Consider the following 122,073-nt stretch of genomic DNA (forward strand, 5'->3'; position numbering starts at 1 on the left):
CTATTCCAATGTATCTCAGAGAACTAATAGGATGTCCAGCTTGTACAAAATGAGCAGCAACTGTATTTTTTTGACTCACCTGTCCGTAAATTGCTGCGGTGCTCACTGATCCATGTCTTAAGGCTTCTACGGTTTTTCCCTATGTAAGACAGACCACAAGGACATTTCAACATGTAAATAATATTGGTGGACATGCAGGTAATCAGGCCCTTGATCTTAAATCTTTGTCCTGTGTGTTCCAAACCACTCTTCCACCGCAGGAGCAACGGTCTGGCTTGGCGTCCACGGAGCCAGGGTCGGCTGGTACCCCAGGAAGCGCTGGAAGGGAGACAGCCCGGTGGAGGAGTGATGAAGTGAATTCTGGGTATACGGCGCCCAGCGAAGGAGTCGGGCCCACTCTCCCTGCCGGTTCTGTCAGTGACTCCTAAGGAACCTCCCCAGCTCCTGGTTCATCCTCTCCACCTACCCGTTGGACTGAGGCCAGTACCCAGAAGTGAGGCTGACCGTGACCCCCAGCTTCTCCATGAAGGCTCTCCATACTCATGACGTAAAATAGTGGGCCATGGTCGGAGACAATGTCCTTCGGGAGGCCATAGTGCCGGAAGACCTCCTGGAACAGTGCCTCAGCAACCTGGAGAGCGGTAGGGAGACCAAAAAGCGGGATAAAAACAGCAGGATTTAGAGAATCTGTCCAAAACAACCATAATAGTAGTGTAACCATCAGAAGAGGGGAGATCAGTGATGAAATCAATGGACAGATGAGACCACGGCCGCTGAGGTACGGGAAGGAGTTTCCCTGCTGGAGCGTGCCGGGGAGATTTGGTTTGGGCACAATGGAGCAGGAGTTGACATAGCAAGCGACGTCCTGCGCCAAGGTGGGCCACCAGTACTTAGCAGAGATTGATTGAATGGTGCGGGTGATACCTAGGTGTTCAACTTACAGGGGCCGCCCTTAAGGAGCGATGAGGCAATGGATCTGAAGTTCTTAATGAAGCAGTGGTAGAAGTTGGCTAACCCCAAAAACCGTTGTAGTCCCTTTATGGTGGTTGGGACTGGCCATGACCTAATTGCCTCGACCTTCCTTTCATCCATAACCACTCCCTGCGGGCTGATCCGGTATCCCAGGAAGGAGACAGCGGCCTTGGAACTGGAACGTCACGCGCCTTGATGTACAGGTGGCTCTCCAGGAGATGTTCCAGGACTACCCGGAAGTGGGCGATGTGATCCTCAAAGGTGAACGTGTAGATCAGGATGTCGTCGATATACACGACCACCTGACGCCCAAGCATGTATCGGAACACCTCGTTCATGAATGTCTGGAACACTGACGTAGTGCCCAGACATCGAGCTGAAGGCCGTCTTCCATTCACCCCCCTCCCGGATGCGAATAAGATTGTAGGCACTCTGCACGTTCAGGTAAAAATAAATAAAAAAAACATACACCTGTTAAATAATTATGAATAGATCCACCATTGAGCACAAAAACAACACTTGTTACAGAATATTTTACATAGAAATGGAAAGCTGTTACATGGCGGCCGGCACCAACGGATAGTGGTACTTGGTGGTGATGGAATTGAGACCTCTGTAGTCGGACGTAGACCACCCTCCTTCTTGGCCACGAAGAAGAATCCTGCCGACGCAGGGGAGGTGGATGGGCAGATTAAACCCTGTTGGAGAGACTCCTGGATAAGGCAGTATTCTGTAACGAAGATGCAGAGAGACAGGAAGCAGGTGCAGTCGGTGAGTTTAATATGACTGGACATGACATGAACATGACTGAGCAAATACAAGAACAAGCATAGAGTCTGATCATGAACACAGAAACAATACTGCCTGATGGGTGATACAACGAAGTGCTAGTTAAAGGGGAAGTAATCAGGGAAGTGATGAAGTCCAGGTGTGCCTGATGAGGAGGCGCAGGTGTGCGTAATGAAGGTTGCCAGGTGTGCTTAATGATGAGTTGCCAGGACCGGCGGTTAGTAGACCGCCGACGTCGAGTGCCGAAGCGGGGGAGCGGGAGTAGACATGACAAAAATGGATATATACGACATGTATGTGAATAGTCATGGATGTGACCTAGGATAACATTGTTTATCATTTTAATCAGCTCACATCCATGACTATTTACATGTACATATCAATTTTACATGTTTGAAGATGAAATGTTGCCAATATTGATCATAGCATCTTCAGAAATGTTGGGAACATTCTTACCCCAATTCTGTGAAAAATTTTACATCTTTATATATCTGCCACACCTGGCTTATTTAGTTGTGTATTATACATCAATATGAACATTTTAAGATATTTTAGGTTACACTACAATTATATTTATTTGGAAAAAGTTTTCTGTGGGGTTAAAGGGGAATGGAAACACTAGGATTTAGAGTGCTAGCTAACTGTAAATCGCCATTTTAGCATTGTTGCATCCCTGACAGGAGAGAAAAGTTTGGAACTCACCAAAAATAGTAAAAAATTATTAAAAATTATTCATTCTTTTTTATTTGTATTTTACTTCCAAAAATGACTGAATTAATCGAGAGTAGCTCTGAGTCTGAGAGTTTATAACAGAGAATAAAATAATGTTAGTTAGGGAGCCAATAAACCTACTGAAGCCGTTCATGTTTGAGCCGATCGTTGCCTCAGATCAAAGTGTTCGTACTCGTTGCAGTAACAACACAGATGTGCCGCCTGAAACACCTCAGCTAGAGGGTTGGCATTGGCGGTGACAAAAACTGGTTTGAGTGCGGATGCTGACAGATAATGGGTAGAGTATTAGTGTGTGTGTTGTAGAGAGATGGTGGTGATACAGCACAAAATCCCAGCGGATGGTGGCTGTATTACATCCAGTCAGGGGTTCCTGTCAGTCTGTCTGGATGGCGATGTTTTGGACGTGTCGCTAATCCTTGTGAAGGACTTCCTGGCAGAAGAGATTACTCGACCAGTCAGCAGCCGGTATGCCAGTTAAATAATTGCTGAAATGTTGGTTGATTATAAATTGTTTAAAGTTAACATCAGTAGTGGGTAGGTGCTCAATATATACACTGCTCAAAAAAATAAAGGGAACACTTAAACACATTCAACTATGCTCAGTGTGAACCTGCTTTCATCTGTGAAGAGCACAGGGCGCCAGTGGCGAATTTGCCAATCTTGGTGTTCTCTGGCAAATGCCAAACGTCCTGCATGGTGTTGGGCTGTAAGCGCAACCCCCACCTGTGGACGTCGGGCCCTCATACCACCCTCATGGAGTCTGTTTCTGACCGTTTGAGCAGACACATTCACATTTGTGGCCTGCTGGAGGTCATTTTGCAGGGCTCTTGGCAGTGCTTCTCCTGCTCCTCCTTGCACAAAGGCGGAGGTAGCGGTCCTGCTGCTGGGTTGTTGCCCTCCTACGGCCTCCTCCACGTCTCCTGATGTACTGGCCTGTCTCCTGGTAGCGCCTCCATGCTCTGGACACTACGCTGACAGGCACAGCAAACCTTCTTGCCACAGCTCGCATTGATGTGCCATCCTGGATGAGCTGCACTACCTGAGCCACTTGTGTGGGTTGTAGACTCCGTCTCATGCTACCACTAGAGTGAAAGCACCGCCAGCATTCAAAAGTGACCAAAACATCAGCCAGGAAGCATAGGAACTGAGAAGTGGTCTGTGGTCCCCACCTGCAGAACCACTCCTTTATTGGGGGTGTCTTGCTAATTGCCTATAATTTCCACCTGTTGTCTATTCCATTTGCACAACAGCATGTGAAATTTATTGTCAATCAGTGTTGCTTCCTAAGTGGACAGTTTGATTTCACAGAAGTGTGATTGACTTGGAGTTACATTGTGTTGTTTAAGTGTTCCCTTTATTTTTTTGAGCAGTGTATATGCAGACGCCTTTATTCAAAGCGAACTGGGTACATCGCAGTGGAAACAGATCATAGAAACAGGATTACAAAATACATATTAAATTACAGGGTTATTAAGGTGTATTTTACAAGATCCAATGAAACAAGAAGAGGATTCACATGAAAGGCTTGTCATTGCAAGTCTTTGCCTCATGCTCAAGATCAATAGACAAACTTGTAGTATACCTTAAATGGGCAATCAGCAGTTGCTACATCCATTTTGTCCACTTATAAATTAATGATATGTAACCATTGATTCTTGAAGAATCTAACTTATAAATGCCTCACGAGCTTAGTTCAACGGTCGTACTGTCACGTCCTGACCAGTAAAGGGGTTATTTGTAATTAGAGTTTGGTCAGGACGTGGCAGGGGGTATTTGTTTTATATGGTTTTGAGTGTGTGTTTATGTAGAGGGGCGTTTGATTTATGGTTCCGGGGTTTTTGGTTTAGTTCTATGTCTGTTTCTAGGGTGTTTATTTCTATGTTTAGTAATTGGGATTGGGGCCTTCAATTGGAGGCAGCTGGTTATCGTTGCCTCTGATTGAAGGTCCTATAATTAGGAGTATGTTTGTTTTGGGAATTGTGGGAGGTTGTTTTGCACTGCTAGGGTTAGCCCGCAAACTGTTATGTTGTTGGCCGGTTTCTTGTTAAAAGTGTTCGTGGTTATTTAAAATAAACGTCAACATGAGCACTCAACCCGCTGCGCCTTGGTCCAATTCATACGACGGCCGTTACACGTACCCCATCAGAACCCCAAATATAAGCTTCTTTCACTCCAATGTTTGTAAACAAAGAACATGTAAACAAACACAATATAGCCTCAAAACATGGTCAAAACTATAATTTTGATATCATAAGTCTTCGTATCTATAGCTCTGTCTATGAATTTGAGTGTGGTTACATTTAGGGCTGGGTAATATGGCCTAGAAGTAATATCTCTATTTTTCAGCAGCTTGGACGATTCACAATATATATATCTCGATTTTTCTTGTTTTTCTCTAAACAAATTAAAAAGACCAAGACATAATTCTTAACCGAATTTTCTTTATTAAAGTAAAAAATATACCTGGCCCCAAGGCCTATTTGTGCAAAACTTGCCAGGCTGTCATCATTGTATGGAAATCAAATAAAAAATTAAGAATGAAAAAGAAGAAGAAGAAGAATTTGCACAATAATAAACCAAATTATAAACATTCTGTCAAACAAAATATCTTCCTTTACTTTGTTCTTCACAAGTTGCTGGCGAGGACACAAGCCTGTCTACTGACTCTGGCTTGAGGCATGCCCTGTGACATGTCACAATGTTCCCACCTGTGCTAAAGACCCTATTCGAAGCGGCACTTGTAGCAGGAATGCACAGGTACTTTTTTAGCAATATTACTAAGTCTTGGGAAGTTGGCCTCGTGGAGCCTCCACCACTCAAGTGGGTCTTTGTCTGGGTCTGTGGGCCAGACAGCACTGTCTTCTTGAAGAAGCTTGCAAGTGTTTTCTTGTCTTTCTTAGACACAGGTTTAGGTTTACTTCTTCTTGGCGCACAGTTGTGACCAGGGCGACATGTGCTTTCCTCAGCTAGCAGAGCTTCAGCTCCAATAACAGCTCTTTGTTTGATGCTCTCAATCTTGTCATCTGCTATATATATTGTCCTGAACCGGGGATCCACCAGCGAGGCCATTTCAAGTTCAACTGTGGCAGGATCTTCGTACTTGTTGTTGAGATACTGTAGTGTGGCACTTTTTATTTTTTTTGTGAGCGTGCCCTCACCTTCCTCTGGCTGCAGGAGGCTGCTGTTGAACAGGTTTATCACAGGCTTGAGGTAGGAGATGCTAACGTAGTTCTCCCCAGACAGAGCGTCAGTGAATTCCTGTAGTGGGCCTTTGGCATTGCTCACTGACTCCAACACTTCGATATCCTGAGTTGGGCACCAGGTGCCTGCTTTTCTTCTCTGAGCCCAGGACCCGGGCTATTGCCTTTTCTTGTTCCAGGATTCGTTCTATCATCTTTTGTCTTGACCCCCACCTGGTTGGGGACTTTGTGATGAGCTGGTGAGTGGGTAGACTGAGCTCAGCCTGTGCTACAGACAAGTCTCTCCTCTTCTTCCAGCTGAAAGAAAAGGTGCTGTCCACCTTCTTGCACAACCCAATGGCACGGTCAACTCGTGGGTCTTTCACACCATTCTCTGAAAAGAATGAAGAAAGAAAGGATTCTAAGAATGGCAGCATTTTCAATAATGTGTTCACCACATCACACCACATCGCAGTTGAGTGTGTTCATTTGTGATGTGGTGAACTGCGATGATCCACTTTCCTTTTAGCACCTGGACACTCCCACCAACAGTGGCGGCACAGTAATGCCCTCACCCATGGCAGTACCTGAGACACAGGGAATAAATGAGACCCCTGAGTCACTGACTTCATAATCATATAGTTCTGATTTTATATATGACAGTATCTCTGTACCTCTGGCTTCCTGATGAACACCAGCTGTTTCCTCACACCTTTGGCAATGTTCCACAGGTCATACTCATGCCAGGTATCAGCATGTGAGTCCCTCAAATGCACCCTCACACTTGGATGCCTGTCAGTGGCCAGGGTTTCAATACTGCATCCATGGGACTGTTAGTAATAATGATCGTATTATCCTAAAAAGGTACCTACATCCTCTTCATACATCCACCAAATACACACTTACAACCTTTAAACTAGCTACAACATATAGGTTAGGCTATAGCTTACCTCAATGTGTTGCAGGCATCTCTCTAATCCCTCCGTCTCCAACCAGTAGCTGCTCTTCACTTCGGTCACATGCACAGTCTCCTGTGCGAGGATCAGGTGGGAAGCAGAGTCCAGGATGGTGTAAGTGCCAAAGGAGGCACAATGGCCTGGCGAATCACACCATGTGTCTCCAGATATGATACATGGACTATCAACAATTGTAGCCAGATTGGCCTCCGTGTGCTGTGTCCACATGTAGTTATCCTCTGGCACAATGTAGATGCGCTGTTGGTTTGCGAACTGTCGCAGCAACATGGACACCAGGCTGAGGTGGTGACATGTTTCCGCAAAAGTGGAGTGGGAGCCGCCAGTAAGGAAGACCGCTGATGACAACAACAGATTCCCTGCAAACAACTTTACCACTCTGGTCTGGGATTCCCACTTCCTCCTGTGGCCCACGACACACTCTGTCTCCATGGTGATGGCAAAACTATTTATTTTCGGGGATGAACTGATGACACCAGCTTGACATCCTGGCTCATGGCAGACATTGAACAACTCCTTCAGCTTGCTATAAAAAAGTATGTATTTCAGATCTTGCACACACTCTTCGATAGTATATTTTGGCTCGCACTGTGATTCTGAGCTCTCAGGTTCATACAGCGAGTTCTGGTCTTCATTGATCTCACTCTCCGTCAGCTCCATCTGGGGTGTATAGGGGCAGGCCTCGGTTGTATACTGATGGTCGTGAGCGCAATCTAGCTGGGCCCCGAGCTCCTTAGTGATGGTCCCGGTGGACCTCTCCTCCACTGCAGCACAGGAACACTCTGGCACCCTGGGGTCAGTTTGGCATGCGGTACTAACCGTTCTTTCCTGTTGGTAGAAAACAATTAAGGCATCTATTAGGCTATAGGTATATTCAAGAATCACTGCATATACTGTATATTGCCAATTTTATATCCAGGGATGACCTACTGTGTCTTGAAATAAACAATAGCCTTAGAAATAACATGGATTTGCTCGTGCCTCCTCCTGTACAGTCTCCTCCAGGATGAAAACATTTTCAGGGATGAAGATGTCATCCTGAAACGAAACAAACGTTTTGTTAAGACAACTGAACCCAAATATATCAGTTGGCGTTAACAAGCTACCTGTCTTGTATGCTATGTCAACACACAGCCAGTACAGGGACATTTATTTTTCAGCAAACATTAACAGTCTAGCTAACAAAACATTCAAAAAAACAAAACTGTCAACAAAATGTACTACAGTACTTGACCATATGAGGTGGAAGCTAGCTACAGTAGCTACCTAACAACAGGGCAACACAGATAAACTGTGTTGCAATTTTAGTTGCAGTTGAGTTACTTGCTAACGTTAACGTTAGTTGTTGGGCGGTGTTACACAAAACACTTCAGACGCAATTAGCTAGTTACCTTCAACTAGAGTTGCACCAAGGTTGTCCAGTGTCTAACGCTAGCCTAGACAACAACAGTCATGACTCATGAACGGTTAACGTTACCTCAGGCTCCATTGACACGCGTCGCTTCCTTTTTTTAGTTCGGCTTTTGCTTGACTCCGAAACCGAAGTCAACGATGTTGATGATGGTTGGTTGGTAACCCCTACACCATAACCTTCCAAATTTAAAATGAAGGGGAAGCAGAGAGCTTCAACATAGGCCTATGACTCCTTTCCATTCGGAAACTCCCAGCTGCCGCATCGAAAGTGCACTTCATCGCGAAGTCTTCCACCGCGAAGTGCTGGCAGCCGATCCTGCTAGCTCGAGCTGACACGTCCTTCCTCTTCAGGACATGGAGCCACTTCTTCAAAAGTTGTGGGTCCTTGGGCAGCCGATGGTAGCTTACCGAGGGATTTCTTTGGAGCAAATTCCTACAGCCTGGTGCTATACAGTTCATATTTTAATTACCTCTTGTTGTTGCCACCTTCGTTGTCCGCACCTAACCTCACTCTCTTCGATTCACTCTCTGCGCGAAAACTCAATACCACAGACAATTAGCTGATTCTTGCCAGTGACGCACTGGCATCAGTCATTACTATGGCAATTTAAAATGCTGCTGACCATAGCTCAAATAAACCTTGTCGACGATCAAAATACTAAATCTGGTGTTCAACCTTCCCAAGTTCTCTCACGCCACCCCGCTCCTCCGCTTTCTCCACTGGCTTCCAGTTGAAGCTCGCATCCGCTACAAGACCATGGTGATTGCCTACGGAGCTGTGAAGGGAACGGCACCTCCATACCTTCAGGCTCTGATCAGGCCCTACACCCAAACAAGGGCACTGCGTTCATCCACCTCTGGCCTGCTGGCCCCCCTACCTCTGAGGAAGCACAGTTCCCGCTCAGCACAGTCAAAACTGTTCGCTGCTCTGGCACCCCAATGGTGGAACAAGCTCCCTCACGACGCCAGGACAGCGGAGTCAGTCACCACCTTCCGGAGACACCTGAAACCCCACCTCTTTAAGGAATACCTAGGATAGGATAAAGTAATCCTTCTAACCCCCCCCTAAAAGATTTAGATGCACTATTGTAAAGTGGTTGTTCCACTGGATATCATAAGGTGAATGCACCAATTTGTAAGTCGCTCTGGATAAGAGCGTCTGCTAAATGACTTAAATGTAAATGTAAATGTAAATATAGAGAGATGTTTTTATGTTAAATGCACATGTTTAGTATTAGTGGATTGAATACATGTCTTTGCTTTGATTTACTTCATAAAGTGTTTCCATTCCCCTTTAATGTGTGAATTCTGTGATGGCCCTGAATCTACAAATCTTTTTTAAACCGTGTTCTAGCTGTGAGTGTGCAATTTGGTGCCTCTCTCACCAAAGTTACAATCCAAAAACATAGCTGCCCCTTTACATGGAATTCTATGGCTAAGCTTCCAACATTCTAATTTCAATTGCACATTATGGGCAACTTATAAACAATAGTTTTAGCTGGTGCTTTTAAAGTTAGTTATATTATATATCATTTGATGGTAATTTCATGACCTTTCAGAACCACTTGTAAAGTAAAGTTAGAAATGTATCAGGGTTTCCTATTGTCACGACCTCCGCCGAGGTCGGTTCCTCTCCTTGTTCGGGCGGCGCTCGGTGGTCGACGTCACCGGTCTTCTAGCCATCGCCGATCCACTTTTCATTTTCCATTTTTTTGTCTTTGGGTTTTTCACACTGGTTTCAATTCCCCCATTGCCTGTTTATTATTTAACCCTCTGTTTCCCACATGTAATTGTGTGTGTTTGTTCTATGTTGATGGCTGTATCTGACGGCTGGTATTTTGTTGCCGGGTTTTGTACTATGCACCCGTGTAATTTTTGTGGTACCGGTATATTTCAAGCACCATTGTATTGTTTCTATACTGGTGTTTTTCGTGTATTAAATACCTTGTCCACGCATCTCAGCTTTCCTGCGCCTGATTCCTTTTCACCAGTTACCCAAAGCCTTGACAGAAACACGCACCACCAATGGAGTCAGCAGGAGCAGGTGCCCCTGCAGTAGGGGTCGAGGAGCGAGTCCAGCAGCATGCTACTATGCTCCTGCATCTCAGCAGCGCCATGGATTGCGTGCTGCAAACCATGGAGCGCTGGGAGAGAAGAGGAGTTCCTCCAGCGTCTCCACCAGCACCACCAGTTTCACCTATAATCACCCCTCCTTCACCTGGTCCCAGTGGATTTCGGCTCGCCCTCCCGAGGGAGTATGATGGAACGGCGGCGGGATGTCCGGGGTTCTTGCTCCAGCTAGAGCTCTACCTGGCAACCGTCCACCTGGCTCCCTCGGGCCGTGAGAGCGTGGCCACCCTCGTCTCCTGCCTCTCAGGGAAGGCTCTGGAGTCGGCCAACGCCGTATGGGGGGAAGAAGAAGCGGTGTTGGACAACTTCGGGGATTTCACCCGCCGCTTCCGGGCAGTCTTTGACCACCCGCCTGAGGGTAGAGCGGCGGGTGAACGTCTTGTACACCTGAGCCAGGGGACGAGGAGCGCACAGGAGTTCGCGTTGGACTTCCGGACCCTGACCGCCAGCGCGGGATGGAACAACAGGGCCCTGATCGATCACTACCGGTGCAGTCTGCGCGAGGACGTCCGTTGAGAGTTGGCCTGCAGGGACACCACTCTCACATTCAACCAGCTGGTGGACCTGTCCATCCGGCTGGATAACCTGCTGGCCGCCCGTGGACGTCCAGATCGGGGTCTGTCGATTCCATTCCCCAGCACCACTGCTGCGACGCCCATGGAGCTGGGAGGTGCTGCACTTAGGGCGACCGGAGGAGGGGCCATTCCATGCACCATCTGTGGCCGCAGAGGGCACACTGCCAGTCGGTGCTGGGGAGGTTCCTCTGGGAGTCGAGGCAGCAGGCAGGGCACTCTCGTATCACCCCAGGTGAGTCGGCACCAGACTCACCCAGAGCCCCCTGTTACTCACATGTTTTTGTTTATTATTTTTCCTGAGTTTTCCCCGCATTCCCAGCATAAGGAGCTTGTAGATTCAGGCGCAGTTGGTAATTTTATTGACAGATCATTTGCCCATAGTTTAGGGATCCCCATTGTTCCTGTGGATATGCCCTTCTGTGCACACCCTAGATAGTCGACCATTAGGGTCAGGGCTAATTAGGGAGGCCACCGCTCTACTGGGCATGGTTACGCAGGAGGGTCACAAGGAGAGAATCAGTCTCTTCCTTATTGATTCTCCTGCGTTTCCTGTGGTGCTGGGCCTACCCTGGTTGGCCTGTCATGACCTCACTATTTCATGGCAACAGAGGGCTCTCACAGGGTGGTCACGAAAGTGCTCGGGGAGGTGTGTAGGGGTTTCCATCGGTGCTACTACGGTGGAAAGTCCAGACCAGATCTCCACCGTGCGCATCCCCTCTGAATATGCCGATTTGGCTCTCGCCTTCTGTAAGAAGAAGGCGACTCAATTACCACCCCATCGACGGGGGGATTGTGCAATAAATCTCCTGGTAGACGCAGCACTTCCCAGGAGTCACGTGTATCCCCTGTCGCAAGAGGAGACGGCTGCTATGGAAACATATGTTTCCGAATCTCTGGGGCAGGGGTACATTCAGCCCTCCACTTCACCTGCCTCCTCAAGTTTCTTTTTTGTGAAGAAGGATGGTCTGCGCCCGTGTATTGACTATCGAGGCATTAACCAAATCACTGTGAGGTACAGTTACCCGCTGCCTCTCATAGCCAGTGCGATCGAGTCAATGCACGGGGCGCGCTTCTTCCCAAAATTGGATCTCAAGAGCGCTTACAACCTGGTGCGTATCTGGGAGGGAGACGAGTGGAAGACGGCGTTTAGTACCACATCAGGCCACTATGAGTACCTCGTCATGCCGTACGGGTTGATGAATGTTCCATCAGTCTTCCAATTCTTTGTAGATGAGATTTTCCGGGACCTGCACGGCAGGGTGTAGTGGTGTATATCGATGACATTCTGATATACTCCGCTACACGCGCTGAGCATGTGTCCTTGGTGCGCAGGGTACTTGGACGACTGTTGGAGCATGACCTGTACGTCAAGGCTGAGAAATGCCTGTTCTTCCAGCAGGCCGTCTCCTTCCTAAGGTATTGCATTTCCACCTCAGAGGTGGAGATGGAGAGTAACCGCATTTCAGCCGTGCATAATTGGCCGACTCCCACCACGGTAAAGGAAGTGCAGCGGTTTCTAGGGTTTGCCAACTACTACCGGAGGTTTATCCGGGGCTTTGGTCAGGTAGCGGCTCCCATCACCTCATTGCTGAAGGGGGGACCGGTGCGTTTGCAGTGGTCGGCTGAGGCGGTCAGGGCTTTTGGTCACCTGAGGGCTCTGTTTACCTCGGCTCCTGTGCTGGCTCATCTGGATCCCTCTTTGGCGTTCATAGTGGAGGTGGACACGTCCGAGGCTGGGATAGGAGCCGTGCTCTCTCAGCGCTCGGGTACGCCACCAAAGCTCTGCCCCTGTGCCTTCTTTTCGAAGAAGCTCAGCACGGCGGAGCGAAACTATGACGTAGGGGACTGGGAGCTGTTGGCTGTCGACAAGGCCTTGAAGGTGTGGAGACATTGGCTTGAGGGGGCTAAACACCCTTTTCTCATCTGGACTGACCACTGCAATCTGGAGTACATCCGGGCGGCGAGGAGACTGAACCCTCGCCAGGCAAGGTGGGCCATGTTCTTTACCTGTTTTGTTTTCACCCTGTCCTACAGACCAGGTTCCCAGAACGCTAAGGCAGACGCACTATCCCGGATGTATGACACGGAGGAGCGGTCCATGGATCACACTCCCATACTCCCGGCCTCTTGCTTGGAGGCACCGGTAGTATGGGAGCTGGAAACGGACATTGAGCGGGCGTTACGTGCAGAGCCCACTTCCCCCAGTGTCCAGCTGGGCGTCTGTACATTCCGTCTGCTGTCTGCAACCGTTTGATCTATTGGGCCCACACATCACCCTCCTAATGGTCATCCGGGTATTGGCCGGACAGTGCGTTGTCTTAGTGGGAAGTACTGATGGTCCACCTTGGCTAAGGACGTGAGGGTTTATGTGTCCTCCTGCTCGGTGTGCGCCCAGTGCAAGGCCCCTAGGCACCTGCCCAGAGGGAAGTTACAACCCTTACCCATTCCACAACGGCCGTGGTTGCACCTGTCGGTGGACTTCCTAACGGATCTTCCTCCCTCACAGGGGAACACCACAATCCTGGTCGTTGTGGATCAGTTTTCTAAGTCCTGCCGTCTCCTCCCTTTGCCCAGTCTCCCTACGGCCCTACAGACTGCGGAGGCCCTGTTCACACACGTCTTCCGGCACTTCGGGGTGCCTGAGGACATATCTAATCGAGGTCCCCAGTTCACATCAAGGGTCTGGAGGGCGTTCATGGAATGTCAGGGGGTCTCGGTCAGCCTTACCTCATGTTTTCACCCCGAGAGTGATGGGCAGGTGGAGAGAGTGAACCAGGATGTGGGTAGGTTTCTGCGGTCCTATTGCCAGGACGGGCCGGGGGAGTGGGCGGCGTTCATACCCTGGGCAGAGATGGCCTAAAACTCGCTCCGCTACTCTTCCACTAACCTCTCCCCCTTCCAGTGTGTACTGGGGTACCAGCCGGTTCCGGCGCCTTGGCATCAGAGCCAGATCGAGGCTCCTGCAGTGGACGACTGGTTTAGGCGCTGGGAGGAGACATGGAACGCCGCTCATGTGCACCTTCAGAGGGCCGTGAGGTGTCAGAAGGCTGGCGCAGACCGCCACCACAGTGAGGCCCTGGTGTTCGCACCGGGGGACTGGGTCTGGCTCTCGACCCGAAACCTGCCCCTCCACCTGCCCTGCCGGAAGCTGGGCCCGCGGTTTGTGGGGCCATTCAAAGTCCTGAGGAGACTGAACGAGGTTTGTTACAGGTTACAGCTTCCCCCCGATTACCGTATTAACCCCTCTTTCCATGTGTCTCTCCTCAGGCCGGTGGTGGCTGGTCCACTCCAGGAGTATGAGGTACGGGAGGTTCCTCCGCCCCCTTTGGACATTGAGGGGGCCCCGGCGTATGCAGTTTGAGCCATACTGGACTTGAGGCGTCAGGCGAGGGGCCTTCAGTACCTCGTGGAGTGGGAGGGGTACGGTCCGGAGGAGAGATGCTGGGTGCCGGTGGAGGACGTATTGGACCCGTCGATGCTGCAGGAGTTCCACCGTCTCCAGCCGGATCGCCCTGTGCCTCGTCCTCCGGGTCGTCCCCGAGGCCGGTGTCGTCGCGCTGCTGGAGCCCTGCGTCAAGGGGGGGGTCATGACTTCCGCCGAGGTCGGTCCCTCTCCTTGTTCGGGTGGCGCTCGGCGGTCGACGTCACCGGTCTTCTAGCCATCGCCGATCCACTTTTCATTTTCCATTTGTTTTGTCTGTGGGTTTTTCACACCTGGTTTCAATTCCCCCATTACCTGTTCATTATTTAACCCTCTGTTTCCCACATGTAATTGTGTGTGTTTGTTCTATGTTGATGGTTGTATCTGATGGCTGGTATTTTGTTGCCGGGTTTTGTACTATGCACCCGTGTAATTTTTGTGGTGCAGGTATATTTCACGCACCGTTGTATTGTTTCTATACTGGTGTTTTTCGTGTATTAAATACCTTGTCCACGCATCTCAGCTCTCCTGCGCCTGACTCCTTTTCACCAGTTACCCAAAGCCTTGACTCCTATTTAAAGACATTTATACAGATAATTTTGCTATGTACCCTACAGGTACATTCTAAAAATGTGTCTGATGGTTAGCTCTGAATCTAAGCCTTCCAATGTTTTATGATAAAAGGGTATAAGTGAGAAATACACTATTGTATAATGACATTGTTTGTGAATGGGATGGAGGGATGAAAGGAGTGTTACTGATATCACACACAAAGCTACCATTGCTGTACTGCTATCACACATTTTCCAACTCTAGGGACATAAACCTTAAAAAAGATCACTATAAAACATCACTCCAAGTGAGCCTGACAGCCCAAATTTGGGGGTCTGGCTCATGGACTATATGTAGCGTACTACTTTTGACCAGAGCTCTATAGGGCCCTGGTCAAAAGTACTGCACTTAATAAGGAATAGGGTGCCATTTGGGACAGGCCCTCTGTCTGTCTGATCTACTAAGAGCTCACTCTTCTTACCCCTCAGGGATTTACAGTTTGTCTGTGTCAGGCTCTTTGGATAGTTGGCAGATAGGGTTGGTATTGATTCAGTTTTCAGAGCCCCATACTACCTCCTCGTTTACAGTACGGTGTTAACTCGTTTTGAGGAAGGGCCATCTGCTAAGAGCCCAAGAAGCGGTCAATATAGTCTGCATACCAAATGTAATTCCTTATATAGGGAGTGCACTACTTTTGACCAGGGCTAATTGGGGTCCAATGGTGAATAGGGTGCTGCTTCTGCCTTTCACAAATACTGTATAGGACTTGTGAGATGGTTGTCTTCTATAAACAGTTTATAGATGATTCTATTACACTGGCAATTTTAATCTGAAAGTGAACTGACTTGCGATTTCTCAGCACTTTAATAACATTTACATTTACGTCATTTAGCAGACGCTCTTATCCAGAGCGACTTACAAATTGGTGCATTTACCTTATGATATCCAGTGGAACAACCACTTTACAATAGTACATCTATATCTATAAAGTAGGCCAATGCTTCACTTAGTTCATTTAATGTTCTCTTTTCCAATGCTAAAACGAAAATGGATACATATCATGTCACTTCTTAACCTTTTGAGGTGAAAAACTGTAGTGGACTAACAGGCTATGTAAATTAATGATATAAAGTTGCCCTCTGGTAGCATAGAGGGGTGGTGATGGGCAAATGAAATATCATCACTTAAATGTGATTGTATTGTAATACATTTCTGCTAAAGGTATTGGGATATTTAGATCTACACCAATCCCCATTAAGTACAATGCAACACCATACACATCATGTTTGTTTCATAAAAGTGTAATGAACGAGTTATAACATGATATCAATCTTTTATTAGAGAAAACATCGAACCCAAATCATGGGAAAATAGGGTGAGGTCAAAGATAACGTTTCACCCGTCAAAAACATAAATAGGTACGCTGCTGCATTGCAGAATTGTTCTGATATCATTATTGTTACAAACTATTATTCAAACAATAAATTAATTCATGGTAACTCGTGATGTCTGTTCATAGAATGATTTATAAGACTTTATAATGGTCTTATTGTGAATTATGTAAGTCCAGCATACAAAAAACGATTTTCATTCACAAAAAGCAGTGGAGTAAAGTACTTTAGTAAAAATACTTTAAAGTCGTTTTTTGGAGTATCTGTACTTTACCATTTATGTTTTTTTACTATTTTACTTTACTACATTCCTAAAGAAAATAATGTACTTTTTACTCTATACATTTTCCCTAACACCCAAAAGTACTGGTAACAATTTGAATGTTTAGCAGGACAGAAATGGTCCAATTAACACACTTACAGTTGAAGTCGGAAGTTTACATACATTTTGGTTGGAGTCATTAAAACCAATTTTTCAACCACTCTACAAATTTCTTGTTAACAAACTATAGTTTGACAGACAGATTATTTCACTTATAATTCACTGTATCATCATTCCAGTGGGTCAGAAGATTACACACACTAAATTGACTGTGCTTTTAAACAGCTTAGAAAATTCCAGAAAATGATGTCATGGCTTTAGAAGCTTCTGATAGGCTAATTGACTTCATTTGAGTCAATTGGAGGTGTACCTGTGGATGTATTTCAAGGCCTACCTTCAAACTCAGTGCCCCTTTGCTTGACATCAAGGGAAAATCAAAAGAAGTCAGCCAAGACCTCAGAAAAAAAATGGTAGACCTCCACAAGTCTGGTTCATCCTTGGGAGCAATTTTCAAACGCCTGAAGGAACCACGTTGATCTGTACAAACAACAGTATGCAAGTATAAACACTATGGGACCACGCAGCAGTCATACCGCTCAGGAAGGAGACGCATTCTGTCTCCTAGAGATGAATGTACTTTGGTGCGAAAAGTGCAAATCAATCCCAGAACAACAGCAAAGGACCTTGTGAAGATGCTGGAGGAAACAGGTACAAAAGTATCTATATCCACAGTAAAATGAGTCCTATTGTCGCGTCCTGACCATAGTAAGATGTTATTTTCTATGGTAGAGTAGGTCAGGGCGTGAAAGGGGGTGGTTTGGGTTTTTCTATGTTTAGTTCTACTTTTTCTATTTCTATGTTGTTGTTTTTTGGGATGATCTCCAATTAGAGGCAGCTGGTTCTCGTTGTCTCTAATTGGAGATCATATTTAAGTAGGGGGTTTTCCCAACTGTTTTTGTGGGTAGTTGTATTCTGTTTAGTCTATGTACCTGACAGAACTGTGCGCTTTCGTTTTTTCTCTTCGTTATTTTGCCTTTAGTGTTTTTGAGTTAAAATAAATGTCATCATGAGCATTCAACACGCTGTGCTTTGGTTCCCTCTCTACGACAGCCGTAACACCTATATCAACATAACTTGAAAGGCCGCTCAGCAAGGAAGAAGCCACTGTTCCAAAACCACCATAAAAAAGCCAGACTACGGTTTGCAACTGCACATGGGGACAAAGATTGTACTTCTTGGAGAAATGTCCTCCGGTCTGATTAAACAAAAATAGAACTGTTTGGCCATAATGACCATCGTTATGTTTGGAGGAAAAAGGGGGAGGCTTGCAAGCTGAAGAACACCATGCCAACCGTGAAGCACGGGGGTGGCAGCATCATGTTGTGGGGGTGCTTTGCTGCAGGAGGGACTGGTGCACTTCACAAAATAGATGGCATCATGAGGAAAGAAAATGATGTGGATATATTGAAGCAACATCTCAAGACATCAGTCAGGTAGTTAAAGCTTGGTCGCAAATGGGTCTTCCAAATGGACAATGACCCCAAGAATACTTCCAAAGTTGTGGCAAAATGGCTTAAGGACAACAAAGTCAAGGTATTAGAGTGGCCATCACAAAGCCCTGACCTCAATCCTATAGAACATTTGTGGGCAGAACTGAAAAAGCATGTGCGAGCAAGGAGGCCTACAAACCTGACTCAGTTACACCAGCTCTGTCAGGAGGAATGGGCCAAAATTCACCCAACTTATTGTGGGAAGCTTGTGGAAGGCTACCCGAAACATTTGACCCAAGTTAAACAATTAAAAGGCAATGCTACCAAATACTAATTAGGTGTATGTAAACTTCTGACCCACTGGGAATGTGATGAATGAAATGAAAGCTGAAATAAATCATTCTCACTACTATTATTCTGACATTTCACATTCTTAAAATAAGGTGGTGATCCTAACTGACCTAAGACAGGGAATATTTACTAGGATTAAATGTCAGGAATTGTGAAAAACTGAGTTTAAATGTATTTGGCTAAGGTGTATGTAAACTTCCGACTTCAACTGTATCCCTCGTAATCCTGATTGGCGGACTCACTAAACAAACATGCTTCGTTTATAAATGCTGTCTGAGTGTTGGAGTGTGCCACTGGTTATCCGTAAATAAAAATAACAAAATAAAAATTATGCCATCTGGTTTGTTTTATATAAAAAAATTGTCATTTTTTATACTTTTACTTTTGATACTTGAATTACATTTACTTTTGTATATATACTTAAGTATATTTAAAACCAAATACTTTTATACTTTTACTCAAGTAGTATTTTACAGGGTGACTTTCATTTTTACTTGAGTCATTCTCTGTTAAGATATCTTTACTTTTAGAATTGGGTACTTTTTCCACCACTGATAAAAAGTATGTTGGCCACTGCTTAAACTTAGTTAATTAATGAAAAAAATCTCCCCTTTATCTTTGCTAATCGTATTGTGCTCAATTAACTTCAATACTTGGGAGAGAGTACTAGGCTAAACCTCTTGGAAGAGGAGAGAGAGATAGAGTGAGAGAGTTGGAGGAGGGGGCTGCGTCTCTTGGCATCTCCCCCACCCCTATCTCTTTACACGACTACCGAGTGCCAACCCGTCTAGAGTTATTCCAGGAATGTTTTGAACATGGCTGCCACAATGAAGGCACAGAAAACAGGACTGTTAGAACTTCGAGTTACCGTGGACCGTTGGATCCGTGTATTAGCCACACTTACGGAGGAGACTTTAACCGTGAGCCCCGGAGAGGTCGCCGAAGACATAGTTAAACCCAACCCAACTCCCGCCGGTGCCATTAACGGAGACCCAGCCAACCTCAGCTCCTCTCCGGTCCCAGAAACAATCACCAATGTTAAGCGCACGGTGCGAGTTACCAAGCAAGATGTGGGAGGACTTGGAATTAGTATTAAAGGTAGGTTCAATGTAGTGCGTAATCAAATGACACTCTCTAAAACATTTATTTGGTCAGTTTTTTTCAAGTTTAACAATGTAAGCTACTCGACACTTGCGTTGGACTTTACTAAAAGTAAATGCAGAAAGTAGCAACATCCCTCACCGAAGACTTCAACTCTTCGAAGGTCAGTAATTGGGTTGAAGTTTTTCCATGGGCCTTTTCTCATTTGGATTTATTCAACTCCTGCGTCCTCTTTCCTCAGTCCTCTCGCCTCCGTTTGAAGGTAATCGAGGAGAGGTGGCGAGAATGAACGTGGGCGAAAATGCGCTTGTATGAAATGAGACTTGGTTGTCATCAGGCAAATTTCATTTACAGGGTGAAATCCCAAAATAAATGTGTAAAGTGATACAAAAATTCATAATAATATTTGTTTTACAAGACATTTTATAGATAAAATGATAAGTAGCATATCGTTTTTAAACGTGTACATGTTTTTCTCCTCACACAAAACAAAAGCTGATTCAAATGAGGTGTGGCAGATTTAAAAACTCTTCCAGGAAGGACTTGGGTAGGATACACATGACTATCATAGATGAAAGGTGTCTATCGAGGAGGGGAGGACACTCTTCCATTCGCTTAATAATTGAGAAAAGGCCATTCTGTAGTGCACTAGACTAGGCTGTTTCATGCTGTAGTGCAGTAGACAGCGGAACCTTTTGTAAAAACATCTCAAACTGTTCTCACCAATAAAGCTATTGGAAGCTATTCCAGTAAACCGTGCAACCAACTCTATTTCTCAAAATGTTATTTTGATGACCTGATTCTCTCCCTGAACATGTTATGATAGGGTGAATATAGCCTACCGAGAAAGTTTGTCAGGATGCATGGTAACTTCAAGAGAAAGGTAGCCTATCTGCCATGCTGCTGTGCAATAATGGCATATAGTAAACTCTTCATATACAAATAAGAGCTGATGTTATACAAGCACCACTGTGAAATAGTTACATGATGTCATGGGAGTGAAATGTTGCCTAATGTAGTCCCATGGGAATTAGGAGCCTAATGTCCATACAAAAAGCTGACATTTAAGATCATATGGCACTACTGCTACATCACAAAAGTAAGGTCTGCATATCTAATTGAATTAGGACATCTATTTATTAGGTGACCTGCTTTCTTTTAATTATTGTGTTCACAAGTTATTACCAGCATCAAAATGTCTCCATGTATACTGAATGTACAAAACATTAGGAACACCAGCTCTTTCCACGACATAGACTGACCAGGTGAATCCAGGTGAAAGCTATGATCACTTTTTGTTGTCACCTGTTAAATCCACTTCAATCGGTGTAGATGAAGGGGAGGAGACAGATTAAAGAAGGACTTTTAAGCCTTGAGACAATTGACATGTGGATTGTGTATGTGTGCCATTCAGAGGGTGAATGTGTAAGACAAAAGATTTAAGTGCCTTTAAACAGGGTATGGTAGTAGGTGCCAAGAACTGCAGCAGTACTGGGTTTTTCACGCTCAACAGTTTCCTGTGTGTATCAAGAATGGTCCACCACCCAAAGGACATCCAGCCAACTTGACACAACATGGGCCAGCATCCCTGTGGAACTGTTTTGACACCTTGTAGAGTTCGTGGCCCGGCGAATTGAGGCTGTTCTGAGGGCAAAAGGGGTGCAACTCAATATTAGGAAGGTGTTCCTAATGTTTTGTACACTGTGTATCCCATGGTCTTTTTGGAGTATTCCACAGTCAACGTTATGGCTCAAACTTGTGATTAGGAAACAAATCATCTAACTGCTTCCTGCATGATCGCGATGGAAAAGCAGGTCAACAAAAACCCTTGGAGACACACCCTTTAAATCTAATGTAGCCTCATGACTATTCATTGTACACCATTGTAGTATGCACATGCAATCAGATAAGGTGATGGAACATGCTTGTAGGAAAAGCAAGACTTTTGAGGTCTCATGCTGAAAATACAGTATTTCTAAGAATACATCCCTACTCCTGTTTGAGCTTAAGAAGGTGTGTGCTTGTTTGTTTGTTTGTTTGTGAAGAGCAATAGCGGTGTGTGGGTAAAAATCCCTGGGGAAGCCAAGCCAGAAAAAAAGCCATATTACAAGCTATGTGTTGTGATAACTGTGATGTTTGCTCGATAACCTGTTAGTTCATATGCCTTGTGCTGTGATATATAGGCATAAGGCCGAGACAAAAGAAAAGAGTGGCAGAATAAATTCAACGACACCTTTGTTTCATCACAAAACCGGAGCGCAACCTCTGTCCAGAGAAGTCCACAAAGCATATTGCATGTAACAAACAGTTACATGATCAACAGCAAGGTCAAGCAAGTTAATGTTTCCGACATTTTCGGACTAATAAATAACTATTGATTTAGAACCATGGAGAGTTACCACAAGTCGCAAAGAAAATAGGGGCTGCCTGCACTAGTCCAAAACCATTTCAACTTCAACATTTCAACATAATCAAATCACCTATGCTTAGTCTAACACAGTGACAACTAGAGGTCGACCGATTATTGGAGGACCCATTAGCCGATGCCGATTAATCAGCCGATATGTATTTATTTATTTAAATTGTAATAATGACAATTACAACAATACTGAATGAACACTTTTATTTTAATATAATACATCAATAAAATCAATTTAGCCTCAAATAAATAATGAAACATGTTCAATTTGGTTTAAATAATGCAAAAACAAAGTGTTGGAGAAGAAAGTAAAAGTGCAATATGTGCCATGTAAAAATGCTAACGTTTAAGTTCCTTGCTCAGAACATGAGAACATATGAAAGCTGGTGGTTCCTTTTAACATGAGTCTTCAATATTCCCAGGTAAGAAGTTTTAGGTTGTAGTTATTATAGGAATTATAGGACTATTTCTCTCTATACCATTTGTATTTCATATACCTATTTCATATACCTTTGACTATTGGATGTTCTTATAGGCACTTTAGTATTGCCAGTGTAACAGTATAGCTTCCGTCCCTCTCCTCACCCCTACCTGGGCTCGAACCAGGAACACATCAACAACAGCCACCCTTGAAGCATCATTACCATCGCTCCACAAAAGCAGCGGCCCTTGCAGAGCAAGGGGAACAACTACTTCAAGGTCTCAGAGTGAGTGACGACACTGATTGAAATGCTATTAGCGCGCACCCCGCTAACTAGCTAGCCATTTCACATCGGTTACACCAGCCTAATCTCAGGAGTTGATAGGCTTGAAGTCATAAACAGCTCAATGCTTGAAGCACAGCGAAGAGCTGCTGGAAAACGCACAAAAGTGCTGTTTGAATGAATGCTTACGAGCCTGCTGCTGCCTACCACCGCTCAGTCAGACTGCTCTATCAAATATCAAATCATAGACTTAATTATAACATAACACACAGAAATACGAGCCTTAGGTCATTAATATGATCAAATCCGGAAACTATCATTTCGAAAACAAAACGTTTATTCTTTCAGTGAAATACGGAACCGTTCCGTATTTTATCTAGCAGGTGGCATCCATAAGTCTAAATATTCCTGTTACATTGCGCAACCTTCAATATTATGTCCTAATTACGTAAAATTCCCGCAAATTAGTTCGCAACGAGCCAGGCGGCCCAAACTGTTGCATATACCCTGACTCTGCATGCAATGAACGCAAGCGAAGTGACACAATTTCCCTAGTTTAATATTGCCTGCTAACTTGGATTTCTTTTAACTAAATATGCAGGTTAAAAAAAAATACTTCTGTGTATTGATTTTAAGAAAGGCATTGATGTTTATAGTTAGGCACATTCGTGCAATGATTGTGCTTTTTTCGCAAATGCGCTTTTGTTAAATCATCCCCCGTTTGGCGAAGTTGGCTGTCTTTGTTAGGAAGAAATAGTCCTCACACAGTTCTCAACGAGCCAGGCGGCCCAAACTGCTGCATATACCCTGACTCTGTTGCACAGAACGCAAGAGAAGTGACACAATTTCCCTAGTTAAAAGAAATTCATGAGAACAGGCAATATTAACTAAATATGCAGGTTTAAAAATATATACTTGAGTATTGATTTTAAGAAAGGCGTTGATGTTTATGGTTAGGTACACATTGGAGCAACGACAGTGCTTTTTTCGCGAATGCGCTTGTTAAATCACCCGTTTGGCGAAGTAGGCTATGATTCAATGATAAATTAACAGGCACTGCATCGATTATATGCAAGGCAGGACTAGCTAGATAAACTAGTAATATCATCAACCATGTGTAGTTAACTAGTGATTATGTTAAGATTGATTGTTTTTATAAGATACGTTTAATGCTAGCTAGCACCTTACCTTGGCTCCTTGCTGCACTGGCATAACAGGTAGTCAGCCTGCCACGCAGTCTCCTCGTGGACTGCAATGAAATCGGCCATGATCGGTGTCCAAAAATTGAGGTTACCGATTGTTGTGAAAACTTGAAATCGGCCCTAATTAATCGGCCATTCTGATTAATCGGTCGACCTCTAGTGACAACTACAAGATACCAAAAATAATTTTGTCCAATCAATGTAAGCTAAATATGACGTGGCTGTCCATGTTTATGATTTCTGTGTGTGTGTTTTTGTGCGTGCATTTGTGCAAGTAGAAAAACATGTTGACTCACCCTACTTGTAGAGAAATGCCAATGCCATCCTCCTCTCTTTCATGTTGACGAAATGGTCTATGACTCTGTCATACACTACACGCTTTTATTTTTTGTTGTCCTAGGCTACCTGGCTAAAATGCTTGCTCACTAGCCTAACTTCCTTTCATGGGCAACGTTGGCTAGTTAACATTAGCCTTCTACATCTAGGTACATATTGAACTTCCATGTTCTCAGGCCAGGGGCACAATGTATGAATTTATGATTGTATCAGAATCGCCGTTATAATCATTGCCCAGAATGGAGAATTAAGTAAAACCCTATCTCCATCCATGGCTTATTTAGGAAAGGACCAATTTTAGCAAGCTAGCTAGCCACAGGATGACAACAACACAAAGAGATGCAACAATTCAAGTTATTTCTGTCAATGACATATGGCTATGTGATGTGATTCGATTGAAGCCAAATCCAATCTGGCTTCCCTTGACACTTTTTTTTGGGTGCGCCAGGACCATTCACAGTTAAGCTTGCTCAGTTTAGCTCAATGCTGATTGGCTGTTATTTTATACTTTTTTTATCGAGGTATGCCAAATGCTTGCTGGCTTCTCTTGCATTCAATCTTACGGCGGCAGCAATGTCATACTCTTTTTGGCCAGACAGCATCACATAGATGGCCTACACATACAGAGACAGAGGGGTGCTGTTTTGTTCACTCGGATGCTCTCCAGTGAGAAACATTCAGCCTCTTGCGAATATAAGGACAATTATGAAACACAGAGTGACATACAGTGGCTTGCGAAAGTATTCAGCCCCTTGGCATTTTTCCTATTTTGTTGCCTTACAACCTGGAATTAAAATGTATTTTTTGGGGTTTTGTATCATTTGATTTACCAAACATGCGTCACGTCCTGACCATAGAAAGCTTTTATTTTTCTATGGTAGAGTAGGTCAGGGCGTGACAGAGGGTTTTGTCTAGTTTATTTATGTCTATATTGGTTCTAGTTTATTTTTTCTATGTTGGGGTTTTTGTCTAGTTTATGTATTTCTATGTGGGGTTCTAGTTGTTGTATTTCTATGTTGTTGTTTTTTGGGATGATCTCCAATTAGAGGCAGCTGGTCATCGTTGTCTCTAATTGGGGATCATATTTAAGTGGTTGTTTTTCCCACCTGGGTTTGTGGGAGATTGTTTTGAGTTAGTGTATGTTGCACCTCTTCGTCACGATTTGTTGTTTTGTTTATTTAGTTATTTATATGTCTTGCATAGTTTCACTGTTATAATAATATGTGGAACGATATACACGCTGCGCCTTGGTCCCATTCTTCAGACAGACGTGACAACATGCCTACCACTTTAAAGATGCAAAATATTTTTCATTGTGAAACAATACTTTGTAGAGGCACCTTTTGCAGCAATTACAGCTGCAAGTCTCTTGGAGTATGTCGCTATAAGCTTGGCACATCTAACCATTTTTGCCCATTCTTTGAGGGAAAACTGCTCCAGCTCCTTTAAGTTGGATGGGTTCTGCTGGTGTACAGCAATCTTTAAGTCATACCACAGATGCTCAATTGGATTGAGGTCTGGGCTTTGACTAGGCCATTCCAAGACATTTAAATGTTTCCCCTTAAACCACTTGAGTGTTGCTTTAGCAGTACGCTTAGGGTCATTGTCCTGCTGGAAGATGAACCTCCATCCCAGTCTCAAATCTCTGGAAGACTGAAACAGGTTTCCCTCAAGAATTTCCTTGTATTTAGCGCCATCCATCATTCCTTCAATTCTGACCAGTTTCCCAGTCCCTGCGATGAAAAACACCCCCACAGCATGATGCTGTCACTACCATGCTTCACTGTGGGGATGGTGTTCTCGGAGTGATGAAAGGTGTTGGGTTTGCCCTAGATATGGTATTTTCCTTGATGGCCAAAAAGCAACATTTTAGTCTCGTCTGACCAGAGTACCTTCTTCCATATGTTTGGGGAGTCTCCCACATGCCTTTTGGTGAACACTTTGCTTATTTTTTTCTTTAAGCAATGGCTTTTTTCTGCCCACTCTTCCATAAAGCCCAGTTCTGTGGAGTGTACGGCTTAAAGTGGTCCTATGGACAGATACTCCAATCTCCGATGTGGAGCTTTGCAGCTCCTTCAGGTTTATGTTTGGTCTCTTTGTTGCCTCTCTGATTAATGCCCTTCTTGCCTGGTCCGTGGCAGATTTGTTGTGGTGCCATATTCTTTCCATTCTTTAATAATGGATTTAATGGTGCTCAGTGGGATGTTCAAAGTTTCGGTAATTTTTTTATAACCCAACCCTGATCTGTATTTCTCCACAACTTTGTTCCTGACCTATTTGGAGAGCTCCTTCGTCTTCATGGTGCCCCTTGCTTGGTGGTGTTGCAGACTCTGAGGCCTTTCAGAACAGGTGTATATGTAATGAGATCATGTGACAGATCATGTGACACTTAGATTGCACACAGGTGGACTTTATTTAACTAATTATGTGACTTCTGACGGTAATTGGGTGCACCAGATCTATTTAGAGGCTTCATAGCAAAGGGGGTGAATACATATGCACGCACCACTTTTCCGTTTTACATTTTTTTAAACAAGTTATTTTTTTCATTTCACTTCACCAATTTGGACTATTTTGTGTATGTCCATTACATGAACTCCAATTCAAAATCGATTTCAATTACAGGTTGTAATGCAACAAAGTAGGAAAAACGCCAAGGGGGTGAATATTTTTGCAAGGCACTGTACCTGTGCTCAGTTAAAACAGCAGCAAAGCTGGTTAAGAAAATTACTCAGTATAGCCAATGACAATACAGTGCCAGTCAAAAGTTTGGACACACCTACTCATGTTTTTCTTTATTTAATTTTTTTTCTACATTGTAGACTAATAGTGAAGACATCAAAACTATGAAATAACATATGGAATCATGTTGTAACCAAAGAAGTGTTTATATTTGAGATTCTTCAAAGTATCCACCCTTTGCCTTGATGACAGCTTTGCACACTCTTGGCATTCTCTCAAACAACTGCTTGAGGTAGTCACCTGGAATGCATTTCAATTAACAGGTGTGCCTTGTTAAAAGTTAATTTGTGGAATTTCTTTCCTTCTTAATGTGTTTGAGCCAATCAGTTGTGTTGTGACAAGGTAGGGGTGGTGTACAGAAGATAGCCCTATTTGGTAAAAGACCAATTCCATATAATGGCAAGAACAGCTCAAAGAGAAACGACAGTCAATCATTACTTTAAGACATGAAGGTCAGTAAATCCGGAAAGTGCAGTTGCAAAACCATCAAGAGCTATGATGAAACTGGCTCTCATGAGGAACGCAACAGGAAAGGAAGACACAGAGTTACCTCTGCTGCAGAGGATCAGTTCATTAGAGTTAACTGCACCTCAGAAATTGCAGCCCAAATAAGTGCTTCACAGAGTTCAAGTAATAGACACATCTTAACATCAACTGTTCAGAGGAGACTGTGTGAATCAAGCCTTCATGGTCAAATTGCTGCAAAGAAACCATTACTAAAGAACACCAATAATAATAAGAGAATTGCTTGGTCCAAGAAATACGAGCAATGAACATTAGACCGGTGGAAATCTGTCCTTTGGTCTGATGAGTCCAAATTTGAGATTTTTGCTTCCAACCTCTGTGTCTTTGTGAATGGATGATCTCATCATGTGTGTTTCCCACGTGAGGCATGGAGGAGGAGGTATAATGGTGTAGGGATGCTTTGCTGGTGACACTGTCTGTGATTTATTTAGAATTCAAGGTACACTTAACCAGCATGGCTACAACAGTATTCTGCAGCGATACGCCATCCCATCTGCTTTGCGCTTAGTGGGACTGTCATTTGGTTTTCAACAGGACAATGACACTTTTTTTGGTTACAACATGATTCCATATGTGATATTTCATAGTTTTGATGTCTTCACTATTATTCTACAATGTAGAAAATAGTAAAAATAAAGAAAAACCCTTAAATGAGTAGGTGTGTCCAAACTTTTAACTGGTACTGTGTAAAACGCACCATCATTAAACATCAATGGTTGTGTTTATCATGGCTGTTGTAAATAATGCAATATTATAGAGAATAAAGTGGTGTGTGAGATTTAACTCCTGGAAGATCTACATGTATACATAGACCGTCTCATCGCTCTGGCAACCTGCCCAGGACAGTGGTCCATTTTGATAGATGGCCTGGACCTACTGCAATGCAAAATGCTTCACCGTTTGGCAGGAATGATGTGGCTGGTGTTGTATTAGTTTCAGCCCCCTTTTACAAAATGAGTCCCCCTAATGACAAACATTTAATGACATACATTTATTTTTTTGAGGCTTTGAAAATCAATTGGCACTGTTTAAATAAGTGAAACCGACCACCAACCCGTGACTCCCCACTGTCTCGACAGAGTGGCGCTGCCACGTCAAGCCGAGAGAGCGCGAGCAAAAGGCAGGAGGCGGCCAGCTGACACCACAATGCGAACAGCTGACAAGAAGCTCCCAGAATGCAGTTGTCATTGGCCTGAGATGAAAGCTATTTTATGGCAGTGGAGCGGTCTGTCTGGGATGTTTATTTTCAGAAGCCCACCCTGGTTCGGTGGAGGGAGGCATGGAGTCGACCTTGCGTTTGGTCCAAAGGGCCGAAGTGCATTTAAGGCTGGATAGGCTTGAGGCCTAAAGTTGGTTTTGACACTAAATACTGTACGATGGGTAGAAGTAGACCGATGTGTAGAAATTAGTGCACAACTCAGATGTTCAGCTCATGCAACAACTCTTATGTTAAATAGTTAGTCAGTTTGAATAAGCATTGGTTGTATCCCTCAAGGGTAACAAAGCGAAACACAATTGGGGCCCTCGTTTTCCGGTCTCATAGACTAGAAGTAAATGTAAATCCGAGACACTCAAATTAGTATTATATGTTACATTTGGTATGGTTACATAAGACCGATGTTTTGCCTTAAGAAAAACGAAAGTAGGGTGGTTGGTTGGGGTGGATGGGCAGGTGTATAACGAGAATGTCGAATCTTATAACGGACAACTTTAGCCTTTTAGCTAATTAGCAACTTTTCAACTACTTAATACTTTTTAGCAACACTAAAGAACAAAAATATAAATGCAACATGTAAAGTGTTGGTCCAATGTTTCATGAGCTGAAATAAAAGATCCCAAAAATGTTGCATTCGCACAAAATGCTTATTTCTCTCAAATTTTGTGCACAAATTTGTTTACATTCCTGTTAGTGAGCATTTCTGCCTTGCCAATATAATTCATCCACCTGACAAGTATGACATATCAAGAAGCTGATTAAACCGCATGATCATTACACAGGTGCACCTTGTGCTGGGGGCAGTAAAAGGCCACTCAGAAATGTGCAGTTTTGTCACACAACACAATGCCACAGATGTCTCAAGTTTTGAGGGTGCTTGCAATTGGCATGCTGACTGCAGGAATGTCCACCAGATTTGTTGCCAGCGAATTGAATGTTAATTTCTCTACCATAAGCCTCCTGCAATGTCGTTTTAGAGAATTTGGCACTATGTACAACCGGCCTCACAATCGCAGACCACAACCGGCCCAGGACCTCCACATCCGGCTTCCTCACCTGCGGGATCATTACATTACATTACATTTAAGTCATTTAGCAGACGCTCTTATCCAGAGCGACTTACAAAATGGTGCATTCACCTTATGATATCCAGTGGAACAACCACTTTACAATAGTGCATCTAAATCTTTTAAGGGGGGGGGGGTTAGAAGGATTACTTTATCCTATCCTAGGTATTCCTTAAAGAGGTGGGGTTTCAGGTGTCTCCGGAAGGTGGTGATTGACTCCGCTGTCCTGGCGTCGTGAGGGAGCTTGTTCCACCATTGGGGTGCCAGAGCAGCAAACAGTTTTGACTGGGCTGAGCGGGAACTGTGCTTCCTCAGAGGTAGGGGGGCCAGCAGGCCAGTGGTGGATGAACGCAGTGCCCTTGTTTGGGTGTAGGGCCTGATCAGAGCCTGAAGGTATGGAGGTGCCGTTCCCTTCACAGCTCCGTAGGCAATCACCATGGTCTTGTAGCGGATGCGAGCTTCAACTGGAAGCCAGTGGAGAGAGCGGAGGAGCGGGGTGACGTGAGAGAACTTGGGAAGGTTGAACACCAGACGGGCTGCGGCGTTCTGGATGAGTTGTAGGGGTTTAATGGCACAGGCAGGGGAGCCCAGCCAACAGCGAGTTGCAGTAATCCAGACGGGAGATGACAAGTGCCTGGATTAGGACCTGCGCCGCTTCCTGTGTGAGGCAGGGTCGTACTCTGCGAATGTTGTAGAGCATGAACCTACAGGATCGGGTCACCGCCTTGATGTTAGTGGAGAACGACAGGGTGTTGTCCAGGATCACGCCAAGGTTCTTAGCACTCTGGGAGGAGGACACAAGGGAGTTGTCAACCGTGATGGCGAGATCATGGAAGGGGCAGTCCTTCCCGGGAGGAAGAGCAGCTCCGTCTTGCCGAGGTTCAGCTTGAGCTGGTGATCCGTCATCCACACTGATATGTCTGACAGACATGCAGAGATGCGATTCGCCGCCTGGTTATCAGAAGGGGGAAAGGAGAAGATTAATTGTGTGTCGTCTGTATAGCAATGATAGGAGAGACCATGTGAGGATATGACAGAGCCAAGTGACTTGGTGTATAGCGAGAATAGGAGAGGGCCTAGAACAGAGCCCTGGGGGACACCAGTGGTGAGAGCGCATGGTGCGGAGACAGATTCTCGCCACGCCACCTGGTAGGAGCGACCTGTCAGGTAGGGACGCAATCCAAGCGTGGGCCGCGCCGGAGATGCCCAACTCGGAGAGGGTGGAGAGGAGGATCTGATGGTTCACAGTATCAAAGGCAGCAGATAGGTCTAGAAGGATGAGAGCAGAGGAGAGAGAGTTAGCTTTAGCAGTGCGGAGAGCCTCCGTGACACAGAGAAGAGCAGTCTCAGTTGAATGCCCAGTCTTGAAACCTGACTGATTAGGATCAAGAAGGTCATTCTGAGAGAGATAGCAGGAGAGCTGGCCAAGGACGGCACGTTCAAGAGTTTTGGAGAGAAAAGAAAGAAGGGATACTGGTCTGTAGTTGTTGACATCGGAGGGATCGAGTGTAGGTTTTTTCAGAAGGGGTGCAACTCTCGCTCTCTTGAAGACGGAAGGGACGTAGCCAGCGGTCAAGGATGAGTTGATGAGCGAGGTGAGGAAGGGGAGAAGGTCTCCGGAAATGGTCTGGAGAAGAGAGGAGGGGATAGGGTCAAGTGGGCAGGTTGTTGGGCGGCCGGCCGTCACAAGACACGAGATTTCATCTGGAGAGAGAGGGGAGAAAGAGGACAAAGCACAGGGTAGGGCAGTGTGAGCAGGACCAGCGGTGTCGTTTGACTTAGCAAACGAGGATCGGATATCGTCAACCTTCTTTTCAAAATGGTTGACGAAGTCATCCGCAGAGAGGGAGGAGGGGGGAGGGGGAGGAGGATTCAGGAGGGAGGAGAAGGTAGCAAAGAGCTTCCTAGGGTTAGAGGCAGATGCTTGGAATTTAGAGTGGTAGAAAGTGGCTTTAGCAGCAGAGACAGAAGAGGAGAATGTAGAGAGGAGTGAGTGAAAGGATGCCAGGTCCGCAGGGGAGGCGAGTTTTCCTCCATTTTCGCTCGGCTGCCCGGAGCCTTGTTCTGTGAGCTCGTAGTGAGTCGTCGAGCCACGGAGCAGGAGGGGAGGACCGAGCCGGCCTGGAGGATAGGGGACAGAGAAAATCAAAGGATGCAGAAAGGGAGGAGAGGAGGGTTGAGGAGGCAGAATCAGGAGATAGGTTGGAGAAGGTTTGAGCAGAGGGAAGAGATGATAGGATGGAAGAGGAGAGAGTAGCGGGAGAGAGAGAGCGAAGGTTGGGACGGCGCAATACCATCCGAGTAGGGGCAGAGTGAGAAGTGTTGGATGAGAGCAAGAGGGAAAAGGATACAAGGTAGTGGTCGGAGATTTGGAGGGGAGTTGCAATGAGATTAGTGGAAGAACAGCATCTAGTAAAGATGAGGTCAAGCGTATTGCCTGCCTTGTGAGTAGGGGGGGAAGGTGAGAGGGTGAGGTCAAAAGAGGAGAGGAGTGGAAAGAAGGAGGCAGAGAGGAATGAGTCAAAGGTAGACGTGGGGAGGTTAAAGTCACCCAGAACTGTGAGAGGTGAGCCATCCTCAGGAAAGGAACTTATCAAGGCGTCAAGCTCATTGATGAACTCTCCAAGGGAACCTGGAGGGCGATAAATGATAAGGATGTTAAGCTTGAAAGGGCTGGTAACTGTGACAGCATGGAATTCAAATGAGGAGATAGACAGATGGGTCAGGGGAGAAAGAGAGAATGTCCACTTGGGAGAGATGAGGATTCCAGTGCCACCACCCCGCTGGCTCGATGCTCTAGGGGTATGCGAGAACACGTGGGCAGACGAAGAGAGAGCAGTAGGAGTAGCAGTGTTATCTGTGGTAATCCATGTTTCCGTCAGCGCCAGGAAGTCTAGGGACTGGAGGGTAGCATAGGCTGAGATGAACTCAGCCTTGTTGGCTGCAGACCGGCAGTTCCAGAGGCTGCCGGAGACCTGGAACTCCACGTGGGTCGTGCGCGCTGGGACCACCAGGTTAGAGTGGCAGCGGCCACGCGGTGTGAAGCGTTTGTATGGCCTGTGCAGAGAGGAGAGAACAGGGATAGACAGACACATAGTTGACAAGCTACAGAAGTGTTGTTTCTTGTATTATTGTCTCCTGTGTCTTTAGAGAACTGTTTCACTTTGATATCCTTTTTCTTCTGTCCTGATTTTCTCTTTCTTTTCTTCTGTTAACTAGGTATTCTTTGTTGTTCTTCGTTAGCTAGCTAGCTTCTTCCAAAAGAGTCCCTAGCAACTGCTTAGCAACTGGTAAACAATTCAGCTTGCTAAGATAACTACAATTTTATGAAAAATAGTTATTTTTCAAAAGCCTATCTTCTTTGTTTGTTGCTTGTTTTTTCTCCTATTCAGTCTTGCAGTTTTCTTTTGCTTTTTTCGGATGTACTTCACTCTAAAAACCATGTAAATTTCAATATTTGTAGGAGCTCATTTTTCAGCTGCTGCTGCTCAAATTGGAGTTCCGGAACTTAAGATCTGAGACCAGCCAACCGGACAGCTGATGAAACTGTGGGTTTGCACAACCGAAGAATTTCTGCAAAAACTTTCAGAAGCTGGTCGTCCTCACCAGGGTCTTGACCCGACTGCAGTTCGGCGTTGTAACCGACTTCAGTGGGCAAATGCTGATCTTTGATGGCCACTGGCATGCTGGGGAAGTGTGGTTTTCACGGGTGGGTATTGGTTTCAACTGTACCGGGCAGATGGCAGTCAGCGTGTATGGTGTCGTGTGGGCGAGCGGTTTGCTGATGTCCACGTTATGAACAGAGTGCCCCATGGTGATGGAGGAATTGTGTTATGGGCATGTATAAGCTACAGAGAATGAACAATGGCAATTTGAATGCACAGGGATACCGTGACGAGATCCTGAGTCCCATTGCCATTCATCTGCCGCCATCACCTTATGTTTCAGCATGATAATGCATGGTCCCATGGCACAAAGATCTGTACACAATTCCTGGTAGCTGAAAATGTCCCAGTTCTTCCATGGCCTGCTTACTCACCAGACATGTGACCTATTTAGCATGTTTGGGATGCTCTGGATCGACGTGTACGACAGCGTATTCCAGTTCCTGCTAATGTCCAGCAACTTCGGACAGCTATTGAAAAGGAGTGGGACAACATTCCATAGGCCACAATCAACAGCCTGCTCAACTCTATGCAAATGAGATGTGAGGCAAATAGTGGTCACACCAGATATTGACTGGTTTTCTGATCCACACCCCTACCTTTTTTTAAGGTATCTGTGACCAACAGATGCATATCTGTATTCCCAGTCATGTGAAATTCATAGATTAGGGCATCATTTATTTATTTAAATTGACTGATTCCCTTATATGAACTGTAACTCAGAAAAATCTTAGAATTTTTTGCATGTTGCATTTATATTTTTGTTCATTGCACTTTGCAACTACTTATGATGTTAGCTAACTCTTCCCCTAACCCTAACCTTAACTATTTTACCTAACTCCTAAACTTAACCCTAACTCTAACCTTAACTCTAACCTTAACCCTTACCTCTAGCCTAGCTTATGTTAGCCAGCTAGCTGACATTAAACACTTAGCTAGAATTTGTTACATATCATACATTTTGCAAATTTGTAACATATTATACATTTTGCGAAATTAAAACTTATTGTGTGTTTTGCAAATTCGTAACATATAATACGAAGTGGCACAAAAACCATCAAGCGCTATGATGAAACTGGTTCTCATGAGGACCGCCACAGAAAAGGAAGACACTCTGCTGTAGAGGATAAGTTCATTCGAGTTAACTGCACCTCAGAAATTGCAGCCCAAATAAATGCTTCACAGAGTTCAAGTAACAGATAGATCTCAGCAGCAACTGTTCAGAGGAGACTGCGTGAATCAGGACTTCATGGTTGAATTGCTGCAAGGAAACCACTACTAAAGGACACCAATAAGAAGAAGAGACCTGCTTGGGCCAAGAAACACGAGCAATGGATATTAGACCGGTGGAAATCTGTCCTTTGGTATGAGTCAAAATTTGAGATTTTTGGTTCCAACCGCCGTGTCTTTGTGAGACGCAGGTTAGGTGAACGGATGATCTCCGCATGTGTGGTTCCCACCGTGAAGCATGGAGGAGTTGTGATAATGTGGGGGTGCTTCGCTGGTGACACTGTCTGTGATTTATATAGAATTCAAGGCATAACCAGCACAGCATTCTGCAGCGATACGCCATCCCATCTGGTTTGCGCTTAGTGGGACTTTCATTTGTTTTTCAACAGGACAATGACCCAACACACCTCCAGGCTGTGTAAGGGCAATTTGACCAAGGAGAGTGATGGAGTGCTGCATCAGATGACCTGGCCTCCACAATCACCCAACCTCAACCCAATTGAGATGATTTGGGATGAGTTGGACCGCGGAGTGAAGGAAAAGCAGCCAACAAGTGCTCAGCATATGTGGGAACTCGTTCAAGACTGTTAGAAAAGCATTCCAGGTGAAGTTGGTTGAGAGAATGCCAAGAGTGTACAAAGCTGTCATCAATGCAAAGGGTGACTACTTTGAAGAATCTAAAATATGTTTTGATTTAACATAAAAATAAAGAAAAACTCTGGAATGAGTGGGTGTGTCCAAACTTTTGACTGGTACTGTGTATACTGTGTATATACACTGCTCAAAAAAATAAAGGGAACACTTAAACAACACAATGTAACTCCAAGTCAATCACACTTCTGTGAAATCAAACTGTCCACTTAGGAAGCAACACTGATTGACAATAAATTTCACATGCTGTTGTGCAAATGGAATAGACAACAGGTGGAAATTATAGGCAATTAGCAAGACACCCCCAATAAAGGAGTGGTTCTGCAGGTGTGGACCACAGACCACTTCTCAGTTCCTATGCTTCCTGGCTGATGTGTTGGTCACTTTTGAATGCTGGCGGTGCTTTCACTCTAGTGGTAGCATGAAACGGAGTCTAAAACCCACACAAGTGGCTCAGGAAGTGCAGCTCATCCAGGATGGCACATCAATGTCAACTGTGGCAAGAAGGTTTGCTGTGTCTGTCAGCGTAGTGTCCAGAGCATGGAGGCGCTACCAGGAGACAGGCCAGTACATCAGGAGACGTGGAGGAGGCTGTAGGAGGGCAACAACCCAGCAGCAGGACCGCTACCTCCACCTTTGTGCAAGGAGGAGCAGGAGAAGCACTGCCAGAGCCCTGCAAAATGACCTCCAGCAGGCCACAAATGTGCATGTGTCTGCTCAAACGGTCAGAAACAGACTCCATGAGGGTGGTATGAGGGCCCAACGTCCACAGGTGGGGGTTGTGCTTACAGCCCAACACCGTGCAGGACGTTTGGCATTTGCCAGAGAACTCCAAGATTGGCAAATTCGCCACTGGCGCCCTGTGCTCTTCACTGATGAAAGCAGGTTCACACTGGGCACGTGACAGACGTGACAGAGTCTGGAGACGCCGTGGAGAACGTTATGCTGCCTGCAACATCCTCCAGCATGACCGGTTTGGCGGTGGGTCAGTCATGGTGTGGGGTGGCATTTCTTTAGGGGGCCGATACAGCCCTCCATGTGCTCGCCAGAGGTAGCCTGACTGCCATTAGGTACCGAGATGAGATCCTCAGACCCCTTGTGAGACCATATGCTGGTGCGGTTGGCCCTGGGTTCCTCCAAATGCAAGACAATGCTAGACCTCATGTGGCTGGAGTGTGTCAGCAGTTCCTGCAAGAGGAAGGCATTGATGCTATGGACTGTCCCGCCCGTTCCCCAGACCTGAATCCAATTGAGCACATCTGGGACATCATGTCTCGCTCCATCCACCAACGCCACATTGCACCACAGACTGTCCAGGAGTTGGCGGATGCTTTAGTCCAGGTCTGGGAGGAGATCCCTCAGGAGACCATCTGCCACCTCATCAGGAGCATGCCCAGGCGTTGTAGGGAGGTCATACAGGCACGTGGAGGCCACACACACTACTGAGCCTCATTTTGACTTGTTTTAATGACATTACATCAAAGTTGGATCAGCCTGTAGTGTGGTTTTCCACTTTAATTTTGAGTGTGACTCCAAATCCAGACCTCCATGGGTTGATAAATTAGATTTCCATTGATTATTTTTGTGTGATTTTGTTGTCAGAACATTCAACTATGTAAAGAAAAAAGTATTTAATAAGATTATTTCTTTCATTCAGATCTAGGATGTGTTGTTTAAGTGTTCCCTTTATTTTTTTGAGCAGTATATATTTACAAAAAATATATAGGGGGGATTGGAAATTATTCAGACAAAAAAAGTAATAATAGAAGTGTGGTTTCTTTTTTTTCTTTGAATTTCACATATTCAAGTTGTTTGGCTTAAATGTAGTTTATGACATATAGCCCAATATTGCATATTGTCAATGATTTGTTCATGATCTAATCTAAAAGTCTGTTTGGAGTTTGTTCCTTGGTGATTTCGATTTGGTGATGTTACAGTCTGGGATTACATGATCTGGTAGTTCTATTTTTATCAATTGAATCACTGAGGATATTTTTTCTGCTCTCACCTCCCACACAATTCACCAGGCGTCAGAATCTCAATTTGGTGGCCATAATTTCTCCATCTCAATCACTGAACAAACAACCATCAAATGTCACACTGGCGTGCAATGCTAGCCCCACTCAGAAAAGGCATAGATCATGTTGACAGCGGAGGTAGTCGCAGTCTGTGCCGATGCCACTGTGATTGAGATGCATGGGTGTGTCAGCCCCGGCATCTTTTATTGAGGGCACCTGGCTCTAGTCTCAGAAGACGATGCATTAATTAAATCTGTAGAATCGCCCGTGGGAGCCAACCTTTGAAATATATATTCGGAGTTAATTTGATTTAATCCACTTTCGGGAACATTTCTCAGCCACCCCAAGGCCGAGACCCAACTGGCACTTGACATTATTGACAATATTTCCCACGAAGGGCCCTCTGGAAGTGGCAGATTCATCAGCCTATGAACTGACCTTCATTATCTTGTTAGAGAGAAGAGACTGCAGCCAGGCAAAGTGGATGACTGGTGTCCTCGTATTCTCTACAACTGCAGTCTAAATATGAAACCTGTCCCTTGCTCAGCTTTTCAAATTAAACCGTTGAGCACTGTCGCAAGTGATGCAGTCTTATGTACTTACTATGAACTCTGTTCTGTCACTCAATCTAGTCAGTCTCAAGAGTACCTACACCCATGGAGCAAAACTTTCCTTGTGCATTGCTACTTTCCTTTCTCTTAAACAACTTTCAACAAACTTTCGAAGATTCCCAAGAAACACCTCAAATGTTAGTCACTAGTATCAGATCCACTGGGCAAAAACTGTTCGAATCAACATTGTTTCCACGCCATTTCAACCCAACGAATCAACGTGAAAAACTGATTGGATTTGCAAAAAGTTTTAACCTAAATCCAATGACATGGTGAAATGTTTTGTTGATTTCACGTTGAATTCACGTTAGTTGACAACTCAACCAAATGTTAATGTGCCCAGTGGGAAGGGACTTACTTTAAGCCCTCGGATAAAGCGTATGTATTATAATCCTGTAGACCACAATATTTTATATTCATACCCCATCTCCTTTTAGAGAGGGGCACAATCTAAGCCCGGTAACCATCTGGTTTTGTAGTTTGTACGTGACGCGTACTGTGTCTCATTGATATGAACCGAGCCATTGCCATGTGCTCTACTTTATATATATTTTTTTAGATTTAACCTTTATTTAACTTGGCAAGTCAGTTAAGAACAAATTCTTATCTTACAATGACGGCCTACTTTACAGGTGGAAAAGAGAACAAAATGCCCATTCTCATCTCGAAGATCTTCAAGGGGTTGGCGGCTGACCAGACGGAGGCCCTGTACGTGGGTGACGCCATCCTGTCGGTCAACGGCGCCGACCTCCGGGACGCCACACACGACGAGGCCGTGCAGGCCCTGAAGAAGACGGGCAAAGAAGTCATCCTAGAGGGTAAGCAACACCAGGATATTAAGGCATGGCCGGTGTTCCAGGAATTGTTCTAGCGTGACCAGGTCAATTATTGACACTGGTGTAGAGGTTCAAACCCCAAATTGCTGCCGCAAATCTCATCAGAACCCATCAAAACGTCTTGGATAACTGACAATCCACTCATTAGTTCTGTAACTGTTTCATCCCGAAATGAGATCCTGTCATAAATCGGGAAACTTCTGGAGACTTCTAGGCTGCCGGTCGGCACTGCGGGGGAGAGATGCGGAGAAAGCCCTGGAGGGGATCCTGTAGGTTCACTGCTCTCTGTCTGTTACACAGGCCAGGCAGCGCCCACAGCAGGTGAAGGGAAACAGACTGTATTGAATTGGAGATGAGGTCTTTAGCTGCAGGGAGTGGGATTAATATAAGGCTTTCATGTTGTCCATCAATTGCATCACAGCTGTTCTCTCCCAATCTTTTATGTACATAATGAAAATGCACATCATTGGTCAGAACTGGTATTCTACGCTCTACAAAATTGATCAAGATTGTGCTAATGCTCTAGAAGGGGAGCACAATATCCACAAGAATAGTTTTGAGTGGATTTCTGTCATGTTTAGTTAGGCTGTAAACCTCTCCAGTCCAGTCTAGATCACCCACTGAGACATACAGTATACAGTGGGTGGATAAACCAGTTTATTGATGTGAGGCAGACAGACCATCAGAGGAAATGTTTCAGACCCTACGGCTAAGTCTCAGAACGCTACAGTGCTCTACAGCCCGGAAGTCAAGCAGATGAAATCACTCTAAATCCCTCTGCCCTGTCAACACTAGAACAGAAAAGCATTGATGTCAGACAGCTCATCCACCAGGCCTGTGATCATTAATGTCAGAAATCATTTCATAGGTTACTCACCCTGAGGAACAGATGTGGCAGCAAATGAGTCGAGAGGTTTCGGGACTTTGCAGTGGGGGAGGTTGTTGAGAGGCTTTTGTTGTGTCTGGAATTGCACCTGCAGCGCCTGCATTATCCGCCAGTTTGTAAACAACAGCGCTAAACTGTAGGTAGTTCTGTTGTATTGTAAACTTCACAACAGAGAAGCTGTTTGATGTCATGGCGATGTGGCATTTTATTAGCATGGCACCTTTGATAACGGTCTGACTTCTATGACTTGGAAAAGAAAGAGAAGTATTCATACGCTGCCTCTGTGCTCCTCTTAACAACTAACTTCCATAACTTTCCATAGAGTTCAATCAGGTCATCTTGATCGTGAAAGCCCCTCCATATGGCATCTTTGGGAACGTTTTCAATACGGTGCTGAACTAAATACAAAGACATCACTTCCTCACATTTAGCTCAAACACCTCATTATGAGCCATTATAATTCCACTTGAGCATTTGATCACTGCGTGACTATTTTATTAGAAAGAATTGGTATTAGAATTGGTATTAGATTCAAAAACAGGCATATGTGTTGTTTACCTGTTATGCCTAATGAATGCTTTTAATGGTGCTCATGTCAAACTTAAGCTACAATTGACATTTGATTTGTATCATTTACAACGGATATCCCTATCCCTGTGGTATGTTACTGTTGATTATTGTACCACCGAGTTCATGATAATGTAGCCTAAGACAAATGGCATAATGGACAAACATTACTACATTACATTACTTACAGATATGTGAGGAGTGTAGAGGTTTCAGTGAAGAGTAGAAAGGCTCTTCAGTATATTCCTGTCATTCCTCCATCAACGTGGAAATGGAATAATCAATCCAACTTGGGGACATAAACACCTGAGAAGGTCAGATACATATAACAGCAAAGCATCACAGATAAAATCAGTAAGCCGCAGCTAGCTTTCATTTCCTATCTGAGTTAACAGGGTGTGTGAGAGAGAGGGAGGGGGGCTGCCCCTGATGTGCCCCAGATACATATAACAGCAAAGCATCACAGATAAAATCAGTAAGCCGCAGCTAGCTTTCATTTCCTATCTGAGTTAACAGGGTGTGTGAGAGAGAGGGAGGGGGGCTGCCCCTGATGTGGGCATACTTTCTGAGTTAACAGGGTGTGTGAGAGAGAGGGAGGGGGGCTGCCCCTGATGTGGGCATACTTTGTGTACACCCTATTATCACTATAGGCACACACCTGCAATATATGCAATATAATACAATATATTCTTACTACTATATAATATAGGCTACTTTATTGAGACTGCATTCATCACTGCCAATGGCCAGCCAGGCACCGTTCCCAGACAGTGAGAGTGAACCAGGGGGAGAGAGGGGAACAGTGGAGGCTGGTGAGGGAAGAACATCTCATAATAATGGCTGGGATGGAGCAAATGGAATGGCATCAAACACAAACATGTTTGTTTAGAGTATTCCGGGGTTTTTGGTTATGTTCTATGTTTCGTATTCTAGGATCTGTCTATGTTGTGTATTTCTTTGTGTTGGCCTGGTATGGCTCTCAATCAGGAACAGCTGTACATCGTTGTTGCTGATTGAGAGTCATACTTAGATAGCCTGTTTTCACCTGTCCCTTTGTGGGAAGTTGTTGTTGCACTGCTGTGTTAGCCTGCAATACTGTGCGTTCGATCGTTTTCTTGTTTTGTTCAGTGTTCTAATAAAGTCACTATGAGCACTCAACCCGCTGCGCCTTGGTCCACTATATACGACGACCGTTACAGGCAACCAGGCCTGACTGGGTGTCACAAAGGGTGGCTGGGTGGCAGTGAGGTGACACCGTGACATGGATAGGAGATAGAGACAAAGTGTGTCTGTGTGTGTACATACAGCTTACATACACAGGTTTGTGTAGTTTTCGTGGGAGGTTGGGTGGGCAAGATAGCTGATGGTGCACCATGTGCTGTGGCGCAGAATGCGAGGCTTCTAGGGTCAGGTGATGGACAGGGAAGCGCTCTCCCTAAACCCCACCAGACCAGTAAGCTTCAGCTCCATAGGTGGTACCTACATAGCCCACCGTGTGAAAAGGTTTGGGTTGTGTCCCAAAAGGCCTGCTATTACCTACTTAGTGCACTACATAGGGAATAGGGTGCCATTTGGGACTTGGCCTTGGTTACTGCTAATGAGATAATAAACATAGCTTACCGGTACATGTATTCAGTAGAGACCAACAGATGGGGAAGTAGCGAGAAAGTGTGAGAAAGTGTGGCAATCGCAGCACTGTTCCTCAACTACAACCATGTGTGTGATACCAATGCAGCCATTTTTTTTATCTCAATATCAAATAATTTCTGGGTAGCAATTAAGTACCATACTGGTTTTTCTTTATGGTCAGAAATAAATAAAAATAGCTTCCGAGCAAAGATAGATTCCTAGGACTGTCTGGGAGTGGTCTGAGTGGGGAGGGGAAAACTGAAAACTAGCTGTTATTGGCATTGAGGTTTGGAACTCTCTTTCTTATTGGTCTGTTAACTAATTTACCGCTTGGCGATGTCACCAGGCAAGCCTAAACTCCATCCCACCAAAACAAGCTGAAATTTCAGGCGGTCTTTTCAAACAACTCTAAAGGGGTATTATCATAATTTTCACAATTTCAGGGGGAAAAAGGGTTTTACTGCGCTGGGCCTTTGTCAGGCTAACTTTCAGTTGAATTTTACTGGCAGTGGCAGTAAATCCGTGGGTGAAATGTGCTGGTGCCCACGGCCAAGCCATTTAACGAGGTACACTGGTCACGACTGACAGAGCGGCCCAGCCTGCCTTCACACATAGCTAATGGGGCTCTGAGGACAGTGTAGACCAGGCTGTGAAATGTCGACCATTGAAGCATTACACTGACAAGGCAATGACAAATAACTCTGGAGATATTACAACCACAACCATGCGCTCCTTGAACTAATCGGGCACTTGAAAAGTCCCTCTGTGTTCCTCTTTATTTGTGTGTGTGTGTGTGTGTGTGTGTGTGTGTGTGTGTGTGTGTGTGTGTGTGTGTGTGTGTGTGTGTGTGTGTGTGTGTGTGTGTGTGTGTGTGTGTGTGTGTGAGAGAGAGTGTGTGTGCAAGTACATGCCTCTATGAGTAGTTTACAAAAATGTGTGTGTGCATGTGTGCCTTGTGAGTAGTTTACAAAAATGTGTGTGTGCATGTGTGCCTTATGAGTAGTTTAATGTGTATGTGTGTTCATGCCAAAAATGTGTGTGTGTTTCTCAGTCCACATGACAATGATGCTAATATGGCCTAGCCAAGTGTGTTTTGTCCAACAAATAAGGCTGAGGGGGTCAAGCATCTCTGTGACATACACAGCTTCCCACAGTGCCAAATTCCTCCCTGGTCCTCCATGTTCTTCTCAGAGTTCTTCAACCGCAGCCGCAGCCAAACTCCCTCACTGAAGCAACAGGTGATGGCGAGCAACTATGTCCACCCCTCCCTCCCCTTCCCTGCATATCCCAATCCCTGAAGGCTGGAAAACCGGGAAGCACTATAGGATCTGTGGTAATTCCTCTCATCCGATATTCCTGTACTTTCCCAAGGCCGAAGTGAGAAAAGCCAGAACTCCCCAGGGCTTATGACACATGGACAGTGCTGCAGACTTTACATTGATCTTTTTTTAGACATTTCTCGCCTGTTATATTTCCCTAAAGTAATTGAGCCTCCGCATCTTGGCACACGCAGCTGTCCTACCTCTTTTTCTCCCTTTTGAGGTTGCCAGTAAGGCAGCGCAATTTGATTAATTGGCAGTTGGGTGCCAGTTTTGTGCCCACGCAGCCTTGTGTGAGGTAACAGCCGGAGCTAACCTGACCCTAAAGCTCTCATGCTGCAGGGCTAGCCTCTGCTAACATGTAAGCAACTTAGCAAGGCTTGTAGCTTTACTGTAAGCTTAGTGACTGGCTGGTTCTAACTTCTTACCATCAGCAAGAATACATAAACATGAATTTGGTTGAGAGTTGCTAACCTCCCCTTCAGAATGGTTTTCTAAAGGGTTAAAAATATAAAATGTTTATGGGGAATTGTTAAGCTCCCTGCTAAGCAATGTCACACTGATCACTACAGGCTGACAAACAGGTTATTTTGTCAGAGGTTTTCTGGTTAATTAGCCTGTCAATCAAAATAAATTGGCTGGTGAAACTCGATGACACTATCTCAGTGGTCCACATCAAAGCAACCAAGCATGGTGCCAACAAAATGGCTGATGAGCCAGTTACAGTATTACCCCCCACAAATTGATTGGAGCTAACCGCTAACCTTTGAAGGACCAACATGCTTTGTTCCCTGAACTAGTCCTCTCCTATGGCATGGTAGTGCCCAAGGTGTTGATACATGATATCGCCAGAGGTGAAATGTCCAGCTGTCTTTCAACTCCATACACAGAAAGTGACTAATGACCGCACAGAGGCTTTTATAGAAGGCTCTGTTTGATTCAAACTTTTACTGAACTTAGGTCAGTGGACGAAGTCAGTTGTCCTATCTGGCCTGCTACACTAGACGTGTAACTTTTGCAGTCCGTGAGATAACCCTATTAATTTCTTGCGCTGCTCTGGTTCCATTATCAACATTTCTACACGCAGCTCAGGCCCGAGAACCCTTGAAAAAGTGGCTCGCACTGCTCTTGCTGGCCAAAAGATTTACCCTTCCAGTGTAACAGTTACGCTTCCGGCGTAGCAGGTAAAAAACCTACTGTTTTCCCAACGGCCCAGCCTAGCTCCCAAGTAATAAGAAGAAAGAGAGCTTTTGTGGATGGGGTAAAGTCTTGCATGTGTTTGAGTCTTGATTCGATTAATAATAATCGGAATAATAGCTTGTTATTTAGCTGTGCATAATATGTGTATGGTTGCGAAGAGAACCAAGTCATGCAGACTCTTTTTTAAATAACTATCACGTTTCAGGTAAGACCCAGATGCAGACAGTGTCGAAGTAACCAAAGTTTATTACTAGTACAGGGGTAGGGGAAATGACAGGTCAAGGGCAGGCAGAGGTCAGTAATCCAGATAGGGTGCAAAAGGTCCAGAATGGCAGGCAGTCTTAGGGTCAGAGCAGGCAGGGGTCAATAATCCAGTGTGGTGTGGCAAGGTACAGAACGGCAGGCAGGCTCAGGGTCAGGGCAGAATGGTCAAAACCGGGCAGAACAAGAACAGAGAGACGCAAGGGGAAAACCTTTTAGTCAGATCAGATTTGCCACGTTTTAGATTTGCCACCTTTTAGTCAGAGGAGGGTCAATGACATTTCGACTCAGTGCATTCAGGAAGTCCATTGCAATTATGTTAATTCATTTGGAATTCTGTAAGACTTGGGCAACACAGCCATTCTGCCTTTTGCACCCTATCTGGATTACTGACCTCTGCCTGCCCTTGACCTGCCTTTAGAGTATACATCAGAATTGTATTTTGTGATGTACATTTATTCATATAGGCCTATGCAGCAGACACTTAGCTTGGAGACTGTTTCAGCTTTAGTCACACTTTTGTGTTCTGGCATGACAACCATATGGCCAGGAGTTGGCTAAAGTAGAATGAAACAGGGCCAGATTTACTAAGTGTTTGCACCACATGATTTTTTCTGCAATAAAACACCAAAAACAAAGCTAAAACATGATACTGTGTTCTTTCTCCTAACCTTCACTTAACTTTTTGGTCTGTCCTCAATGATTAATTATTGTTAGAAAAAACAGGTGCAAAGAGGTAAAGTAATTGGTATGAGGATAATTAGTATGAGTACATTGACTACTTCTACTAGTGGTGTGCCACTGACAACAACAATTAGCTCCAAAACCTTATTGGTGTTGGGATCCTCGGGTCTCTACAGTATGTGTTTTACATGGTCGGACCACCGGCCTGGGGAAAGATTTGCACGTCCTGTTCCCAAAGACGTTCTGGCCTGAGTGCACATTTTGGTCAGGCTCATATGTGGATTAGTACCACAAAAGAAAATGGCTCAATTAAAATTACAACTCACCCTGACCGTTTTTCTTCCATAGCGTTAAGGTTGCTTTTGGGGGCCGGGGGCCCCCTGAACCCCCACATCCCCTCCAAGCAGGCAAACCCCTCAGAGCAGTCGGTTAAGCTGTTTGGCTGTTTCAGATAGCTGGATTTAGGACCAGGCGGATGCCACGGAGCATTCAGACAGGCTGTGTGAAGGCAAAGCTTCTGAAAAGCTGCCTTATAGGACCGGCACAGGAGAGTTGAACAGAGGCAGCTGCTGTCTGTGTGTGTTTAGCTTTTTCTCCGAGTTGTAAAAGCAAGCAGAGCATGAACTGGCTACTCTTTATTTGACTTTATTTGGCTGCCAAGGTAACTGCTGTTTGACTTAACAGAAAAAAGCATTTATTCCAAGTGCTGAGCTAGTAGTGTAACTGACATGTAACATTAGCTAATGTTTCATCCCCTCTCGACTGAAGTTCTGTAGCTACCACAGCCAGCTCTATCCTCTAGCTATCTGTCAAGTAGCAGTATCAAACAGCTGTTGTGTGTATGGAAATGTTTTGTAGCCTTTGTTTTGTCCCGTTTCAACAGAAGTAAATAAACTTGGCTAGTTTTCGCCAGTTGATGTACCATTAGAGCTAGCCAAAAGTTGGCTAACATTATTTTTAAGTTATTCTTTTCAAAATAAAACATTGAACATTTATAGTCAAAGCATAGTGTAAAAGCAGGTGAGCTGGTTCTACTCTTTTTCTACCATTTTCTAGTGTTTTGTTGTGGAAAACTGAGCACGTCGAGCATAACATATCAACCTTGTATCCCATAGATAGATAGGCTAAAAATGTTTTAAGATGTTGAAAGCTTCCATTCCCCCTGTCACAAGAGCAGTAAAGGCTGATTTAAGATGAAATCATCAACCCTGATACTGTCAACCTTGTCACTTTTATGGTGATATTATAGTATTTTTTCTTAATTTAACCTCTTGAGATGGGACATTTTTTTGTTATGAAGTTGAACATGCTCTTTATGACAGATAAATTATAAAAAGTTATTTGTCACAAAGTTACACTACCCAAAAGGCACTCTATTAATGGAATGACAAATATTATGATATACACTGAGTGTACAAAACATTAAGAATACCTTGCTAATATTGAGTCCTGGTGGACCATTCTTGATACGCACAGAAACTGTTGAGCGTGAACCTAGCAGCGTTGCAATTCATGTGCCTGTCTCAAGGCTTAAACAGCTTTCTTTAGCCTGTCTACTCCCCTTCATCTACAGTGATTTGAAGTGGATTTAACAAGTGACATCAATAAGGGATCATAGCTTTCACCTGGTCAGTCTATGTCACTGAAAGAGCATAATGTTTTGTAGACTCAGTGCATATACAGGCAGCTGCCAAAATAAAGTGTCTCAACAGGGAGCTGGGCCACCACGAGCCAGAACAGCTTCAATGCTCCTTGGCATAGGTTCTACTAGTGCCTGGAACGCGACACTAAATTACGCCAGTGATTGAAAGTCCATAATTTGGTGTTTTGTTGATAGAGACGGAAAACACTGTTTTAGGCACTGCTCCAGAATCTCCCATAAGTGTTCAGTTGGGCTGAGATCTGGTGGCTGAGACGGCCATTGCATATGGTTTACATTGTTTTCATGCTCATTAAACCATTCAGTGACCACTCATGCCCTGTGGATGGGGGCATTGTCATCCTATGGGGGCATAGCCATGGCAGTGAAAATAATGTCCTGCATTTTTATACATGACCCTAAGGATGATGGGATGTTAATTGCTTAGGAATTGCTCAGGAACCACACCTGTGTGGAAGCACCTGCTTTCAATATACTTTGTATCCCTCATTTGGCAGTTAGAGCATTGGGCCAATAAAGGAAAGGTCGCTGGTTCGAATACCCGAGCCGACAAGGTGAAAAGTGTGTCGATGGGCCCTTGAGCAAGGCACTTAACCCTAATTTGCTCCACGGCCGCCTTATTACTATGGCTGACCCTGTAAAACAACACATTTTATTGCACCTATCTGGTGTGTGACAATAAAACATATATATTTATTTTTTATTTACTTAAGTGTTTTCTTTATTTTGGCAGTTACCTCTGTACGTTGCTTTGTATTGACCTTATTCCTGTTGGAATTTCTTTAGTTTATCCTTGAGACGCTTTTTAGATGGTGTGTAGTCTCCCATAGGAAAAGATCAACTTCCCCTCCCCATTCCTAACCTTAACCATTAGTGGGGGAAATGCAAAACTGAGCCCAGATCAGTGTCTAGGGGCAACTTCACCCTACAACTTTGGCCCATACAATAACTATTTAGCCTACATCTACAGACATACTGTAGCTGTAGCCATGTCGCCACAAGAACCGCTATGGGCACAATAAGAACCACTTCTGGCATTGGGCTTGGTTTACATACACTGTTAGTACTTACATTACCTTTGGCATTACCTTTGAATGCAAAAAGTGTAGTTCTGAATACAAAATAGACTAAAATGGACAATTAAACATTTTTTTTGGACGGCACTTACACCTTCCAATGGCTACTTGGAATAGGCAAATATTTATATTTTTACCTGTGGTAAAAAAAAGCCCGGAAAGTGGAAGGCTGACAGAATCGCAACTGTAGATGCATATTGAAAAGTGGGAAAATGATTGCTGAATTTAGTTAACTTTCCCGACTTTGGCGAAATTGTACATAATTACCTCTCTTTACGTTTTATGCAAAGCAATCACATTTTTAAGTTATGCTGGCTGTGTCCCAAATGGCACTCTATTCCTGACATAGAGCACTAGTTTTGACCAGAGCCCCATTTGGGATACTGACTGTGACCCTCTTATCAGTTTGGCTGTTGTCCATGATGGCAATGATTTGGACTGTGTGGATGATTTGCCTATCCCACTTGGAGTTAAATCATTTCTATTGGAGGGAATACCTAACTTCCTTACCCTCTCTAGCCAAGTGAGTCAGTCCACATAATTGGACACACATTACAGGCCTGGCTCTTATCAATCTTACCCCATTAAGTTCAGGAAGACCACACACATACTGTATGCACGCGCGCACACACACACACCACATCACATGTGGCTTTACTAGACTTCATTGCACATGTTAGTAAGGAGAAGAAAAAACAATTGGAACAAGTGTCTTCACTGCAACCATGACACATTTTTGTTTACACATACACACAATCACGTAGAAAAGGGAACCGAGCACTATGTGTCTGGTGTAGCACTGGGGTGTTCATATTTGCACAGGGACTGTATTAGGGACTGTACTATGTTGTTTTTGTCTGCCAGGGACATTTTGCGTGGGAGGTTAAGGGACATTCCACTGGCTAATAGAGTTTACAGCATGCTTCAAAAGTCACAGTGTAGCGAATGAAACGGAATTCCAGCGGCTCCCACGGCAACAAAGAAGCAGGGAGCTCAGCCACAGAGCATTGTTGTCTTTGACTTGGTAACGGAGAGTTGTGTTTGCCAAGTCAGACCACTAATGGACCCTACTGGTCCCGCTTTAAATAACGTTCAGCTTATAAAGGCACTACATAAATGTGTTACAAAGCATCTATAACCCTATGTTATGCTTTATAAAAGGTTCATTAACATGGAATAACTGTGTGATATAAACATGTGCTTTATAAAGGGTGACATGTTGTGGCACAAAGTGAAGTCATGTTAGTCACATTACAACTTAACTCGTTCCCAGACACTTCCGCCCAAATGCGTGGTAGGTCTGGTGGACCGACGCATCAAACTTGGCCTTCATTAGTTAGGGTCAGGTTTAAAATCTAATTTTAAGAAGAGAAATTGTGGAAATGGGCAGGGTTCAGCCATAATTATGACTTTGTGGCTGTGTTAACTAGTGACGACCAGGGGGAATGATGACTAATACTTTACTCAGTAAGGCACTCCCATATAATTCTATGGTCACTCCCACTAAGGCCAACTTTGAAAGGTTGACATACCAGGCTTATATGTGCTGTGTGCACAATAGCCTGGGGATGATGTTATACCAATAAACAATTACCTTGATGAAAGCCCTCAACATAAGGCAATTGAAAGTGGCTTTATTCTGGAACCAAATTACATGTTCCTCATTACACAAACACACACACAACAATATAACAAGCCATTCTGTGGGGTTCTGGGCCCAGTCAGGTCTTTGACCCAACATTATAATGAGCCATACCATGCAGTGCTGGGCCCAGTCAGGTCTTTGACACATTCATCCACTCCCCCGCTGAAAGATCAGCCACAAAATGTTGGCACCATTGTAACAGGTTGTAATCAAGCCCTGGTCTCCAGCATGGGAACAGACGAGGAATACCTGGTGCGGTAGTCTCAGGTCGGACTGCTCCAAATCACCTTGGCTCTGACACACACACACACACACACACACACACACACACACACACACACACACACACACACACACACACACACACACAAGCTTTGCAGGTCCATCAACTCATTTAAATACCTCTCACACCCTACAGTAACCTGTGGATCATGAGAGAACTTTCATAAATCAGCAGAACATTTATAAACAATGTATTAACACTTTATGTAGTGTCCTGTAATACTTTGTTTGAAGTGAGACACCTTCGGTCATTCATAACACATACATAAAGACTCTATATCGCAGGATGCTGGTCTGGGGAGCTCTAAAAAAAAATCACCTTTATTATAAGCATTGCATGCATATAATCACATTTGCATAGTGGCATAGAGCAGTTGAGGCACTTACAGAACGTTGCACACATGGGCAAACATTTTTGGAGCCTAGGGTCCGGGATTTCTTTTGTCCTTTTATAAAGGCATTTCATGCAATTCTACATAATTTTACATTACATTTACATTTAAGTCATTTAGCAGACGCTCTTATCCAGAGCGACTTACAAAATGGTGCATTCACCTTATGATATCCAGTGGAACAACCACTTTACAATAGTGCATCTAAATCTTTTAAGGGGGGGGGGTTAGAAGGATTACTTTATCCTATCCTAGGTATTCCTTAAAGAGGTGGGGTTTCAGGTGTCTCCGGAAGGTGGTGATTGACTCCGCTGTCCTGGCGTCGTGAGGGAGCTTGTTCCACCATTGGGGTGCCAGAGCAGCGAACAGTTTTGACTGGGCTGAGCGGGAACTGTGCTTCCTCAGAGGTAGGGGGGCCAGCAGGCCAGTGGTGGATGAACGCAGTGCCCTTGTTTGGGTGTAGGGCCTGATCAGAGCCTGAAGGTATGGAGGTGCCGTTCCCTTCACAGCTCCGTAGGCAATCACCATGGTCTTGTAGCGGATGCGAGCTTCTATTTTACTTTGGCATAATCTTTTTTAATGCCGCGTTCAAAACAATTGGGAACTCAGAGCTGGGAAATCTCTGACTTCCGACTTCAGTGCGTTCATGTCAAGACTACTGGGAAATCAGGGCAAAAACATTTTGAATGGTCATCCAACTCGTAATTCCAAGTGGGGAACTCTGGGCTCTATAGAGCTCCGACTTTCCGACCCGAAGATCACTGACGTCATGATTCGACCTAGTTTTTTTTCAGAGTTGCCAGTTGTCTTAAAACCACCATAATACCCCACAAATGATCAACATTACAGGCTACTTTGACACTGACAAACTGAGAATCTGAGATGAATGAAAACAACCTTATCTTGAATCCATCAGTAGCCTAGGTCTAGGTGTGTGGAGACACATACAGTATTGTATGCTACAATATGAGAAGGACATTTTTGTACTAAAATTGCTTTCCAGTTTCACTGACTCAATGATGCGCAGCTCACTAGCTGGTGATGGCCGATGCGCTCATACCAAAAAACAATATTTGGAAGTTGATCAAATATGTTGGTAGCCTACAGTTAACAGGTTAGTCTTCTCTTTTCAGCAGGAGCCATTTGCTTTCCAACCTGGGTTTTCCCGCAATTGTAGGCTATTTTAAATATTGCTTAAGGCCAGTTTTGTCTGCATGCTGTTTGTTCACTAACAAATTTGCTGCGCGTTCCCCGACTGTAGTCTATGCATTGGTATTGGGCTACACTCCACAGCTAGGCTATTTTAAAATAAGCTATTTATCCTCTGTGGCAAAATGTTGGGCTTTCTCGTGGTGTAGTAGCCTATTCAGAATTATTTAATTTATTTCTGAACAGACAGCAGTAAGTCTATAACTTTGGCAAATGTACAAAAATGTATCAGGCGTGCTGCAGCTCCTCGAGAACACGTCACGTGGCTATGATTCTATAAAGAAATAAATGATGAAGTGCAATGCTGGAGAGATGAGTTGCAGGCTCATGTCTATCAGAGCAGAGGGAGAGAGATCATAGAAAGGGAATCTCATTCTAGTTCTGTGAGAGATGGGGAGGGGCAGGAGAATTAACGCAGAGGCAACTCGAATGAACTTTGATCACATTTATTTGAAATTTTGCATTGAAAAAAATGGCTATTGGTTTTCAAGCCACAAGAGGTTTTGGATCCGGCCAAATAGGTTCCGGAACGAAGCTGTTCAAAACAGAGAGGGATCCGGCTCAAATTAAGCACTGGTTTCAAGTTAAAAGTAACATCAAAGAAAGTTAGCAGGTCTGAGGAAATGCCTTTGTCAAACCATCTGGATAAGGGGATTTCTGTGCTTACTTTACCTTCTATAACAGTATTTGAATGTTTGGTTTGTTAAATGTGATACGCAGTGTGTAACGTCCATTTTTCTAGTTTACTCCGCTACTTGAGTCATCCCGCTCCGCTCTCTCTCTCTCCACACCGCTTTCCACACAGACCTAGTCCCACCCCCTGTCACTCAAGGAGCGCATTTGTTGTTGCTTGACCACAAGACACTTTTGTTCAGTCTGCATGGTCAATGCAGCACATGCAACAATGTTGATGACAACAATGTTGTGTCCAATTTCATCTTAATATAAATCCACAAGTGTTCTATAATTACAATATTCGTTTGTGTTTCTTACATCTGCAAACAGCTAGTTTGTATTTTCTTTGCAAAATAAGCTAAATCATGTTAGCCACTAATGCTAATCACTAGTTAGCTGGCTAGTAAAAGTACTGAGTCAGAGCAAACGTAGCTAGCTAATACTGCTTGATACCAGTGCAGGTGGAGGCCTAAATCAGCATGTTGTTTGTGCAACGGTATCTGCTAAATCAAAGAGGAATAGGCGAAGCATGAGTATGTTAGCAAAATGAATAAAGATTTAATGTAGCCAAAGATTATAGGGTCCCCTAGGAAACACGGAACATCACTTTGGTTCCTAATCTGTCACAATAACTCGTCCATGGCATTTTCATTCATTGTCATGTCAGACAACACTGTATTCAAAGTGCCCACTATTATTTATATTATAACTATGGAATTATAATAAACATTCTATTTCCATGATTCCAAAAGTTCACCCAAGTGTTTTGATCTAAATCGCAATTGCAACATTTGGTTAAAAATAAGGTCTAGTATTTTTGCCCATATCATGGCAGTGTGGAAATGATCTCAAACGAGTGCAGGAAATGCAGAACTTGATGGAAATGCTGGAAATTATTTTAGGTTGAAGTTGAATTGAACATTATTAAACAATCAGAATGGAGAAAGACCCATTGAAATAATTGAGAATATATGTGTTGCCACCCTAGGGTCACGCACTACTCATAAAGCAAATTTAGAACTTTTATTAGTCAAAAACATAAAATACCGTCATACCGTCCAAAATTTGATAAAATCCATGATATTTTATTTATTTTATTATATTTTGGCCATACACCCAGTGTAACCGATGTGAAATGGCTAGTTAGTTAGCGGTGGTGCGCGCTAATAGCGTTTCAATCGGGTGACGTCACTCGGTCTGAGACCTGAAGTAGTTGTTCCCCTTGCTCTGCAAGGCACTATGGGTAACAATGCTTCATGGGGTGTCAGTTGTTGATGTGCGCAGAGGGTCCCTGGTTCAAGCCCAGGTTGGGGCGAGGACAGGGACGGAAGGTAAACTGTTACATTGATGCTGTTGACCCAGATCACTGGTTGCTACGGAAAAGGAGGAGGTCAAAAGGGGGGTGAGTGTAACCGATGTGAAATGGCTAGTTAGTTAGCGGTGGTGCGCGCTAATAGCGTTTCAATTGGGTGACGTCACTCGCTCTGAGATCTGAAGTAGTTACTCCCCTTGCTCTGCAAGGGCCGCGGCTTTTGTGGCGCGATGGATAACGATGCTTCGTGGGTGTCAGTTGTTGATGTGTGCAGAGGGTCCCTGGTTCAAGCCCAGGTTGGGGCAAGGAGAGGGACGGAAGCTATACTGTTACACCAGCGTATGGCCAAAATGGCCATACACCCAGTATCATAACACGTTATGAAAGGGTCATAATATGTCATAACAGCTGACATAGCTTGTCATAACCTGTCATAACACTGTCATGACACATGCTGTATATTTATACCTGTTGTGACATATATTGCGTTATTTTATGGGTGTAAAAGAGTGTAAATAAGAGTGTAAAAACCCACAAACACTACCATGGTAGTTATTATATGACTGTTTATGACACCTATATAAAAGTGTCAAAACATACCACACAAGGCAAAACATTCAATTTCACCATAGCCTACTGGTATGTTTGTTATATTACATTTTCTGAAATTGACCATATTAAATTATGATTGTAATTGCACCTACCCTAGTGCTCAGTTTCTGATGACTGGGATGAATGCAAGAGAAAATTTCAGGAGCAGACCAAGACACCCTTTTATTGACTGATGACTGACATAAAGGCATGTACGTGACAGGCCTATCTGTCTTATATGATTATGATTGTCATAATGCTTCCTGACAGTGTCATAAAGCGCATTTTCTTAGTCCAAGTAAAGTGACACAGGATGGTGATAAGACTTTATGACAGTGTCATAAAGTGTATTTTGTACAAGTTATTTAAAATATGACTGTAAGGAATTCATTACAACAACAGAGGACTTAAGAAGAAAAAAAATCTAATGAAAGGAAACTTCTTGGCAGGGAAAAAACATAAATCTGGGTTTTGACACTCTTATGTAGGTGTCATAACCAGCCAAAAAAATAACACAAAATGTCACAACGGGTGTAAATATATGGGTCATGACAGTGTTACAACATATTATGTCATGGTTATGATGCTGGGTGTCAAGTAAAGTGTTACGGGTTTTTTTTTTAGCTGAGCCTGCTAGCTAGCAATTGTTGTGAAATCACTGAAATGATTTGAAATAACGATTGAGGTAGCTATGTAATCTAACTCAACAGTTAACTTCTACAAACTAATTTAAATTACAATAGATAAAGGCTAATTTACACATTTTTCGCTGTCCAGTGGCACCACAAGTGGGCATTTGATTTGCAAACTCATCACGGGCCTATACTGCGCTACAGAAACACTGCTAACCAAACAACAGTGCACTGAATTAAAGGGCAACTACACTCAATAATCAAAGTTTCTTAGATTTTTCCTAGACCTCAAAAGTCGTCCACTGATGTGACTTAAGCATTGTTGTGAACTCAGAAAATCTAATTTTGTTGATTTTCTATAAAGTAGTGTGAAACAAACGGGAAAAATCCAAAACCTGGAGAAACAAAACCGAGAAAACAGAATAATTTTTTACATTTTTTAAATTGGGCCAAAATATAAATGATTTTGAAAGGCCCTACCAACGTTTTTGGCTGTGCATGACTGCATTTTTAATGTGTTTGTCATCCTGCAGTACAGCATTTTGGGGACAGTTGAGGACAGGTTCAATATTGGTTATGCACCCAAGACGGAAAGAGATTGGGCCATCCTAGAAATGTTTTAGAGTAATATAATATATACAATTTAGTAGACGCTTTTGTCCAAAGCGACTTATAGTCATGCGTGCATACATTTTTACATATGGGTGGTCCGGGGAATAGAACCCACTATCATGGCATTGCAATGCTCTACCAAGATGCGTGACAAGGTTATAAATGCTTTGTGAAGCCTCAATTTAATATGATTTATAAGGCCTTTATTAAGCATTGCATATGCCGCCCTTTATAAAATATAGGTTTATGTCATAGTTGACGTAGTGGGTTATGTCACATTTGACATTGGTGGTTATGTCACACAGATATGCTACATTTATGAACCTTTTATAGAGCATGACATATGGTTATAGTGACACATTTATGTAGTGTTTATGAAGGCTTTATGAAGCCTTTATAAGCTGCATGTCATTTAAAGCGGGACCAACCTGGTCCACCATGCTGACTGACTACGGCAGTGTACCCCCCCGGTCACCAGTGGACAAGCATTGTGATGTGGACCCAAAAGTGTGCGTGACATGGTTTACCACCATAGCCCATCTCCCCCCGATAATAACACCAAAGGGGGATTTGTTAAATATGTTTCCATTTACCCCATCTTTTTGAGTTTTTTGACAATTTAAGTGGCGACTGCTGTGATCTCTTTTTTGGCCCGTCTGGCGATTTAGCGAACGCTTTAGGAAAACGCCCCGAGTTAAGTGAATAGAGTCTAACTGAATTGGGTAGGAAATGTATAGTCGGGATTTGTGAGTTCAATGTAAAGACTCCCAAAGAAAAGCTTAGCGGGAGATTCTGCAATTGGAGCAAAGAAACTCCACACACGCACACATAGAACTACTTTCGTGGCCTGCCAGATAAGCTAAAGTAATAACAGTGCTGTTTCAGCTAAATTTAGCCCTACATTGAATGTGGCCGCCACTGGTATTCATGGAAACATTTGGATTCTGTTAAACATCATTTGCCTCTGGTTGAATCGAGCTTAGTCGTATTTTCCACCCCAGCATTCTCTTACTCTCTACAGGGCCAAGCTATTCAGCGGTGGCCTCCTCCCTTCCCTTTCCATTGGCTCCGATTAGTGATGTAGGGAAATAGAAAATACCTAGTACTATTAATCTGGAAAATACCAATGAATCTCGCACGCTCCTAGTCTTTGGATAATGGGAATTTATCCAAACATTTGTAAGCCTACCTACTTTTAATTTATCATCCAAGTCCATTCACTCATTACCTACAATGCACCATCTACCAACACCAATGGTTATACAGTATATAAGCTACCTGAAGAAACTTCTGAAAATACAAAGCCATCTGTCTCATGCAGGGGAGTGAAAGAGTGACCCGGCTCTACATATTTTACTGGTTTGTGACTCACTGACACCGCCCCCGGTTAGAGGGGAATTAAAGCAGCCCAAAGAGTTAACACACACAGGAACTTTAATCACACACAGGAGAAGATGAACATGGGTATGTACATTGGTATGTACACAGGTATGGTTTCTGTGTTCACGCATTCCATGCACATACGTATGTCCTCCCATACTCACAGACAGGAATAACACTGTTCAGGTACGGCAATATTTACTACCGTGGAGAGTGTGGGTTAGGCTGGCTAGCCAATCAGAACCTGGAGAGACTGCATGGCTAGAGCGTGCACAGGGGTGAGACACATGGCTATTGTCCGATTGGCTGAAGCCATGAGCTGGAGGCATATCGATCTCTCACGTGAGGAGGAGAAAGTGTGAGGATGGGTGAGAGTCAGATGGCGCGGCTCCAGCCAGACATAAACAACAATACATGCTGGAAATGAGTTCCACAGCGCCCTCGGAAGGGGGATTCTGTAACAGGGAGAGTGGGGTAAATTTAGCAATTTTTTACATTCAGCATCACTCTGTCAAGGGAAATATAGTATTATATCTAACAAAGATGTACATATATTTCAGGATGTTGTGTATCCCTGGAAATAATCAGAATTCATGTGAACATAACAGTTTTGAAAACATAGCTTGTCCCAAAAGAAAGTGTGCTCTTGGCACAACTTAGAGACTGAAAAAAAAGACAGAAAAAATATATCTCCAGGTCATCAGACAGTTAAATAGTCACCACTAGCCAGCCTCCGCCCAGTACCCTGCCCTGAACTTAGTTACTAGCCGGCTCCCACCCGGTACTCTACCCTGCACCAAACCTTTTCCACATTTTGTTACGTTACAGCAAACATAGGTATCGGCCTGATGTCTAGTTTAACTTCACTAGGGTAGGGGGCAGCATTCTGAATTTTGGATGAAAGCGTGCCCAAAGTAAACTGCCTGATACTCAGGCCCAGAAGCTAGGATATGCATATAATTGGTAGATTTGGATAGAAAACACTCTACAGTTTCCAAAACTGTTAAAATAATGTCTGTGAGTATAACAGAACTGATATGGCAGGCGAAAACCTGCGGGAAATCCATCCAGAAAGTACTATTATTTTGAAAGGCTGTTTTTTTCCATTGAAAGCCTATCCACCATACAAAGACTTAGGACCCAGTTCACGATCTCTATGGCTTCTTCTACATGTGACTAGTCTTTAGGCATTGTTTCAGGCTTTTACTCTGAAAAATGAGGGAGATACAGCGCTTTCAATGAGTGGACAGTGGAAATTTCCAGACATGAGTCCAGCGCACAATCGGGAGCGTGCCTTTCTTGTTTCTCCTTTTCTATTGACGAAGCTTTTGTCCGGTTGAAATATTATTTATTATTTATGACAAAAACAACCTGAGGACTGATTTTAAACATCGTTTGACATGTTTCTACAAACTTTTATTGTACTTTTTTTTATTTTTCGTATGTCTGTTGTGACCGCGCTTTGTTCCAATGGATTGCTGAACAAAACGCACCAACAAAACGGAGGTTTTTGGACATAAAGAGGGACATTATCGAACAAAACAAACATTTATTTTGTAACATGGAGTCTTTGGAGTGCAACCATATGAATATCATCAAAGGTAAGTGATACATTTTATCGCTATTTCTGACATTTGTTACTCCTCTTCTTGGCTGCTAACTGTTTGTAATGATTTGTCTGCTGGGCGCTGTTCTCAGATAATCGCATGGTTTGCTTTCGCCGTAAAGCCTTTTTGAAATCTGACACAGCGGTTGGATTAACAAGAAGTTTATCTTTAAGCTGGTGTATAACATTTGTATCTTTTATGTATGTTTATTATGAGAATTTCTGTTTTGTTGAGTTTCACGCTCTGCAATTTCACCGGATGTTGTTTGAGACAGTGGATTATTAAACAAAACGCGCTAACAAAACAGAGGTTTTTGGATATAAACATGGACTTTATCGAACAAAACAAACATTTATTGAGTAAATGGGAGTCTTGTGAGTGCAAACATATGAAGATCATCAAAGGTAAGTGATTAATTTTATCACTATTTCTGACTTGTGTAACACCTCTACTTGGCTTGTTACTGTTTGTAATGATTTGTCTGCTAGGCGCTGTTCTCAGATAATTGCATGGTATGCTTTCGCCGTAAAGCCTTTTTGAAATCTGACACCATGGTTGGATTAACAAGAAGTTTGTCTTTTAACCCATGTATTACACTTGTATGTTTCATACATTTTTATAATGAGTATTTCTGTTTTTGAATTTGGCGCTTTGCAATTTCACCGGATGTTGGCCAGGTGTCCCATACCCCCTAGTGAGGTTAATGCCGATGTGCAAAACCGATGTCAAAGCCAACGTGCATACCTATATAACGTAGATACATGACGTAATGACGCCACGTAAAATGTTGCACTACACGTGCAACACAGCATTCTAACCTAGCCCACAATGTCTGCTGTGTGGATCGAGCAGTCGAGCAGTCATTTAAAAGAATAAGAAAATTTAAGCGAGACAACTCAAAGGCGAAATTCATTAACGCCAAAATAATGGAATTCATTGCACTTGACAATCAAGCGTTCTCTGTCGTGGGTGATGTTGACTTTCGCCGACTGGTCGAGCACCGGTACACATGTTGCCCTACCGGAGTTACACAGTAATAGTGTCACTGCTATTAGCTTCACGACATACTATGGAACGACGTTTGGGTGTTTTCAAAAAATATACATGTCAAATAACACTATTTGACGAGTCAAATAACACAGTTAGATTATAGAATGTTGTGTGTTCTGAATTTGCATGTGCAAGCCAAGCGCCACCACTACTATCAGTAGCACTGTCAAAGCTGTACAAAAAAAGTCTGCAAACACCGGCCATGAACGATGTGTTTACAATAACGCATTGGTAATAAAGCATTATTCGTTCGACCGCAATTTCTGGGGTAACTAGCTTTAGCTTGGTACATCTCGCCACGCCACCTGGTAGGAGCGACCTGTCAGGTAGGACGCAATCCAAGCGTGGGCCGCGCCGGAGATGCCCAACTCGGAGAGGGTGGAGAGGAGGATCTGATGGTTCACAGTATCAAAGGCAGCAGATAGGTCTAGAAGGATGAGAGCAGAGGAGAGAGAGTTAGCTTTAGCAGTGCGGAGAGCCTCCGTGACACAGAGAAGAGCAGTCTCAGTTGAATGCCCAGTCTTGAAACCTGACTGATTAGGATCAAGAAGGTCATTCTGAGAGAGATAGCAGGAGAGCTGGCCAAGGACAGCACGTTCAAGAGTTTTGGAGAGAAAAGAAAGAAGGGATACTGGTCTGTAGTTGTTGACATCGGAGGGATCGAGTGTAGGTTTTTTCAGAAGGGGTGCAACTCTCGCTCTCTTGAAGACGGAAGGGACGTAGCCAGCGGTCAAGGATGAGTTGATGAGCGAGGTGAGGTAGGGGAGAAGGTCTCCGGAAATGGTCTGGAGAAGAGAGGAGGGGATAGGGTCAAGTGGGCAGGTTGTTGGGCGGCCGGCCGTCACAAGACGCGAGATTTCATCTGGAGAGAGAGGGGAGAAAGAGGTCAAAGCACAGGGTAGGGCAGTGTGAGCAGGACCAGCGGTGTCGTTTGACTTAGCAAACGAGGATCGGATATCGTCAACCTTCTTTTCAAAATGTATTATTGTCTCTTGTGTCTTTAGAGAACTGTTTCACTTTGATATCCTTTTTCTTCTGTCCTGATTTTCTCTTTCTTTTCTTCTGTTAACTAGATATTCTTTGTTGTTATTCGTTAGCTAGCTAGCTTCTTCCAAAAGAGACTAGATAATGTTAAACAAGGTTGAAATGTGAAGCAATAAAATGGGGTCAGTCTACTCGGTGACACCCACAGAACACAACTGTGAAGAGTTTGCGCAAATATTAGCATTGTTGCTCTTATCGCGGGACTGTGACTATGTGAAATCACATAATAGGGGAGGTAATTAATAGGTGATTGAGTCCAAGTGAGTCCAATAATATGCTGATGCGCGTGATGGGGAAAGGCAGGTGTGCGTAATGCTGGGGAGCCTGGCGCCTTCGAGCACCAGGGAGGGGGAGCGGGAGCAGGCGTGACACGCAGTATTGTTTTTCCTCGGGAATAGTGTTCAATACACATATGTTGACAATAAATGGGCCTCAATTCACAGTTCTTTCAGAGTCCCGCAATAAGAGCTACGACGTTAATGTTCTATGGGTGTCACTGAGTAGACTGATACCCCATGTCATTGATCCACAATCCATAGGTAAGGCTGTACAATAAAATAAGTATGCCCCCAATGCAATTCTAAAGTATAGTACATCCAGTTCCCTGTAGCTCAGTTGGTAGAGCATGGTGTTTGCAACAAAAAAAATGTATGAAATTGTATGAAATGTATGCATTCACTACTGTAAGTCACTCTGGATAAGAGCGTCTGCTAAAATGTAAAAAAAAAATAAAAAAAAAAAAAAAAAATGTAATAACAGTGTGATTTCAACTGATTTTTGTCAAACTAACAAATTATTGTCTTTTGTTGATTTTATTTAACATTTCAACCTCGTTTAGCATTCGATTATGGCATAATCCTACTACTTTTATTTTAAAGGCAAAGTCCACTATTGTGGCTAATCCTTATTGTAGCTAGCTTCACATAGATAGGTGTGACCACCATTAATCAAATAAGAACTGTCTTATAAATTAGGGTTATTTTAGATGATGACACCTAGCTATATAGTTAGCTAGCTAACTATAGCTATTGAAACAGATTATGTCGTTATGCTATGTTTTTGGGCAAGAACATTGTTTGCATCCATGAGCTAGCTAGCTTTATGACCAGCATTGTAGGTGCGCGAAACAACTTTACCAGCATCATAGCATACGTATCGATGAACCGTTGTGACATATGAAATACGAGTGATAGTGTAATCAATGTGTAATAACAACGTACATTTATGAACGTGTTATATTATTATGTGACGTGCAGTCATATTCAGGTCCTGATAGTGTTATTTGACACGCAAAGACCCAAACGGCATTCCATAGTATGAGAAATTCTGGTTGAGAGTGAAATGACTGAATAAATGAACAACAAAAGAGCACAGCAAGTAAGTGAAGGAAATAGGTTTTGATTATGTTTTACTGGTAATGGGGACACACGTAAATGTCAACAAAATAACTTTTTGGTCAGTGTGTGTGTGTGTGTGTGTGTGTGTTATTTACAATGACAGACTACCCAGGCCATAGCCGGACGACGCTGGGCCAATTGTGCACCGCCCTATGGGACTCCCAATCACGTCCGGATGTGATACAGTCTTGATTCGAACCAGGGACTGTAGTGACGCCTCTTGCACTGAGATGCAGTGCCTTAGACCACTGCGTCCATGTGTGTGTGTTAACTATTTAACTGTACTAGAATGCTTAAAAGGCTGCAATTTTTTTAAATATTGATTATCTCTATCGGTATTGTTTTTTTAGGAAAGGAAAATATCGAATATAGGTATCGGACAAAAATGTCATATTGGTGCATCACTAGTTACAGCCTTATTCTAAAATGTATTAAATAGTTTTCCCCCTAATCAATCTACACACAATACCCCATAATGACAAAGCGAAAAGAGAATTTCAGACATTTTTGCAAATGTATTAAAAATAATAAACAGAAATATCACATTTACATTGGGTTCAGACCCTTTACTCAGTACTTTGTTGAAGCACCTTTGGCAGCGATTACAGCCTCGAGTCTTCTTGGGTACAACGCCACAAGCTTGGCACACCAGTATTTGGGGAATTTCTCCCATTATTCTCTGTAGAACTCTCAGGCTCTGTCAGGTTGGAAGTGGAGCTTCACTGCACAGCTATTTTCAGGTGCTCTGGCTGGGCTGCTCAAGGACATTCAGAGTTCTCCCAAAGCCACTCCTGTGTTGTGTTGGCTGTGTGCTTAGGGTTGTTGTCCTGTTGGAAGGTGAACCTTCGCTTCAGTCTGAGGTCTTGAGCACTCTGGAGCAGATTTTCATCAAGGATCTCTCTGTACTTTGCTCTGTTCATCTTTGCCTCGATCCTGACTAGTTTCCCAGCCCCTGCCGCTGAAACACATCCCCACAGGATGATGCTGTAGGTCCCGTGTGGCTCAGTTGGTAGAGCATGGTGTTTGCAACGCCAGGGTTGTGGGTACGATTTCCACGGGGGACCAGTACGGGAAAAAAATGTATGAAATGTATGCATTCACTACTGTAAGTCGCTCTGGATAAGAGCGTCTGCTAAATTACTAAAATGAAATGAAAATGAAGAGAGTTCAATCTTGGTTTCATCAGACCAGAGATTCTTGTTTCTCATTGTCAGAGTCCTTTAGGTGCCTTTTGGCAAACTCCAAGCGGGCTGTCATGGGCCTTTTACGGAGGAGAGGCTTCCATCTGGCCACTACCATAAAGGTCTGATTGGTGGAGTGTTGGTGTGTTGGTGGTTCCAAACTTCTTCCATTTAAAAATGTTGAAGGCCACTGTCTTCTTGGGGACCTTCAATGCTGCACACATTTTTGGGTCCAATTCCCCAGATTTGTGCCTCGACACAATCCTGTCCTGGAGCTCTACGGACAATTCCTTCAACCTCATGGCTTGGTTTTTGCTCTGACATGCAGTGTCAACCGTATTTTCTATGGGATCGAAGGCTCACTGTAGGGAATATAGCTTTTCCCTGTCAGAACTCTACACACGGCTAAGCTACTTTACAAATGGGAAGCTAGGCTAAACTCTAGGCAGGCAATTAGAAGCATGATAGAAGCAAAGTATCCAGGAGTCATCGAGGCTTGAAACACTGGTGGGCTGTCCGGTGTGTGTGTGTGTGTGTGTGTGTAGGTCAGAGTTTGTTTTGCAGAACAAGCTCTATTTTGGTGGCCTCTGGTACATTCTAATACCCTGATTCCCTCCGAAATACACAGCGAATTTATTGAAGACTTTAACGACTTTACCTGCCAGATTGGTAAAATGAGTTGTGGTATTGAGTAGAAAGACATGACTGCAATTAAAATGATTGAAAATGTATGAATTCAGTGTGTTGTTAGTTGTTTTGGATATTGTCTAGACCTATATGCAAATGACTATTTTCTAAGAGAAACATTTTTTATGTTAAACCTGCCTTCTCTTGAGATTAAAGTCATATTTACAGTTTTACTGGAAGATATGAATTGCCACAATGATGTTTGATCTTCAAATGATTTATTTTACTGGCTCTGCTGCAGTGGACACTCAGGGTAAGGATACCAGTGTGCCATTTTGTAATTTGGGTGAACTATCCCTTTAACAGTTTGGCCTGTCAATCAATCACTGTGGGAGGGATTGTCAGGGGAGGGAGCAGGATGTTTGTAAGTCAGAGTTGCTATGGTTTCAGACCTGTCAATCAATCACTGTGGGTGGAACTTTGACGGAAGGCGATAGATTAGTAATCTAGTCTGAAAAACTAGTCTAGTCCACTATTTTATTGTGGCAAAAACCTAAGAAAAAAGGTTGTGTTCTGTCAAGTAAACATGGATTCCCTGTTGAGAAACAACGTAGAATTGCAGTTATTATTTTTTTAAATGAAGGAGGACCCCCACCAGATTGTGCACCCTTACTTTTATACAAAGTCAGGCAACAATGAATAAACCTACAGCTATGATTGAATAATGAAGCAGGTGTTAAACATGGCCTTTACTACACAGAAAGCAGCTGTTGACTACTCCATTGTCGACACTTTAATCAAATCAGTAGTCCTATAGCAATACATTTTATAATACCGTATTAGTATGATGACATTAGCTTTTATAATCTTCAATCTGATTTATTTTATCATATTTTGGACCAGAATGAGGCTCTCTCTCCACCACCTATTGTGCCTGCATTGAGGATTCAAAATCTTTATCGAGTGTTTTCATAATTTATCTGCAGATAATCGGCAAAAAGCAGTAGTACCCTACCAGTATGCAAATTAGGGAGCCAAATGAAACCATCACTAGGCTACATTGATGAGTGTCTTCAGCGGTCAAAGACAAGTCTCGATATGGGCTTTGAATCCTAGGAAAATCAAAAGCTCTGACGAAGGTCATGAGGCTGATACGTAAAGCTTATTAAAGATCAGTGATACTATCAAGAGCAGTGTGCGGTTTCCTTTTTCCCTAATCCTAGGAAAATAGAAATAAGATCTTTGGTTTACTTGTCCCGATGTGATACCATGGACATATAACTATCTTTAAGTACTTTTTTATTTAACCTTTATTTAACTAGGCAAGTCAGTAAGAACAAATTCTTATTTATAATGATGGCCTACCCTGGCCAAACCCTAACCAGGATGACGCTGGGCCAATTGTGCACCGCCCTATGGGACTCCCAATCACGGTGGGTTTTGATACAGCCTGGAAATAGCAAAGGGATAAAGGAGATTTACTTTATTCAGTCAGTTTGACACCTTTTATAAATTAGTCAACACTTGCTGTTCAGTTGTCAATCAAAGCACAGTAAATAGCCTATGCGCCCCGCCTCCGTGACTGTATAGGCCTATGAAACACTTGAAAGAAGGCAGCAGGTAGCCTAGTGGTTAGAGCGTTGGGCCAGTAACCGAAAGGTTGCTAGATTGAATCCCCGAGCAGACAAGGTAAAAATCTGTCGTTCTGCCCCTGAACAAGGCAGTTAACTCACTGTTTCTAGGCAGTCATTGTAAATAAGAATTTGTCCTTAACTGACTTGCCTAGTTAAATAAAGGTAAAAATAAATGAATGTGCCACAAAACAATAATTAAGTGGGTTTCAACTCATCTTTATTACTTACAGTACATTACATGGGATGCGTAAATTCACTCACAGGAGACGATGAATAAGCATCATGCTCTCCCTCCTCCGTGAATTTTTTTGTTAACTGCAGCCAACCACAGCTCCCAAAAATAACACATGTACCGAGAGGCGGGACATGCAGCAGACTGAGAAACCAGCAATCTTTCCCTTTCATTGCTCGCTTTGTGACTGACAGGCGCCTGTCCTATCAATAGATCACTAGAAGATGCATATTGTTCATTCTAGCTGGAGAAAGCTAAACTGTCTTTTATGACAAGCGAATTTAAACTTTTAAATGAAAAGAAACCTACTTAATTTAGGAAGTGGAAAATGTAGCCGGCTTACAGAGTCTGTTATCGGCTATTTAGCCGACGGACGGCGCTTATGGAAAACACTGGAGCATACTGCTTACTCTGACTCTTTGGTAGGTCTCGGAGAGTCTAACTGACTGACTGACTGTTGGGGTCAGAGGAAGCCCCTGTTTGTCCCCTGAGAGAGGACCACTTCACACCTCCCAAGTGAAACCTGAGTCGTACCCTTCTGGTCCCTCTCTCCCGTCCTCTGGTCTATTTATACCCCAGCCTGCACTGGCTCCCCATACCACAGCCTAGTGGGCAGCAGAACCACCACCACTCTGGAGGAGGAGGAGGCTGTGTGTGTGTTTGTGTGTTTGAGCATGCACGTATGTGCACGTGCATATGAGTGCATGTGCGTGGGCTTGAATGCATGGATGTGTGTTTGTGCGTATGTGCGGTTGCCATGTGAGTGTGTGTGTCTGGTGAGTGAATGAGCAGGCTGGCTGTGGTGCGTCTGTGTGGGCATAGGCCATATGTAAGAAGCATGTGTAAGACAGAGAACGGGTGCTTGCACGACAGGCAAGGCGAGCAGAGGATCAGGATTTGGTCACAACAGTGAAAGCGAATACTCTCTCATGAAATTCACAACATTGATAGGAGCCAAGGCTATAGTTCAAACTCCAACTTAATTTGGATAATTAACCTTCTCTTGCAAACTCCATCAGCTAAACACTGAGGGCCGGTTTCCCGGACACTGATAAGGCGTAGTTCGGAACCAAAAAGCATTCTCATTGGATATTTTTAGTCTAGGAGTAGGCTTAACCTGTGTCTGGGAAACCGACCCTCAATTGTTTTTTAACTGAGTTTAAGCTTAGTTGTGGACTAAAAATCTATTTCAATTAAAATCCTCCATTGAGTATGCTTTTTCAGTCCAAGACTAGGCTTAATCTGTGTCTGGGAAACCCAAAAATCCAAATAATTGTTCTTACGGCTTGCAATTCACCTGATATGACACCTTCCTTTTCCCTCTCAATATTAATCCCCCTTAATACAAATTCTCTTTTTTCCTCTCAGTGAAATACATCAAGGAGATGTCGGCCTTTTTTAAGAACACCTCCCCAGGCGCACCCTTACCCTGGGACTCCCCCCCTGCCGCATCACAGAAAGGCGCACACGCCCCTGCCGAGCTGAAGGAGGCCAGGACCATATCGCTGAAAATGTGCCAGGTGACTAGGAAACAGTGCCCCCCGGACACAGAGAACAGGTACTGCGGGTGAAAACCGGTCCCTGAAAACCGGAACATTCCGTTGTTGCGGACTTGGCACAGGCTAATGGGGAACTGAGTTCCATGATGAGAGAGAGAGAGTTAGAGAGAGAAACTAGGTACAATAGCTTGGTTCTTGAATTCAGTAAGATGTTCATCAAGTCAAAAGACCCACAAGGCACTCCTTTTGGAATAGAAATGAAGGTCCGTTGAAGGTAACGAGTACCCTACTCCTTAATATTCACCTGAAGCAAAGTAGCGCTGCTCTGTTTCATCTCCTTTTTCACAGCAAGTTCTGAGCTCCGTCTGCTGTCCCCTTTGGTTTGACTTTTAGTAGCCTATGACCTGATGAAAAGGATTGAAGCTTTGTTTTACTAAGCTTAGTTAAAGGTATGTAGTGGAGCGCTAGTGTGTGTGTGTCCTACTGCATTTCTCTTTATATCTCACCTTTGGTAGGAAAAATTCAGTTAAAAAGAAGCACACTGGTGTTGGACACTCTTGTATTCTCCACAATGAGCTTTATTGGGGCTCAAACCAACGTTTCGGTCAATGTTAATACATTGTGGAGCATTCCAGGGGGCTAGTGTTTGAAAAGTATGAAAGACCTTGAATGACAAATACCCGACAAACTATGTTTAGGTTAGAATCACCTCATGTCAAGTTAACATGACTACTTTGTCCAGAGGTAAAGGGGATGAGAATATTTTCCTTTAATAGTATGTAAATTAATTTGTCACAGGAGGATAGCTAATTGACCCTCCTCAACTTCAAGGGTCATCAAAATGTGGATCTTAGTGTATTCACAAGGGACCTGACCACAGCGAATACTGATGTCTTGTGTTCGTCTCCCCCCTTTCTCTTCTTACCTCTTTTATTTCGCCCGTCTCTCACTCTCCCCTCTCTCTCCTCCCCCATTTCTTTCTTTTTGTCCCCCTCTCTTTCTGTCCCCTCTCTTTCTCCCTCTGTCCTCTCCCCTTCACACAGGTACTTTGAGGTGATCTCGTCCAGCAGAAAGAGCTCAGTGTTCCTGAGGGCCAAGGACCCCATCATGGCCCAGTCCTGGTACAACGCCATCCAGGTAGGGGTCTTGGGCCTGGTTCCCCGCGTCAGGGATGAGTTGAGGGCCATGCAGGCGGGCCTGGAGGTCAAACACATGGGCTGGATCACTGAACAGGTAAAAGGGTCAAAGGTCAAATTTTTGTTTGTGTTTGGTTTTATGCATTTATATGGCAGGCAAGCTTGGGTTCAAATAATATTTCAAATCTTTCAAATACTTTGAGCATTTGCTTTAAGGCTTGCACACACTCTGTTCAGAGGTGCTAAATACTCTCCGCCAGCAAAAACTATTGTTGCGTCTGAGCCCTTAGCGTGCCAGGAGTGCCAGGTGGGCGGGCTTTACATGTTTGAGACTTTTCTATTTGTTCTATTGCAACAGACAAGCTCAATCAAGCACAGATAAAGTATTTGGAATGATTTCAAATAGTATTTGAACCCAATTACTTAAATTATTCAACCCTAACCAAGAAAGGCCTTTCTATTGGTTGGTCAGCTAATGTGTCCCTTGAGTGCATTCCAAAGAACATTGAGGGAATGCATTTAGGATATATAGTGCATTCGGAAAGTATTCAGACCCATTTACTTTTTCCACATTTTGTTACATTACAGCCTTAATTTCAAATGGATTGAATTCATTTTTATCGTCATTAATCTACACACAATACATTAAGACAAAGCGAAAACAGGTTTTTAGATTTTTGTGCAAAGTTATAAAAAAATAAATACAGAAATACCTTATTTACATAAGTATTCAGACCCTTTGCTATGAGACTCGAAGATTCGAAAATGATCATCCTTGAGATGTTTCTACAACTTGATTGGTAAATTCAATTGATTGGACATGATTTGGTAAAGCACACACCTGTCTATCTAAGGGTCCACAGTTGACAGTGCATGTCAGAGCAAAAACCAAGCTATGAGGTCGAAGGGATTGTCCGTAGAGCCCCTGAGACAGGATTGTGTCGAGGCACAGATCTGGGGAAGTGTAGCAAAACATTTCTGCAGCATTGAAGGTCCCCAAGAACACAGTGGCCTCCATCATTCTTAAATGGAAGAAGTTTGGAACCGCCAAGACTCTTCCTAGAGCTGGCCGCCCGGCCAAACTGAGCAATCGGGGGAGAAGGGACTTTGTCAGGGAGGTGACCAAGAACCCAATGGTCACTCTGTGGAGATGGAAGAACCTTTCCATGTGTTTTTTGCAATTCCATTCACTCCGTTCCAGCCATTATTGTGAGCCATCCTCCCCTCAGCGGCCTTCACTGCCTGGCACCATCCCTACGGTGAAGCACGGTAGTGGCAGCATCATGATGTGGGGATGTTTTTCAGCGGCAGGGACTGGAAGACTAGTCAGGATCGAGGCAAAGATGAACGGAGCAAAGTACAGAGAGATCCTTGATGAAAACCTACTCCAGAGCACTCAGACTGGGGTGAAGATTCAGCTTCCAACAGGACAACGACGCTAAGCACACAGCCAAGACAATGCAGGAGTGGCTTCGGGACAAGTCTCTGAATGTCCTTGAATGGCCCAGCCAGAGCCCGGACTTGAACCCGATCGAACATCTCTGGTGAGACCTGAAAATAGCTGTGCAGCGACGCTCCCCATCCAACCTGACAAAACTTGAGAGGATCTGCAGAGAAGAATGGGAGAAACTCCCCAAATACAGGTGTGCCAAGCTTGTAGCGTTTTTTTTATTTTTATACATTTGCTAATATTTCTAAAAACCTGTTTTTGCTTTGTTATTATGGGGTATTGTGTGTAGGTTGAAGAGGGGAAAAACAGTTTAATCAATTTTAAAATAAAGCTGGAACGTTAACAAAATGTGGAAAAAGTTAAGGGGTCTAAATACTTTCCGAATGCACTGTATGTGGAACAAAACAATCTCCAAATAATGTATTTTAATGCGTGACATACATTTGTAAATTTATTTGTAATACATACATTTGTATGGACATTTATTATTTGGCACATTTTTTTATGTTTCACATGTATTTGACATTTTTCCTATGTATTTTATTCAGAGTTTAGCTTTTTAGCAATGCGAAAGCCAGATTAGCAATGAACAGAATGAAATACGGAGCGTCTGACTCTAACACTGTTTAAATGCATTAGCGACTAGCCTAGAAGCAGCCGACTGAAGACTGTACGACATGTCTGTTTAGTTTATTGAAAGCAACTTTCTGTGTTTTCTGAGAATAGGTTTAGCATTAACGTTAGCCTTGTCCTAAGGAGCTGCCAGCTAATAGGTAGTATGTGCCTTAAAAAGGAAAAATAATTAACGTTGTTCAAGGAATGAAACATATAGGGCCGGTTTCCCAGAGACAGATTAAGTCCTGGAATCAGAATTATTTTAATGGCGAATAGCCATAGAGACTGCTTTTTAAGTCTGGACTAGGCCCATATTGTTGAAAACCCAACAACAATGTAGCCCAATGTGTAAGTCGCTCTGGATAAGAGCGTCTGCTAAATGACGTAAATGTAAATGTAGTAAAAGCCCTTGATGGACGGAACATTACCGTCAAGCACCACAACACATGGAATTTTCCAAGAAGAATATATTTCTTTCAATGTTTTAAAGCAGCCTTGCCTACCGTGAATGCTGACAAATCGATACATTTTGGGATGAGAGGAGCAAAATGTAACTGCCCTCAAATTGTCAGAAACTAGACACTCGTTGTTATTTCTGCTGAATAAATGATAGTGTTACACATTCCCCTTGTTTGTACTTTGGTATGGAATTGAACATTTATATTTGATCTTAACCTTTTGTCAAAGAAGCATTGGAATATGCGACAGTGTCATCAAGGCTATTTGAAGAAACCCAAATATAAAATATAATTTGATTTGTTTAACACTTTTTTGGTTGCTACATGATTCCATATGTGTTATTTCATACTTTCGATGGCTTCACTATTATTCTACAATGTAGGAAACAGTAAAAATAAAGAAAAACCCTTGAATGAGTAGGTGTTCTAAAACATTTGACCGGTAGTGTATGTTGTGATATATGATTCAGAAAAAGTGTGTGTGTGTCTGTCTGTCCTCTCCCCCAAGGCGACCCAGGGTCCAGAGAGACCGGTGCTGGCTCTGCTGACTGAGAGAGACCTGCTGCTATACCCCACCCTGCCTGACACTAAAGACAGCATCAACAGCCCAGTCAAGAGCCACCCGCTCATCACAACCAGGTAGGACACACACACACAATCTAAAACCTTAGCCCCGGGTACAAACAAAACATTTCCCCAAAAAGCTACCTTTTCTTCAAGGGACATTCTCTCTTAGAGGGATGGGCAAGGGAACCGTGTATGGTGGCCATCTTTGATTTGCCAGGGCTTTCCAGTGCAAATAATGCAGTCAGAACTGGCAGATACAGTACATCACATAAACAGTAGTGAAAAGACACAGATTTTGTTACTTTAAACCAGTGATGTATAAATGTGCCACCTAACACATGCCTGTCACCTAACACATGTGGCAGTGTCAGACTGTATAGGGTTGTGACCAGACAGTCAAATCTCCTTCCAGCCAAGTCAGTTAAATGACGAGCCACGGCTTATCACTATAAGATCATTAGGTCAAAAAGTAATTATCTCATCATAACTAGGAGGGACACGTTCGCATGTACACACTTCCCTGTTTGCCTGTACTGTAATTACAGCCAGTCTGTCAAGACATTCTGGCCAAACAGCAAATCATACTTAAACACACCCCAAACTGGGCTATTGGCATACTTAATAATCTTCCATAAATGGCCCATTGAAAATGTTCACGTATGTTGTCATATTAATGTGCAAAGATTAGGAAAACCAGCAAGTTGTGTTTTGGGTTTTCTCCACCCCTCATGGTTCTCTCTCTCATTTTCCACTCTTTCTCTGTTCTCTTTTTTTCTTCTCGCTCTTTCTCTACTTATCCTCTTTCTCCCTCTCTCCCTCTCTCTCTCTCTCCCTCCCTCCTCTTTCATGTCCTACACTTCCTCTCCCCCCTCCCTCCACCCTTTTCTCTCATCCACCTTCTTACCACCTTTCCCCCTCTATCCCTTCCCTATGCCCCCTTTCTCCATGCCATCTCTCTCCCCCTCTCTTACCCTCCCTCTCCCCATCCCCGCCTCCTCCAGACTGGTCCACTCGGGTCCGGGGAAGAGCTCTCCCCTGCTGGATTCGGAGCTCTCCTTTGGGCTGCGCATGGGCACCAAGCAAGGTGTAGAGACCCACGTGTTCCGGGTGAACTCGGCCAAGGAGCTTTCAACCTGGACCCACATGCTGGTGGACGGCTGCCACAACGCCGCAGAGCTCATCCAGGAAGTCACCACAGGTACGGATGAAGGAGTAGCGGAGGAAGTTAGCCTGCTGAGCTAAAGCCTAGGGGAGCTAATGCGAGTCTTCAGGTTTCAGACAAGGTACGGAACGAGGAGCCTCCGCCAAGTTAGCCCGCTGAGCATAAGCCTAGGCATGAGCTTGGGAAGTTAACACAAGTCTTCAGGTCTCAGACAGGGTTTCAGTACAGAACCATGCTTGTGTCATGAGGGGTCTGAGACAGGAGGACTTACGTTAGCTCATGGAGAAAATGTCTAGGCTTTTAGCTCAGAGGGCTAACACAGTCTTCAAAAGTTAATCTGTAGGCCTACTGCAGTGCAGGTAAAAACATTGGGGATTGGAAATGATGCAGACAATTACATTGACAGAAACCACAATCTATCTGCAATATTAGAGCTTATTATTAATATTAAACCCCCCAAAAACATTTATTTTTATTTTTTTTATTACATTTTGGATGTTACTGCATCTTCAGGAGCATGTTTCAGAAATGTACTTCATTACATTATTATTATTAATTATTTTTAGATTTGATGCTTGGCATCACCCTCTGAGAGAGTTTTCACAGTAACGATGTATCGTTGCTGCAGAACAGGTATTTTGAAAAGTAACATTTAAATGCTCCAACTGTAAGTGTATATGTCATCATGAATTCCTGCAAAACAACAGCAGATAGACTAGCAAAGACCGACAGCAAGTATGTGCAGGTCTGGCTGTTTAAATAGGGTAGTACTGCCCTCTACTGGTTTTGTGGTGTGGTGCAACATATTGTCAATAAAAAATCACTCATTGCATTCATGGGATGCAGCCACATCTAAGCTGGACCTACAAAATAAATAAATTGCAACTGTCTGCATTCATACTGACTATATGATCAATGTCGGGAAGTATGTCTCATAAGAGCTGTCCTTGTCAATTATTCAAAGAACAGATCAGTCAATAAACTACTGTATCTTTAGTATTTAGTTTTGTAAGGGGAGTGAAACAGAAACATGACAGCATTTACAATGTTTAGCAGATGCTTTCAACTAGAACGCCTTACAATAAAAACCTTTAGGGGTGGTTTTCTGGACACAGATTAAGCCTAGTCCTGGGCTAATACGCAAGATCAGTGATGAATCTCCATGAAGAATGAAGAAATCTGTGTCTGGGAAACCGGCCCTTAGTGACCAACCAACCTGTGTTACCCTTTTCCCCCCTGTGGTCCCTGGCAGCCTGCAGCTGGAAAGGGAAGGAGTGCAACCTGGGAGTTCACATCAACGAGGGCTTTTCCCTGTTCACCGAGGAGATGGGCATCAGGAAGACGGTGCTCCTCCAGCAGCCCTTCGAGCGCCTGCGCATGTCCTCTGACGACGGCGTGCGCATGATCTTCCTCGACTTCGGAGGGCCCGAGGCGGAGATTGTGAGTTGGACTGATGACTGGTTGGTTGGTTGGTTATTTGTATGGTTGGTCTGGCTGTCTTTCTGGATCTCTTTTTCTCCTTCTTTCTTTTTTGTTTACTCTTTCTTTCTCTCGTTCGACTCTGTCTTTCTCTCTCTCTCCCTCATCCATTTTTGTTCACGCTGACATTCTACCCATAGAAAGATTACGCCTCGTAAATTATGCCCTGGACAAGAGTTACATCACCCCTGTTGACAACAGAGGATGGTCTGTTCCATGTGCAGGTGTTGGGCAAAATTATGAGAAAATATTGGACCCTACAATATATGAGGATATGGAACAATCCTTCTCAACAACTGGGTGATGTCATGCTTTGCATTTTGGCAACTCAACAGTAACACTGTGAGCTAAGAAGTCCATGTTGCACAGTACAACTTTATTTCACGTAACTTGATGGTAATAGCCTGATAATTGTGTACCAAAGCCAAATTGTGCACAGGCGCTGCACACATCATGTAATGTAAAGATCATAGAGAAGCATGAGAGGATGTCTACTTTCAAAGGGAGAGGGACAACCCTCTCCATTTGTTACACTTTCTTTCTCTCTCTCTCGGTCTCTCGCTCTCGCTCTCTCTCGGCTCTCTCTCGCTCTCTCTCGGCTCTCTCTCACTTTCTCTGTGTCTATATCTCTCTCTGTGTGTCTATTTCGCTCTGTGTCTCTCTCTGTGTCTATCTCTGTGTCTATCGCTCTGTGTGCCAAAACAAGTGAAATAGATAATATTCTAAAGTGAAATAAACAATAAAAAATTTACAGTAAACATAAAAGTTCCAAAGGAATAGAGACATTTCAAATGTCATATAATGGCTATATACAGTGTTGTAACGATGTGCAAATAGTTAAAGTACAAAAGGGAAAATAAATAAATATTAATATGGGTTGTATTTACAATGTTGTTTGTTCTTCACTGGTTGCCCTTTTCTTGTGGCAACATGTCACACATCTTGCTGCTGTAATGGCACACTTTGGTATTTCACCCAATAGATATGGGAGTTTATCAAAATTGGATTTGTTTTCAAATTCTTTTAGGGTCTGTGTAATCTGAGGGAAATATGTGTCTTTAATATGGTCATACATTTGGCAGGTTAGGACGTGCAGCTCAGTTTCCACCTCATTTTGCGGGCAGTGTGCACATAGCCTGTCTTCTCTTGAGAACTAGGTCTGCCTGTAGTGGTCTCTCTCAATAGCAAGGCTATGCTCACTGAGTCTGTACATAGTCAAAGCTTTCCTTAATTTTGGGTCAGTCACAGTGGTCAGGCATTCTGCCACTGTATACTCTCTGTTTAGGGCCAAATATAATTCTAGTTAGCTCTGTTTTTTTGTCAATTCTTTCCATTGTGTCATGTAATTCTTTTTGTTTTGTCATGATTTGGTTGGGGCTAATTGTGTTGCTGTCCTGGGGCTCTGTGAGGTCTGTCGTGTTTGTGAACAGAGCCCCAGGACCAGCTTGCTTACGGGACTCTTCTCCAGGTTCATCTCTCTGTATGTGATGGCTTTGTTATGGAAGGTTTAGAAATCGCTACCTTTTAGGTGATTTTTGGACATTAACGGCTCTTTTCTGGTTTTTGATTATTACCAGGTGTCGGCTTAATTCTGATCTGCATGCATTATTTGGTGTAATACGTTGTACACAGAGGATATTTTTTGCAGAATTCTGCATGCAGTCTCAATTTGGTGTTTTTCCCATTTTGTGAATTCTTGGTTGATGAGCGGACCCCAGACCTCACAACCATAAAGGGCAATGGGTTCTATAACTGATTCAAGTATTTTTAGCCAGATCCTTATTAGTATGTCGAATTTTATGTTCCTTTTGATGGCGTAGAAAGCCATTCTTGCCTTCTCTCTCAGATCGTTCACAGCTTTGTGGAAGTTACCTGTGGCGCGAATGTTTAGGCTGAGGTATGTAGACGTTTTGGCCGAGGTATGTATAGTTTTTTGTGTGCTCTAGGGCAATGGTGTCTAGATAGAATTTGTATTTGTGGTCGTGGCAACTGGACCTTTTTTGGAACATCATTATTCATATTTTTGTCTTACTGAGATTTACTGTCAGGGCCCATGTGGCATGAAAATATCTACGTGCTGCCGTAGGCCCTCCTTTTTTGGGGACAAAAGCACTAGATCATCAGCAAGCGGTAGACATTTGACTTCAGATTCTAGTAGGGTGAGGCTGGGTGCTGCAGACTGTTCTAGTGCCCTCGCCAATTCGTTGATATACAGTGCATTCGGGAAGTATTCAGACCCCTTTACTTTTTCCCAAAACATTTACGTTACAGCATTATTCTAAAAATGATTAAATAGTTATTTTCCCTCATCAATCTACACACAATACCTCATAATGACAAAACAAAACCTTTTTTTTTGCAAAAACTTGAAATATCACATTTACATAATATTCAGACCCTTTACTCAGTATTTTGTTTAAGCGATTACAGCCTCGAGTCTTCTTGGGATGACGCTACAATCTTGGCACACCTGTATTTGTGGAGTTTCTTCCATTCTCCTCTGCAAATATTCTCAAGCTCTGTCAGGTTGGATGGGGTGCATCGCTGCACAGCTATTTTCAGGTCTCTCTAGAAATGTTCGATTGGGTTCAAGTCCGGGCTCTGGCTGGGCCACTCAAAGACATCCAGAGACTTGTTGTCCCGAAGCCACTCCTACATTGTCTTGGCTGTGTGCTTAGGGTTGTTGTCCTGTTGGAAGGTGAACCTTCGCTTCAGTCTGAGGTCCTGAGTGCTGTGGAGCAGGTTTTCATCAAGGAACTCTGTACTTTGCTCTGTTCATCTTTGCCTCGATCTTGACTAGTCTCCCAGTCCCCATCGCTGAAAAACATCCCCACATCATGATGCTGCCGCCACCATGCTTCACTGTAGGGATGGTGCCCGGTTTCCTCCAGATGTGACGCTTGGCATTCAGCACAAATAATCTTTGTTTCATCAGGCCAGAGAATCTTGTTTCTCATGGTCTGAGAGTCCTTTAGTGCCTTTTGGGAAACTCCAAGTGGTTTACCACGTGCCTTTTAACTGAGGAGTGGCTTCCGTCTGGCCACTCTACCATAAAGGCTTGATTGGTGGAGTGCTGCAGAGATTGTTGTTCTTCTGGAAGGTTCTCCCATCTCCACAGAGGAACTCTGGAGTTCTGTCAGATTGACCATCGGGTTCTTGGTCACCTCCCTGACCAAAGCCCTTCTCTCGCGATTGCTCAGTTTGGCCGGGCGCCCAGCTCTAGGAATAGTCTTGGTGCTTCCAAAATTCTTCCATTTAACCTTTTCACCTGTGAGTTCCAAATATCTATCGTTCGCCCCATTGTGAGTTTTTTTATTCACATGATGTCAGAATGCGCTCACTGTTCCAAAATGTGATTGTTACGCAACAGGACAGTTAATCTGCGCTGCCCTCAAACCAAGGCACGCTGCCTGTATATATTTGTAAGCTGTTTCATCTTGTTCAATTTCAAATGATTTTCTAACAACAGTTTGAATTGAGGTGTGTTCCGCCTCCTCATTAATTCACATAAAATTAGGCCATTTCACTTTTGCGGACAATTTATTTCTGAGGCATTACTGACCCGGACAAACTTCCCCAAGTACTTCCCAATTGTTTCTGCAGACATTTGCGCATCTCCAGTCAGAACAAGACCTGCACACACACACGTGTTCACATTTTCCGTCTGGTGCCCACATCGCATTCATCGTTGTTTTCATTACTACATAATAATTGGAAATGTATGCGTTTCTATCAAAGTAAGTGCCTTATTACGTTATCATAGTTTCTGTATGTCGTGTTATGTCGTTTCTACTGTAGCTCACTGTGTGTATGGAGCATAATATTTTTGTGTTTATCCCTTATAACCGCGGACAACCGCGAGGTAACGTTACTAATTTCATAACCTTTATGGTGTTCTATTCAATTGTGCTATTAGCTCCGTAAAACAATGCTAATTGCATCAGAGAAGTACTTTCAGAAACCACACACACAAACAAACATTATTTGCCAATATCATAACTGGAACTGGGCATCTTTCGAGCTGAAGATTGAGGACAGCTTTTGTATGCTAACGTACACTCCTTAACAGTTTTACTGGATGAAAATACAGCAAGAAAGCACATAGGCCAATATGTTGAACAACAACAACAAAAACTTGTTTTACTGAAGGAGAAAAAAACGGTATATGCATAACCCATAATTCATATTCATGCAGTGACTGAACAACAACTGCATTTCCACCCCCCACCTCTAAAGGCATAGTATCATGGCAGGCCACCTGTCAAGTCACCTGTCAGGTCAGTCAGTCACTAATTGCTGCAGATGTGCTCAATAGTGCTTGAGCATATGATACTCCCCAAAGCATGGTGAAATACATAGAGGTGTGTCACAAGCTAAGCACATGCACTTTGTCAACTTCCTCTGCTTACTTTTCCTGGTGCCAGTCAGGCAGACTTTGCAGTGCCTCCGTGTGTGACTACCTTGAGCAGCAGTTTGAGGGACTTTGCAGGGAAAATGGCATGCAGTGAGGCTTAGGGGATTGCCCGCAGCAGGACGACACCCAGTCGATGGGCGCCGAGGGGAGTGGTGCTCCTCCAGCAGCTCTCTCATGAGGTTCTCTCTGTACTTTTGTTAGGTAATTACTTTACCTATGAGGGAGTGGGGAGGATGAGGGAAGGGAGAGGATGATGAGGCAGTGGGAAGGTGGGTGAGATATTGTCACTATAATTGCATAATGGAACTGTGTGTGATTTGTATGTTAACTGTACGTCCAATTGCAAAAAATACCTTGTTCAGTAATCAAATCAAATCAAATTTATTTATATAGCCCTTCTTACATCAGCTGATATCTCAAAGTGCTGTACAGAAACCCAGCCTAAAACCCCAAACAGCAAGTAATGCAGGTGTAGAAGCACGGTGGCTAGTAAAAACTCCCTAGAAAGGCCAAAACCTAGGAAGAAACCTAGAGAGGAACCAGGCTATGAGGGGTGGCCAGTCCTCTTCTGGCTGTGCCGGGTGTAAATTATAATAGAACATGGCCAAGATATTCAAATAATCATCTCACCTGTTAGTTGGTGGTGAACTATGTGGCCGTTTAGGGCAGCAGTGTCGATCAAATGGAAAAATATCTTCTTATATCACTTGGTAGTTTTCCGAGTGCATTCCACAAAGTTGTTTATCATGTCCGCCTTATCCACTGACCCCATTTTAAGGTTATAGTCAAGCACACAGTCTGGTTTGATTTTTCTCTCTCCCATCAGGTGGTCCACCTTCCCTGTGACCAACATGGTTGCTGTATGGACAGTGGAGAGGACATGGACGTCTCATTTGTCACGCCACTTTACTGCCAGCTGTTGACCATTCTCCTTGAACTCCACCTCCCCTCTCTGCATCATCCTGCATCCGAATTCTGGCATCCCCTTCCTGTTCGACCTGACTGTGCCACAGGCCCCTGTGCTGTTGGAGAGCAGATGCTAGAAGAGTGTGGTACTGCTGTACCAATTGTCCACGTACAAAGTGTATCCCTTGCTGAGATGAGGAGACAGCATGGTCATCACCACGGACCAGGACACTCAAGCACCTCATAATGTTGGATGTCAGTGTTGGACCCTGTATAAACTATAATTTCCTGGACAAATCCTGTCTTCACGTCGCACATAGCAAAGAATCAATAAATCACCATCAGAAAATGTTTTGTGTGGTATTTCTTTATTTACTGTTTTATTCACATGTTTTCAAGTACTGATGACAAATCATGCATTTTGATTCTTGCATAGATTGTAATGGACACATATTATGTGTGTAAAATACTTTTTCGAAGGTTGTACTGATTATGATGAGCTAAGCTAATTCCAGCTATGTGTGCAGCCATGTTTGTTGACATACAATGCATTCTGGGTTTGACGTGATGACGTGAGGGAGGGTTCACTCATTTTTCGAGTAAACTTCCGGAAGTGAATGATGGGATGTGAACAATGGTAGACGACACACCCCCTTCAACATGCATACTGCAAACAGACCAAACTCATCTTGTCTCCTCTTATTATCTCTACCTATCTTTTGATTACTTTCGATTTCTAGAAAGTGTTTTACTCAATTATTCAATGGTGATCTCATCCATGATGTGATGAATTATAAATAGTAATTATTATTAACTAATTCATATTGTGGTTTCTGTTAGCCGAGAGTTATCTAAACATGACCGGTTGTGTTACATCAATCTTTCCTCAGTTAGCGCGAGGACAAATGTAGCCTACATTTTCTAGTTTGGATGATTGTGTTATGCTGTAGCTATTCAGTGAATGTCTGAACATTGCATCCAAAAATCAACTGGACACATTCACGACATCATTTTGTAAGGACTGTGTTCGTGCAAAATGTTTCTGTGAAAAAACAGTGTGGTCACCTCAAATGCTGACTGTTGCATCAATCAACACTGGACGTTCTGAATAAGCGTTCTAATCACAGTCTACGCTGCAGGGACCACTTTAGAATGATCACACCCATTTGTTGGTATGTGTGAAAAGGTTAAGAATGATGGAGGCCACTGTGTTCTTGGGGACCTTCAATGCTGCAGAAAGATTTTGGAACCTTTCCCCAGATCTCTGCCTTGACACAATTCTTTCTCGGAGCTCTACAGACAATTCCTTCGACCTCATGTCTTGGTTTTTGCTCTGACATGCACTGTCTGTCAACTGTGGGACCTTATATAGACAGGTGTGTGCCTTTCCAAATCATGTCCAATCAATTGAATTTACCACAGGTGGACTCCAATCAAGTTGTAGAAACATCTCAAGGATGATCAATGGAAGCAGGATGCACCTGAGCTCAATTTCGAGTCTCATAGCAAAGGGTCTAACTACTTATGTAAATAAGGTATTTCTGTTTTTTATTTTTAATACATTTGCTAAAATTCTAAAAACCTGTTTTCGCTTAGTCATTATTGGGTATTGTGTGTAGATTAATGAGGGGAAAAAATGATTTAATACATTTTAGAATAAGGCTGTAACGTAACAAAATGTGGAAAAAGTGAAGGGGTCTGAATACTTTCCGAATGGACCGTATATGTTGAGGGTGGGGCTCAAGATCAAATCAAATTGAATTGGTCACATGGTTAGCATATGTTACTACAAGTGTAGCGAAATGCTTGTGCTTCTAGTTCCGACAGTGCAGAAATATCTAACAAGTAATCTAAGAATTCCCCAACAACTACCTAATACACACAAATCTAAAGGGGTGAATGAGAATATGTACATATAAGTATATGGATGAGCGACGGCCGGGCGGCATAGGCAAGGTGCAATAGATGGTATAAAATACAGTATATACATGTGATATGAGTAATGTAAGATATGTAAACATTATTAATGTGGCATTATTTCAAGTGGCATTGTTTAAAGTGACTAGTGATCCACTTGTTAAAGTGTCTAGTGATTGGGTCTCAATGTAGGCAGCAGCCTCTTTGAGTTAGTAATTGCTGTTTAGCAGTCTGATGGCCTTGAGATAGAAGCTGTTTTTCAATCTCTCGGTCCCAGCTTTGATGCACCTGTACTGAGCTCACCTTCTGGATGATATCGGAGTGAACAGGCAGTGGCTCGGTTGGTTGTTGTCCTTGATGATCTTTTTGGCCGTCCTGTGACATTGGGTGCTGTAGGTGTCCTGGAGGGCAGGTAGTTTGCCCCCTTTGATATGTTGTGCAGACCGCACTACCCTCTGGAGAGCCTTGCAGTTGAGGGCGGTGCAGTTGCCGTACCAGGCTGTGATACAGCCCGACAGGATGCTCTCGATTGTGCATCTGTAAAAGTTTGTGAGTGTTTTTGGGTGACAAGCCAAGTTTCTTCAGCCTCCTGAGGTTGAAGAAGCGCTGTTGTGCCTTCTTCACCACACTGTCTGTGTGGGTGGACCATTTCAGTTTGTCTGTGAGGTGTACGCCCAGGAATTTAAAACTTTCCACCTTCTCCACTGCTGTCCCTTTGATGTGAATAGGGGGGTGCTCCCTCTGCTGTTTCCTGAAGTCCACAATCATCTCCTTTGTTTTGTTGACGTTGAGTGAGAGCTTGTTTTCCTGACACCACACTCCGAGTGCCCTCACCTCCTCCCTGTAGGCTGTCTTGTCGTTGTTGGTGATCAAGCCCACTACTGTTGTGTCGTCTGCAAACTTGATGATTGAGTTGGAGGCGTGCATGGCTACGCAGTCATAGGTTAACAGGGAGTACAGGAGAGGGCAGCACACACCCTTGTAGGGCCCCAGTGTTGAGGGTCAGCGAAGTGGAGATGATGTTTCCTACCTTCACCACCTGGGGGCAACCAGTCAGAAAGTCCAGGACTCAGTTGCACAGGGCGGGGTTGAGACCCAGGGCCTCCAGCTTGATGATGAGCTTGGAGGGTACTATGGTGTTGAATGCTGAGCTGTAGTCAATGAACAGCATTCTTACATAGGTATTATTTTTGTCCAGATGGTATAGAGCAGTGTGCAGTGTGATGACCATTGCGTCATCTGTGGACCTGTTGGGGTGGTATGCAAACTGAAGTGGGTCTAGGGTGGCCGGTAAGGTGGCGGTGATATGATCCTTGACTAGCCTCTCAAAGCACTTCATGATGACAGAAGTGAGTGCTACGTGGCGGTAGTCATTTAGTTCAGTAATCTTTGCCTTCTTGGGTACAGGAACAATGGTAGCCATCTTGAACCATGTGGGGACACAGACTGGGATAGGGAGCAATTGAATATGTCCGTAAACACACCAGCCAGCTGGTCTGCGCATGCTTTGAGGACGCGGCTAGGGATGCTGTCTGGGCCAGCAGCCTTGCGAGGGTAAACACGTTTAAATGTTTTACTCACGTCAGCCATGGAGAAGGGGTGGGGGCAGTTTTTGTTAGCGAGCCGCGGTGGTGGAACTGTATTATCCTCAAAGCAGGCAAAGAATGTGTTTAGTTTGTCTGGGAGCATGACGCCGGTGTCCGTGACGTGGCTGTTTTTTTTTTTTGGAGACTCTGCCATAAACGTCTCATGTCTGAGCCGTTGAATTGCGACTCCACCTTGTCCCTGTACCGGCATTTCGCTTGTTTAATTGCCTTGCGAAGGGAATAACACCACTGTTTATATTCAGCCATATTTCCAGACCTCTTTCCATGGTTAAATGCGGTGGATCGCACTTTCAGTTTTGTACAAATTCCGCCATCGATCCACGGTTTCTGGTTAGGGTAGGTTTTAATAGTCACGGTGGGTACAACATCTCCAATGCACTTCATTAGAAACGCAGTCACCGAGTCAGCGTATAGGTCAGTGTTGTTCTCTGAGGATGACCAGAACATATTCCAGTCTGTGTGATCAAAACAATCTTGAAGCATGTCTTCCGATTGGTCAGACCAGCATTGAATGGTTCTCGTCACTGATACATCCTGTTTGAGTTTCTGCCTATAAGATGGTACGAGCAAGATGGCGTCGTGGTCAAATTTGCCGAAGGGAGGTTGGGGTAGGGCTTTGTATGCATCACAGAAGTTAGAGTAGCAGTGGTCGAGAGTATTAACCCTGCGTGTCGTGCGATTAATATGCTGATAGAATTTAGGTAGCATTGATCTCAAATTTGCTTTGTTAAAATCCCCAGCTACAATAAATGCAGCATCCGGATATTTAGTTTCCAGTTTACAAAGAGTCCAGTGAAAATCCTTGAGCGCCGTCTTGGTGTTCGCTTGAGGGGGAATGTGCACAGCTGTGACTATAACTGCCGAGAATTCTCTTGGTAGGTAAAATGGCCGGCCTTTGATTGTAAGGAATTCTAGGTCGGGTGAGCAGAAGGACTTGAGTTCCTGTATGTTGTTATGATTACCTCATGAGTCGTTAATCATAAAGCATACACCCCCGCCCTTCCTCTTCCCAGAGAGGTGTTTATCTCTGTCGGCGCGATGCATGGAGAAGCCCGGTGGCTGAACCGATTCTGACAACAGAGAGCCATCTTTCCGTGAAACAGAGAATGTTACAATCTCTGATATCTCTCTGGAAGGCAACCCTTGCTCGAATTTCATCTACCTTGTTGTCAAGAGACTGGACATTGGCGAGTAGTATACTTGGGAGCGGTGAGCAATATGCACGTCTACAGAGCCTGACCAGGAGGCCGCTCCGTCTGCACCTTCTGTGGCGCCGTTGTTTTGCTACTGGGATTAGATCCATTGTCCTGGGTGGTGGTCCGAACAGATGATCTGCGTCGGGAAAGTTGTATTCCGGTCGTAATGTTGGTAAGTTGACGTTGCTCTTATATCCAATAGTTCTTCCCGGCTGTATGTAATAAGACTTAAGATTTCCTGGGGCAAAAATGTAAGAAATAATACATTAAAAAAAAAATACTCCATAGTTTCCTAAGCACTCGAAGCGAGGCGACCATCTTTGTCGGCGCCAGTTGTAGTTACAAAAAATAAATTGATCACAGTTGCTTCACGGTTGGGATGGTGTCTTCGGCTGGCAAGCCTCCCCCTTTTTCCTCCAAACATAACGATGGTCATTATGGCCAAACAGTTCTATTTTTTGTTTCATCAGAGCAGAGGACATTTCTCCAAAAAGTACGATCTTTGTCCCCATGTGCAGTTGCAAACCGTAGTCTGGCTTTTTTATGGCGGTTTTTGAGCAGTGGCTTCTTCCTTGCTGAGCAGCCTTTAAGGTTATGTCGATATAGGACTCGTTTTACTGTTGATATAGATACTTTTGTGCCTGTTTCCTCCAGCATCTTCACAAAGTCCTTTGCTGTTGTTCTGGGATTGATTTGCACTTTTCACACCAAAGTACGTTAATCTCTAGGAGACAGAACACGTCTCATCCCTGAGCGGTATGAACCAGACTTGTGGAGGTCTACAATTTTTTTTCTGAGGTCGTGACTGATTTCATTTGATTTTCCCATGATGTCAAGCAAAGAGGCACCGAGTTTGAAGGCAGGCCTTGAAATACATCCACAGGTACACCTCCGATTGACTCAAATTATGTCAATCAGAATCTTCTGAACTAATTTTCTGGAATTTTCCAAGCTGTTTAAAGGCACAGTCAACTTAGTGTGTGTAAGCTTCTGACCCAATGGATTTGTGATACAGTGAATTAATTATAAGTGAAATAACCTGTCTGTAAACAATTGTTGGAAAAATGATTTGTGTCATGCACAAAGTAGATGACTGTAGTTTGTTAACAAGAAAGTTATGGGGTGGTTGAAAAACGAGTTTTAATGACTCCAACCTAAGTGTATGTAAACTTCCGACTTCAACTGTATATGTTTTTGCTGTTTGTTCTTTGTGATAGAGCCAAAAATATTGGAGAAGTGGTTTATCCATACATCTCCGTTTTGGGTAGATAACTCTTCGTGTTGTTGTTTGTTTAGTGTGTTCCAATTTTCCCAGAAGTGGTTAGATTCTGTGTATTCTTCAATGACATTGAGCTGATTTTCCTTTTTTTCCCGTTCCTCAGGTTTTCTGGGTCTCTATGTTTTTGGTTGGATAGGTTTCTCAATTTCTTTCTTAGTTTTTTGCATTCTTCATCAAACCATTTGTCATTGTTGTTCATTTTCTTAGGCTGTCTGCTTGAAATTTTTAGGTTTTCTACTGCCAAGTTTACGCCTTCACTATTACAGTGAAACGTTTTGTCCAGGAAGTTGTCTAAAATGGATTGAATTTGTTGTTGCCTAATTGTTTTTTTGGTAGATTTCCTTCCATCTATAGCATTTCTTAATATTATGTAGTTCCTTTGGCTTTGATGCCTCATGATTTGAGTACTGCTCTGTTCAAGTAGACTGTGATTTGGCTGTGATCTGACAGGGGTGTCAGTGGGCTGACTGCGAACGCTCTGAGAGATTCTGGGTTGATATCAGTGATAAAGTAATCTGCAGGACTACTGCCAAGGGATGAGCTGTAGGTGTACCTACCATAAAAGTCCCCTCAAAGCCTACCATTGACTATGTACAGACCCAGCATGCGACAGAGCTGCAGGAGTTAACACCCATTTTTGTTGGTAGTTTTGTCATAGTTGTGTCTAGAAGGGAATATTTGGTAGGGAATGCTGTCACCTCCAGGTAGGTGTTTGTCCCCCTGTGTGCTAAGAGTATCAGGTTCTTGTCCAGTTCTGGCATTTAGGTCATCACAGACTAGTACATGTTCCTGGGCCTGGAAATGGTTGATCTCCCCCTCTAGGATGGAGAAGCTGTCATCGTTAACCTCTCTAGGGGGTGTGGGACGCTACCGTCCCACCTGGCCAACATCCAGTGAAATTGCAGAGCGCGAAATTCAAAAATACTCAATTCAAAGATTTTACATTCTTGAAAATATATGTGTTATACATCAAAATAAAGCTTAACTTCTTGTTAATCCAGCCGCCATGTGAGATTTAAAAAAGTCTTTACGGCGAAAGCAAACCATGCGATAATCTGAGGACAGCGCTCAGCACACAAAACATTACGTACAGTTACCATCCAAGTAGATTAGTCACGAAAGTCAGAAATAGCAATAAAATGAATCACTTACAGTGAGGGAAAAAAGTATTTGATCCCCTGCTGATTTTATACGTTTGCCCACTGACAAAGAAATGATCAGTCTATAATTTTAATGGTAGGTTTATTTGAACAGTGAGAGACAGAATAACAACAACAAAAAATCCTGAAAAACGCATGTCAAAAATGTTAGAAAATGATTTGCATTTTAATGAGGGAAATACGTATTTGACCCCTCTGCAAAACATGACTTAGTACTTGGTGGCAAAACCCTTGTTGACAATCACAGAGGTCAGACGTTTCTTGTAGTTGGCCACCAGGTTTGCACACATCTCAGGAGGGATTTTGTCCCACTCCTCTTTGCAGATCTTCTCCATGTCATTAAGGTTTCGAGGCTGACTTTTGGCAACTCGAACCTTCAGCTCCCTCCACAGATTTTCTATGGGATTAAGGTCTGGAGACTGGCTAAGCCACTCCAGGACCTTAATGTGCTTCATCTTGAGCCACTCCTTTGTTGCCTTGGCCGTGTGTTTTGGGTCATTGTCATGCTGGAATACCCATCCACGACCCATTTTCAATGCCCTGGCTGAGGGAAGGAGGTTCTCACCCAAGATTTGACGGTACATGGCCCCATTCATCGTCCCTTTGATGCAGTAAGGTTGTCCTGTCCCCTTAGCAGAAAAACACCCCCAAAGCATAATGTTTCCACCTCCTTGTTTGACGGTGGGGATGGTGTTCTTGGGGTCATAGGCAGCATTCCTCCTCCTCCAAACACGGTGAGTTGAGTTGATGCCAAAGAGCTCCATTTTGGTCTCATCTGACCACAACACTTTCACCCAGTTGTCCTCTGAATCATTCATATGTTCATTGGCAAACTTCAGACTGGCATGTATATGTGCTTTCTTGAGCAAGGGGACCTTGCGGGCGCTGCAGGATTTCAGTCCTTCACGGCGTAGTGTGTTACCAATTGTTTTCTTGGTGACTATGGTCCCAGCTGCCTTGAGATCATTGACAAGATCCTCCCGTGTAGTTCTGGGCTGATTCCTCACCGTTCTCATGATCATTGCAACTCCACGAGGTGAGATCTTGCATGGAGCCCCAGGCCGAGGGAGATTGACAGTTCTTTTGTGTTTCTTCCATTTGCAAATAATCGCACCAACTGTTGTCACCTTCTCACCAAGCTGCTTGGCGATGGTCTTGTAGCCCATTCCAGCCTTGTGTAGGTCTACAATCTTGTCCCTGACATCCTTGGAGAGCTCTTTGGTCTTGGCCATGGTGGAGAGTTTGGAATCTGATTGATTGATTGATTGCTTCTGTGGACAGGTGTCTTTTATACAGGTAACAAGCTGAGATTAGGAGCACTCCCTTTAAGAGTGTGCTCCTAATCTCAGCTCGTTACCTGTATAAAGACACCTGGGAGTCAGAAATCTTTCTGATTGAGAGGGGGTCAAATACTTATTTCCCTCATTAAAATGCAAATCAATTTATAAAATTTTTTACATGCGTTTTTCTGGATTTTTTTGTTGTTATTCTGTCTCACACTGTTCAGATAAACCTACCATTAAAATTATAGACTGATCATTTCTTTGTCAGTGGGCAAACGTACAAAATCAGCAGGGGATCAAATACTTTTTTCCCTCACTGTACCTTTAATGATCTTCGTATGGTTGCACTCACAAGACTCCATGTTACACAATAAATGTTCGTTTTGTTCGATAGTCCCTCTTTATATCCAAAAATCTCCATTTTGTTGGCGTGTTTTGTTCAGTAATCCAATGGCTCAAATGCGATCACAAGAGGCAGACAAAAATTCCAAATAGTATCCGTAAAGTTCGTAGAAACATGTCAAACAATGTTTATAATCAATCCTCAGGTTGTTTTTAGCATAAATAATTGATAATAATAAACCGGACAAAAGCTTCGTCAATATAAAAGGAAAACAAGAAAGGTGTGCCCTCGGTCGTGTGCAGTAACCAGCTCTGAGGACATCCCAGGGTCCACTCACTCAATGTTGTCATTCTCCCTCATTTTTCAGAATAAAAGCCTGAAACAATGTCTAAAGACTGTTCACAACTAGTGGAAGCCATAGGGAACGGAATCTGGGTCCTATCCCTTTAAATGGTGGATAGGCTTTCATTGGAAAAACAGCCATTTCAAGGTAATGGCACTTCCTGGATGGATTTTCCTCAGGTTTTCGCCTGCCATTTCAGTTCTGTTATGCTCACAGACATGATCTTAACAGTTTTAGAAACTCTGGAGTGTTTTCTTTCCAAATCTACTAATTGTATGCATATCCTAGCTTCTGCTCCTGAGTAGCAGGCAGTTTACTTTGTGCACGCTTTTCATCCGGAGGTGAAAATAGTGCCCCCTACCCTAATGAAGTTAAAGTATGGGGATTCTATTGGCGTATAGGTAGCACACATGAGGACATTTTTCCCTATTCATTTCTAGGCAGATGTAAAATGTTCCTGTTTTGACTAATTTAATAGAGTGGGTTAGGTCTGATCTATACAAAATTATCATACCCCCAGAGTCTCTTCCCTGTTTCACACCTGGTTGTGTGGTGGATGGGACCTCCAGCTCTCTGTAACCTAGAGGGCAACCAGTGGCTCACTCTCCTCTATACCATGTTTCGTGTAGGATGACAATGTCTGTAATTCCACTTTATTTGATAAAGTCTGGGTTCCTGCTCTCTCTTTAATTAAAGCCATCAGCTGTGTTATTTTGCTACAATATCATGTCAGGGATATCAACACATCACAAAGAGCCTCCTTAGAATAACAAAGAGTGTGCCCGGCTCAGGTTACTGCCATCCTACACCTCCTACCTTACCTCAGTACCCCATCCCACCTCTCTCTCCCTCCCTCCCCATCTCTCCCTGTCATTTTCTCTCTCCATCTCTCTCTCTCCTTTGCTGTTGGTTTCCTTCTCTTGTTCACATGGATGCTAATTCCAACCCGAGTTAAGTGTGCGTAAAGGGAACGTAATTCCCTTTTTATGCACCTTTCTCTCTATGCGAATTCTGAGCTTGAACTTAAGTATGAAAATAGCATGCTATTCACCCGCTATTAGTTTGGTTTGGATATCAAATAAGTGAAGGTATGGCGGAGGTTTGTCTACAGATACGCCGTATTCTGACCTTGACTTAATTCCCTCATAATTCCACCACCTTAACGCACAATGAAATGATGAATAAGGTTGAGCAACCTGACGGTTCCAAATGGAACCACATCTACTTTCTTTTTCCCGATAGAAGTAAAAGCATTCTCCATGCACTGTAATTTATAAAATGATAAGGGCTATTGATAAGAGCTATATAAATTAGTAAGCCGTTTGGATAAGGGGATTGTAAATATAAATGACAATTGATTTATATTTATTTCACCTTATGATCTCTGGAGACAAATGTGAAACCAGTCACATGGCAGCAAACTGAAGCATATCAACATATCACCTTTTCCCCAGTGAAGTTTATGAAATGTTGGCCTTATAACTTGCAGATGTGAAATGTGGAGACCCAAGCTATTAGGCTTCTGTAGCCATGTGCAAATGACAGTATAGTGCCAAACCTACCGAGTTGATTTATGATTTCTAGAATTATATGCCCAGACTTTTCAGTGTATTTTTTAAAGAATTTGTTACATGTTAAATATTAGCCACTATCGTTAGCCACCGTCAGTAATACCAACATACATTTATAACTGTCATTTTAGTCTTAGTTCATTACATTTTGCATCATTCCATTAAATGGTTAGTTCACCTTTCTTTCCTCTGTCATGTTTGTGTGGTTGTTCCTGAGGATCGCTAGCAATAGTGGATCATATTAGGCTAACGTAGTAAAAGTTGGGCAATAACATGTAACCTATTTGACTCATTATTTAATGCAGACCATAAGTAGCAGTTTAAACCTGTAGCTTGGCCCACGTTTCACAACGACTGGACAGTTGTCATACAGTTCCATGAATAGTGAGAATTAGGATAGATTTAGAGGACTACTGATCAACCCCTATTGTACACTTTTCTCACCTTCCAATATATCATGGGTTAAACTATTTAATATGGCAACTTTCAGGACAAATCAAACCACTGTATTTTTTTATTCACCAATATATTTCATGCATAAAGGCTCTCCAAATCTTTTTTAAAATTCATGAATACTTTCCTAACCCTAAATAATATACAAGATCAGAGTATATTTAAATCGACTGATTGGTACTGAAAAGGAGACGAATATACTAGTGATGCACCGATATGACATTTTTGGCCGGTACCGATATCCGATATTTTCCTTGCCAAAAAAAACGATACCGATAACCGATATAAAACATTTTAGCGGCCTTTTAAGCATTCTAGTACAGTTAAATAGTTAACACACACACATGGACGCAGCGGTCTAAGGCACTGCATCTCAGTGCAAGAGAAATCACTACAGTCCATGGTTCAAATCCAGGCTGTATCACATCCGGCCGTGAATGGAGTCCCATAGGGCAGCGCACAATTGGCCCGGTGTCGTCCAGGCCGTCATTGTAAATAAGAATTTGTTTTTTACTCACTTGCCTAGTTAAATCCAGTCGTTCCTCTTGTGATGTAGAGGTTAACCCAGGCCCTGCAGCCCCCAGCATCACTCCCATTCCCCAGGCTCTCATTTGTTGACTTCTGTCACCTTAAAAGCATTGGTTTCATGCATGTTAACATTAGACGCCTCCTCCCTAAGTTTGTTTTATTCACTGCTTTAGCACACTCTGCAAACCCGGATGTCCTAGCCGTGTCTGAATCCTGGCTTAGGAAGGCCACCAAAAATAATTTCCATGTCCATTCCTAACTGTAACATTTTCCGCCAAGATAGAACTGCCAAAGGGGGTGGAGTTAGCCTGCAGCAGTTCTGTCATACTATCCAGGTCTGTTCCCAAACAATTTCAGCTTCTACTTTTAAAAATGGACCTTTCCAGAAATATGTCTCTCACCGTTGCCGCTTGTTATAGACCCCCTTCAGCCCCCAGCTGTGCCCTGGACACCATATGTGCATTGATCGCCCCCATCTATCTTCAGAGTTTGTACTGTTAGGTGACCTAAACTGGGACATGCTTTACACCCCGGCCGTCCTACAATCTAAGCTAGATGCCCTCAATCTCACACAAATTATCAAGGAACCTACCAGGTACAACCCTAAATCTGTATCCATGGGCACCTTCTTATCAACCTGACCAACTCGCCCTCTAAATAAAACTCTGCTGTCTTCAACCAGGATCTCAGCGATCACTGCCTCATTGCGTGCATGCGTAATGGGTCCACGGTCAAACGACCACCCCTCATCACTGTCAAACGCACTCACTAAAACACTTCAGCGAGCAGGCCTTTCTAATCGACCTGGCCCAGGTATCCTGAAAGGATATTGACCTCATCCCGTCAGTAGAGGATGCCTGGTTATTTTTTTTAAATGCCTTCCTCACTATCTTAAATAAGCCTGTTACTAGCCTGTTCAACCTCTCTTTCGTGTCGTCTGAGATTCCCATAGATTGGAAAGCAGCTGCTGTCATCCCCCTCTTCAAAGGAGGGGACACTCTTGACCCAAATTGCTACAGACCTATATCCATCCTACCCTGCCTTTCTAAGGTCTTCGAAAGCCAAGTCAACAAACAGATTACCGACCATTTCGAATCACACCGCACCTTCTCCGCTATGCAATCTGGTTTCAGAGCCGGTCATGGGTGCACCTCAGCCACGCTCAAGGTCCTAAACGATATCGTAACCGCCATCGATAAGAAACAATACTGTGCTGCCGTATTCATTGACCTGGCCAAAGCTTTCGACTCTGTTAATCACCACATCCTCATCGGCAGACTCAATAGCCTTGGTTTCTCAAATGATTGCATCGCCTGGTTCACCAACTACTTCTCTGATAGAGTTCTGTGTGTCAAATCGGAGGGCCTGTTGTCCGGACCTCTGGCAGTCTCTATGGGGGTGCCACAGGGTTCAATTCTTGGGTCAACTCTTTTCTCTGTATACATCAATGATGTCGCTCTTGCTGCTGGTGAGTCTCTGATCCACCTCTACGCAGATGACACCCTTCTGTATACTTCTGGCCCTTCTTTGGACACTGTGTTAACAACCCTCCAGACGAGCTTCAATGCCATACAACTCTCCTTCCGTGGCCTCCAACTGCTCCTAAATACAAGTAAAACTAAATGCATGCTCTTCAACCGATCGCTGCCCGCACCTGCCCGCCGTCCAGCATCACTACTCTGGACAGTTCTGACTTGTGGACAACTACAAATACCTAGGTGTCTGGTTAGACTGTAAACTCTCCTTCCAGACTCACATTAAGCATCTCCAATCCAAAATTAAATCTAGAATCGGCTTCCTATTTCGCAACAAAGCCTCCTTCACTCACGCTGCCAAACATACCCTCGTAAAACTGATCATCCTACCGGTCCTCGACTTCAGCGATGTAATTTATAAAATAGCCTCCAACACTCTACTCAACAAATTGGGGGCAATCTATCACAGTGCCATCCGTTTTGTCACCAAAGCCCCATATACTACCCACCACTGCGACCTGTATGCTCTCGTTGGCTGGCCCTCGCTTCATACTCGTCGCCAAACCCACTGGCTCCAGGTCATCTACAAGTCTCTGCTAGGTAGAGCCCCGCCTTATCTCAGCTCACTGGTCACCATAGCAGCACCCACCCATAGCATGCGCTCCAGAAGGTATATCTCACTGGTCACCCCCAAAGCCAATTCTTCCTTTGGCTGCCTTTCCTTCCAGTTCTCTGCTGCCAATGACTGGAACGAACTACAAAAATCTCTGAAACTGGAAACACTAATCTCCCTCACTAGCTTTAAGCACCAGCTGTCAGAGCAGCTCACAGATCACTGTACCTGTACATAGCCCATCTATAATTTAGCCCAAACAACTACCGCTTCCCCTACTGTATTTATTTATTTTATTTATTTTGCTCCTTTGCACCCCATTATTTATTTCTACTTTGCACTTTCTTCTACTACAAATCTACCATTCCAGTGTTTTACTTGCTATATTGTATTTACTTTGCCACCATGGCCTTTTTTGCCTTTACCTCCCTTATCTCACCTCATTTGCTCACATTGTATATAGACTTATTTTTCTACTGTATTATTGACTGTATGTTTGTTTTACTCCATGTGTAACTCTCTGTTGTTGTATGTTGTCGAACTGCTTTGCTTTATCTTGGCCAGGTCGCAATTGTAAATGAGAACTTGTTCTCAACTTGCCTACCTGGTTAAATAAAGGTGAAATTAAAAATTAAAATTAAAATTTGATTTATGGTGGTCGGACCCATCTATGTGAAGCTAGCCACAATAAGGATAGCCACAATAGTGGACTTTGCGGTTAGCCTTCAGAATAAAAGTATGGCAGAATTCTACTATTTCTATTTATTTGCATCGCTGCCAATGACTTACTTTTATTTTGAAGGCAGACTGCAAATTCCACAATTGTGCCTAATCCTTATTGTGGCTAGCTTCACAACACATAACCCGCTCTGGTCGAGCGTCACTAGCCAGATGAAGCTAGCTGGCTGCTTATAACGTTAGCTTTTGGCAACAGGTTTAAGTAGCTGGCTAGCTATTTATTTTCATGAACTGAAGATCAATTTCAAAAGGCAAACAACAAGTGGCAACCTAGCTAATACTTACTCACAAGGATTCCTAAATCATTGCTAAGAATAATGAAAATGACTGCAGTTTCTACTCATCATTGTTTTCAGGTTGATTGTATTGGTGCGAGCTAGGAACCAACCTAAAGCTAGCTACCCCAGAAGTTGCGGTTGTACAAATTATGCTTTATTACCAATGCGGAATTGTAAACACATCGTTCGTGGCCGGTGTTTGCTTGTTTGCAGACTTTTTTGCACAGCTTTGACAGCGCTACTGTATCTTTTTTGACACACAAAGACCCAAACGGCATTCCATATGTCATATGTCTTTTTTTATTTAAGTTTTATTTAAGATATATATATATATATATATCTTATTTTTTTCCCCCCATATGTCGTATGTCGTGAAGCTAATAGCAGTGACGCTATTACTGTGTAACTCCAGTAGGGCAACATCTGAAAAATAGCACACTTGGTAGTGTCGGCGAAAGCCAACATCACCTACGACAGAGAACGATTGATTGTCAAGGGCAATGAATCCCATTATCTTGGCTTTAATGGATTTCGCCTTTGAGTTGACTCGCTGAAAATGTCTTACTTTTTCAAATGACTGCTCGACTTGTTGACTGCTCGATCCACACAGCAGACATTGTGTGAGCTAGGTTAGGAATGCTGTGTTGCACGTGTAACCATTTTACGTGGCGTTATTACATCATGTTATATAGGTATGCACGGTAGCTTTGACATCGTTTTTTAACATCGGCGTTACACTAGACATTGTTCAACTAGTTCACCGATAGATCGTGCATCCCTAGAATATATGTGTATTTGGGTGGTTTTCTTTTTTTTTCTAATTAAAGGTACACCGTATTTAAAGGGATGACTTTAGATACATGTACTGAAAACCCTATTGAATGAAAACTTCATGAGAAAATCTGTTGATCATCAAGTGGGAGGGTTTTCAGGGGTTGAATTCAATTTACTCAGTGTGCGCAAGTTGCTGCATCTGCAAAGCCTGTTATGCACCTGCATAAAGTAAGTCTGAATACCAACTACTGAGAAGTGCTTAAATCAAAATGTGTAAAAAGGGAATAGATTTGAACCCCATTTTCAAACACCAAAAACATTTCAATACAGTCAACTTTTCAACTTCTCTCTCCCCCTTCTTTCTCTCTCTTACCCTCCCTTCCCTCTCCTGCAGCAACTGGACCTCCACTCCTGTCCCAAGACCATGGTGTTCATCATCCACTCCTTCCTCTCTGCTAAGGTCAAGCGGCTAGGCTTGTTAGCGTGATAACATTTTAACCCTGAAGAACCACCCATGCGTATTTACACGCAGCCATGACTAACGTTAGGAGGATGTGACATCACTGCAGAGGATATGATGTCACCGCTCTGTTTCAAACCTCACCAAACTCTTACCAAGGGCCACCGTTGGTCAGAATCAAAGTGGAAAGCGAGTGGATTGAAGATATACCTGCAATAATGATGCTTTCAAAGGTCCTTATCAGTCGTAAGTGCAACATCTGTCCTAAGAGGATATTAACTTACGAGAGCCAAACGTACACTTATGACAGCCTACATAGCACTGTTGCCAAGCTCAATGTTTGAATTGCATTTGATTGTTTCATGGGTCGTAGCATGTCCGTTGTCATAAGTGATAAGTCAGTTTATATAACCTCTTACAAGTGGTTATAACAGGCACCATTGATTTTACAACGGCTTCAAAAAAAGTTACACAATTTGAAACTGTTACATGCGCTGTTGACTGATTGTGTTGAACTATTCAGAGGGTTTACTGTTTTGCCATAACATTTTTTGAGAAACATTATTTTATGTCTGCTATTAGAGCAGTTTTGCAAGTACTGATTCAGATACATTTTGAGTGCAGCGAAAAGCCTTTTGACTCTGCATTTCTTTAGTAGGTTCATAAATGTTTCCTGTAACCAATATCAACATGAAGATAACTTAAAATGTGCTTTCTGACATATAGTTTAACACCTAAATCCAGACATTTAGATACAGGCAACAAACGGATTGTTGCCACTGTAATTTCACTTAACAAAAGCTCCACCCTCCAACTAACTGGAAGGACTTTATGCGTAAGATTACTCTGCATTTATAGATTTTGACGCGTTATCATTTCTGTTGATGGAGTGCATACTACGACCCCTTTTGATTTAGGAAGTTGTCCCTGAAAACTAGATCCTTTTCAGTTTGAGGAAAGATTGATGGAATGGTTCTCCCATAGGTATAACCAGCCATATAGGTGTATGTAACTATATAGTACACATATATGTATGTATTTTGCTCTGGGTATAACATTATCAATGAATACATTGAAAGTGTTTCCTATTAAAAGAGTTATCAGAGTATATGCTACAGGTACTGAGTTGTGTTATATGTAAACCTTTTTAAGTCCTTACAAAGCTAGTTGAATACACATGATGTTCTTTTCTTAACAACTACAGCCAAAATCGCTGATGCATTTGAAAGATATAAGCTTGTTGGGGACTCATTATGCAGTTTTTATACAGTGTTAGTCCTTTTGTTAGGAGTGTGCATTTACAGATATCAAACCAACTTAAAATGAACAGAAATGGGGTCTATAGTTTACATGACAATGTATGTGTTCAATTGCCCCCATTTCCTTTGTGTCAACAGACTATTCACTACTCGTGGCCTTCTCTCTACAATGCTAAACAAACCTATATTAATATATATTAATATATATTTCAAACTAAAACTTGTTTGCTTTCATTAAGAAACATTTATTGTATATTCTTATTTAAACAAAAGGTGTGCCTTGCAGGGTTGTTTGTATATAAAAGTGTAATAAACTTTGATTGTTAACTTTTACAGGGTTTTGTTGGTAGATCTCTAGATATCAGTTTGATTAACAAGCTGCATATGTAATAGGGGTCCCGCCCCCAAAAGTGCAGTAACTGCAGTGTACTGTGTTATTTTGAAAGCAGTGCTTTCCTAATAACTTCAGTGTACTGCAGTTGAAGTATAACTGGGTCAGCCCATGAATAGTGTACGTTTTGCTTCCCTTTGATATTTTAAGTAGACATTTTTCACAGATATTTAAGCCTGTTATGTTAAGTGAAGGGCCCTTTAATATAGACCATATGGAACATTTTTTAAATCTGACTTGCTAATGTGCCAAATATATGTATCCCTCTTCATGTTTTTCAGACTTCTAGGAAGATTTTAACCCATTTAATTGGCACTTACTATAATCTTTTTTTTAAATTTAGTTTGAGTTAGGAAAACATGTTTTTTATTAAGTTGAACATGTGTTCTTTATGACAGAAGTTAAAATCAGGTGAAATTAATAGTTTTTTTGGACCAAGTTTCATTACCCGAAAGGTACTCTATTGGTGGATTGTACTTCATTGTACTGCAGTTAAACTTCCTCTAACTGCAGTTATATACTGCAAAATAAGCCTACTGCACAACAGAAAAACAGTGTTATTTTGGACACAGTACTTGCAGTATAGTGTACTGCAGTTATACTGCACTGTAACTGCAATTTTGTTTCGTAAAAGGAACGTACGGGCAACCCAGGATGGGAACCCCAGTCCACATCATACCCACAAAGCAAAATTTTGACATGCCATCAAATGAACTATCAACGTAGTCCTCATTGGATGGCCATGGCTTCTTTCTCTTCCAAAAATGTACCATGGTAGTACATAGAGCTGGTCGATGGGACCAACAATAGCTGGTCAATAGGGCCAAAAAGTGCTGGGAGATAGAGCCAAAAAGAGCTGGGCGATAGGGACAAAAATCCATAATGCGATAAATTGCCTGAATTGATGCGATAGTGATAAATAGAATGATAAGTTTATAACAATGTGCACCACAGTTTTTGATATTTTTTATTATCCTTCAAACTACTACTACTATTTTATTGGTTGTAGCCATCAAAAAGGGGTCCACGGCCCCAAAAAGATTGAGAACTGGTGGTCTAGTAGTGTAGTGTACCCGATTAAATCTTTGGATGTGAATAGGGTATGGTGAGAAGAATGTAGTCTGACACCTTGAAGATAAGGTTTAAAACAAGGTTTATCTGGTGCTTCTCTCTTCAATACAGTTTTCAGTTGTCTCTCGCTCTCTCATTCAACTAACTAGGCTACTAAATAGCCAACATACTAAACAATTTGTAAAAAGCTATTGATAATCATATCTCATAAATACATTTTCATCATGTCATTTTCATAATTCTAAACATATCCTTAACAACCGCAAGTTACAATGTTTCCCTTTGTTTACACTCTCTGTGTGAACCTTCGTTGGAGTCCTCTGTTTCTATGCTAACAGGTTTTTATAAATTAATTAAACTATCAAAACGTCTTAAAAAAATAACAATAATATTATTACTCTCCGCTTAACTTGGTGTTTCCTATCCTATGCTTTATAACTCGCTCACCGCAAAGAAGTTGTATAGCACACTGTATTACTTATACAACTAGTATAAGGACTGGACATGAGACAGGAGGAGAAATGAATGTGAGCGTTGTGTAATGCATTTCACAGGACAAGACATTCCAAGCATTCCAATGTACTTAAGTAGAAGGGACAAAGTAGAATATCAATACACATCCTATTCCTCCCCCTTTATTTTTGATGCCTCATAAGGAAAAAGTAAATATTCACTGTTTTGCATATTATTTTCTTTATAGTCTTTATCTTTAAGTAACACATTTTTTTTACCGGAACAGTTCTCCTAAAGTAACAATGGAACTTTTCAGTATAACCTTTCCTGAACTAGGGAAAGAGGGTAGAATGCCTCAGTTCTCAGACTTAACCCTGGGTTGTATTCTGCCCTAATGTAGGAGGTTAGTCTCTAAACCAAATGTTCAATCTTTCAGGGGGTCGTCTTTCTCTTGCAGGCTAATGCCAACGTACAGGTGAGTCTAAAGTCACATTGTATGGCCAGACTAGGGTACAACAGCACCCCGAAAAGGCACTCTGACTGTTTCAAGTGATATCTGTTCGAAAACATCAATAGTAACATGTTTTCACAAGAAAACATGTCATTAAACTGTTGACAATCCCTCTCTTTATGCGCTCGAGAAAGGAATGAGGGAGAAAGAGGAGGAGATGAAAATGCACAGTGGTGTGATATTCTGTAGCTAAGGTAATGCATCGACCTATTAATTCTGAAAATATACTGTTCAAAAAAATAAAGGGAACACTTAAACAACACATCCTAGATCTGAATGAAAGAAATAATCTTATTAAATACTTTTTTCTTTACATAGTTGAATGTGCTGACAACAAAATCACGCAAAAATAATCAATGGAAATCCAATTTATCAACCCATGGAGGTCTGGATTTGGAGTCACACTCAAAATTAAAGTGGAAACCACACTACAGGCTGATCCAACTTTGATGTAATGTCCTTAAAACAAGTCAAAATGAGGCTCAGTAGTGTGTGTGGCCTCCACGTGCCTGTATGACCTCCCTACCATGCCTGGGCATGCTCCTGATGAGGTGGCGGATGGTCTCCTGAGGGATCTCCTCCCAGACCTGCGCTAAAGCATCCGCCAACTCCTGGACAGTCTGTGGTGCAACGTGGCGTTGGTGGATGGAGCGAGACATGATGTCCCAGATGTGCTCAATTGGATTCAGGTCTGGGGAACGGGCAGGCCAGTCCATAGCATCAATGCCTTCCTCTTGCAGGAACTGCTGACACACTCCAGCCACATGAGGTCTAGCATTGTCTTGCATTAGGAGGAACCCAGGGCCAACCGCACCAGCATATGGTCTCACAAGGGGTCTGAGGATCTCATCTCGGTACCTAATGGCAGTCAGGCTACCTCTGGCAAGCACATGGAGGGCTGTGCGGCCCCCCTAAGAAATGCCACCCCACACCATGACTGACCCACCGCCAAACCGGTCATGCTGGAGGATGTTGCAGGCAGCAGAACGTTCTCCACGGCGTCCACATGTGCTCAGTGTGAACCTGCTTTCATCTGTGAAGAGCACAGGGCGCCAGTGGCGAATTTGCCAATCTTGGTGTTCTCTGGCAAATGCCAAACGTCCTGCACGGTGTTGGGCTGTAAGCACAACCCCCACCTGTGGACGTCGGGCCCTCATACCACCCTCATGGAGTCTGTTTCTGACCGTTTGAGCAGACACATGCACATTTGTGGCCTGCTGGAGGTCATTTTGCAGGGCTCTGGCAGTGCTTCTCCTGCTCCTCCTTGCACAAAGGCGGAGGTAGCGGTCCTGCTGCTGGGTTGTTGCCCTCCTACGGCCTCCTCCACGTCTCCTGATGTACTGGCCTGTCTCCTGGTAGCGCCTCCATGCTCTGGACACTATGCTGAGAGACACAGCAAACCTTCTTGCCACAGCTCGCATTGATGTGCCATCCTGGATGAGCTGCACTACCTGAGCCACTTGTGTGGGTTGTAGACTCCGTCTCATTCTACCACTAGAGTGAAAGCACCGCCAGCATTCAAAAGTGACCAAAACATCAGCCAGGAAGCATAGGAACTGAGAAGTGGTCTGTGGTCCCCACCTGCAGAACCACTCCTTTATTGGGGGTGTCTTGCTAATTGCCTATAATTTCCACCTGTTGTCTATTCCATTTGCACAACAGCATGTGAAATGTATTGTCAATCAGTGTTGCTTCCTAAGTGGACAGTTTGATTTCACAGAAGTGTGATTGACTTGGAGTTACATTGTGTTGTTTAAGTGTTCCCTTTATTTTTTTGAGCAGTGTATAAAAAATACCCTATTACTAGGCTATTCAAAATCAAATGCAAATTCACTATAATTCTAGGCTGACTGTAAGCTGCCCTGCACAATCAATGAAACAATAGCATTGCCTAGGTCTATACGTTCTCTCCCAGACTCATGGATAGAAAGTTTGGTGGGTAGCACAAGGTAACCAGTCCATCCAGTATGCATTATAATACAGTCCACACTTAATTAAGTTGATTTCTAAAATTTGTTTAATTTTGAAGTATAGGCTAGACCAATTATGTAACAAAACATCTTAAATCTGTTAAATGTTTATATTTTACTGCAGTGCGTAATATGCGGTAGGCAATTAGGCTATGTATTGTATAAGGGTGCAATCATTATTTAAATTCATTAAAAAAATGATCGGGCTGGGGTTTCATATATACAGGCCTATACATATGCATGTTTGGGTGTTTTGAATTAATCACCACTTTAGAAAGTCCTGTCCATTTTGCTGTGTTAGGCTTTGAAACAAGATAGTCCTAATGACCATGTTTTCCACTCAGTTTCAACTTGTTGTTGAACTTCTTTCTTCAAATTGATCGATCACGGTGAGATGAGTTTTAAAAACATGATACCGTTTTAATGTTAAGTGTTTGATGTGATTTTCATTTAATTTGCATTGATGTTAGAGGAACAATAGAGCACTGAGTACCAGGCCATTAGCAACCTGACGGTCGTTAGCGAGTTGGGTCCTACCAACACATGTCCAGAGTGCATAAGAGGAGATTACCATGACAAAATTTTACTGCGGACATGACTCATGACTGCCGGTGTGGCAGTAATACGGTCATAGCGCCGACTTTATGTGCTTCCTTGAATGACAGGAACTCTTCAGACAACAGGTTGGGGCCATTATTGCTAACACTCCTGACTGAAGACTGACCACAGTTCTTTGATGGATCTCTCAGCTGAAGTGCTCTTTATCACTGTGACCTCAGGCCATTTGCTGTGTGTGTCGACTACGATTTTAAAATAATATATACCATGTATATTTACAAAAATATATATTTTGGAGATTGGAAATGAGGAATACAATTACACCGATAGAAGCTGCAATCTATCTGCAATACTAAAGCTGATCTCTCCCCCCCCCCCAAAAAAATACATCAAATAATAACATATGGTCCTCCAGTGGGCCTGCATAGTCTATGTGGACTCACTGCCAAGGCTCCTCTGGGAAGCTCCATAGGTGTAGCGACGTAAGTTTAGGCATGTTCCTCATAATTTGACATTGAACAACATGACTTAGCCTTGTCTTCGATAGCTGCGCTCAAGCCTGGCCACCAAAAGTAGCTGCATGCCATCTCCTTCATTCACACCATGCCAAAGTGCCCTGAATGGACTTCTTCACATACCTGCTTCCTCAGTGGCGGTGGTATGATGACTCGAAAGCGCCATAACGAGCATCCGGACTGATCTGTGAGCTCGTTTTTACTCACCGGGTAAGGCTTTAGGCTGTCCGACAGCTCCTGTCCTTTCCCACAATTGACAATGTCCATGACCACAGACGTCACTGGATCAGTGCAGGTGAACTTCTTCACTTGGGCTGACGTAACTGGGGCGTTCATCACTTCCTTGAAGTAGAAGATTTCAGCCTGGGAGTGCTCTGTGTGCTGTGCGACAGGTAAGGGAAGCCTTGGGAGGCCGTCTGCATTGCAGTGATGCTTAGACATTCTATACTTGATGTTGTACTGGTGAGCAGATATCAGTAAGGCCCATCGCTTCATGCGGCTGGCTGCAAGCGATGGAATGCTGGTGTGGGGACCAAAGATGGAAGTAAGACTTTCTATGGTCTGTCAGCAGTGTGAATCGTCGTCCAAACAGAAACTGATGGAATTTTTTAACTCCGAACACGATGGCGCTCTATCCGTGCTTAATTGCTCTCTGCTCTCATGATGGCATGATGTGTGAGAAAACAGCACCAACACATAAGGTGATACATCACATGCCAACTGTAATGGCAAGTTGGGGTTGAAGTGGGTTAGTGCCTCTGACTGCACTAAGGCTGTTTTCACTTGAAGGCCTCCTCACAACTGTCTTTCCACTTCCACAGTTTGTACATGCAGTGGCTTTGGCATGTTAGCTAAGTTCGGCACAAACTTTGCGTAATATGTCAGTAGTCCTAAGAATGATCTCAGCTGATTCACAGTAAGAGCTTCCATGATGGCGCCTTATGGAGCCCCGAATTGTCAATGACGTGGCCCAGGTACTCAACGCAAGGCCGGAAAAACTCACATTTGTCCTTCCGGACCCTCAATCCGTACCCTTCCAGTCTCTGTAGTGTAGCGTTCAGGTTTCTCAGGTGCTCCTGCTCGTCTTTGCTGGTGATGAGTAGATCATCGAGGTAACATTGGACCCTGGTGAGCCCTCTCTGTATCTGGTCCATAGCTCTCTGAAACAAGGCTGGAGCTGAGGTGATTCCAAAAGGAAGCCTCAGGTACCTGTTCAGTCCTGTGTGTCACTGTGGTCAATAGTTATTGTGACTCTTGGTCAACATGCATCTGTAGATAGGTCTATCTTACTGAATTTGTGTCCTCCAGCTAAACCAGAAAAGAGGTCATCAACGAGGGTAATGGATATTTTTCAGCAGGGTTAACGGTGACTTTGAAGTCGCCACAGAGTCTGAGGGCTCCGTCTTTTTTCATGAGTGGAACGACGGGTGTAGCCCATTCACTAACACCTTCTGGATCCAATGCTCCACTCCTAACTAGTTTGTCTAGCTCACTTTAAACTTTGGGTTTTATGGCGAATGGCTCTGGCTTTGAAGCATTTTGGCTTGCTGTCTGGTTTTACGGTCAGTTTAACTTTTATGTCCTTTATACTGCCAAGTTTTCCATTGAACACAGCGTGTTGCTTCAATATCCCTTGTAGGTTTGAATTATGTGAATTTCATGCCAGTTTGATCTTTTCCAGCCATGTTTGTCCTAACAAAGCTGGATGGTTGCCTTTCACGATGTAGGGTGGTAGATTTAACTTCTGTTTGTTGAGCATCGTGTCCATTGTCTGAAATGGGCAAAATATGCAAATATTCTTCCACTTCAGACAGGGTATCACTTTGTTCACCCTCTGTGTGCTCCATTTTATGCACTTTCTTTTTGTACTTCCTGAAGTCACTTTTCTTTTGTTCAGTACTTTTGTTTGATTGTGTCTTTTTAGTTTTTGCGTGCACGTTCAATGTGACCCTTTTTTGCCACAACTTCTGCAGTCTTTGCACCAACACTTCTCCGCTTGGCGACCAGGGACCTCATTTATAACCATTGTGTAAATTTCACACTAAATATATGCGAGCTCCATTTCAGAAAAGTCTGCGCATGTATACAAAAATATTGAGATTTAAAAACTTGCTGCACGTCCATACATACCCATGTTTCCGTTATAAATCAACACCTGTAGTAAAACGCGTGAACGAGCATTAAAACAACACCGGGAAAACACCTCCATTCACCTTTTATGGTGTCAATAATGCCCTTTTTTTGCAGTATCACTGGGAACTATTGGGATTAGGCCATGGCATGCAAAAGACAAATTGTTGTTCAATATGTAGTTTCTCAATAGATTATTGGGTTTCAATGTCCTGCCTTGGTATAGGCTCTGAGATTAAATAGGCAATGATGTCGCGCCCCTATCGCATGCACAGCAATACTGTAACCTACCCATAATGTAAAATATATTACATAAACTACCAGTCTATTTACTGTGTTGGCAAAATGTTTTAATCTAATCTAATGTTTTAATCCCCCATTTGCGCAAAATACTTACTTGCAATACAATATTTCAACCATTAGCAGATGTGCATACGCATGGTCTAGGGTTGGGCGGTATCCAGATTTTCACATCATCATACCATCCTTCTCTCACCCTGGGATTTCAGTTCACAAGGGGCCGCCCAAAAAAATCACAAAAAAGGGCGTCTATTACCAGAATGCTAGCAAAATTAGCACAAGTAATAGCAAATTCCCATGGAGGCTGCTAGCTACATATGCTAACGAGCGCAAATGAAAATAAAGGCAATCCAGCTGAAAGTTATACGTATATAGGAAGGATCTACCAAATTACATTTTTGGTGAGTTTGGACATTTACAAATCAAATCAAATTTTATTTGTCACATGCGCCGAATACAACAGGTACGCACCCCTGAGGGGCCCCCGTGTTCAGGATCTGCATGGCAGATGTGTTGTTGCCTACCCTTACCACCTGGGGGCGGCCCGTCAGGAAGTCCAGGATCCAGTTGCAGAGGGAGGTGTTTAGTCCCAGGGTCCTTAGCTTAGTGATGAGCTTTGTGGGCACTATGGTGTTGAACGCTGAGCTGTAGTCAATGAACAGCATTCTCACATAGGTATTCCTTTTGTCCAGGTGGGAAAGGGCAGTGTAGAGTGCGATTAAGATAGCATCATCTGTGGATCTGTTGGGGCGGAATTGGAGTGGGTCTAGGGTTTCCGGGATGATGGTGTTGATGTGAGCCAAGACCAGCCTTTCAAAGCACTACCGAACTGAGTGCTACGGGGCGGTATTCATTTAGTCAGGTTACCTTTGCTTTCTTGGGCACAGGGACTATGGTGGTCTGCTTGAAACATGTAGGTAGTACAGACTCGGTCAGGGAGAGATTGAAAATGTCAGTGAAGACACTTGCTAGTTGGTCCGCTCATGCTCTGAGTACACATCTTGGTAATCCGTCTGGCCCCGCGGCCTTGTGAATGTTGACCTGTTTAAAGGTCTTGCTCACATCGGCTATGGAGAGTGTGATCACACAGTCGTCCGGAACAGCTGGTGCTCTCATGCATGCTTCAGTGTTGCTTGCCTCGATGCGAGCGTAAAAGGAATTTGGCCCGTCTGGTAGGATCGCGTCACTGGGCAGGCTGGGTTTCCCTTTGTAGTCCATAGTAGTTTGCAAGCCCTGCCACATCCAACGAGCATCAGAGCCGGTGTAGTAGGATTCAATCTTAATCCTGTATTGACGCTTTACCTGTTTGATGGTTCGTCTGAGGGCATAGCGGAATTTCTTATAAGCGTACGGGTTAGTGTCCCACTCCTTGAAAGCGGAAGCCCTAGCCTTTAGCTCGGTGCGGATGTTGCCTGTAATTCATGGCTTCTGGTTGGGATATGTACGCACAGTCACTGTGGGGACGACGTCGTCGATACACTTATTTATGAAGCCTGAGACTGAGCTGGTATACTCCTCAATGTCATTGGATGAATCCAGTCAGTGCTAGCAAAACAGGTTTTTGCTTGTGAGCAGGAATCAGGAGGATAGAGTTATGATCATATTTTCCAAATGGAGGGCGAGGGAGAGCTTTGTTTGCATCTCTGTGTGTGGAGTAAAGGTGGTCTTGAGTTTTCTTTCCTCTGGTTGCACATGTGACATGCTGGTAGAAATGAGGTAAAACGGATTTAAGTTTGCCTGCATTAAAGTCACCAGCCACTAGGAGTGCTGCTTCTGGATGAGCATTTTCTTGTTTGCCTATGGCCTTCTACAGCTCGTTGATTTCGGTCTTAGTGCCAGCGTTGGTTTGTGGTGGTAAATAGACGGCTATGAAAAATATAGATGAAAACTCTCTGTAGAGTGTTTTCATCTATATAGAGTGTTTTTGTGCAAATGAACAGTTTGATGCAAAGTTTTGACAGTACTGACTCTCCAACAGCATGTCAACAGGCTGTGTCTGTGTGGATTTGCTAGGGCAACGGGCCTGCCTGCTCTGTTTGGAGAAGAGGGGGGAGGAGCAGACAGACCGACAACAGAGAGGAGAAAAAATGCAAGGAAATCAAGATATCAGTGGCAGCTGTACAAATAAGTAATCCAAAGGGCTTTGACTTCTTAAACACGGCAGAAAGCTAACACAGTATGATGCCCCATCACCTTATTAATTTAGCCACTTACTTAGATAGCAAGTTAAACTTAGGGTTTGTGTTAACGCAGAATTCTGCGTATTTTTTTAAATCAGAAGAAATATCTTGCTGCGTTTCGTAAACGCGGATCTAAAATGCTTCTTATTATAATTTCTGCTCGGCGTCAGACTAATTTTGTGTTTCAGTTGCACTTCTAAATTCCAATGAGAATTCAGGAATGGCATTCTATCAACAGACTGCGCTCTGACTGAAGTGTAGCTACTCTTCTCCAATACTTTTCTCAGTGTAGCCAGCCTATTCTTGTGTAGCCAGCCTTTAAATGCAAGATTTAACTTTAAACAAGACATTAGGAAATGTGGCTGGCTGCATTCTTTCTATGATAGTCCTAAACATTCAAAAAATTATGGCCATGCAAAAAAGACCTGCTCATCTACTTGTGTGGCTGCCAGCCAAATAGCTTTGTTGTCATCTGATGAAAATGAAGCTATTTTTCTGCTGAATGTGTAGCACTAATGTATTTTCTGTGAAGGATAACTATAGTTGCATGTCCTTGATCACTCTACTGAAGAAAAAAAACCACTGTAGACTTTCAATATAAAACGCGACCTCTGTCAATAGACAAATGGACTCACTTGCTCACGCTTTCTCTCATTGTGCTATTTACAAACAAACGTAACTGGGTCAACTGTTCTGGAAAACTACGTAACCTTCATAAAGTAAAAATAATGTGACAGGTGAAATGAAGAACGTGATCTGCTTTATCTTCTAAAGCATTGCACAAGTTGACTGCAGGTATTTACTTAAACAAAATAGCTACGATATTAAAATGTATTGAAAAACTTTAAAGAAATAGTTTCAACAGTATTGAGGGTATTGAAAAACCATCCCATGGCTATTTCCAAATACACCGTATATACGGTATACCGCCCAAGCCTAGCATGGTCTAAAGTTTGCGGGGAGGTGAGCACATTCTCACGTCAAGTTAAATTTGGATAAATGCCAACTTTATAAATGCCAACGCACATTTTTGGGGTATATTTTGTAGGTATGCACGGTTTGTAAATGAGGCCCTTGGTTTCCCACAGTGATAGCATGGCTTGCCTTGTTTTTTAATCCGTAGATAACTTATGCACTTGGGCCGATGCACTTAGCTGCTGTGGATCTTTATTTAACATTTCCATTGAGTACTCACTTCTATTGCTCTCTGCAGTGTTAAGGTACTCTCAGTAAAAAGGCGTTTCTGAATTGTCTCACTGCATATGCCACACACTAACCTATCACATATAGGTTCACTCAGTGATCGCCCAAATTCACAGTGTTCAGATAACTGTTTCTGAAAGAGAGCGACATACAGTTGAAGTCGGAAGTTTACATACACCTAAGCCAAATACATTTAAACTCAGTTTTTCACAATTCCTGACATTTAATCCTAGTAAAAATTCCCTGTTCTAGGTCAGTTAGGATCACTACTTTATTTTAAGAATGTGAAATGTTAGAATAATAGCAGAGAGAATGATTTATTTCAGCTTTTATTTATTTCATCACATTCCCAGTGGGTCAGAAGTTTACATCCACTCAATTAGTATTTGGTTGCATTGCCTATAAATTGTTTAACTTGGGTCAATTGTTTCGGGTAGCCTTCCACAAGCTTCCCACAATAAGTTGGGTGAATGTTGTCCCATTCCTCCTGAAAGAGCTGGTGTAACTGAGTCAGGTTTGTAGGCCTCCTTGCTCGCACATGCTTTTTCAGTTCTATAGGATTGAGGTCAGGGCTTTGTGATGGCCACTCCAATACCTTGACTTTGTTGTCCTTAAGCCATTTTGCCACAACTTTAGAAGTATTCTTGGGGTCATTGTCCATTTGGAAGACCCATTTGCGACCGAGCTTTAACTTCTTGACTGATGTCTTGAGATGTTGCTTCAATATATCCACCAAATTTTTCTCCCTCATGATGCCATCTATTTTGTGAAGTGCACCAGTCCCTCCTGCAGCAATGCACACCCACAACATGATTCTGCCACCCCTGTGCTTCACGGTTGGGATGGTGTTCTTCGGCTTGCAAGCCTCCCCCTTTTTCCTCCAAACATAATGATGGTCATTATGGCCAAACAGTTCTATTGTTGTTTCATCAGACCAGAGGACATTTCTCCAAAAAGTACGATCTTTGTTCCCATGTGCAGTTGCAAACCGTAGTCTGTGTGGTCCCAAGATATTTATACTTGCGTATTATTGTTTGTACAGATGAACGTGGTACCTTCAGGCGTTTGGAAATTACTCCCAAGGATGAACCAGACTTGTGGAGGTCTACCATTTTTTTTCTGAGGTTTTGGCTGATTACTTTTGATTTTCCCATGATGTCAAGCAAAGAGGCACTGAGTTTGAAGGTATGCCTTGAAATACATCCACAGGTACACCTCCAATTGACTCAAATTATGTCAAATAGCCTATCAGAAGCTTCTAAAGCCTTGACATCATTTTCTGGAATTTTCCAAGCTGTTTAAAGGCACAGTCAATTTAGTGTCAGTAAACTTCTGACCCACTGGAATTGTGATACAGTGAATTATAAATGAAATAATCTGTCTGTAAACAATTGTTGGAAAAATTACTTGTACAAAGTAGATTACTTGCACAAAGTAGATGTCCTAACCGACTTGCCAAAACTATAGTTTGTTAACAAGAAATTTGTGGAGTGGTTGAAAAATTAGTTTTAATGACTCCAACCTAAGTGTATGTAAACTTCGACTGTACGTATTTTACTGGTTTGTGACTCACTGGCACCACCCCTGGTTAAAGGTGAATAAATCAGCCCAAGAGATAATACACAGGAACGTTATTTAACCCCCTAGTGTCGATTGACGCGCTGGAGCGTCAATCTAAATTACGTAACAAAAAAATCAAAATCCATCAGTTTAAGCTAGAGATATCAGTTTTTTTGCATCGGATGCATCTCAATCCACCACACCCGCCATTGCCGCACTTCCGCATCTGCTGTGAAAGGTGGCAGAGCTAGAGCCGTGTTTGTCAGCCGTAGCGTCTGAACAGTTTGACCTTCAAACTATTCTATGGAAAGCGGAGACTCTCTTGAACACAATGGTGTACTCCATTTTGCTCTAGGACCTCCAGAAGGGACTCTCTGAAGGTAACCGTTATCATTAAAACAAACGAATGGAAGTATAAAGGTAGTTTGAGCCTACCAAAAAAGGGGTTAAATGTGTGTAATATATATATATATATATATATATATATATATATATATATATATATATATATATATATATATATATATATATGTGTATGTATATATATATGTGTATGTATATATATATATATATATATGTGTATGTATATATATATGTGTATGTATATATATATATGTGTATGTATATATATATATGTATATATATATATGTATATATATATGTGTATGTATATATATATATGTGTATGTATATATATATATGTATATATATATATATGTGTAAATATATATATATATACATACATATATTTTCAGAGTTCCTTTTATGTCAGCTTAGACTCTAAATAAATGATAAATAAATCATTAAACACACTGAGGAAGATGAATTTGGGGATGCACATGGGGATGAAAATGGGTAAGGTAGTGGAATGGTAGCGGTTCTGTAACAGAGGTAATGAATACACACATACCAAATTAATAAACCAGGGCACAAAGGCACAGATACAGAATCTTACAGAATATAGCAGTAAGGACTGTATAAATTATATTTGTCACCTGCAGAGTATTACACAACACAGTAAACTCATAATGGGAACATATACTGAACCAAAATATAAATGCAACATGTAAAGTGGTTGGTCCCATTTTTCATGAGCTGGGGGGGGGGGGGGGCGCTGAGCAGTATTTCTGTCTGAAATAAAGCCCTTTTGTGTTGAAAAACTGGCTACCCAATAAATTCATTAGGCACACCCATGTGAAATCAAATCCATAGATCCATAGATGAGGGCCTAAGGAATTTATTTCAATTGAATGATTTCCTTCTATGAACTGTAACTCAATAACAATTTGGAAACTGTTGCGTTTATATTTTTGGTCAGTATACAAGAAGCAATAGTAGCAACTAACTGTGAAAAACAATATACAAATGTCACACAACTCACTTTGGGCACGCACTCCACCCCACAAGTCCAGAGATATGAGTGAGTCCAGTTGTTGATGGGCATAGACAGAGATGTTGCTCTCTGCCACCGCAGACTGCAAGTATTGTGTGACCTGCAGAGTCAAGAGGATGGACAGATGTCCAGCCCCCTAGTAACCTCCCTAGCAACCTATCAGGGCGCAGGTCATTCAGGTCAGAGAGAGTTTGAGAGACAGGTTTATGGTACCCTCTAGACTCTCAGGCTCCGGTCGTGGGGGATGGGGAATGGAGTGTGCAGCTCAAGGTTGTAAGGTGCTGATAACAGTAACCGGCAGAGAATTTGTAACACTTTCCATACAACCACAAACTGTGAAATTGACTCCCCCTCCTCTTGATTTCTCTTATGAAACCTGAATCTCTCTGCCATGATCAGTGGTTTGGGAGAATAATGTCCTTTTAAGGTAGCCACAATTTCATCATATGATTTGTCACCAGGTTTTTCAGGCGTTACTAGTCTGCGCAGTAGATTGTATTTCCATAACAGTCGAAAATGTTGGCACAACTACTTCTGCTTTAATTATATTTGCCAACACAAAGTACTCAAAACATTCTGTGTAAGAACTCCATTGTTCCACAGATTCATCCAATTATCCTATATTTCCAACCAGTGGAGACATAAAAAAAAGGTTTTTAAAATATCTTGACTTTGAGAGTAGTATGATCGTCGGTGGTAAGTGCACTGGTTCCAGTAACTCAGAAATGGCTGGCCAACCTGGGATTTTCATGCACGACATTGTCTAGAGTTTACCGAGAATGGTGTGACATATAAAAAACATCCAGTCAGCGGCAGTCCTGTGGGCGAAAACAGCTTGTTGACGAGAGGTCGAAAGAGAACGGCTAGAATCGTACAAGCCAACAGGCGGCCCACAAACGAGTAAATAATGGCGCAGTACAACAATGGTGTGCAGAACGGCATCTCAGAACGCACAACTTGTCGGTCTTTGTCACGGATGGGCTATTGCAGCAGACGACCACACCAGGTTCCACTTCTATCAACTAAAGACAAGAAGAAGCGGCCCCAGTGGGCACGCGATCACCAACACTGGACAATTGAGGAGTGGAAAAACATTGCCTGGTCCTACGAATACCGGTTCATATTGCATCATGCTAATGGCAGTGTCAGGATTTGGCGTTAACAGCATGAGTCCATGGTCCCATCCCGTCTGGTGTTAACGGTACAGGCTAGTGGCAGTGGTGTAGTAGAGCAGGGAATGTTTTCCTGGTACACATTAGGTCCCTTGATACTAATTGAGCAACATTTCCATGCCTGGAAGAGTTCAGGCTGTTCTGGAGGCAAAGGGGGGGCCTGACCCAGTACTAGATGTGTACCTAATAAACTGGCCACTGAGTGTATAGTGCACATTCTCTCACATTTCTGGTTGGCAACAAAGGAAACTCCAAAATTTACAAAATTGCTCTGCATATACAGCAGATGTGTGCAGTCTCAAAACCAGTGGGTAATCTGACAGTTTATTAACTCAAGGCATATTGGCCCCAACCACTACAGCTAAATGGAATCTGTGTCCCAAATGGCACCCTATTCCCTACACTCTTAGAATAAAGGGTTCCAAAAGGGTTCTTCGGCTGTCCCCATGGGACAACCCTTTTTTGGTTCTATGTATAACCCTTTTTGGTTTCAGGTTGAACCTTTTTGGGTTCCATGTAGGGTTCTACCTGGAACCGAAAAGGGTTCTTCAAAGGCTTCTCCTATGGGAACAGCCAAAGAACCCTTTAAGGTTCTAGATAGAACCCTTTTGGTTCCAGGTAGAACCCTTTCCACGGAGGGTTCTACATGGAACCCAAAAAGGTTCAACCTGAAACCAAAAAGAGTGTAGTGCACTAGTTTTGACTAGGACCCATAGGGTTCTGGTAAAAGTAGTCCACTATGTAGGGAATAGGATATTATTTGGGATGCCCATGATAGCTTTACAGTCTACTGCTGAGGGAACAGTAGGATATCCATGAAGTGTGATACCCTTTCCATTGTAAATCAGTATTTCAAATAACACCTCCTTTTAGATTTTTACAGTAATGGCACAATATCAGTGAAGTGCAGGCGCCACATGCCAGTAAATCTAGTCTCAGTGGCTCCACTAGCTCCACGGCACAACAAAGAGAGGGAATAATAATAGTGTATATCAGACTACCAAATCAGGATGGAGAATCCATATTAGCCCCCGTCGATAACCGTGGTTGAGGGGTTGCCATGGTAACTGGGTTCTAGGAGATTGGCAGCGGCCTCAGTGTTCTATCAGTTAGCTGGAAAAATTGCCAATCAGCCCGTTAGATCCACCGTCTGGAAGGGAGGCCGCGGAAGATTGTGTGAATATATTTTGATTAAAAAATGGGAGGCCACTTACGAGAGAGAGAAAAAGGAGAAAATTGGTGGCAGCGGTGGGATCCGCATCAGTATTCAGCAAAGGTTGCATCGGTCTTCTTACAATTATGGCTAGCCGTTGTCTGGAGAGTAAAACATTTTTAGATTTTAGACAGAAGGATTAGGATATTGATATACTGATATGAATCTATTTCAATATCGTTTTTTCCCTCCAATTTTTGTTGTCAATTTGGCAGTATTATTTACTACTCTTCAATCAATAAATATAGAAATGTATTAGAATAAATACCATGAACTGAATAAGAGAAGTTTACCTGTGGTATTTATTCTGTTGCCTCTACAGACAGCTGGTAAAACACCTCAGAATCTCTCCTTGTCAGACTAATACCTGTACAGTCATGTCGCCCACCACCAGTGAACACGGCTTCACAAACCCCACCGGAGGCTATTCTAATCTCTCTGCCTGTCCGTTCGCACCTTTGTCGACTCATGTCAACCGGTCTCCAGGGGAACGTTGAGCAGTGATTCTACAGTTAGTCTGACACCCCCCCCCCTACTCTTCCTCCTCCTCCCTTCCTCCCCTCACCTCTGCTTTCAGGTCACCTCATCAGTCCATTCCACTGCTCACTGAGCCATGCAGTGAACCCCAGCCACACAGCAGCATGAGGGGATGACACAGGATTCTCTGACTGCAGGCATTGCACACTGGCTGTGTCTCAAATGACACCCTATTTCTCAAACACTGTACAGTGTAAGGCACTGGTCAAAAGTAGCACACTAGGGAATTCGGGAATGACCTATGTCTTTCTCAAAGGGCCTTGTTAACGGAAGCCCAGAATGGAATGTCGGTGACATTGCTCAGGCTCTCACTTTGTTTACGTTTAGGCATCTCGTTGACCTGGTGGCGTCATGATTCAGAAATTGTTTTGGTCCAATGGTGAATGTGCTCTGAGGTTTTCATTTTGGGATTAAAGTAGAAAGTGGAGATAAAATGGAACATTTGCTATGTTGTTTACCAAGCAAACAAAGGGACTAGAGATACCAACTATGGAATCTCTTTTGGAATGAACCATAATGCTGACCCGCAACAGGTGCATTAGCAATACATTTAAATTTAAAAAAACAATGGCCTCTGTTGACTATTGTTTATGATTGGACATGCAGTACATCATCATCATACAACACCGTATATTAAAGTGATAAAGCGTCAATGCTAGTAATGTCCCCCTTTCGTTTATTAAAATACCATGCTTAATTACAGCATATAACTGTTAATGCAGATGTGATGCAAAAGTGATTAAAAAAAGGAAATCATATTTTGTTCATTTCTGCTGCAGTGCTAACTGCAAGAAACAGATGGTGCAAGAGCATATGGAGTACACAACTTTAGTCTTCTCTGTGGTCTTGATGTACTATTTATCAGAACCACTAGGGGTCTCTGTGTCTCTATTCATGTTGCCTCACAAAGGGTATCAGTGTTTGATGAGAAAGAGGGGGATAGACAGTGGAGAGAGAGAGAGAGAGAGAGAGAATTGGAGCTCTGATTAGAGATGACCTAATTCAGCTCAGGACGTCCCACAATGTGCTCTCTCTAACACACACACACACACACACACACACACACACACACACACACACACACACACACACACACACACACACACACACACACACACAGAGAGAGAGAGAGAGCAACTAGCACAATAGGAGAATGGCCAGAAAGAGAGTGTGAGATTAATACTAGCAGTGCAATTCATATTGGAAAAGCATGTTATCTTTTTTTCCTCACACGCTTGTGCAGGTGTTCCTATGAGGTATTGTCAAATCAGAAGAGGACTTTCAGTAATCAGATGAAAGATGACAGTTTGGTAAATATTCAAAAAGAGGAATTCCGGGCTTTACATTATCCCCACATGAAGGACTATGAAATCATTTTCAAATCAACACCACTTTCAATAACAACGTTGACTATTTGCAGAGTGAGCAGCTCAGGCTAAAACAGCAACCCTTGTCAGCATAGCGCAACTCAGCCGCGCTTCAATCATGTTTGTTTGATCTCATTCAAACTGGCTCCCGGACAAATGAAAAAGGACAGAGCGAATCACAGAGAGTGAGCTGACTTGGCCAACTTTAACAAGACTTCTCTCACTCACCCCCCTTTTCCCAGAGGCAGGAGTTATGGGTAGTCATTTCATACTAAGGCATGGCTGGGATTTTTTTTTTTTTTATTGTATTATTGTTATTATTACAGTATGTACTAAAGACCCAGGTTAGGGTTATTAAATATGTTATTTTTGCTCAAGTAAGCTTCTTGGAAATATTCCATCAGAGCCTTTTTATTCTTCCAAATGTAGTTATGAATTTTAAAGTAGACTGGTATTACTGTTGGAGAGCGGGTTGTGATCTGAATTCTGAGTAATGCCGAGATTGGAAATTCTTGTTCCACAGGCTCTTAAAAAAAAGAAGGAGAATATGACTGTCAACCATGGAGTGTAAAAAGGAGGGGAGGGGGGAAGGTGTGAGGGCCTATCAAAACCAGGGGTGTTTGATAACGACGACATCAGATAGACATTCAAGAGTATTTTTTTCTTCTTCCGTTGTTGGTATTCATGAGCATATGTTCATGTGTAAAGTCCTCCGTCAATAAATATGCACAGTCCTTAATTGTTCCGTCATAATTAGGCTACAGTTCTGGGGGGGTTTGGCTCGGGTCTACGAACGAACGCTCGTTCTTTTGTTTCTTGCTTTGGCGCCTCTAATGATTTCCATGACAATTGAGAGAGAGAGAGAAGCTGAGAAATGCTGGTGGAGGAGAAAAAAACGAAGGCCCAATCAAAACTGAATGGCATATTAATAGAGTCCAAGCAAACATGGCGACTGCCAAAAACAAACAGAAAATACAAAAAGAAGAAGAAAAGAAAACGTAATTGAATTAGGGCGGAGGATTCATGGATGGCACGTTGATGCACGTTGTTTATTTGGTCTTTTCGATTAATTTGATAATCCAATGAAAACGTTATGCTTTCCAGTGGATTCTAGTTTTCTATTATCTGTCGTTCGTGATAGGCGAATGGAGTAGGTTGCGTGGGAGTTGAATGACAAGATGAAGTCATTATGGTTCTTGGCTGATGTGGGGGGAAAAACAGAAACAAAGGTCCCCAAAATACTAGTGGATTTCAGGGCACTCAACAGTATTCGAGTAAGACCTGTGTGTTCATTTCTCACAGGACTCAGACATGTGGTTTCCCAACATTTCACATGTGCTATTTATTATGAGTTTTAGTCTTGCCCATTGGACCAAGAGGAACAACATTCATTTTGAAGATGCAGGTGATCATGAGCAACCATGACCACTTCACTTTCATTAGCATTTCCATATTTTAATGTCAAGTACGGCTGTCAAAATAAAAATAAAAAAATGATTGAGCTTGTTGCAGGATTTGTTGTGATTAATCATGATTAATCGCAAAATCATAATTTGCTCAAATTGAGATTAATATTTTTTTTATATACAAAAAGCATGACAAGAATATTGCTGTTTTGATTTTGTCCAAAGTAACCATTAGCAAAATTAGGTAAATTAATAAACAGTCTTTCTTTAACCTCAAAATACCCTTTTTTGCACTGTTGGTTAGAGCCTGATTTGATTTGATTTGAAGTCAGCTTGTTTTGAGATCACATTGTTGTTTTTAGCTGTATAGATTATGTATTTTGGATGTTTTTGTTGTATTTTGAATGCTTTCAGACAATGCGCAAAAAAAAGTGGTCACTAAAATTACAAAAAGTTGACTTGAGTTAACTGATTAACTCTGACAGCGCTATTTTTTTCTTTGGGCTTCTTCCAACGGTCACTGACCAACGTATGAAGAAGAGAAATGTGTGCCTGCAGAAGTAACACTCAAAATGGATGGCTCAGAAATAAGACATGATCATTTTTAACACACTTGAATTCTTTTATTCAGGCAGGCTAAATTTCCTTTTTACAGAATGGCATTATAGAATTAGTGATTCCATATGTGGATGCATTGCTACTGCAACATGTTAACACCACCATTTCACATGTGAGGAGAATAACACTATTTCACCACCACGTGTCAACTTGAAATTCCACATGTGAAAGGTAGATTTTCACATGTGGATGTTTCTTATATGGGAAACTGCAAATTTGATTGTCACATGCGAATGGATTTCACACGTGAACTTGCTATTCCAGATGTGTGATATTGAGATTTTGAGTTTTCTTACACTAAACTGCAAATGTGATTTTTACCTGTGTTCTTTTACATGTAAAAATGCAATTCTATATGTGAAACTGACATTTTCACGTGGAGTATTCATAGATATGAAACTGCAAATTTGATTTAGACATGTGAAAGTTTTTATAATGTGAAACTGCATATCCGATTTTCACATGTGAAATTTTTAATCATGTGAAACTGCAAACTTCACATGCAACTGAGATTCACATGTGAGGTGAAAACATGTTTTTCCTCTCACGTGAGAAGGGGGTGTTAACATGTGAACTCTATATTTAATGCATGTGAATAGATGTTTTTACATGAATTTTAAGCTCAACATGTGATTTTCACATGTGAAACTGCTAATTTGACATGTCCCTACGCCTCTGCATTGGAATTACCATTTAGGAACAAGATCATCAAACAATATGGTGGATTTGAAGCTTCTAAACCCCCTGATGGGTGGGATTATCATATCCTGTCAATCATCAAACTCTTATTAAACCAATGCGAGCTCTCCTTTCCCCATATCAATGCTTCTATTGGACTAAATCAGCCTACATAGGATTGGTAGAACACCCACTTTGGGATTATAAAATCTGATTCCTGCTATGAATATCAACGAATTTAGCTCCCCTTAAAGCTGTAAAGTGACTAAGGGGAAACCCTATTTTGGACTGTAATAGCCAAAGTATAAGCTTTGAGTAGAGGCGATTCTTGGCCCAATTTGTGGATACAGCTGTCTCAGTCCCACAGTATCCTACTCAGTGAAGTCCTCCTGTCTGCTGCAGCGTGAAGTGTTCATCCTCTATTTGCAGTTAGAGTACAGTGCAACAGACTTGGCCCAAGAGCCTAGCAACAGCCCCTCCATTTTGGCTTCAAGCCCATTCTCAGCAGTACAGACCCGGGCCATAAAGTGTCTCTGGATCTCTAAGTCTGTTTGAGCAGACTGTAAGAAGGGGTATTTTTGCTCTTTCTACAAATGAGGTTTCATCGCTAGCAGTTCCCAAGTTGTAAGACTTTATCGTGTACCCTTTGTAAGCATGGTATTACCTGGTTTAGTTTGATTGGCATTAATGACATTGCCTTGGGTTGATTCTTAATCCAACCCTCTTTAACCTCATTGCCTTTTAAGTCCAAACACAACCTCTGGCTTTCTTTGATATATGTGACACTGAATGAAGAAACTTCTGAGTGGAAGCACTGTCACCTATAGATGGAGAAGGAAATAGGGAGAGAGAGGGGGGAGTAGAACACGAGAAAGAGAATGGCCATGAAATATGAATATCGCATTGAACTTTCTAACTTTCTTAGAAAAAGGACTCCAGGTTAGAGCAACTATTGGAAGAGCAGAAAGTACATAAATGCAATAGCACACTTCCTCTCTTCTAACAAGCAGAGGCGAAAGACAACTGACACAACAAGCCTAAAAATACAATCTATTTTGTCCTCGCCAACTGTCCTTTAGTCAATGTTGAACCCAATAGAGCTTTACAAAAGCTTACCTTTACTTTACCTTTGCAACTCCGGAGGTCAACGTGTAATGTTGGCTGTGTTCTGAATTCTAATAGTTTACTAAAAATATTGCTTAGCTGTATTGAACAAGATGCAACCCAAAGCAATGATCAAATATTTTTTATTTGCACCAATCAAAAGTGCATCGATATTTGCAGCCATGTCAATACATCATGCTTTTTACTACTAATATATTCACAAACTGGATCAGACATATTCCTCCTGAACATTTTCAAAATCTGCCACAGGGTCTAAAATATATGTATGAGTGATATTGCTCAAATAGTGTAGCTCAACGCTTAGTAAGTGTTTAAAAATGACTACAAAGAACCTGTTCCAACTTCACTTGTTCTAATTTGGGTTTATCCACGGCCATATCTGTGGTGAACATAAAAAGTTCCCTCACAGAAATAACACGATCCTACTTTCACAGTACTCAATGTGATGAGAAGATAGTTATGTCTGCGGTTCTCCATTTGAGTCATCCTCAAGGGGAGAGTTAGCAACAACTGAGACAAGATAGAACAGTGGTGCTATTCTTTTTCTGCTCACACTAAGTGAGCACAGTGGTTTCTTTGCTTGGATGTGGGTTTATGCAGCCCGCAGCAAAATGAAACAGAGTTAATAAACGAAAGAGTACTTCTTGTCAGTCAAGTCTTTTCTGGCCACCAGTTGTTCAATGTTCTCAACCACCACCACAGTTTTCATATAGAATGAATGTGCCAGTTCAACTTCCATGCCTGTTTTTGTGTCAATCAAAAATGATCCCTTAGAGATCTGTCAAAAATGTTGACACTACCAAAGTATTTCAGTCTAACCACCTAATGTTGATATCACTGATTGCCATATTTACTTACTTTTTAACTTTGCATTGTTGGGACGGGGCTTGTAAGTAAGAATTTCAAAGTAAAATCTACACCTGTTGTATTCAGCGCACGTGACAAATACAATTTGATTTGAAATGACAGACTTGATCATAACAGCCATAGAGGCTAATAACAAAGTAGTAATGGGTCTAGCTGTTAAAATGATATAAGTGAAGTAAAGACGTCCCTGTGTTGGCATTCCCATTCAGGAACAAGATCATCAAACAATATGGGGGATTTGAAGTATTAACTATGAATTACACTTTAAAAAATTCCTCAGAAAGGAATGTGGAATGTGCCTAGCCGGCTAGCGCTGACCTGAGGGTCCTGTTCAAATACTCTTAAAATGCATCCTTCCTTCCTCAAAGTGATCACTGATCTGACATGACAGGATTAGCCTAGTGTTGGATTGATTTCACTAATTATGGCCTTATCAGATCAGTGATTACATCAAGCAATGGAGAAAAAAGGGTGCATTTGAAGAGTATTAGAACAGGGCCAATGTACAGTACCAGTCAAAAGTTTGGACACACCTACTCATTCAAGGGTTATTTTTCTTTGTGGAATTTGTGGAATTTCTTTCCTTCTTAATCCATTTGAGCCAATCAGTTGTGTTATGACAAGGTAGGGGTGGTATACAGACAGAAGATAGTCCTATTTGGTAAAAGACCAAGTCCATATTATGGCAAGAACAGCTCAAATAAGCAAAGGGAAATGACAGTCCATCATTACTTTAAGACATGAAGGTCAGTCAATTTCAAGAACGTTGAACGTTTCTTCAAGTGCAGTCGCAAAAACCATCAAGCGCTATGATGAAACTGGCTCTCAAGAGGACTGCCACAGGAAAGGAAGACCCAGAGTTACCTCTGCTGCAGAGGATAAGTTCATTAGAGTTACCAGCCTCAGAAATTGCAGCCCAAATAAATGCTACACAGAGTTCAAGTAACAGACACATGTCTGTCACGCCCTGACCATAGAGAGCCCTTGGTTCTCTATGATGTTGTAGGTCAGGGCGTGACTAGGGGGTGTTCTAGTCATGTTATGTCTATGTTGGTGAGTTGTATGGTTCCCAATTAGAGGCAGCTGTTAATCGTTGCCTCTAATTGGGGATCATATTTAGGAAGCCCTTTCTCCCACCTGCTTTGTGGGATATTGTTTGTGTTAGTGTCTTTAGCACTACGGCTTTCACGGTCGTTTTATGTTTGTTTATGGTTTTGGTAGTTTCACTATATAATAAAGTATGTGGAACTCAACTCACGCTGCGCCTTGGTCCGATCTGTACGACGAACGTGACAATGTCAACATCAACTCTTCAGAGGAGACCTTCACTCGGACCGCAGAGTGAAGGAAAAGCAGCCAACAAGTGCTCAGCATATGTGGAAACTCCTTCAAGACTGTTGGAAAAGCATTCCTCATGAAGCTGGTTGAGAGAATGCCAAGAGTGTGCAAAGCTGTCATCAAGGCAAAGGGTGACTACTTTGAAGAATCTAAAATCTAAAATATATTTGGATTTGTTTAACAGTTTTTGGGTTACTGCATGATTCCATATGTGTTATTTAATAGTTTTGATGTCTTCACTATTATTCTACAATGTAGAAAATAGTAAAAATAAAGAAAAACCCTTGAATGAGTAGGTGTGTCCAAACTTTTAACTGGTACTGTATAAATCATACTTTGCCATTGTAGAGGATGACTGGGCAGACGAACTTCCCTCAGCAGCGGGCCATCTTACTACGGTTCACCAGGTCCTGCAGCCACTTGATGATGTGGACTGTGCTCTCAAACCTGGGGACACACCAGCAATATATGGATCATCATATTTTTATTGATACATTATAACGAAGCAATATATGGATCGTGCTCCTCAATATAGCATTGGATACAGCCCTTAGTCCTGATTCTTTAGTGTATATTATAACGATGTAATATATTGATCGTACTCCTGAATAAAGTAATATATCTACATTGAGTTACAGTATAACAGTGGGCCTATACTGATCATACTCCTCAATTTCAATATATCTACCATGATCTATTAGCAATACATTGTCATTTATCTATTAAATCAAAGCAATACCTACATGAACCATACTCCTCAATATAGCAATATATCTTGTAGCAAGCAAAAAATAACAGGTGCAAACGGAAATAAGACATTTTTGCTGCCCCAATAGCCAGCCCCCAAGAGTGACACTACACAAAGATTGCCTTCAGAAAGTATTTACACCGCGCAATTTATTCCACATTCTGTTGTGTTACAGCATGAATTCTAAATGGATGAACATTTTCTCACCCATATACACACAATTCATGGGGCGGCAGGTAGCCTAGTGGTTCGAGCGTTGGACTAGCAACTGAAAGATTGCAAGATCGAATCCCTGTTCCTGAACAAGGCAGTTAACCCACTGTTTCTAGGCCGTCATTGAAAATAAGAATTTGTTCTTAACTGACTTGCCTGGTTAAAATAATGACAAAGTGAAGAAAAAAAAGGGAA

General features: G+C 42.9%; 2 protein-coding genes across 4 annotated transcripts; one reads left to right on the forward strand and one right to left on the reverse strand.

The window, feature by feature from the left end:
• Positions 1–4,930: 4,930 nt before the first annotated feature.
• On the reverse strand, positions 4,931–8,830 carry LOC106565277 (uncharacterized). 2 transcript variants are annotated; one of them, XM_045691414.1, is made up of 4 exons: positions 8,124–8,822; positions 7,577–7,684; positions 6,623–7,474; positions 4,931–6,066 (listed from the first exon to the last, which is right to left on the reverse strand). In XM_045691414.1, the coding sequence occupies exons 3-4, from the start codon at positions 7,304–7,306 to the stop codon at positions 6,055–6,057; spliced, it is 696 nt and encodes a 231-aa protein (XP_045547370.1). In that variant the 5' UTR covers positions 7,307–7,474; positions 7,577–7,684; positions 8,124–8,822; the 3' UTR covers positions 4,931–6,054. The 2 variants fall into 2 exon arrangements, with proteins under 2 accessions (XP_045547370.1, XP_045547369.1); XM_045691413.1 differs by lacking the exon at positions 4,931–6,066 and adding an exon at positions 6,074–6,502 and having other exon boundaries at positions 8,124–8,830.
• A 10,194-nt stretch (positions 8,831–19,024) lies between these two features.
• LOC106565276 (alpha-1-syntrophin) lies at positions 19,025–96,217 on the forward strand. Of its 2 annotated transcripts, none has more exons than XM_014132207.2 (8): positions 19,025–19,389; positions 38,411–38,596; positions 66,767–66,956; positions 67,941–68,130; positions 71,065–71,195; positions 72,125–72,321; positions 73,538–73,725; positions 79,005–79,433. In XM_014132207.2, exons 1-8 carry the CDS (start codon positions 19,107–19,109, stop codon positions 79,329–79,331), a joined length of 1,692 nt encoding a protein of 563 aa, XP_013987682.1. In that variant the 5' UTR covers positions 19,025–19,106; the 3' UTR covers positions 79,332–79,433. The 2 variants fall into 2 exon arrangements, with proteins under 2 accessions (XP_013987682.1, XP_013987683.1); XM_014132208.2 differs by lacking the exon at positions 79,005–79,433 and adding an exon at positions 95,037–96,217 and having other exon boundaries at positions 19,031–19,389.
• Positions 96,218–122,073: the final 25,856 nt, after the last annotated feature.

This window comes from Salmo salar, chromosome ssa12, assembly GCF_905237065.1.
Source record: "Salmo salar chromosome ssa12, Ssal_v3.1, whole genome shotgun sequence".
NCBI classification, from domain to species: domain Eukaryota; kingdom Metazoa; phylum Chordata; class Actinopteri; order Salmoniformes; family Salmonidae; genus Salmo; species Salmo salar.

Bases quoted from the DNA above. Each gene is read 5' to 3' on its own strand.
- LOC106565277 (XM_045691413.1), bottom strand. From the start codon at position 7,306: ATGGAGCTGACGGAGAGTGAGATCAATGAAGACCAGAACTCGCTGTAT. The intron at 6,503-6,622 runs GTAAGCTATAGC...TATTACTAACAG, and splicing joins GATGCCTGCAACACATTGAG to TCCCATGGATGCAGTATTGA.
- LOC106565276 (XM_014132207.2), top strand. From the start codon at position 19,107: ATGGCTGCCACAATGAAGGCACAGAAAACAGGACTGTTAGAACTTCGA. The intron at 72,322-73,537 runs GTACGGATGAAG...GGTCCCTGGCAG, and splicing joins CATCCAGGAAGTCACCACAG to CCTGCAGCTGGAAAGGGAAG. The intron at 73,726-79,004 runs GTGAGTTGGACT...CTCTCCCATCAG, and splicing joins GAGGGCCCGAGGCGGAGATT to GTGGTCCACCTTCCCTGTGA.